Here is a 134,100-nt window from a genome sequence, read left to right as displayed (position 1 = left end):
GAAGCAAAAATGACGCATCTGTTAATCGTAAATAATGCAATACATATCAAAAATAAAACTATTATACTCATAGCCATCAGTTTTAATGCATGACTACATGATACAACGTTACACCCACAATCTGCTTCATAAAGGTCATTTTTACTTCACATTTTCTTAGGCCTTTTAAAAATATGGTTCTATAACAGTAAAAGGAAGCAGAAGAGTAGTGTCTAAAAGCTTTTGCTAGCATCGAACACATTTTCGCGTTCGGTTTTCATTGTTTCCATTTATAATGGGTTGCAAATGGGCGGAAGATATTTTAATCGAAAAAGAGTAAAAAAACTTGTAGATGCTTCTAGTCATTAATCCCCACTGTCCAGACCTAGCTGTTTGAACTACCTACGTTCACTTCATGCTTTTTCTTAGGCACTTAGCTTGATGATATATTATCGATTGACATTTTCCCCTGCACCGTTGAATGCGGAAATGGTAGGAGCCTCTAATTAAGTCGTTGAAAATTATACGAGCTTAATATCGATTTTTTTAAATGAGTTAAATTCCAAACGACCATGAAATATTCGGACGGTTTGAAGTCACGTAACATGCCATCTCATATCGCAGTTAGAAATGAAAAAATAAATTGAATATAAACTTTGATGCCAAAATTGACTAATCAGTAAACGAAATCATTGCTTAGCTAGAATTGGTATCTACTTTTTGCTTTATCAAGCATAAAGTTTCATACCGAAATGCTGGTCTGTGCATACATAGGCATTGGCCAATTTTATACATTTTTCGTTTCAGATAATCAGAAGCTATTCCATTCTGTTCTATTCCACTGATTCAAGATATAGAGTAACCGTACCCATATTCAATTCAATGCTCCAACCTGTGAGATCTATTGTCTTTGTCTAGCTCATCGCCTCAAGTTGTATGATGAACAGTAGAGCACTGAATGTGTGCTTCCGGTTGGCAAAAAGATTTTGCAAATGTATTGATATCTATTTTAGTGTGATCCATCAATAATCAATAAATTAGAGTGATGCTCCGTTTCATGATACGAATACATGTACAGTATCCTTAATTTTTTATATTCGTTTTTCATTTATGTTAAAGTGGTGTTCAAAAATGATTGGTTTTTGGAAATTATTCCGCATTCACTAACCTAATGTTGACTAACATGTTTTTACCTTAATTCAAAAATAAATACGCCACGAATAGTCGGCTCAATTGAATAGGCAGTACTTCCACCGTGAAGAGCAAACCGATAGACGATGCTGCTACATTGGATGCTGCAATCATTCTGGCTGTTAACGAAGGATAACACTCGTTTCGTAAATTTTTTCCGATTCGGTACAGGTCTACCAAATACACGAAGCAATCGTCATGTTTGAAGTTTATTTTTACTCTGAGAGATGAGAGGAGTTCTCTATGGCTCTCAACATTTCTCTTGGTCGACTTTTCTCTGTACAATTTATCCTGGTTTAGATAAGGGTAACGCTTGTCTTTACGGGCGAATGGCCATCTGGTGATAGGACTCGTCTTTCTAGAAGTTGATGGAAGGAAAACTATGTTATTCCTTACGTCCTTGCTCACGGAGAACCCTTCGATCATAAAATTGCGATATCGCAGTTTTTGATTTTTGCCATAGTTGATTTAACTAATTTCTTTTTGATTCAACCAATATGATTTTTGATTTGCATATATTCAAGTAGTTGAAAAATATGTTGTTTTGAATGCTGTCAAATGCCTGAGACAGTTGAAAGCAAAACAATAATCGCAATGCAAAATCAACAACTTTTTTAGTTGAAATCTGTTCGCGTCGCTTCAAAATGTCAATGAAAACAACACCGATGATTAAAACGTTTGGTGAAATTGTGTCCATTCGATTTGAGAAATTTATGATTCCATAACAAGTGTTTATCTAACAGCGGTGTTGTGATAAAGTTAACCTTGTTTAAGATGAAAAAGATTTGGTGTCAAATTAGAAAATGTTAATGAATGATCATCTCGTAAACATTCAGGTAAGCGCAAAAATTTTATTCTTCAAATTCGATCATTGATTTACTTCCAGCAGACTGTTTTACTTCCAGCTGTTTGATACCGATGATGATGTTCATGCATTAGCAATAAAACGCTTTTTGACAAGAATTTAATTTATAAAAGTAACAGGAGCGAAGGGTTTCAAACACACAGAACGCGCTGCGATTGAATGGCGCGTTTGAATCGCCGTCGCAAAATTCTAATTCCCAGCGTTTGATGCACCCAAGCTCATATAAACTGACTAAAATTATCAGTGCATAAGTTTAGTTCAACCGTTTGAAGGCATCATCTTTCAATACTCATTTTAGGTAAATTTAATAATTTCGCTAATTTACTCGCCCATCCGGGCACTTTTGCTGATTAAAAACGTTTTTCTGCATCAATCTTTTCCGATCGAATCAGAAGTATATTTTTAGAATTTAGATCTTTACTGATCTCGACTTGACATGATCATGATCATACAAAAATCAAAATCACTTAGAGATCAGATCAGTTCTGATTTCGTAATGATAATGCATTCCTTGGTTAAGATCACTTGAAATCAGCAGTGATCGGTGGTTTTTTCATCCCTAGTGATATTACATGTCAATATAAAATACTGTTTATATTTTAACAACGATATTTATTTCATGAATCTCAACATTCCGAACTTATTTCAAATAGATCATGACGTGTATCAGTAAGTATATTTTGATTATTTTCGCAAATCAATGACATTGTTAGAGTTGATTCAACTATTTGCAATGTCAAAAACAAATAAAACCGATTTATTTTTCAACTAACAGAATTTTGTTTCAATAACAACACCAGTTATTTCAACTAAAATATTTGTTGAAATTGAAAGGTATGTGTCCTCACTAATTGACAGCATTTTTTTTTCAACCCTCGTTTCTGCTAATCGAAAAACAAAAATGACAGTTTAGTTAAAACAACAATCGATTAGTTGTACCAAATTTTAACCAATCGAATTCAGAAAATCAACTAATATTCTGGTAGAAATGGGATCGCGGGTGGTTCCGTGCTATTTTATCTATGCGTATATAGGGCATACAAGAACTTTTAGATCGTCTACCTAAGCACGAGTTGAATATAAATTCGTGGCTTTCGTTATTAATTTAAAGTTACTTGTAACAACACGGGTAGAAGTGATTTGCAAACCGATAGCAAATTTTATAATCATAATACAGCAAATTCTGTCATTGTAATATTAAACCAAGAGTAAAATATTTCAAGATAAATTCCTCATTCCTCAAATTTTAACGTTTAGAATAGAAAAATATTACAAAAATTTCTCATATCTTTTTCTGAGGCAGTTTATCAGGTTGATTTCTTTCTAGGATGGAACTACTAGATCAGTTGTACTCAATTGAATTGAAATATTTAATCAAACACAAAAAGAGATGCAATCCTTCGGTAAAATATATTTAAAAAAATATCAAGTATCGCAATGACAACCTAGAAATAACAAATCCTGATATGATGGTAAAATAATTTATTGTTACATTGGTCATTGAAATGTCAGGAAGCGAATTTCTCACAGTCATGCTGTCACCAAGGTAAGAATATCTTTTCATTCTTCTTTTATCCTGTTGCTGTCATCATACCTGAGATGACGTCGATTGATGGTACAGCAACTAAGGTAAATATTTCACTAGTTAATTTTCGTTCCCAGTCCAATAAATTTTTATCACCGACTACCAGTAATAGCTTCGCTGTGCCGCAACGCAGAATCGTCACAGTAAGGAAGAATATTTTTCATAGTAAAATACTTAAAAATTTATCGCACTAACATGAGACAACGAGCTGACTGACTCTTCAAGAGTTTCACCGGAAGTGAAATCATGTCCGAACTTTCAAATTCTCAGTTTTGCTCCATGACTTGTACTTAGTTTCATTATTGAAGATCAGGAAACAACTAAACTTAATATCGTTACTTGGCATTTCCTTGAAGCTCAGGATAATATGAGTTGATTTTTTTTATTAAAACGTAGCCAGCGTGAAAAATATTTGCGCGGGTGAACGAGGACACAAATTGTACCACGGAATAGTGCAAATTTAAACTTAATTATAAGAACAATAATTTTAGAAATATTAATTATTGTTAATTTTCTGAAGCTGTTTGGTAAAAATACTGAAATGATTTTCATAAAACTTGACATTAGATTTGTTTTCATCATGTTATGCAGTTTAATTGGTAAATCGATTTCTCAAGATAAGTAATGTTACGAAATCGCGTTCCATCTTTAGTATTATTTCGGATATTTTATCATTACAAGTTTTACCAGTTTTTTGCGTCAGTTTCTGCATTGGATATTTATAAACATAAAAAATTCATTGTCATTTCCAAAGAAAAAATATGAAATTTACAACGACACGTAAATCAATACTAATTTGAAATAGGGAGTAGTTGAATCGAAAACATGATTGGAAAACTGCATAGATGTGAATTTTTTTTCTTAACTGGCCCCGAAACTACACCAGTTGGAAGCTATTACTTATGAGCAGCCAAACAAACAAATTTTATCTATCCTGGTTCCCGGTTTCCGGTTCAGTAATCATACTCGTATTCCAAAATGGATCTCATTCACTTTTCTAAGTGATGGCTGGACCGATTTCCTCAAACTTAGATTCAAATGAAAGTTCTCGTAGTTCCATACGGGATTTCTGGATTTCATCTGGATCCGACTTCATGATCTGGAATTATAGAATAAAGTATGTTAAAAATTCTATATTTATAATTCTAAATACGGCTCAGAACTACTCCAATCGGTGTCCATTATCAGTAGACCGCCGAACAAATCGATTCCGGCTATCCAGGCTCCCGGTTTTCGATTAATGACGGGAGATAATAGTCATTTGCACTAAAAAATGATCCTACTCCCTTTTCTCAGAGATTGCAGAAATGGATGGATGGCCTAACCGAACAGAGAACTGTTTCATTCTCTAGGTTATACTACAATCTTTTTGATATCAATTATTGTGTAATTTATGTAAGGGCGATGTTTTGGTGTTTTAACGAAATTTCATTAGTTAATATGATAAAATGTAGTTTAATAAAGAGTAAATTATTTCTACTTTTATTGCACTCATTGAGATACCTAATATCCAGGAGAAAACATCCCGGTCGAAAAAGGAAGCTTCTTTTATTTAGTGATGAAAGGAAGTATGAAACCTGTTTTTATCCACCTAGTGGTGTAATGGTGCTGTTCCCATATATAATATTGTGGTATTTTATTCAAAAATTTTCTCTTCGATTTTTGAAAGAAACCAAGAGATTGTTTGTGCATCAACTAGTACAGGGTGATTTTTTAAGAGCTTGAGAACTTTTTTAAACAATAAAACGCATAAAATTTGCAAAATCTCATCGGTTCTTTATTTTAAACGTTAGATTGGTACATGACATTTACTTTTTGAAGATAATTTCATTTAAATGTTGACCGCGGCTGCGTCTTAGGTGGTCCATTCGGAAAATCCGCTTTTTTATCGACAAATTTTGTTCAGCGATGAGGCTCATTTCTGGTTGAATGGCTACGTAAATAAGCAAAATTGCCGCATTTGGAGTGAAGAGCAACCAGAAGCCGTTCAAGAACTGCCCATGCATCCCGAAAAATGCACTGTTTGGTGTGGTTTGTACGCTGGTGGAATCATTGGACCGTATTTTTTCAAAGATGCTGTTGGACGCAACGTTACAGTGAATGGCGATCGCTATCGTTCGATGCTAACAAACTTTTTGTTGCCAAAAATGGAAGAACTGAACTTGGTTGACATGTGGTTTCAACAAGATGGCGCTACATGCCACACAGCTCGCGATTCTATGGCCATTTTGAGGGAAAACTTCGGAGAACAATTCATCTCAAGAAATGGACCGGTAAGTTGGCCACCAAGATCATGCGATTTGACGCCTTTAGACTATTTTTTGTGGGGCTACGTCAAGTCTAAAGTCTACAGAAATAAGCCAGTAACTATTCCAGCTTTGGAAGACAACATTTCCGAAGAAATTCGGGCTATTCCGGCCGAAATGCTCGAAAAAGTTGCCCAAAATTGGACTTTCCGAATGGACCACCTAAGACGCAGCCGCGGTCAACATTTAAATGAAATTATCTTCAAAAAGTAAATGTCATGTACCAATCTAACGTTTAAAATAAAGAACCGATGAGATTTTGCAAATTTTATGCGTTTTATTGTTTAAAAAAGTTCTCAAGCTCTTAAAAAATCACCCTTTATAACATACATAATGAAACAGTGCTTTGCTCGCGTAGGTAATCCTTAAGAAAACGAAATGGGTTCACTATTATATAACCCGAGAACCGGTATGATCGAAGTCGGTTCGTACGGCCACCAACTAACATGACGTACAAACTATACTAGTTTTTATTCAAATTTTGAATAAAAATTTTGTACAATTTTGCCATCATACCCTAATTGACGATTTAAATTTTTGTTGTATCCGAAAATATGCAGTAATTTTTGGTAGGACCATATGACCTTTCAATTGATCCAAAGATTGGGAATAACGGTTTTGAGTCCAGTTTAGAATTTTTTTACGGTTTTTGCTTCGCCGGTTTAAGTGACGTTGTACAATATTGAACACACTTTACCCTATAACTCCGGAGCCGGAGGTCGGATCCAGATAAAATTCTGGAATTCCGTATAGAATCTTGAGACCTTTCATTTGAATCTAAGTTTGTGGAAATCAGTCAAACCATCGCTGAGAAAAGTGAGAGAGATCCATTTTGGTATATTTGACAACTATTTCCGGTGCTTCCGGAACCGGAGACCGGGAACCAGGATAACCGGAATCTGTTTTTGGTTGCCTATTGATAATGGCTATCGATTTGTGTAGTTTTGAGACCAGTTTAGAATCTTTTATAGTTTTTGTTTCGCCGGTTTAGGTGACGGTGTACAATATTTAACACTCTTTATCATATAACTCCGGAACCGGCAGTCGGATCCAGTTGAAATTCAGGAATTTCATATCGGACCATGAGACCATTCATTTGAATCTAAGTTAGTGAAAATCGGTTCAGCCATCTCCGAGAAAATCTAGTGAGATTATTTGACACATACACACACGAACACACACACACACACAGACATTGCTCAGCTCGATGAACTGAGTCGAATGACACTTGGCCTTCCGGGGCAGTTGTTACTAGTCGGTTTTTCAAGTGATTGCATAACCTTTCTATATGAGAAAAACAAAAATGATAGAATCTACAAGAAGTAGAGAGTTCATACATGTGCTGCAAACTTTGGGTGCGTTCTGAAAGTTCAACAGTTAATCGATTCAAATGATTTCAACTTGCGCAGGGGTCGTCAAAAGGTGATATAACTTTAAAAGTTCCTATCTCATGCTCCCCGTGTGTCTATGATGACATTTGGTCAATAGAACGGCGTCGAATGGTTGCTATCGCCTTCTGGTTTAGCAGCCGAATGAGAAGGTGCGAATTGGTTTGTAGGTAATAATTCATTTGAAACGCAAAAATTATTGAAAATCATAAATCAGAAAATAGTATTCTACATATCATCCTTATATAATTTGACGGGTAGAATTTTGAAGTTTTTTCAGAAAGGGTCTTAAAACTTCTAGCGTTTTAACCAGGCTTTTCGATAAATTAAACAGCTGAGAATGTGGGTGGGTGTTTTAAAAATTGCAGATATAATTAAACAAATGTACACCCAAATAGGATAAGGTAATATCATCATTAATAAATTGGCTTGTCGGTTTATATGTGACGTGTAATAAATTCTATAAATTTCAATTTGTTTTTATTACTTGGCAAGTAAATGCTTTCTATCGAATTTCATATATTCATACTGTTGGCAGTTGGATTGGATGTTGCTGGTAAAACGACTATCCTGTATAAACTAAAGCTTGGCAATTTTTGACAACTATTCCTACGATCGCTTTAAATGTGGAAACAAGGGAGTATAAGAATATTTGCTTTGCCGTCTGCGATGTAGGCGGTCAGGATAAAATTCGACAGTTGTGGTGTCGTCACTTTGAAAACACACATGGATTATTTTTTTGTGGTTGATTCTAATGATCGCGAACGAAGCTTTTTTAAACGGAAATCATTCCAAATATTATTATTATTATTGAATATTACTCATACTCTCCTGTATGTGAGACACGTCCAGAAAGTAAGTGTACTGGTACTCTCACAGCTGTAGCAACTATAAACTTTTCGATATGTTGGCATCACAGCCTGTTCGCTCAATACGAGACCGATACGAGGTTAATGTTTTGAAAACCTGGATCACCTGGAGATAAGCGAAGGTTGAAATTAAGTGAAGATGAACATGAGTATCGTCTCTCCCAAATTGACCATACCTTAGTTCCGAGGGGATGGAGGCAAGAAGTTCAGGGTGATTTAATGTGTAAGCATGTCAGTCTAACACTCCAGTGGGATAGGTTGACAATCACCGGAGTAGAGATGGTCGTGTATCGGGTATTTTACCCGAAACCCGACCCGTACCCGTACCCGACGGGTTCTTGGTCGGGTACGGGTAAAAATTTTTATTTTCAATCGGGTACGGGTCGGGTACGGGTAAAAAATTTTACTGCTCACTCGGGTACGGGTCGGGTACGGGTAAAAAAATTTACCGCTCACTCGGGTACGGGTCGAGTACGGGTAAATTGTTTTTTCGGATCGATTACCCGACCATTTGTACTTCACAGAAATATGTTTACACGTTGACGAGATTTTTTCATTGCAAAACAGTTCTTCCGAAAAATAATCAATTTGATTCAAGGGGTTTTGACATTCGCGCCTAGGACCAGACCTGTCAACTGGCATCTTTTTCATTTTTTTCTTCATTTAAAAAAAGTATCAATCATAGTTACGTGAAAAGGTATGTGAATATTTCCCGCCCTACTTTGCTTATAACATATTTAATAAGACACACTGCCTTAGCTCTATGATGTTGCGGTCGGAATCTACTTTTCACGTAGGTTTTGATGGACTGCCATTTTAAAGCTGTTTAATGCACAATCCAGTAAAAATTATTTGATTCATATACTGCCCATACTCGCATATCAGTCTCATATCGATTTTCGCCAATTTTGAGTTAGCTTGAGGAATGGAGTCTTTCCTCAATATACTCTCAGAAATTGCAATTAAAGTTGAGGGTTTGTTCAGTAAAATATAAAAAAATATCAACTCATTTCTGTGTCCCATATGCTAAAGTACCCGCATATCAGTCCCATTCAGTGCAAAATTTCAATAATTTCATTTGTTGCAATATTGGAACAGCAAAGGTGTATTATCGATATTTCATGTAATAATACCAAGATTTAGCATTAGGGAGCAAAGCAAAGTCTTGGTATTACATTCCTTTCGTGGAATTTGGCCTTTCTGTTTCAACAGACTTCGCAGCCGATTCTTAGCGTACAGAATCATTGCATGGCTAGTACTATGGATCCTACTGACACTAAGAATCCTTCCAGGTCGGGACTCGAACATACGACAGCTGGCTTGTAAGACCAGCGTCCTATGCATTGAACCGCCAACCCGGGACCAGCATTAGGGAGCACAATAAATAAAAAAAATCGGAAATAAACTTTTGATCGTCTTTTTCTCAACATGCCGATTTTCCATATGGGACTGATATGCAAGGATGGGCAGTATATAAAATGTAGTGTAGTACTCATATCACATTCAGATACCAGAAAACTGTTATTTTAAATATTGGTTGGAGATTTTCAAAATTTTCATAAAAATCATTAGGATTCTTACCATAAAAACATGAACATTTAATTCAGAAAATCTGCATAGAAGTTCTTCTTATTCTGCACTTCTGGGTGGTGTCACCTCACTTGAAATGACACCGATTGATGGCACAGCAAGTTGGGCTATATTGCTAGTTAATTTTCGCTTCTTTTCACTGGACAACAAGTGAAAATCTTTTCTCGCGAAATACTCAAATTTTCACCGTGTTCACTCGTTGAGGGTTCCACCGGTTCAATGGCTGTAAAAACCACCAGCTACCGATAACATCGTGGGTGTGGGTTTGTGAGGCTACAAAACGGGCATAGTTGACAGATTAATTTAAATCAAAATCATAATTCATTTTGCTTTGTAGTAAAAAATTGTAACCAAAAAAATTTCCTACGAATGTTCAAACTACTCACACTTGAAGGACTCACTGTTCACCATGTTCAAAATTGAATTTTTCACACCGGGAATACACGTACATTGTTTGATTCTTTGGTCAATTCAAGTAAACGAACTGATAACACACTGTTCATTTTAGGGGATGTTCGCATAACATTCATTTTCGTCACGTGTAATATTCAATTTGACATTTGGAACTATTTTACGTGATTTTTCAAGTGATTCGAATGTGAATTTTTATTTGTGTGTCAAGATAATGAGCACGCTTACTTGTGGTTCTAAAGAATTGGATCAAAAGTCGCACTGTTTCGTAAAAACCATACCTACCCAAAATTAAATACAACGGGTATTACGACATTTTGGGTAAACATACTTTTCGAAAAATTTGAGTATTACTCCCTTTTGTTCACATTTGTAAATTAGTATAAAGTACCAAAGACATTGAAAATCTACAGGGTCCGCCATCTAACATTTATTTTTGAACTAGCGGTTATTTCGACATTGGTAACCTCAATGTCACTTCTGATTTGACAGAAACTTAGTTGTATCCTTCCGCTGAACGAAAATGGTTTGCATGTTTAAAAAAAAGTTACATTACATTATTCATGCTTCACATTGTATTTATATGTTTAAAAGGAAACAAGCATTTTAATGTATTTTTCTTACCAACTAGAGCCTGATACGGCTCGATATCTAAAACACTTTATTTTTTCCATACTGAATTTTGGTAAAATTTTTACTACTCATTCGGGTCGGGTACGGGTACAGGTAATTTTTAATCGGGTACGGGTCAGGTACGGGTAAAATTTTTTATTTTTTTTCGGGTACGGGTCGGGTACGGGTAATTTTTTAAATTTTTAATCGGGTACGGGTCGGGTACGGGTATTTTTTTTTGCTGATCACTCGGGTACGGGTCGGGTTCGGGTATAAGAATTTCTATACCCGACCATCTCTACACCGGAGTGCGTGAGCTCGGTCAGTGTATAAAATATTTCACCTTGTAAAAAACAAGAAACAAACAAATAATCCGTTCTACCATACGTGGGCCCTTCGTCATCTCTTCGTGGGTTTTGTGGAGATCGTCCGTAGCCAGGAATATCATTAACAAAGCATAATAATAATTTTCGCTGAATTGTACCATCTCACTGGTCTCTACCCTTTAACATTACCAAGAACTAACGCAAGCTCATTAATCCATAATCTCTCACTCTATCTTTTACTGTTACATGACACGCGGTCTTCGCTAAAAACTACTGGTTTCAACGTACACCCACGAACCTTTCGCCTGACTTTCGGAGGTGTCAAGCAGACTTCGTTGCAACCCAGAACACGCCCAATGAGACTGCGATATAAATTGATATGGTGCTTTTTCAGAAAATCATGATTCCTGACATACATAATATTTGAGACGAAATACCTGTTTAAAACCCATTAAAACGACATCCCAATCCTATATTTTTAACAATTACGAAGGAAAAAACCTGTTTTAATCCACCTAGTGGTGTAATGATGCCTTTTTATTGTATATAATATTGTGGTATTCTATTCAAAAATTTTCTCTTCGATTTTTGAAAGAAATCAAGAGATAGTTTGTGCATGACATACAGAATAAAAAAGTGCTTTAATTGCGTAGGTCATCCTTAAGATAACGAAGTGGGTTCACTATTATATGCACTTCCGGCACCGGGACCCGAGAACCGGTATAATCAAAGTCGGTTCGTACGGCCACCAACTAACATGACGTACAAACTCTACTAGTGTTTATTCAAATTTTGAAGATTTTATATGATTTTGCCATAGACGTTTTAAATTTTTGTTGTATCCGAAAATATGCAGTAATTTTTGGTAGGACCATAAGACCTTTCAATTGACCCTTAGATTGGGAATAACGGTTTCGCCGGTTCAAGTGACGGTGTACAATATGTAACACACTTTACCCTATAACTCCGGAACCGGAAGTCGGATCCGAATGAAATTCAGGAATTTCATATGGGAACGAAAGACCTTTCATTTGAATCTAAGTTTGCGGAAATCGGTTAAACCATCACTGAGAAAAGTAAGTGAGATCCATTTTGGTATATATGACCACTATTTCCGGTACTTCCGGAACCGGATACCGGGAACCAGGATAACCGGTATCGGTTTGTTTAGTTGCCTACTGATAATGACTATCGATTTGTGTAATTTTCAGACAAGTTTAGAAATTCTTTTAAGTGTTTTGTTTCGCCGGTTTAAGTGCCGGTGTACAATATGTAACACACTTTACCATATAATTCAGGAACCGGAAAACGGATCCGGATGAAATTCAGGAATTTCGTATGGGACCAGAAGACCTTTCATTTGAATCTAAGTTTGTCAAAATCGGTTCAGCCATCTCCGAGAAAACCTAGTGAGATTATTTGACACATACACATACACACACACACACACAATGCTCAGCTCGATGAACTGAGTCGAATGGTACATGACACTTGGCCCTCCGGGCCAATTTTCACTAGTCGGTTTTTCAAGTGATTGCATAACCTTTCTATATGACTCTTGAGTGCCATTGTTTGTCTCATACAAACAGTCATTTTGCGATCTCGACGAACTGAGTTGAACAATATATGATACGCGGCCCTACACTGATGACATAGTCTTCCATTATTGAAAAAGTACAAAATTACTCTTTACTCAATTTTATAACCTGAGATTCAGTAGCACATAGCAAAGCTGACGAATTTGTATTGATTATGTTTATGAAAAAACTGATTATGGAAAAGATGGTGAACTGTAATCGAAGTTTCATCAATTTCTTTCAATTCCTCAAAAATGAACGAGCTTTGAACGAGCAGTAAGTGCACATTCTATTTGGATCTGACTGTAGAAAATGAAATGTTTTCTGGTGGGATGCTCAAAACTGTTGAATTACACGACAGTGAATTATAGCTTGTATGACAAACCATAATATAACTCGTATTGTATATTGCATGGCACATTGAATGAAGGTTCGTTGTGTACAATGTTGCACCGCGGTAATTCTATGTTATTCTATAATTTTTTTACCACATTCACATTTTATGGATTGCTGCGGTTTTGTCGATTAAGTGTACTGGTAGGAAATTCATTTATGATGGTCCTTGGTTTTCGGTTTCGAGAGCAACGGATCCTTCCGGGTCCAGAATCATAGGGTAGAGTGTGTTAAAGAATTATACCGACACCTAAAGCGGTGAAACAAAATATGTAAAAATAATTTCTAAGCTGGCCTTACTTCAATCGGTAGTCATTATCAGTAGACAACCAAACAAACAGCTTTCGGCTAATCTGGTTCGCGCTTGTCGATTCCGGAAGCACCGGAAATAGTGGTGGAAAAGCAATTTTTGTCCACCAAAAGATTTATTGGAGGGGCCATGCCTCTCCAATATTTTGGCAACTGGAATAAATATTAGAAAATTTGCTAGAAATATCTTATGATATAACACTTTTTTCTGTTATCTCCGTGGTTCGTCTCCGTAATCCTTCATATATTCTTAACTAAGTTACTAAAATTTTTAAACTAATTTACTACCACGTGAAATGTGCTATACTTTACTGTTTTTACACGAAAGCAAAATACACGAAAGACAGGGCCTCAAGAGATGATAATGTCATTTACCCACAACTAGTTAGGATTAGTGGAGATGGGATTAATGAGGGGAAAAACTATCAATTTCACCGTTTGTTCTCTATTATTCGATATAGGTAAAAGCATAAATCATTAACTCGTAAATGTAGTTAAAAAATGGAACATTTCAAATATAGTTGAATACTGTATACAAATACAGAAAAATAGTGAAATTCACTCAAAACGTAGATCATGGTAAAATGAGATTATCATCGCTTTAATTTGAATTAAGATTGATAGACATCATCGATGTTGCAATAATTTTGTATGAAATGATTTTTCAATTAATAAAACTGTAATGGTCAATCAACACTTTAAGTTGATTCTAAATTAGATTCAAAGAAAAATAACTATGAAGTAATTTCGCAGTCACTGTGCATTCATTCACTCTAAAAATCAAGCAAATTTACAAAATATTTGTATCTGCCAACAACTATCCTTCATCCGTGATACTTGTGGAGTGCAGAATAGGTCGATGCAGTTCTTAAGCAATAAATTTACGGATTACCAGCAGATGTATCTTATGATAAAAAAAGAATCGGAATTTTCATTTTAAAATTCCCGCGCTTGTCTAATCGGTAAACTTTTATTCTCTCAACGTTGGCAACACTTTTATACATATCTGTCAAATTTTGACGCATAACGTACGATTAGTTTTTGTTTGGCGTCTATACAAAGAAGTTGAAAAATTTTCGTGTGGTGATTTTTATAATGGATGAAAATTTAGAACAACGGCTCGCCTTCGAAGCGCCATTCGGTCGATTGTTGTGCGGTTTCGACGTCATATTCATAGATTCACACCTTATCACCAGTTACGATGCATTCGATGAATGTGGGGTCACTATCTGTGTTGGAAATCATCTCTTTGGCCACATCAACACGACGCTGTTTTTGAATGAAATTCAGCTTTTTTGGCACCAGCCGAGAAGCGAAGCATTTCAAACCTAAAACATCAGTTAAAATGTGTTCGGCTAATCCATAAGAGATGCCCAACAACACAGCAATCTCTCTAATCGGTACAGACCGATTTTGCAACACGATTTGCTTCGCCGATTCAATGTTTTCTTCTGTAACAGATGTTGTTGGGCGGCCAGGGATCTCATCATGATCCAAGCTTGTACGACCACCTTTGAAGCGTTTATACCACTCGTATGCCTGTGTTTTTCCTAGACACGATTCACCAAAGGCCTTTTCTAACATTTTCAACGTTTTGGAACACTTAAATCTATTTGCAACACAAAATTTGATGCACGCACGTTGTTCTAAATTTTCATCCATTATAAAAATCGCCACACGAAAATTTTTCAACTTCTTTGTATAGACGCCAAACAAAAACTAATCGTACGATATGCGTCAAAATTTGACAGAATATGTATAAAAGTGTTGCCAACGTTGAGAGAATAAAAGTTTACCGACTGGACAAGCGCGGGAATTTTAAAATGAAAATTCCGATTCTTTTTTTATCATAAGGTACACTTTTTTAATCCATTGTTTGGTCATCTGGGTTTTTTTTGTGCAATTTCAACTGGTTTTGAACAGTGATGAAAAAAGTAAATAGGTGGTGATTGCTTAAGCTTCAGTTAAAATTCTTTTGCATCTTCAATTATATGAACGCTTTTGAATTTTATAAGTAACTTTTGTATTATTCATGTTGAACAAAATCATTTTGTAAATAGAAGTTATATTTTGGTTGTTCAGATGTCTGAGGGTTTTGTAGTGAGAGAAGGTTTTTGAATTAAATTGAATCAATGGTATGAAGTTTATTCCACCTATTATTATAGATAAGCGTATCTCGCATGTTTGAGCAACTGATCTGACATAGTAATATAACCTAATATTTAATTCAATGACATGTTTTATATCAAAATTATTTAGAGCAATATTTAACTAGTGGGACGTGCTATTTGAGCCATTTTTGGCAAATTCTGAACAATGGCAAATTGGAAGTTTGAGGAGACCAGATTTTAAAATTCTGCATCCTAAGTAATTCTCCTAAATAATTACTAGAACCTATTACCTGGTAATATTATTTTAGCTACTTAATTTTTGTTCATGCATTCATGGGAAGCTGAAGAATGTAGAGTCAGTTCAATTCGGAAAAAGAAAATAAAATTAAAAAATAGACATTAAAATCTTCTTTCATAGAACCAGAACACTAAGACATTTCCTTAATTTATAAGAGAAAAAGAATTATTGATAAAATGCGGAAATAGCAAACAAAGAAAAAGTAAGTCGTATCAAAGGCGCAAAAACAACATGAATAATATGAAATACTAACCTTTATTTGGAGTGATAAAATCGAAATACTTTTTGGTGAATGTGATGAAAGGATCAAAAAAATGTTTTTAAAAAAATCATTTTATTTTTTCCTACTTTAACGCAATAAAAACAATAAATATTCAGAGGGGAGGATTTTCACTGGATTCGGCTGTCTGTAACAGTAGCACCTAATAACCATTTGATGGTAACTCTAACTGGTCAATTGTAACATAAACGTACATTTAAATAACTACTTATACACAGTGCGAATTCCATTCACTATTACATTGAAGATGAAGATGAGTAAGGCAGACATCGTTATATCACTAGAATTGGTTTCCTGCAAGCTCATAGCTGGTTGCGTTCCGTCAGAATCAGGTGGGTCCTGCGTGGGTGAGGAAAGCGTTTTTTCGTGTCTCAATCAATCGTGTTTTTTCATTTTTTCCTGCTTTCTGGTTAAGTAAGTATGCATCTATTGTTGGTTAGTGGCACTGCGACTCGGTGTTGTTTGGTCGAGACGAAATGGTGAAAATCAGAGCAGTATGTAAATATTTCCAAAGTCGATCAAGAAAACCGTGTGTTCACAGCTGCAAAGCGAACTGCCAGTGACTCGACATGCGGCAACCAGTTTGGTAGTAACAGCTTATTTTATGTATGTATTTTCAGCTCGGGCCCAAATGTGTACGGCGGAAGGAAAATCAATCATGGTGTGATTTTCAAATATTTGAGTATTGTAATTTTTGTGATGGCATATTTCTTACTAACAGTCGTTCGTCCTTTCTGCGTGATGTTGCGATGCAGTGGAATGTTGAATGGTTTAACCTACAATGATTTTGGCGTAGTCATCATTATCTGAAATAAAATTTGCGAAACGACCGAGTGAGAATTTGCGGTAAAAAGGCGTAGCGTGAGATGGAAAACTGTGCCTAAGTGGTATTGTTCGAACTTTACGAGTTCGGATTGTTATGGTGTCGGTAGAGATTTACGTGTTTTTGTGTAATGAAGAACATCTAAAAAAGTATAGAGAAGTAATTAAGTTAGTTGAAATCTGAATAATTTCGAAGATTTTGCGTATGAATTTACTACATGATGATATTAGATAACTAATTCGGTTACAAATCATACTAATACTTACAATATATGAAATGGACTTTGTGAAACATGAGTATTTGCGATGTTCGAAATAGAACAAATGTTCAAGAATAACAATTTTTACAACCCTAGTATATCTTACGAAGCACCTGGTTAGAAATTATTCCACAGAGTATAGATACAAAATTACAAAAAAAGCATTCAGTAATTCGTAATGTTCGAAATGAAACTATTCTCATGAACGTGTAGTTTACGACGATGACATAGATAATTTTCAAATATACTGATTAAGTCTTAATGCTGATGTATAGGTATATATAAAGTAATGAAGATTGATCCATTGAACAAAATTAGTATTGCATATCAGGATTCTCATAACAGGTTCTACATTGTGTTGAATATATTTTCGATGTGGGCTGTAGGGAAGTATAGTTTTCAAATAAGAGGATGTAAACGCATTCAATTAGATGATATCATTATTAATTGGATTCTATTAATAGTCAAGAAATAAAGCTTTGGGCATATGTACAAAAACGAAAATTCATTTTGTGTTACTAAATAAGGAGAGAACATTCATTTTCCAGGTAATCACTGTAAGTAATTAAGCTTGTTAGTTATTTGTTTGTGAATTTGTGTTAGAATAATGATTCCTCACAACTAGCGGGTGGATTTGGGAGATCAAGAATAAAAAATTGTTTGCGATTGAAGCTACGCTTCACATTTAGAGTACTAGTGGCTAACTTAAAAAGAATGAACAGCTAAGTAATTCTCAATTATTTTGATTATTGAAATTGGATACAAAAAATCCGACAATTTAACATTAAATATTGAATGCCAAACTCTTAAAGAAACTCAACCGAATAACTGAACGAATATATTTTTGCATTCATAAAGTAATTTATACTAATAAGTTGAAAAGAAGTAAAATACTTGAAATGATATCTAAACTGCTTTAGTAGGGCAAGGTAGTATAAAGCTTTTTAAGCATTCAAGACTTTTTAAAACAAAAGTTTTATCATCAACACTATCTTTTCACCAGAATCTGTCTGCTACGCAAGTTTAGCCGTTGTCGTTTGTTGCAAAATATGAGTAAACTGAAAATATTACAGCTTTTCGATGTAAAATTTTGCATCGACCATATAAACATTTCATCCGTATAAAACGGTTAATAGTCAGTTGCTATTTAGAAACTAACTCTTAGCCGTGCTAATGTCTCGATGCATGGTTTAAAAAAGTCAAGAAATAAAGCCATAACTTTGATATATTAGTTTTTGCCTTTCTCTATAGAAAGGTGTTAGAATTGCTGGAAAAACCGACTTTTGAACGGAGCCTCGGAGACCCATAGGAAAATGTCTGTGTGGGTGCACTTTTCGAAGATATTTTCTCAGGGATGGCTGAACCGATTTTAACAAACTTGGGCTCGTTTGAAAGCTACTGTCGGGCCATTAATCAAGGTCAAAGATCAAATGGCTGTGACTTTTGGTTCCGGAGATATGATTGTATAAGTGACGTAACCGACAAAACGCGTTGTTTTTTTACCGCTCTAATGTATATAAGGGTGCCATTGTGATCACCTCTAATTTCGTAAAGCACTACTGTTCAAAAGCTTAAGCACCTCGAAAAAAGACCTCATGCAAAATTTGAGCTAAATCGGACATGGGTAAGGAGTGCTGCCCAGCGGTTAAAGGTTGACAATTTTCGATCTTGGAAATAGCACCATAGGGGAAAGTACATGAAATTTCCGAAATTGAAAATTATCAAAAAAAAATTTTTTTGTCGAAAAAATTGACTTTCTGAGACTTCCAAGTCCCAAAATGTCCATTTTTTCAAAAAAATATTTTTTCTAGATGACACTAAATCTCGACGTTTTATGCAATTCTAAGACTTTTGGCATCAAAATTTTTTTTTCGATTTCGAAAATTTCATGTACGGGGGGGTACTAGTTTAGAAAAATGATGCTGACTGAGTGACATAAACACTAAAGCATGCTTGTGTGAACTACTCGAATCAATATGAATCAATTGGTGTCAAAATTAGCATCCGAAATTATTTAATAAAAGTATGAAATATATTTTTATGAGACTGTTATGGAAGAAGACAAAGGCATTATCACACCACTAGCTGGAGTAAGAAGGGTTTTTTTCATGACAGTCACTCTATGGACATAAATACCCACTCTCGATTCAGTAGTATGCTCAGATTTTTTTTTATTTATAACGATAATTAAAACAAAATGTAGCATTGGAAGGGTAAAATATGAGGATTTCCAATTGCAATTAGTTTATTATGCAAAAAAATTTAAAATTGCATCATTATTTAGGGGCATAATGTATTTTATTGTGAGTCAAATTGGTCGATTAATGGAACCTTCCTGATCAGGATTGAGAATTGGTATTACTTCAGTGCTTTTTCAACTTATACCATGTTCACATTAGCGCTTATGTCACTTGATATACCGAAATGATATGCATATCACATGGAACTGTTCAAATATGATCGAAATTATATCGTTTGATAATCAAGTTGTTATATTGTATATTTCCATTGGGAGTCATATCAAAAATATTGCTTTTCTTTATTACAATTCAATCAATAATTGAAGTCTTGCATTTAATGGTCTTCGAACGCCAGTATTCGTTGAAAAATTTGAAATTATAATGATTGTTTATTGTCACTCTCGAAGTGACGTTCATAAATGAGTGCGTTCAAAGCCATTATCCGTGTTGCTAGTTGTGATTTTTGACAACTCGACATGATATCGTACATGATATCTCGGATATCATGCCAAAATGGTGATACGCGTTGACTTCAACTTGTATGGGATATCAAGTGATATCGCACATGATATTATCGGATATCAAGTATGTGAAATATGTTTATTCACTTTGTAGATAACATATGATTATTTAAAAAACTTGCAATATATTTATTTATTAATTAAGCAGATTTATGTAAAATTTTGTTTTTGTGCGATCTCTATTATCTATTTTACAGCAGAATCACGGGAACGTTGATATTGTCGTCGGCGGATGTTCTTCATCCATCAATGGTAGGAATATTGAATTCTTGCATTTTCTCGACTGTTATTATTATCTTAGAAAAGAAATCACTTCGTTCTGAAACAGAGTTTTCTTGTCTATTACAAAATAAATTTGCGGTATTAATCAACAGCAAAACAAAAATTTTTCCATGACTAACAAAGTGATGATCGCGGTGACATCGGCAAGTGTTCGTCGAGCTGCTCTTTAAAAAATTGACCCGCAGTTCATATGTATGCCAGTATATCTGTTTGTCTATGGGAATTAAAAACAGTGGCGCTACTACTGGAATATTAGGAACAATGGAGAAAATATAATTTCGTTTCTTTGGAAAACACGTTCATCCCAACACCTGATATATTAAAGCTGAGAAGCAACAACGTCACTGGCAATGGTAAATTGCCAGGAGATCTGCTCAAACTTGGAGGGGAGGCGCCGGCTAGAACGCTGCACGTGATGATTTATAGATTATAGGAGAAAAAAAATATTGCCGCAGGAGTATCTACAAATATGGTACTTATTACTTATCACTATCTACAAATATGGTGATAAGTTGTACTACTGCCACTATCGCGCAATAACCGCTTACAAGGTACTCTCCAAAATCCAAATTACGTACCCTCGTATTCATAATTCTACCTAGATCAGCTATGGCTGGATTATGCACGAAAACGGTTTTCCAGGTAAACTACCGCGATTGGTCGAAGCAAATAAAGATAAAGTCAAGTGCGGCGGAAGCCCTATTGGGAATGCGGTTATCTCTCTTCCCTTCAACAAACTTTCTCACTCCACATCCGTGTTCCATCTGTTCCGCCGTCGAAGTGATGTTGTACGGCCGAGTATCTGGGATGCTATCGACCCTATTCGAGGCTCGGAAAGGGTGACAGACTCTAATTACTCTTGTTTAATATTGTTTTAAAAGAAATGATACGAAAATGAGGATAGACATAAGTGGTACTATTTTCCGAAAGTTTGTACAGACTGTAATATTGTGACATGTAACTTTGAGCCGATGGTGGAAACATACATCGGAAAGAATGCTAAAGCTAGGCTTGTCGGGCTGACTATAAAATCATCGAAAACAGTACATGAGAAGAAGAAGAAGAAGCTATAAAGACGAAACACTACGTCTTTCATATCGATGATAAACTACGATAATATCGACAAGTTTGACAAGTTCGTTTTTTTGGGATCACTGGGAACTACGGATTAAAAAAATACATTGTTTGGGGATCTCAACGATTCAAGAGTTTCTAAGACATTTTGCATCCAAGAAAAATTTCGATGTTGTAAATTTAACGTCAAATCACTTTTCAAGATCGAAAATCGTCTAAATATAACCATCGTGCGGAACTACTTACTCATGTTCGATTGTGTTCAAATTTTGCATAGAGCCTTTTTTTAGGTGCTGCTTCGTTCAGCGACTATCCTTTTGTGAAACTCGATAGTGACCCATTGCCTATATGACCCTGATATATACATGTTAGGCAAGTTGTTAGTACATGTTACCCATCTCTCAGAACGCTACTTCAAATACTGATATAATACACTCAATTTAAACCTTACATTCACTACAAGGTTTGGAAAATGAAAAAAATATGAAATTCACTTGATAATTCCATTCTTCTGATATAGATATGAGTCGAATATCTGTTGAATGAGATTTATGATATTAATTTTGTAACAAGAAAAACATTTAGGATCAGGAAATGTGGTGATTTTTTTTTCACCTATACAAGTTTTGTACAAGTGTTATTCAGACAATAAATTAGCAAGCAAATAAATTAACAATAGTTCATCAAAATGTTTTGTAGCTTTTAGTTTTTCTTGTTCATTTGTACATATATACTTTCTCCTGATACAACACTGGTTGACTTCAAGTTTTGTTCATTCATACTAAGCATTGCAATTTATTGCTGATACACAGTAAATTAATCTTTTACAGAATTGAATAAAACAACCCAAGTAACCAAAATTTTGAATATAAGGGAATTATTTAAGCTGCCAGTTTCTTAAGTAATTATTTTTAATTTCATCTGTCACCATGTTAGTTATCATTTTCGATGATAAGTCTTATCTTGTCACATTCATTTCATTTGAACTCGTCCGGATGTATTGTTTTTAATAATAATCCCTTAACTCTAATATGTTGTAATTGTCATCCGTTTGTTTTACGTTAGGTACGTGGTAATATTTAGTCAGTCTGAAGTTTAAGAAGAACACAACGATTTTCATTTCCTCTGTGCGCTTTTCTAGTTCATTGCTTTCTATCGAAGCGTTGATGTTCAAACTTTCTAGTTCCATTTGTGTTTGGTCTCTTGAACTACGGAACTTTTGTTTTTGATTCGAATATAGACTTCAGTTTATAATTATTATTATTTTTGTTCAGATTACAAAGCGTTTAACCTTGTGGCCATTCGCCTACAATTTTGTTTTGTCTTTGCGAGCACCTTCACATAGTAGGTATTCATCTGAAAATAGTTTCAAGCTAATTTACATAAAATAGGATGCGATATCTGCTTTATCGATCTTCAAAAAACATCAAAGTACACTCACACAAATAACTACAATATAGCGTCAGGCTGTTAACAAGAAGCGTACACAATGGTTCTATTGTCACACTAAAATTTACCTTTGTTCAGTTTATACGCGTTTCGTATGATTCTTATAGACAAAGTCGATTGCCTATGTATGGTACTAGTCCGTCGGCTCTCCGGAAGTCTTCTAGTCTTTATTGTCGTTGCTTCGTCGATTCTTGACTTACAGAGCTACTACTGTTCGGTTCACCAATCTCGCGTTTGTCATTCAACCGTCGTTTCAAGTCTTGTTCTGTGGGTGCGTTGTTTGTAGATCGAACATTATCCGTGAGTTCGTAAGCCAATGATTTTTGTACTTCGATACCAGGGCCCAGCTTTTGGCTGAGATCGCGTAGTTGTTGTTGGTGAACTAGGGAGTCTTCTTTATCAGCTGTCAGTGCGGACGATTTCGGTGGAGATAGGTACAGGGATACAGAGTTAGTGCTTGGGTGGATAATTGAGCTACTGTGAGCCGATTTCGAACGAGGATCGGTTTGACTGGAAAAGGATTCAGAAATGGTGTTTTCTTTCTTACCGGCATTCTTCACGCTCATGGATCGGTAGATGTCAAAGGAAGGTGGATATAGGGACTCAGTTTCATCTATGTATGGTGAATTCTGTGATGTACCGAAGGAAGTCGTAATCGACTGGGAGTGGGTAACGGAATCGATATGACCATGGGGTAAACCGTATAGTTGCGACAGGTAATTGCTGTTCTTCAGTGGTCGGAACGGTGGGGGATAGGGATCATTTGGAATGACATGTTGGGAAACGACCTTCTTCTCGTATTTCATCGGTCCTGTTGACTCATAATTGTTGTAGCTGTGACCCATCGCGGTCGGTACTTTTTGTTTCAAAATTTCCCTTAATACGTCCGAGGCCTCAACAACACTAGGCTTTCCCGTTTTATGTAAGTAATGCGACGCCGTCGGGTATGCTAAAGAGATAATAACGATAATGTAGATAAATATTAGTCGATTCATACTACAGCAATGCATTTCATAGTCGGGTAAGTAAACTACTAATTTCAACTACAAGGGGTAATCTATAATTTTGCTGAGAAGGTAATCATCAACAATGTAAAACAAATCATTACTTTCAATAGCTATCACCAACAGTTTTGCTCCTGTTAACACAAAATTCAAAGTGGTTTTTTTTTCAACGCATTGATAAAAGTTTTTATTAATGTTCTACAATACATGATGTAAGTATATATTTTTATGAATGAATCGAAACAGTGGAGATACGTACGAACGATGACAGTAATTATCGGTCTTCGTAAACCGTTTAGTTGGACTTCGCTGAATGAATGCTAGAAGCAGATGTGTGAAACAGCTTTTTCTGCAATCGATCCTCCGTTCAGTCGGAACGTTGGCGAAATTGTGATTAACCGGTGACCACACGGCTAATGACCGATAGCCTTTGCAAGGGGTAATTGCACACTTGGACCCGATGGTAATGCCAGCATAGGCATGATACGGTGGTCAAGCTACCGATGCCACTAGCGCTAGATAACAGATGTTGTGGTCGGTGCGCTACCAATGAAAACTGCATTCAAATTGAATTTATCTGGCAATAAAAATTATGACTTCCGGTCGATTTACCAATTCGAAATTGATTTCATTACTTTTATGTTCAGACTCTATCGCTTGTAATCGACAGCATCGATTTTCAGTGAAAAGGAATTATTTTACTGGATTAAATTTGCATTTAAAATTTTTTGTTGCTCATGAAACAGCTTGAATATCACAGGATTATCCACTATTTTCTTATCCGCAAATATATCATACACTTTACACATTAACCTTGGCAGGATGCATGATTTCACTGCCACGGCGCAACATGCAATTAATTCAGTGCCAATGATAAAGGTAGCTTGATTTTCTATGCTGAAACCGGTATGCATAATAATTGCACGAATAATGTGCAAGTGTAGAAATGTGTTCGTAGTAGGAACCTTTGATAATGCTTTCACATGCTTAGCTTAAAAAAAAGAAATGCTGCATATTTTCAAGAATGCAACATTCGATGTGTATTCGAAGGTTATTATTATTTTATTGGGAGGGTTGTTTAATTTGACAGAGACTGTTATCGATAATGAGGTAACAAGAACTGAACTAGACATAAATAGCAATAATTATTCTTTCCGCTTCATGAGCTTGAAGCCGAACAATGAAGTCCTGGACCAGAAAATAAATAAATCGATTGTAAGGATTGCGTTCTTTGCAAGAAACGAGAAATAGTCAGAATATGATGAATGATTAATAAATAATTTGTTTCTATATAAAATGTTGCATCTATCATGTAGTGATATTATAAAGGGTGATTTTTTAAGAGCTTGAGAACTTTTTTAAACAATAAAACGCATAAAATTTGCAAAATCTCATCGGTTCTTTATTTTAAACGTTAGATTGGTACATGACATTTACTTTTTGAAGATAATTTCATTTAAATGTTGACCGCGGCTGCGTCTTAGGTGGTCCATTCGGAAAGTCCAATTTTGGGCAACTTTTTCGAGCATTTCGGCCGGAATAGCCCGAATTTCTTCGGAAATGTTGTCTTCCAAAGCTGGAATAGTTACTGGCTTATTTCTGTAGACTTTAGACTTGACGTAGCCCCACAAAAAATAGTCTAAAGGCGTCAAATCGCATGATCTTGGTGGCCAACTTACCGGTCCATTTCTTGAGATGAATTGTTCTCCGAAGTTTTCCCTCAAAATGGCCATAGAATCGCGAGCTGTGTGGCATGTAGCGCCATCTTGTTGAAACCACATGTCAACCAAGTTCAGTTCTTCCATTTTTGGCAACAAAAAGTTTGTTAGCATCGAACGATAGCGATCGCCATTCACTGTAACGTTGCGTCCAACAGCATCTTTGAAAAAATACGGTCCAATGATTCCACCAGCGTACAAACCACACCAAACAGTGCATTTTTCGGGATGCATGGGCAGTTCTTGAACGGCTTCTGGTTGCTCTTCACTCCAAATGCGGCAATTTTGCTTATTTACGTAGCCATTCAACCAGAAATGAGCCTCATCGCTGAACAAAATTTGTCGATAAAAAAGCGGATTTTCCGAATGGACCACCTAAGACGCAGCCGCGGTCCACATTTAAATGAAATTATCTTCAAAAAGTAAATGTCATGTACCAATCTAACGTTTAAAATAAAGAACTGATGAGATTTTGCAAATTTTATGCGTTTTATTGTTTAAAAAAGTTCTCAAGCTCTTAAAAAATCACCCTGTATTATTATAACTCTGGGGCTTTGAGAAATAGTGATTGAGACTTAGCATCACTGGGAGTACGATGCGGTGATTAAGTGTTGGTAAAGTCTAATTACAATGTGTATCAAACAATTTATATTGAAGTGGTTGATCGAAACAGTTATTTTGAATTTTAGTGCAGCTGTGACAGGTGTGTGTTGATTAGTGAAAAGTGTTATTTATTAAATATTGCTGATTCGCGAAACTAAAAATTTTCAAGCGACGGAAACTGCGAATCTACCGGCTAACATTAAATAACGTCAACCGACCGAAGCGCCATCTGCATATATTTGTCGGTGTTATCAGATTTAGATGGATTGTGGGAATGTGGGATCAATCGTGTGATTCAGGCTGAAAATTTTAAATTGGTCTGCAATAAACCCATCAGTGAGTGTTGTTTTCAGCAATGTGAATAAGAGAAGCAGGATACTGGTGAGATCGTTCCTCAGAGATATTTTTTCTTATTCAAAATCTTCTTTTATTTCTCCTTATTAAAAATTTGGCAAGTCTAAACTCCGTCGATTATTCGTTCGGGAACGTTTGATAATTTTTCTTCGGATTAAACGACAAGTTTAAGACGCACGCGTGAAGTTTATACCCGTGCAGATATTTTTATGCGACCGTGCCTAATAACTACGACGTATGTAAATATAATTTAGACTGCGAGGAGTATCCATTTGGTATATTTTTTTAAATCGCGTATATTCGTATCGCGTAAGGCGTTGTCAGTATTATGGCTCTCTATTGCAAAAAAAAACAGAACACAAAGAATTTAATATATGAATTAATAGCGAACCTCCGGCAGCCGGCTGTCCGGAGTTTTACGAGTTTTGGAAGAAAATTGGTATATTAATAGGAAACACATAATCATACAAAACGCGATAAAAAGGCAACATATTCTCGATGTTGTTAATGTAAGTAATAAATAGATGTTAATATAAGTAATAAATAGATCACTTATCTACCAAGATAAATCCTGACAATTTTCTCGTCCCACTAACACCACTCCTTTCCTGTGACACTTGTGGACTGTTTTTCATAATCACCATATGCCAACCTGATTAAAAAAATAGTGGGATATAACCCCACATCCAGTACACTTGTTACATACTCCGATCAGGATGAAACTTTGTACATGTTCTCAGAATGACAAACCATTTATTTTGCACGGATGTATGACAAATTCGACTAAACGATTACGTCGTGTTGTTTTTTGTAAGTTTTTCCATAAGCAAACTTTTATGTTCAGAAAATCTAGCACGCTTTCTACTGACACATGCTTCATTGCGTTTATTTATTTACTGGTAGTATAATGTAAATAATGTTTGATTGATGACTCGGAGTAGCGGTTCATTGCATAGGGTGATGGTCTTACAATCCAGTTGGCGTATGTTCGAGCCCCGATCTGGCAGAGGATTCTTAGTGTCAGTAGTATCTCATATACTCAATCCAAAAATTAGAGAGAGATCTACTGTCTCTGCTTCAGTGACTCGGTAAAACGAAAATAAATATATTCGCTCTGAGTTCTGGCGCTGCTGTAATAACAGCAGTATTGTATGTACAATCGTCGAATTATATATTTTCAGAGGTATTACTTTTTAGAGCCTTAGCGATGACATTGTATATATTGTTCAATTTTGTAAGATTTATTCTTCGACACCATTCATTTCACGGTTAGCAAAAAAAAAATAGTGTTACTATCCTTCCAACGAAGAGAATGTAGAAAAATATGCAATTTGACGAAATTATAAATTTTTAGTATGATACTCGTTTGAAGTAATTTATTGCATCGATTTCCCAGAACTCAATATTCTCCCCATCAGGCTTTCTATTCTAGAAATTCATGTTTTTGAGTGAGTGGATGTAGTATGTTTCGTTAAAATATGGCGCAAAAAATCTAACAATTAAAAAGTCTGCACCAAATTCTATCGAATGATGGGTTCCAATTCAGATTGATGATCAATTGATGGGTTAAATACAAAGTTGAGGATGAACTATCGAAACGTTTTTATTGTATATTCTGAAAGTACAAACTTTTGAAAATAATTGTGAGAAATGTGACCCTTATTGGAGAGCTAGATTTCAAATGACAACAGTTCTTAGCACGCTGGATTCATTACTTGCAGTTTTTCGTTTGCTTGGTTTTTTTTTTAATTTTGAGCAGCTCAAAAATCGTGTTTTTTGGTAATCTGTTTTTTTTTTCAAAGAACATTTTTTATTTGAAAACCGAGCCGTTCAAGTACACGAAAATACATTTTCTGAAATATTTCCATTGATTTTCTGATTTCACTTTAGCTGTTCATTTTGTAGAGTGTTCATCGCAAGCCTCAAGCCCATAACCTTGACTAATAATAAAAATGTTTATTAATATCCGGCTTTAACCTTCAATGGTCTTTCACCGGGGCTTCAACAAACTTGTTTTCGTTTGTATTAATAAAATGTGCATAAAACTATAAAAATCGCTTACATAGCCCACATTTCCCTGTCATCTTTGTATATTGGCCCTTAAAGTCTTAACTCAGGGTTCATCGATGCTTGGTTTTATAATTCCCGAAAATATCGGCTAAAAACTTGTATCGATTTCTCAAACTTGGCTAACAAACCAAAAGGTTATTTCGTCTTATCAATTACTTTCGAATTTAAATTTCATTTGATACCGATTTCAGAGTTACGAGTTAAGGAAGGGACCTTCAAGAAAACTCGTTTTCGATAGATATGTCATTTAAGAATATAACAACAAAGTTTCAAAGTGTTTTGTTTTTTCGATACCTCCCATTTCCACGATTAAAGAGAAACTGCTGAACCAATAAATACGGATTCTTTTTTATTTTGTAAGATGATGAACGATATAGTGCGTGATCTTTGAATTCTCATATCATCAGAGGTTCACGCACTTGAGACAAGCCTCCTGGTCAATTTAATATACCATTTCACATATCAGAGTTAAATTTCGGACGAAATCGGGTTAACGGGAAGACCTTTTAAAACCTGCATTGGGAAATGCGCAATATATTTGTAATTTCGAAAATTTCTTATTCGAACACTTGTTTTCTTACTCTCAAAGTTTAATGAGAAAAAATGTCTGGAAGATTTCATTTCGGATTTATTTTCCTAACTTTGTCTGTTTTCGTACCATAAAATAAAAAAATTGACTATATTTTCTAGGGTTTCGTTCAGTGCAATCGTGAATAAATCTCCCTTTAGGGCATAACGAAAAATGTGAAAATTAAAAGAAGTACCATATTGAATTGATGGATAATATTTTACAATGAAAGTCCTGTTGTTCTGGAAGGATTCTTAGTGTCAGCAGGATTCATAGTACTAGCCATGCAATGATTCTGTACACTATGAATCGGTTGCGAAGTCTGTTGAAACAGAAAGGCCAAATTCCACAAAAGGAATGTAATGCCAAGACTTTGCTTTGCCTGTTGGCATCATGTAAATACGATTCTCGGATCCAGACACCACGAATGGTAAAAATTTACACCAACAAATCAAGGGCCCTCAAACCCTGAACAATTATTGCATTCATGGAAGTATTATCCGATAGATTTTGGCATATGAGTGCAGCACACAGTTGCCGTCGTTTGGTAATGTATTAATTACCAAACGACGGATCTAATGATGATGACATGAGTGTTCACGAAAACTACAAAACACATGAAGTAATATTATATACATATCCGGTTAACGTCTTCGGAACAGTAACTCTGTAGCCAATGCAACTAGTTGCACATGTTGGTAGTCCCAAGAGTCCTATCTCTAGCATGCAGTTTACCTTTCGAAACATGCAATGTGCGATATCTGTTGGTTTTGAATAGTGTACTGTGTTCCAAGCAGAAACATTTGCGATTTGTTATGGTGTACAATTGGCGTTTCGACAAGGAAATGAATTTGAAAGCACTTAGTTTGAATGACTATTTCATGACTGATTGCATGCCGAAAAAAAGTCAAAGAGCGATTTATTGGCTCGAATTTCACTTTCTTTTCGTGGGTATCTGGACATTCAGTTATTACTGCTGATAAATGGGATGATGAGCTGACTAGAGAGGATTCGACGAAGGATTTTGTTAGTCTAAAAAAATCGGTCACAATCAAATGTTTTATAAGCCCAAGATTCTTTTCTGGGCTACCTGCTTGCTATTATCGAAGCTGGTAAACCTGCATTCAGACAAGAGCTCTTACCGACGGATTCGATCTCGGTTCCATACGATGTCAATGGTGTTTTGTAATAACTGGTCGCTTTTGGTGGTAGATAAGCAGCCGCTGAAGGAGAATTGTGGGAGTCGTGTCCGTAGCTACCGTGAGATTCGTAGCTGGTGAAACCTGTGGAAATTGAAGCCAAAAGAAATGCAAAAAAAACATTAGGATAAAGTTTTGTCAAAGAAATACCAATGATTTGAAAAGTTATAATAAGTACAATATTAGAAAATTATTTTCTGATATGGAAAATTAATCGAAGAAAGTTTTTTTAGACTTACTTAGTCCTACAAAAACGTCATGCCATAAATGTGAAAATCGATAATTGAACTATAAACTATTCCAGATAAGCAACTTAAATATTCAACAAAGTTATCAGATTTGAATTTATGAAACATTGCCGAAGACTCATTTAAAATTTCTTCAAATTTTGATATAAAATTTATCGGTGTTTCCTCAGTGACTTTCGAAACATGGCTAATCTCTTAAAAATAATTTTATAATTATAGCACTATGCACGAAAGACATAAGACCATTAACAGCAATGGTACTAGATATATTGGAGAAAGAGTCATTGATGGATCACAAATCGTTTTAAAACTTCTACAAACGTCGAATCGTTTTGTCTTTGAAGGTTTTGTTAGTTGAAGGCCAAAACAAATCATTTATGGTATACTGCTCCCGGTTCTGAAAGTACTGGAAATAGTGGTAAACTCAAAGCCATTTCAGAGAAAATTTAAAGCACATTTTCGTCACATGAACACACAGGTTACGATTGTGATGTATGGATTCGAATGATTTGTGACACTTGGCCCTCAAAGCCTTGAATTTATTTTTCAGATATCAACAGATAACTACAGTAATTTTTTATTCGCCAATACATTTTCAGTCAAATTCTACTCTTGCTCTCGGCATCTTAGAGCTAAGGTAGTGTATTAAATATATCGAGTAATAAAAATAAAAAATCAACTCTACTTATTTCCTGCTTGCCTCTCCCACTTTCTTGCAATAACCTGTCTCAATCAATCAACTTCTTATTATGCTAAGACTTATTGTTATACAAAATAACAATATTAAATCATACATGAACAATAATTAAGTCAGAAATGATGAGATATTATCAATATGATTTATCAACAGTTGGAGACAGAAAACAATTTGTCGCAATTTCTTGAAGAGATGAAAATTTTAAATTTTCTTCTCGATAAATTCCGAACAATCGACGAGAAAGAGATAAAATTAATTTCGAGTAAAGAGAAATTTATTTTAATTCTCTCTTACCACTCTTTTGCAGATACTGTTGCACCAATAATACCTCCATTATTCTTACGTAAAATTTTTTCAATAGTTTTGCGGAGTTTTATTATAAAAAGAACTTCATCCCTATTCTGTATTTCGATCGTATCGGATTTTTTCGAACGAACGTAAAAATTTGCTTTCTGTTATTCGATAGAGTGATGCTTTTGTATGAAAAACTCGAACTCGATCGAGCTACAGAATGCAAAATTTCGTATTCGATCTAAACAATCCGATTCGAACGAAATACAGAATCGGGATGCTTGTCTTTCAGAAGGTTTTTTTTCTTGTTCAAATGTCAAAAAATTTCTTCCTAAACTTGATGGGTATTCCAAATCAAGAAAGCATCCAGAATCTTTTTGCAATTTTCATTTCTTCCAAAGAAAAATTGTGACCGCAATTTGGCTGCCGAATACTTCACAAATGTGATAACAAAACTGGAATTCTAGTCATTGTTGACATTGAAGCTATCAATTTTCAGTGTTCCAAAAATTCACGAAAATTGATTGTGAAGAATACCATAAAATTGTGTTTGTTTCTGTTACGAAAGAGGTAGAACATTTACAAGTCAAATTTGTCAAACATCCAAACAATCCGAAGTTTAAAAAAAAATAACTACACGAAAAACTGTTGACAATTTTGAAATACAAGACAAGTTCCGTGTGTCTTTGGCGACTTACACGAGGACCAAGCGAATTTTCGTGCTCTTTGAAAACTGAACAGTGTATTCCAACAAATTTCAACAACCATCGCTGTTGAATCAAACAGTAATAAGCAAACACAAATATATTTACTTCAAACGGAAATCTAAAGCAATAGCATTCAGCATGCTTGTTTCTTATCCACAGTTGATCAAACACCTTTCAGCAAATCAGATGCACTGTTGGGAGCAACTATTGCAAATAGGGCAACCGCTCCGATACGTACTTTCACTTGATGGTCCTGTGTGGTGTCCAGACGATGATGAAGAACCAGAAGACGAAGAGGATGCAGATGAAACCAAACCCGCCGAGCCAGATGATAGCGAGCCACTCAACTTGGCGAATGGATGAATCGAGTGAGCTGATGGTGCGAGGCTCGCGGATGATGTAATCTTCTTGCCTACGTCCGATACTGCATCTCCTCCGGCAGCGACCACTTTACCCAAGCCACTGACTGCGTATCCGGATCCTTTGATGAGCTGCCCCTTCAGGATCGTTATACCACCGGTGATGGCTTTTACTGCCTGGAACAGTGTATTTAAAATTGATTTCTTCAAGCCCCATCCGTCGAAGTGAGGTTCCTCCTGGAATTTTGAAAGTAAATTGATTAGGTCGTAGAAATTATTTGATTTTTGTTAATTTCATTTATAAAACATTGAAAAATTAACTTATATTCATTAGTGCCAAATTGTTATCGCTTTCCGGCGTTGTTCAAAAGAGTGCTTCTTGATATTTCACCATGAAATCTATCATGGTTTGTCCCTTCGATTTGGGTTCATTTTAAAATACTATGAAATTTTAAAAAGCATTTGAATACTAAACTTCACCATTTGTGTTTTTCAGATTTTCGCTTGAAAACTGTGAAATACGTTTCGTTGGAATTTCACTAGTTTTGAATCTGGTTCGGAACCTACATTAAAACCTGAAACCGCGTATTGGAAACAACTATTTGAATCACTTCAAAGTATACTAAATTTCAAAGATAAGACTACACAACTAAACTTTTTTGAGGTACATGTACATATATGAAATATGAATTTAAGTAAAAAAAATTATATTTTTTTATAAATCAATAAGTTTGATCGAACATTCAAGTGGATTTTTCATGATTACAGTTGGAATATCAATATATCAGTTTTGCACTAATAATTAACTAGAATCAAATTTTGAATTTCATTCGTGCATTTTTATATTCACATTGATTTACATGTAGTTAGTTCGAATTCCTTTTTTTTCTCCATTTAAATCATTTTATGATGAGTTCACTTTAATCGAAGGGGTCCTGATTTTCGAATTGCTGTGATTATTTATTCCAACTTTAATGTTTCTTGTTTCTTTGTTACTAGTTTTAAACATTAGTTTCGTTACTACTCATGAGTTAGTATATATTTTTAGCTATTACTCGGATCACTTATTTCCGGTTTGTTTGATATATTTAAAAAGTCGCGGATTGAATTTGAGGTTAGTTAGTTTGTCAGAATGTGTTCATTTGGTAAATTACTGATTTCTTAAATTTTTTAGACAAAAGGAACTATAAATATAAAAATTTATTCAAAGGAATGCTTAAATAACAGTTGTACAAGAAAGGCTAGCCCCCCATCTCTATTCGGGTTAGATTTAGAACACTTCGCAGTGGTTGACGAAGGATAAAACAAGGCTTATAAAAATATCAAAAAATAATCGAGCCCTTTAACCAATTTTAATCCATTTATTTGTGTAATGATACCTTTGCCTTATCACTATAATAACCTGATACTTTTTGAAATAATTTTCTTTGCCTCTTTAAAAAAACAAAACAGCTTGTTTTTACATCAACTAGTACAACTTACAAAATAAAACATTTCCGCTATTTCCGGTGCTTCTGAAATCAAAAGCAGGATAGTTGAACTCGTTTTGTTTGGCCTTCTACTGAAATTGACCATAAACAGGAATAATTTTGAGACCTGTTTAGAAAAATTTGTACAGTTTTTGCTTCGTCGCTTTCAACGACGGTAGAAAATTCTTAATAATCTTTACCGTGTAATTCCGGATCCGGAAGTCGGATCCTAATGAAATTCAGGAGTTTTTATGGGATTATAAAACCTTTCATTTCATGAATCTAAGTTCGTTAAAATCCGTCAAGCCATTTTCGAAAAAAGTGAGTGAGTTAAAATTTGCAGTATATGACCACTATTTCTGGTTCTTCTGGACTTGGAAAAAAGGCGAAATGGGTTGATTACCGATTGACATAGCTTCGACCACAGGTTAGAATATTTTTTACGTTCTATGCTTCGCCGCTTTGAGGTATAACATTTTTATCACTTTTCACCATGTAAATCCGAAACTGGAAGTCGGTTTTACCGTTTCATTTTAACTTTACTTTGTGAAATTAGATCACATCATATCTGAGGAAAGTGACTGAGTAGTTTGAAATTGAATTTGTTGAAATCGGTTCAGCCGACTTAGAGAAAATGGAGTGCACAAAAAGTTTACGTACATAACTCGACAAACTGAGCCGAATACTGTATGACACTCTTTGAAAAGTTTGTTGTCGGTAAACATGTTAATCTTTAATAAACTGCAACATTTTACACTTTTTTCAATATTCTTCTTTTAATTTAGAAGCTTAGTTCATGCTTATTATGTGCGGCAACTATGGGAGTAAGCGAGGAGAGGCGCAGAAAAATAATTTTTGTCTTTCTACGGATAATTTCGTAATTGTCTACGAATGTCTGCTGCTGGTGTTTGATTTTGGAAAAAAAAACGGTGCCAAGCTTCGCGATGTAAGTGCAATTTTCACAGCAATAGTAATAGCGTGTCGGTGGTGCAGTGATGTCAATGAAAACATCAAATAATAATAACATATATACTATTATGAAAATTATTTTGAATGATAATAATTATAACAATAATAATAATTATAATCCTACTACCTGTTTTATGCTGCTGTTTCATGTTGTTTAGCTTTAATTACATATGCAAAAGTAACAGAAACGTATGTTCGCTTCGTTTGTTAGATTTCGTTTAATTGATTGGATCGAAATAGAGCATGATATAAAAAGTCTAGGTTTAATCAAGTTCAAAACTATTCCAATTTGTAGCTGGCAAACGAACCAACATTTTGCTAATATATTATACTGAAGTGTAAGCTTGGCATCTTCGAAGTCGATTTTTTTTGTATTCCGGCACTTCTACATACTGTAAGTCGTGGGGAATTGAAGTATTGTGTGGAAATGATGAACATTCAATTCCATTATGAAATTCTTCGTTTTCCTTATAATGGTGTTTTTTGAGCATCAACAAAAAAGTACTCGGAGCAATTTGTAAAAAAGTTGCAACATGCATCGAACTAACAATCCTTTCCTTCCTAAGTAGATTTGCATTCAGATGAGGCGGTGCCAGTATTGATTAGCATACAGCGATCAATGAGGTTTGTAAAATGTGAATCAACGCGTTATTCCCAATTGGTCTGGATCAATAACGGAGTTGCAGCACAAAGAGTTGGTTGTTATTTAGTTAGTTGGTTTTGAACTTATTTGACCCGGCTCATGTGAGGACATCATCATTGCTATTTTTATATTGTTCTTCACGTTTGAAGGAACGTTATTCGTTTCAAGTTCCCTGCGATGAACAATTTCCATAAATTTAGATCCAAATTAAAGCTACACTGCTTTCAAAGGTCATGGTAAGTTTTTTGGTACGAATGCATGAAACAGCTGTCATGAAATACTTATATGGCTTGACTTTTTAGCTAGGAACCATTACTTGCATTGCATAGTAAATATTGCGGTAAATGTTTCTGTAAGATAAGGGCAATGAAACTTGATTATGTTGCCCATGTGGACTAAGCCGTTACAATGTTTAACTAGAAACGTAAGACTGTTCGTATTAAATTCTACAATTCTAAGGCGACTTTTTGTGACTGGCACAGATATGGTATAGCATTCAACGACATAAAAGTGAACGTAGCCAGTCCAAATACACGATTATTCACTTAGAACAAATCCACTTTTTTATGTGGTTCAGGAGGTAGAAAATCAAATTGAACACATTTCTGAAACAACAATTTTTAACACGTAACACATGGATCAATAAGTCCCGAGACTAAAGCAGAGATGGCGCTCGTAGTAAACCAGTAACCACGTCTTTCTAGAGTACTAACCTTTGCTTGAAACGGGTCAAAAACAGCTGAGTTATCGAGGTTGGAGTAAAGTCGTTTTGTAGTTTGTTTAAAAAATGGAAAAAACCGAGTTTCGTGTTTTGATAAAACATTGTTTTTTAATGGATAAAAACACCGTGCAAGCGAAAAAATGGATTGAAAAATGTTATCCGGACTTTTGTCCATCAAAAGCAACGATTTGTCAGTGGTTCACCGAGTTTAAACGTGGACGTGGACGCGGAACGCTCGGGTAGACCTGTGGAAGCCGTTACACCGGAAAATGTGAGTGAAATGACAAAAATTATAATGAAAGATCGTAAAGTGAAGCTCCGTGAGATTGCTGAGATGACACAGATATTATATGGAAGTGTATTTACTATCCTTCATGAAAAATTGAGCATGAAAAAGGTTTTTTCCAAGTGGGTGCCGCGATTGCTTTCGATGGAACAAAAACAGCAACGAGTCGATGATTCAGAAAGCAGTTTATCGCTATTTACTCGCAACAAAAAAAAATTTCTTGCGTCGTTACGTGACCATGGACGAAACATGGATACATCACTACACTCCAGAGTCGAAGCGGCAGTCATCTGAGTGGCGCACAGCTGGCGAAAGCCGTCCGAAGCGTCCGAAAACGCAGCAGTCAGCTGGCAAAGACATGGCGTCAGTTTTTTGGGATACGCATGGCGTGATTTTCATTGACTACCTCGAAAAAGGTAAATCGATCAACAGTGATTATTATATTGACTTACTGGTGCGTTTGAAGGAGGAAATCGCAAAAAAAAAACGACCGCACATGTAGAGAAAAAAAAAATCCATCATTTTTCATCAAGACAATGCACCCTGCCACAAGTCGATGAAAACAATGGCGAAATTGAATGAATTGGGCTTTGATCTGCTGAAGCTTATTTTGAAGCGAAAAATAATGTTTTTTATAAACATGGTATTGAAAAATTGGAAAAACGTTGGAACCATTGTATCACCCTAAAAGGTGATTATGTTGATGAATAAAAAAAAAATTTACAAAAAAAATGTTGTTTCCATTGTTAGTCTCGGGACTTATTGATCCATGTGTTATAAAGATTGTTTGCATGAATCAGCATTACATGACAGTGCTACAAAAGTAAAAAATAATTTTTTTAAACACATACATTTTTGTTTTGTTACTTAACATATTACTAGATGCATTTTGGAAGAACATAACATTTTCATTAAAAATCACCATTGCGCACGATTTTGCACGCATCAATTACTATTGTATGAAAGCGCCCATGAGGGATTACTGGTCTACTCGAAGCGGCTCTACAGGAGAATTGCTACTTGGTGGTCGCTTTTTAAAATAACCGTTAAATTTCTTACACAAAGTGAAATTTCTAATTGGATGTCTGTTTTCTGTGATAACGTTTCGAATTACTATGCTTTTGCCATCGTCGGACGCATTTAAATGATTATTTATTAAAAGCATCTGACGAGCATGGTAAACTGAAATTTTATGCAGTACAATAAACGACAATAAAGAATATTTATTTCCCAACGACAACCATTAACAAACAACAAAATTTAAGTACAGCTAATGTTTGCTTGACGTTTGGCACATTTGTAACATTTTAAAGTAAAGTTTAGTGGGGTAAATAAGATGAAGCTTGGTTTTTGTATACAAATGGATCTTAGCTCTATGTGGTCGTCAAATGGTGAGATAACTAAGTCCTCACAAGTCCCTATCTCATGCCTCCCCGAGCGTCTATGATGACATTTGGTCAATAGAACGGCGTCGACTGAGTGCTATCGCCTTCTGCGTTAGTAGCAGAATGAGAGGGTGCGAAATGGCTTGTAGGTTGAAGCCCATCCTAAAATGCAGTGTTTATCATAGTATATTATAACATATAATTCTTTTGTTTATTACATCATGTATTATTATTATTATATTAATTATTATTATTATTATATTAATTATTATTATTATTATTATGATTATTATTATTACTATTACTATTATTATTATTATTATTATTATTATTATTATTATTATTATTATTATTATTATTATTATTAGAAGAGCGTAACTTACACTGCGACATTAACTGTTATAAGTTATCATTTTTAAAGTAACTTTCAACTAAATATCAAGGTCGTCACAAGGTGAGCTTAGTTCTCACTGGTTCCTGTTTCATGCCTACACGTGTGTCTGTGGTGACAAATGGTCTATGGAATGCGTTGATGGCAGAATGAGAGGATGAGAAATGACATATAAATTCAAGTAACATAATATCATAGCATTTCGCAACATATCATTTTATTTATTCTATTATTTATTGTATAATTCATTGTACTATATTATATTGTTTTTTATTGTTATTTTCATAATTATATTTATTGTTATTATTATTAATTTGTCATCAATAATAATAACATATATTATTTTATAGATGTAGATATTATTATTATTATTATTAGAAGAGAAATATTCTACTTCCTGCAGTATTGCGAAGATAGAAGAGCATAACTGACACTCTACATTAACTGTTATTTTATATCATGTTTCGTAATCTATTATATCATTTTATGTTATATTAATTTCATTACACTATGTTTCATTGTATTTATCAATATAAAACATTTTGCACGGGAGCGTAAAGAGGAGGGAGCATCAGGGCATCGGACGAATTGATGACTGGACGAGGGATTGTGGATAGCCAGCCCAAGTCACTTGAAGGAAACTTGTTTCCTTCTGAAGGTTTGACATGAGTCTGACGCGCCCTTCTCAAACAAACCATCAGGCGGGTTCAAGCATGTATAGCGATATGCTTCATCCATGCACTGGATATTATGGTTGGAAGAGCATCTTTTATTCCCGCGGAATACGAGTAAGTGACTCTACTTACGTATCCGCCCAACCCTTTTTGTTCGCTTTTCGGTAACAGCTATAGTAAGAAGGTGAATGGATGAGTCATATCGGGGCTACTGTAAGTCTACCCGCATCCAGTGGCAAGTCCTTGAACTGATGGTGGCTTCACTTCACATCACATCACATCACAAATGGATCTTAGCTCTATGTAATAGTAATCGAGTTAAGTCGTTATTAGAAACAAATGAGCTGTAATTCGAATTCAAAAATAATTGTTTCATCACTGCGAAATCTTTTTTCATAATCATAATGGATTCATTGTCAATTGCTTAAAACACAAGTGGCTATAAATTATTAACAATATCGATCAACAGGAAAGAGTGGGGGAGGCAAGTTTTTACGAGTGCGACAGACGCTACGTCTATACTACACATATTGAAATTTCTTGAACGGTACAGAAGAAGTCAAGCATGGGGTTGTCGCTGTTGTAATGATCATTCAATTGAACTAGGCCGGCACACCATTGATTTACATGCCATGTGAATTTCATAATGTTTCGTTTGATCATCAAACGCGTAATAGGATGAGCGCAAATTAAATGGGATTTTTGAAGGTACATATTGAGTTATTGCATATTGAGCATTATTGGTTTGCGAGCATTTAGTTGAATATGCATTTTAGATGTTAATGTTTACCATGTAAGAGTGCAATTCGAAATGCGGAACCGCACAAACAGTGGTCATGGTTTGAACATGTATGATATTATACTGCTTGGAAATATTTTTATAATATTGATTTGAGTACCTAAAAAACTATATATTTTAAATAGTTGGTGCATGAAACTTCAATAAATTTTACGAACAACGTCTAATTTTCTTTTCATAGTTTCCCATGAAAGAGATAACAGTTTCATATAGTCAAGTTACCAGTTTTCAGAGGAATTCCCATAGGAATTCTTCTTTTTGCCTTTCTCATATAGAAAGGCTATGCAATCACTGTGAAAATCTGTCATATATCATTCGACTCAGCTCGACGAACTGAGTAAATGTCTGTGTGTGTGTGTCCCCGTCCGTCCGTGTGTGTGTGTGTGTGTGTGTGTGTGTGTGTGTGTGTGTGTGTGTGTGTGTGTGTGTGTGTGTGTGTGTGTGTGTGTGTGTGTGTATGTGTGTATGTATGTTACAAAAATATGCACTCACTTTTCTCAGAGATGGCTGAACCGATTTTCACAAAGATTCAAATGAAAGGTTTCATAGTCCCATAGCCTGCTATTGAATTTCATTCCGATCCGACTTCCGGTTCCGGAGATATTGGATGATATGTATAAAAAAATGAAAAAAATATGCACTCGCTTTTTTCAGAGATGGCTGAACCGATTTTCACAAACTAAGATTCAAATAGAAGGTATTATGGTCCCATAGCTTGCTATTGAATTTCATTTGAATGTGACTTCCGGTTTCGGAGTTATATGGTAATATGTGAAAATTTGAGAAAAAGTTTACACACAATTATCTGTGGAACAACTCAACCGATCTTCGCAAACTAAGATTCAAATGAAAGGTCTTATAATATCCTGAAAATTTGTAGAACATTTTATCATTCCGCAGTTACAGGGCGATGATATGTACAACACCGAAAGAAGTAGAAAACACTACACAAACCAGGCGTGCTTTGTTATATTTCGTACACGTTTCATTGGTTTAATCGAAATAGAGCATGAGATAGTAAGAATAAGTTTAACTACGTTCAAAACTGTTCCAATTTGTAGGTCATATTTGTTGGTAGCAAATGAACCAAGTTCGGCTATTCCGTTTATCTGAATGCGGTTTCGGAATAATTGAAATAGTGATTAAAAACCGCAAAAAGGATCTCACTCACTTTTCTTGGAGATGGTCAAATCGATTTTCACAAACTTATATGTTCATAAGAAAAGTCTTGCAGTTTCATACGGAATTCCTTAATTTGTTGTGGATACTACCATTGGTTCCGGAACTACAGGGTAAACAGGATTTGTAGAGTTTGTGAGATTAGGTCCGAACAAATTTTCCTATTGCTATTCAATAAACAGTTGTTTTTGCGAATTTCACGATTATATTTATGATGTAATGAGTATTATCATTACACCACTAGGTGGATTAAAATAGGTTTTAATGTGTGTGTTCACATTTAAGAAAAGCTCATTTATAAAATCAGGAGTAATTGAAATTCTCTCTTGTGATCGCAGTCGTGATCCGTGATAGGAAGGTTTCAATACAAAATATACCGAGCACCTCTTTTCAGTTTGACAGTGTCACTGAGAACCTCATCCGAATTCATCACATCTACCGAACTGGCGTCCAAAATAAGGTCGTTTATAACAACTTAATTAGAATAATCCTGGAAAGGATAACTGAGAATAGGACTTTTCAGCAAAAATTTTAACATATACTCCCTCATTCGAAGCCCTTGTGGTTTCTGACGTAGTTGCTGAAGGAAATCGAATTTTATTTCTCCACACCAAATTTCTCAGAACATAGCTTTTTCAATTTTTCAACAGTTTTGACCCAAGTTAATTGTTCTTTTTAATATTTTCGCTCTGAATGACGATTTAAAATTATAAACACACCTCCCCCTGTTGATCAAAAACCGGAAGTGAGATCCGAACAAAGGTGAAAAGCAGTCTATTTTAATAGACGTTCACCTTTTTATTTGAGTCTAGTTTGAGAGTATCGACTCAGTTAGAGCTTCTGAGCAAATGAAGCAAGTTCCGTTGTTGAGTTTCCGAATAATATATTCGGTACATCCGGAGCCGGAAGCTGGGAACCGGTATAGATGGACCAAATTTAGAAGAAATTTGTATGTACTTTGCATTATCGCTCTATACGACAGGTTGCAACGTATTTCCGGAACCGGAAGCAGGATCAGGATAAAATTCTACATCAACTTATGAAACCGTAATACTTTTCATTTAAATCTGCGTTTGCGAAGATCGTCTAGCCGTCTACACCACTACACGATCGACAATAGGCGCATCAATTGTGGCGCCACCGGACAGGAGGGAAACAAACACAACGGCTGATAAGAATAACCCGATAGGGACCACACCTCCGATCACAACATGATCAATCGAAAATGATTCCTAGAGCAACATCCTGAGAACCAAATGTGCCAGTACACCGATTATTAGACACCAATTCACAATCCTACTACTAGCTCTGAACAAAAATGAACTAAATAACAAATTGAAAATACGTTGTCGTTTGAAAATTTCAAATGAACACTTTTAATTAGTTTCTAACGTAGCTTCAGAAAGGAGCAAAGCAAAGTCTTTGCATTACATTCCTTTCGTGGAATTTGACCTTTCTGTTTCAACAGACTTCGCAGCTGATTCTTAGCGTACAGAATCATTGCATGGCTAGTATTATGGATAATACTGACACTAAGAATACTTCGGAAAGGATTGCAGGGTTCTTCAAGCTATCAGCGTCAACAGGTGTTTCCAGGAATTGTAGAGCTATTAGAATGATTTTTACGAGTCATGTTTAAAAATACGCTCTTGAAATTGAAATTTAAACTTGTCAGTCTGACATCCCGGTTATATGGGGTTTAAAGATCTTAAAGATGTATCCCTAGGTTATAAAGCCTTTAATTTGAATCAAAGTTGAAAAAATCGGTTGAACGGTCTCTGAGAAAATCGAGTGCACCTTTTTTCATTTTTTTGCACATTTTACCCTGAACCGGAAGTTCGATCCTGGCAGAACTCAATGAGAACCTATGGTCCCAAGAGACCTTTCATTTGAATCTAAGTTGGTGAAAATCGGTCCAGTCATTTTAGAGAAAATCAAGATTTTTGTTACATACACACATGCACACAGACATTTTGCGTAGTCGACGAACTGAGTTAAATGGTATATGACACTCGGCTCTCGGGCCTTGGTTCAAAAGTCGGTTTCCACAGTGATTGCATAGCCTTTATATATGAGAAAGGCAAAAACGGAACTCTCTAAATTTTTTTGGAAACAGCTGAGTCAGTTTTCACAAACTTAGACTCAAATAAAAGACTCTTATCCAATATTCAAAGAAAGGTTTTTTGAAGAATCTCTTAGTTATATTAATGAAAACATGCGTTATACGAGAAAGGCATAACACTACTAGACGGATCAAAACAGGTTTTGCTAGTAGTATTAACTTTAATTCTGCTCAACAGTTTATGTTGATACGTTAGGTGGCGTTGTGCATTGATGAACGCAATACAAAACGTGAAAATCAGAAATAGTTATAAGCATCTAGCACCAAACCAGTATCCATGCGGTGTAGAATCCCCTAAATAACTGTTTCTTACATCAGTATCATCTGAATCAAAAGATATTTTGCATAAGCCTTTCACGATATGAAAAATTAACAAAGGTTCTTGAAGAAGAATTCGAAATATTTGGTCAGAATATTCGACAATCTGCGCGAAAAAAAAAATTTAAATCATCTTCCACAGAATAAGCATCTTTTGGTAACATTTTATCACTGGAATGCAATATTTTTGCTCTTAAGTCAATATATTTATTCACTCACCAACTACAAAGGAACCACGTTCATCTTTCCTCAAGATTTCAGGATATTTCAGGAAGAGCTGTATGCAAAATCAATAGAAACACGAATCTAATATCACAATCCCTACATGGCATTGAAATGTTGCCGGTATATTGATCAATGGTTCAAATTTTATGGATCCGGTTCATTAATCGGAAGCCATGAGAAAGACGCACAGAAATGTTTCTATCAATTACCATGTTTCAAATGTAACTAGTATTACTTCAGGAATGCTTGATTGCTCTGAACAATGGATTAGCAAAATTGAATTATTCGCACGATATCAAAGTTCAAGAAAAAGTTTTATCCAACAACAGTAACGTAGACGATTATTTGACGAGGTTTTTAATGAGGAAACCGTCGAGAGTTTGTCTTTCGCTCCATCCGAGAATAGTGCAAATGACACGTTGATATTCAATTTGTTGAAGTTAGAAAAAAGAGAGAAAATTAACATAATTACAGTTTGTTCTGTATAAGCATCCACCAACTGCTCTGATGCCATTCCTGTATAATCTATTTGCACTGCAAATAGATCTCGCCCAATTCCTGCTTAACTCGAATTCGATACAAACTTGACTTCTGTCGCAACATTTCGTTATATAAACTTGACTTCTTAATTTTTTATTTCGTATACTGGAAGGAGTGAAAGTTCGGAAATCCTTGTTTATAGCGATCTGCCATGGTCGTTCTGTCTATGCCGTTCACACAAGTAACAGTTGAACGACTATTCAGTCAAGTTACGTATATTTCAAGACAGTTCGTGCTCGCATGTCATCAGACACAGTCGACAATTGCTTACGGTCGAGACGATAGAAACAAAGACAATACAGTGTAGTGAACAATAGATTGTACGAAATGAGCAAATACGATTTAACAAAGCCTGAAACTTGGCCTACAAGATCAAATTCAATTTGTATTGATTTCAAGCGCTGCAAAGTTAGACCAGCAGCAACCTAAATTGAAATTTTGCTTAAGAAACGAATGCATCTAAACGTTACTGATGTAAGTGAGATTCAATTCAACAAGGCGTCTAACTGTGTGTATACATTATGTTCAAACGTGAAAAAGATGCAATTGCATTTACTTCGGTTAATAACGGTGTGCACAGTGTTGATCATGATAATGTTAAATATAAAATCCCTGTGTACATGGTGGACAATGCCATAGAAGTACGCGTGTATGACCTTCCCCCGCAGACCAGGGATGAGTTCGTTCGGGAAAGTATGTCGCAGTACGGTGAAGTTCTTTCCATCGAAAGGGAAGTATGGCGGAATTTTTTTCCGGGTATCCGGAATGGCGTGCGAGTGGTACGTAAAGCAATTCCATCTTACATCATTTGTGATCAAGACGGGATACATCCGTGTAAAACGCTGATTACGTATGAAAACCAACTGGTTACATGTCAGTTTTGTGAACAACCTGCACACTACGGCAAACCTTGCACTGAAACTGCAAAAAGGACATCTTCAAACAAAAATAAGGACAACCGCCCAACAACGGAAACTAGTGAGCGCAGTACTCCTGTTGTACCATCAAACCCACCAGCAACTGCAATTAATGCACAACAAGGCGCGTCTACAGCAACTAACAACCAACCCAAGAATGCGAATTACAAGGAAAACGAAGAAAAAACGGAAACCAACAACGATTCCATCGATGCGGCAATGGAGGACGAGACGAGCCACGAACAAAGTGCCCCTCACTCATCGCAAGATAAAAATGGAAGCTCCTCTCCCCCTAGAAAAAGGGTGAAAACGAGATCCAACGGTAAAAAAATTATTTTATCTAATAAAAACATGGCTCATTCGGCCACGTAAAGCTTGTACGCAAATTGGCCTGAATAAAAAAAAATAAAAAAATATATATATATTTCAAGTGATTTTAGGATGCTGTTCATGTTTCGTTTATTTTATCTTCGGCTTCAACTTCCCCATGAAATCCAATTTGTTTTCAGAAGTAGTGAAAACACTGAAAACCGGTAACCATGGAAATTTATAACAGAAACATTTTTCTACGCATAATTTTTTCTGTATGTTGATGTACTTGAACTAGGAGGAACAAGATTATTTGTAAGGGAGAGTGTTCGGTTACCGGCACCCTTTTCTTTTTAGCTCATAACTTCTAACTTAGTGCACATTATGCGGACATCTATACATCAATGAAAAGCTAAAGTCCTTGGCTAACAACTGATTAAGAAACTAAGTTGATTAATTTGATTGAAAAAATAATTGTTATCAATTTGGCTTGGCTCTCTTGGTCGAATATTTGGATGGTGGCGCCTTTGGTATTAATTTGGCCGGTCTTCAACGTCCTTCTTAGCCGGAGCATATGCTGTATGAGCGGCTAGATGTTTGTCTCGACAACAGTCTGCATATCACCGACAATTTTTCACGATTTGTCGAAAAAAAATGGTAGACATTTTGAAAATGACAAACAAAAATCTTTGGTTGCGAAAATTTTGATAGCATCCGTTATTAAATCACGAAATAGATCGATTTCACCTCATTCAATTTATTCAATTTTCAATATTCAACAATTCAACAATATTCAATTTACTCACCTTTCCGATTGATGCTCTTCAATTCATGATACTCTAAAAAAAATCAGTTTTCACGTAATTAAAAGTTATTTTGACACAGCAAAAAGTACAAGTGACTGTTTGCTTCGCAATTCGGCACAAAAAGAACGTGCTGCTATTACACATACATGACATTTGTCGGATTGACGCTATCTGCTTTCTGTCAAAATTTGCGGTGGGATGCCGGCAATCGAACACTGCCGGCAACCGAACACATTCCCCTATATTTCACGAATGCCATTCAAAGCTGTCAAAACTAACAATAACAATAATCTTAAATTTTCCACAAGGCACAGAGTATTAGCCTTTGATTTATTATCTACTTACAAACATATTCCCGTGAAAAGCTTTGAAACAACCAGATTGGAAAATTTACTTATAGGGATTTTAGTTACATATGTAACTGATTTGTGTAAAATTTATTTAGATGCTTAATACTTTCTGTTGCAGTATCGACTTTTAGACGCACAATAGTCGAGATGCAATATCTTTTGTGATGTCTCGAACGTAATCGAGTGGCGACTTGTTGATCGGAGAATTTTCTTCAAGCATTTCTGTCATAAAATTGGATCTAAAATATTTAAAACACAAATTTTGTAATCCATTTTTTTTTAAATTTTTAATCACAGTGCAACAAACTTCACACGTAACCCAGAACTTCCGGAACAGGAAATTGGATAGGATATTCAAAATCGGCTTATGTGACCATAAGTAAACATTAATACATGTTGAAACAGATTGGCCAAATTCCACAAAAGGAATGTAATACCAAGACTTTGCTTTGACAACCATAAAGACGTCAAAAGATTTTTCAAACTTTTGGAAACAACGAGGAAAACTCATCACGATTGCTTTCCTTACCCGAGCCGACGGTTTATAGGTAGCCAAACACGTATCAGTTCCGATGTTCTGATGATTAACAGGTTCAGAAATAAAAACTATGATACTGGAACTGATTTCTTGGCTTATTTCAGTTCCTTAATTTATGTTCGGGACTCGAATCCAAAATTCTGATTTAGGATTTTAACCTCAGAATTCAAGAGCAAGCCTGAGTTTTCGTTTTGACTTCTTAACCAAAAATTAATTCCTGAACTCAGTTTAAGAATTTAATTTCTAAATCCCCCGGTGAACGACCGCAACTATGTTAAAACCGGGTATAAATAAACGATATAATAATAATTAATTTCTAAATTCAGTTTCAGAATTTATTTCTAGAATTCAGAGCCTGAATGCTATAACTAAACTCGGAACATGAATTCTGAAAATGAGTTCATTTCCATAATTCTAGAACCAATTGAAAAAATAGAATGAATTTATGACTTGATTTCTTGATTCTGGATTCCGAACCTGAACAACAATTACAACTGAATTCTAAACCTGCGCCAGATCTCAAATTTAGTACATGAATCTAGTTCTGGAATTCCAAAATTCAATTAAATGATGGCAAAAAATTCTCAACAGTTGTACACATTGGATAAATTCCGCGAATCGATTCTTTTTAGAACCAATAAAACAATCCCAAAGGATTATGCGAGGTACTTCTATTACCAAAATGTACAGAAAAAAACTGTTTGTTTCGTGTTATTTAATTGTGTGGTAGAATACGTTTCTCGTCAACAAGTTGTACTTTAGTATAGATGCACCGTTACAATTCTGAAAGTGAAGCAATAAAGGCTGCAAAATTGCAAAATTCACACAATCTGTGACATTACCTACCCGCCTTTTATACAATTTACTTCACTTAAATCCTTACTGCTGCACAATATTAATTCCTTCTTTTACTGTTACACGAACTTAATTTTCGAGAAGGTTTAAATCGGTAGCACAGTACAAACATTGTTGTAAATACTGTACCGATACAAACACTAAGCGCAATAACAATTTTCGTGACATGTACGAGGTCTGTTCAAAAAGTACCCGGAATTTTTTAATTGCGCGCGTCTGGAGAGTCCGGAGGTCAAATTTTTTTTTATTGTGTTGGTACATATGTCCCTAATGTATGGTGAAATTTTCAGCTGTATTCATTGTTTACATTCTGTCTTGTAGAGGCTGGTGTAGACGTGTTTTTTTGAGCTCGGCGATTTTTGTTAGTTTAAACAATGGAAGAATTGAAGAATTTGTATTAAATTTTGCGTGAAAAATGAAATAAAGTGTAACCAAATGTGCGAAATGTTACAGAGAGCCTACGATGAGTCTGCTATGAAAAAAACAAGTGTTTACGAGTGGTATAAGCGTTTCCAAGATGGCCGCGAAGACGTTGAAGACGACGAACGCTCCGGTCGACCCAGCACGTCAATAATCGATTAAAATGTGGGAAAAGTGAAAAAAATGATTATGGATGATCGCCGAATCACTATTAGAGGAGTTTCTGATGAAGTTGGCATATCAGTTGGCTCATGCCATCATATTTTTTCAAATGTTTTGGGCATGAAACGAGTGGCAGCAAAATTCGTTCCAAAACTGCTGAATTTTGATCAAAAAAACAAACGCATTATCATCGCTCAGGAGCTGTTAAACGACGTCAACGACGATCCAAATTTACTTGAAAGGGTCATAACTGGTGATGAAACATGGGTGTACGGTTATGATGTCGAAACAAAAGCACAATCGTCCACGTGGAAGCACCCAACGTCACCAAGACAAAAATCGCCGAGCTCAAAAAAACACGTCTACACCAGCCGCTACAAGACAGAATGTAAACAATGAATACAGCTGAAAATTTCACCATACATTAGGGACATATGTACCAACACAATAAACAAAAATTTTGACCACCGGACTCTCCAGACGCGCGCAATTAAAAAATTCCGGGAACTTTTTGAACAGACCTCGTATACTACATTATATTAATAAATTAACATGAACGTACGGAAAATAGTTCTCTGGAGCGATGTTAAAGTTGATGTGTTCTGCAGTCTTCCTTCGTTTAAAAATGTTGCTTCCTATTTGAGTTTTTTTTTTACCGGGGAAATAGATTGATTTTGCCACTATTTCTCGGAGATTGTTCGTATTCTGCTTCGTTAGCATTGAAAACTTTTTCAACTGACTCTTTTCGTGTTTCGGGTGAACACCCAATGATAAAGTTTCTTCTACATAGAATCCCTTTCATTCGTTTTTTATGCTGCAAACACGGAAAAGGATTGTCTGTTCCGAAGGAGAAGCGAGCGGAAAACTACATGATGTTTGAAATTTTAGATCTATGGTTAGATTGTTACACTTCTCTGTAAGATGTGTGCCATAGGTTATTCATTTCCATGTTGGGATTTATTTGTACGATTCCTCGCTATTGCTATGGTTGAAGTATAATCTGTGTGTAAATTGATTACAGAAATGTGATCGGTGAAAAGATTTCAGAAATCAATCTGAAATTCTTTGAATTTCTAGCATAATCTTTTTATAATTCTTTAATTATTGCATATGGAATCAGGCAATAATTTTAAACACACATTCAAACATCCTATCTATTTAAGAAAATTTGGATAGTCAACGAAAAAGTACAAGTTAATAAAATTATTGTTGTGTTTTTCATGAGAAATAAATTTTACTACATAGGTTGCAAAATTGTTTCAATCGAAAGAATTTTACTCTTCTGGTAGATAAACCGTAGGCTCTTCTATGCATTTTTAAAGTTTCAATTTTTTTCAAATGTTTTCCATGTCAAACAATTTGAGAGAATTAAACTAACATGAAGTTTTTCCGCTCTCAAATAGAGAGGTGACACAGCGCTCAGCGACCGACATGTAACCTTACTTTTCTCGAGTGGGTGCAAACTCTGGTAAATCATACTGTTACAATTTCGAAGCTCAAAAAATAATTTATATTGCTTGCACGGAAAAGCCAGCGATAGAAAAACAACAAAAATGTTAGCTCTTTTTTTGAATTTGATTGATTTTGTACAACTAAACGATTGTAGTTTTAACTAAACTGTCATTTTTTATTTTTTTTTATCACAAACGAGAAATGGAACGTTACAGTTGAGCAATGACATCCCGGGTAGGTGTAAATAGCAAACAAAGATCAAAATAATAACAACTTTTACCATCATATTTTGGCTTGATGTTTCTGTGTTATCACAGCGATACTTGATATTTTCATGATATTGCATCCAAGGAATCAAGAAATTATACAATATCTGTTTAACATCAAAATTAGTTATAATATCTTATTTCGTTATTGATGAGCTATTCCAATTTCATTAAGTAAATTGATCCAGTAGTTCTATCTTCAAATAAAATACTATTGAATAAACTGCATCAGAATCAGATAAGAGAAATACTTATGATATTACTCTATTCTGAATGCTAGAATAGAAAATAATTGAGAAATTCGTCTTCTATAAATATTTTGTTCTTGGTTTCATATTACAATGACAGAATTTTATATTTTGTAGCTATTTTCTCATGCAAGTTATGTTATGATTTTTGATATTTTAACTCTTATTTCAAACTAAATAATGTTAATTTCTACCATTGAGATGTTTGGTTTTAATAACAGAATTTGTTATTGGTTTGCAAATCACTTCTACCCGGGATACACCCTAAGCGGAAAATTAAACGTTTCAATGAGGTGTCACTCATGCAACTGAGCAATGACACAATGCCAGAAAAGTTACCTGTATGCACGAAAGCAAAATATGTCTCAGTTGTTTTAACCAATTATTCAGTCATTTGAACTTAAGATGCCTATTGCAATTAATCTTTTTTGCTGTTAGTCCCTTCGGGGGGCAGCCGCTTATAGCTTTAACGCTAAGCTCACATATGATGTAGAAATACAACAATTATAATTCCGAAGATGGAATTAACCAGCAAAATGTTCACAGGTCATTAAGAAATTTTTACTCCACTTGCAGGATGGCTCGCTGAAGAACATTTCTAATTCCGTTTTCAAGAATGTAGCTGATAAGCCTAATGCTAGAGGTGCGCTTTCATGAAAACTGTCCGAAAATGCATAACTCGTAGATGAAATCAAAACATTTATACTGTAGTAATATCTATCCAGTACATGGAAAACTTATGTTCATCTGCATACTTTTATTTACATGGAATGATCCCATCGTAACTGACATAAAGACGTTCAATTGCATTGAAAATTTTCAACATGAAACGTTTCTGCTGAAATTTAAAGGATTTTTATTTTGCCTTTTGCTGCCTTCGTTCCCAGCCAAGTGACAGCATAGGAATACATCGATTTCAGCAATATTTTAAAGACTGTGCCAGAAAGTATGGACGCAACCAAAAACCGCTAACCACTTGTGCAGTTGTTTATTCGTTTTCATTAGTTTGTTTCGAAATGCGTGGACTTTCAGCAGAACAACGTCGAAAAATTGTGTACAAATGGTGCACAGAACGCGGACTGTCATTGAGAGAGATAGCAAAAAAGGAAGGAGTAAGTGAAAAAGCCGTGCGAAATGCAATCAGGAAGTTCGGTGAGGATAAAACCTTTGAGGATAAACCGAAAACGGGTCGAAAAAAAGGTCCTGCTAACCCTCAGTTGGATGAACGTATACTAAAGGCGTTCGAGCAAAAGAAGGAGGTTTCAGTTCGGGATGTGGCCAAAAAAGTGGGCACTTCGAAGTCAAATGTTCTTCGTGCTAAAGAACGTTTGAATCTTCGAGCCTATAAGAAGCACAAACAACCAAAACGTAGTCCGAAACAAGAAGCATTGATCAGGCCGAGGGTTCGAAAGCTGTACAATACGATTCTTGCTAGAAATTTGATCTGCATAATCATGGATGACGAAACCTACGCGAAACTCGATCAAATCCTTGCCGGGACCACAATATTATACGGTGCGAGAAGGGCAAGTGTTAAACCAGTCCGAGACATCGATTGAAGTCGAAAAAATTTGTAAGAAAGCTATGGTCTGGCAAGTAATTTGTAACTGCGGTAAGATTTCGAAACCCTTCATCACCACTGTTTCAATGCACAGCGAAATATACAACAAGGAATGTTAACAAAAACGACTTCTACCCATGATTCGAAGCCACAAGGATCCTGTTGTCTTCTGGCAAGATCTTGCTTCTAGCGACTACTCGAAATCAACGGTAGAATGACATACTACCAAATATGTCACTTTCGTCCAAAAGACAGGAATCCACCAAATTGCCTACGATCTACGATCAATTGAGGAATTTTGGCATTAACGCATCTTAGGAAACATGTCTCGGCAGCCGAAACCATTCAACAGTTTGAAAAAGATTGGGAAAAAGTGTCAAAACTTGTCGCCAAGAAGTCTGTACGGAATTTAATGAGGAACGTTCGCAAGAAGGTGCGCCAGCTAGTCTACAATGGCTAAGTAGCAAATGTTGAGAATAATATTCTGTTGTTGTAGTCTAATATTATCAGTATATCGAATAAAATTTGAATATCTAACACTTGTGAATTATTTACAGCGAAATCAAAGTGCGTCCATACTTTCTGGGACAGTCTTTAGTTGACACAATCAGGGCATGAAACAACAATTGCAATAATGAAATTTTGTGATCTGCGGGTTCTCTGTGTGTAATCGTTTTTATAATTATTTATTGTTCGACAGAATGGTAAGCGAAAATTAATTTTCTACTCGATGAATTTTTGAACAGTTTTTGTAAATAATTTTCCAAATTTAACCAAAGAAATATTTTTTTGTCGTTCTTAACAATTACTTAAAAATTTCACTTAATTAGTAAAAATAATCATTAAACTAAAATGCACTTGCTTCAATTATGCAATATTCATTTTTAGAGGTTTTTCTCTCTTATTCAGAAAATTTGCTATTTCGTTCATTGCATGTGGTTTTTTTCAATGTTACCAGCAAAAGTAAGATATCTGTGCGAGTTTTGCTTTACAAATTTTCTACCAGAACGCTCAACCAGAGAAACATTTCAATTATTTCTTACAGCTGTGAATTCTATGATTGATCTATGCGGATGTTTTTATATCATTCAAATGCAGAAATTCTAATGTCCTTTCTGCTTACAAATAGTATCATAAAAAATGTTGAATTCGTGATATCTGGGATTTTATGGATTAGTTTAAATTTGATTATTCAATTAATAATATTCAAACGGTAAGTATTCCAATATACTTCATTATTGCCTGTAACGTGCTTTTCGTTGTTTTAATTGATTCGTCGAAAATCTTCTAATGTACCTGGTGTAGTTCCATTAAAATTCATTTATCAAATGTGATGATGACATGTTCGGTGTTTTTGGGCAGGTCATAATATTAATTATAGTCGTTGTTAGAATTTATCGACCGTACAGGCTGTTACTGATAGCTGGAAAGGGAATGTCAGTGCAACTTACGTGAGGTTTTTCGTACGAGTGTCCTGCACTCGACGAAGCACCCGACGCCCCACCCAACGCCCCACCCGAAGAGTGCATAGCGAGTGAAGAGGAAGCAGACCCACTGCTGCTGGCCGCTAGTGAAGCCGAGGCTCGTCCAATCCCTGATAGTAGTGTCTGGAAGGAGGTGCGAACGATGAATTGTGTTAAGAGTGGTGCGTCGCAAGAGAAGTAAGTAGTGGTTATCATAGAACTTGCCAAATTGAAAAAAGAACGACAAACTTACACTTTTGAGACCGGAAACTAAACTCAGTCCAGAACGCCTGTTCCTCGTGAGATCTGCTCGGTCTTCTGCCACACTCGATGGTCTACCACCGGTTTCGTCAAGTGAGGTAGTAGCTGGTTTGGGCTGAACCATCACTGGAAGCAGCACTATTAATAAAAATATTAGCTGGAAACAAAAGAAAAGTTAGTTGTTCATTAGAAATTATAATTGGTGAAAAATGGCACGCATAATTTGAACAGTATCTGAATTTATAATTGTTGTTTGATGCTTTCAAAAATTTGTTCCAATAGTTTATTTATCTTTAATTTCCATTAGGAGTCTCAGTGTTGAGACAAAGTAATTGAGAAAGTTGATGAAATTTTTGAATCAGGACGCAAAACAATTTTTTTCCATAGACACGTTACTATGATTAACGTGAAAATTGAGATCGCATCCTAAAACTTTTACACACCTTTCAAATATTTTTTGCAATCAAGGTAGAAATAGAGGTAGAGTTGGTTATAAATCAAAATGTACAAATGGAAATTAATCCGTATCTCATTCATAATCAACAACTTCTACACCTTAATTGCGAAATGAAGCGCCTTTGAAGGGCTTAACTATTTCACATCAATCCGATTGAAAAAGTTTTAGAGAGTAAGCAGATACCTGAAAATTTAAAACATTATTTCTATTTATATTTCAAGCTAACTTGAAAGTCAACTGACGAAACTGCCCTCATCCATAACCAGTCCGAAAATTTATGCAAAAATACGAGCATGCACCTATTTCCTGAGTCGTGCCAACTCCGGTTACGGAAACTGTGAGTGTTCACATATCGGTAGGCTAAACATACAGATGAAATTTGCCGATTCAAGAGTGAGACTTTTTGCTTCAACCAACCTTACTTATATGATGGTTTGAAATTTTTAACACTCGGAGATCGGAATATCAAAAGTTAGTTTATCTGACTATCAACTTTGATGTCTAGCAATCTAGAAAAGTTGAATGACCAGTTTAAAGGAATTCGTACAGTATTTCCATTAATAGATTTTGTGAAGTATTTTTCTTCATTATTTAAACAGCCACCAAAAGTCATCATACTTTGGTGGAAGTGTCTTGTGAGCATGGTCTTCGTTTTGGAAGACAAAGCACAAACTTCGAATATGGAAGATTGGAGGAATTACTCGATCAAGACCCGTCCAAAACATAAGAAGAGCTTGCAAACTTAGCCGGACTAACTCAGCCAGCCATTTTCCAATGTTCAAATGCAATGGAGTGATTCCGAAGGGTATGCAAGTGATTCCACTTAAGTCAAATTCCACTAAAGGAATGCAATATCAAGGCTTTGCTACGTCGAACTTACTTTTTTCACTACTCAAAAGCATAATTATTGCATCTAGTTGTTACTGATAATGAAAATTAGGTTGATTACGATAATCCGAAATTCGAAACGTCGGGCAACTTATGGATACCCCGACCATGCATCATCATCGACGACCGTTCAGGATATTCGTTGCCTTGAAATTATGCTCTGTTTATGGTGAGACCAACGGGGTATGGTGCCAGTTGTTGTAACCGAGTGAAAGGATTACTGGGAAGGTATACCAATAACAATTGATGCGTTTGACTCGGATATTGCAAGAAAAGCGGTCACAATACACACATAAACACGACAAAGTAATTTTGCAGCATGGCAACGCTCGTCCACAAGCACAGCCAGTAAAAACATACTTGGAAACACCCAAATGGGAAGTCCTACTCCACCCGTTGTATAACCCAGACATTGCTCCTTCCGATTACTATTTGTGCCGGTCGATGCAGCATGGCCTGACCAGTATTTCTCCAATTATGATGATATCAAAAAGGAATCGATTTGCAAATTTCGGCCAAACGGTATAAGGTATCTATGGATTGCCGGCAATATGGGAAAACGTAGTGGATATAAAAATTTCAACCAGTTTTTGTCAAACAACTTACGAGTTTCGAAAAAAACGGCACGAGTTTGCTTATATCCCGATTGAAAGAAACCTAATGACGTTCATGTTTATCTGAGAAATCTATTGTCGTTTTTGCTTGAGAAAACTGAAACTGACCCAGGGTAGTTTTATCAAACAAACACTTTTCACGAGACTGTGTTGATTTCGCACTTAGCAACGGGGATTTGAGCAAACCTAATACAAAATCCAGGTTCGGAACTGACTCGATTTTCAGTTCAACAACGTTGAAGCTAGATTCGAAACTAGCTTCAAACAAACGGTTTGACAGCAGTTAGTGTGAAAACTGGGTTAGGTTTGGCATTAAGCGAAAACGACATATGTAAGCTCAATTTCGAAGGATTTCGGCCACTAATTATGAACCGACACAATCGAAATTAGTTCGTTTAACGATCATTTCAAAATATTACCGGTTTTTTTAATAGTTTTCAGAGTTCCTTCGTAAGAAGCTCTGAACGGTTCTATGATACAATCTATGTTGTCCATCGCCAGTTACACTCCTTGAGATGCCAACGATTGTTGAGGTTATTCGTCAAACAAACTAATGACGCTTTAATACACCACAAACCATATGCAAACACATTGAACGTAATTTCGTCCCTTGATTGTATGTTCTACAATAGTTACCAACAATCTCATTCTACTCTCAAATAAGCCACCAAAGTTAACACGCTCACGATGCCACAGTTCACCGAGCGTTAAATCCGAACAGCGTCTGCTCAACTGCACGCTGTTGGAAACTAAAGAAGACGTGCTAGAATAGACGGAATTTATTGCCTTTGCAGTTTTGTGAGGTGGGACGTATGTTTCCATCAGTGGATATACTTGGTTGCTCGTTTGTTGGCTACATTTGCATAGGATGCAACTTGTAGATTTTAATCTGAACCATTTATTCTGGCGTCACAGAGGAAAAGCTAATGGAACTCATTCTGGGTTCAGATACCAGCAGAAATTGTGATTGTCGTCTGACACGTATCGAACTAGCAGGTCACGTTGGCACGATTCGTAGTTATTGCTTCCGGTTACATATTCATTTGTTTACTTGGTACGCATAGGTACCAGCAGAGCAAAGAAATGTTCTTGCTGACGGCAAACTGTCCTGATTGGTTTCGCTGTTGTACGGTTGATTGCCCTAAGGTCGCCAGACGTCGGTTCTGGTCAAAGGATGACGATATGTTGCTGCCAGTTTGTTACGATGACTGGTCGGAAATGATTTATCAATTACATAGCAGAGAAAAAAATCAAGGGGAGTCAAGTACAGGATTTTGAGCACAGTTGGCCTATGACTAATCTACTGAATGACCATATTGAGTTTTTAATTTCTATTATTTTCTTTGTCTACGGATAGTTTTTGGCAAAAGTCGTGAGAGTTAACTCAGAGCAATAGAGACTATTTCACCTTTAGACTGGTTGGTGTCTCGACATAGATTTCATGTATCCATATAAATATATTGAAGATAAGTTTTACATCGAGCAAGTAGTATCATGATCTTTGCTGTCAGTTGATGACCAAATGAATCCTCTACGGTTATATCTGCCCCGTTTTCTGGTCCCGGGTGTAGAGGAAATAGTTCTTAGTCTCAATATAATCGATCTCTCTTCGATTTCTCCGAGCTGGCTACACCGATTTTCACAAACTTCGATTCATATTACAGACGAAACTGTGCTTAAATCTTGACCATTTTGTAGATACCTGTACTGGGTTCCAGTCCCAAAAGAACCGGAAGTTGCCGTCAAAAATTCTATAATGGAACATGTATCCTTTTAGGGGAATGGGTATAGCGTGATGGGTAAGTCGATGCCTTTCACGCTACCCACCTGGGTTTGATTCCCAACCCTGCACATAGGGTCAGAAAACCCGAGTAATCGAAACAAAAAAATGTATCCTTTTCTTACATTAACAATAATAAGAAAGACATTATTACACCACTAGATGATTTAACATCATTATTACATCAGCGAAGTTTGAGTAAAAGGCACAATCATTGAAAGTACCATATACTGATAGGCAAAATAAAATGCAAAACTAGTAGTTTTTCGACTAGCATACATTTTACTTGACTATGAAGCAACTATGGTGAAAAGTTTCTGATCGTGAATATCTTTTGTGGTATCTAACATCGAATCAATCGTTTTGGTAATAAATTAATTTAAATTGATAAGCAAAATATCTCTGTTTTGGTTGCAGTTTTTCATATATCATTTTTCGTGAAAGTGACACGTATGAGTAGTTTGATTTGAAACCATCATTTCACTGAAAAATAATTTTAACTTTTTAATGATAGCTTATATTAAAAAAATAACCTAATTATGTATAATAATTTGCTTTATATATCTTTCGAAGACGACTTTCTCGTAGCTCACAAAAAATTTAGAGCAAAAATGGTGATTTTTAAAGAGACATCCTACATTTATCATCATATTAACCATTTTTAAAAATCCATGTTCTTAATGAAAAGTAGTCATTTTATTACTAGAATTTAATTTTAGAGATCAAAAGTAATAAATTTACTTATAGTTTACCCAGTTCCCAAGATATTTACACACCCATTATTTTTTACGGGTGTTGGTAAAATTTGTACAATCCTTCAAACATTTAATTTGCTGATAATGTCGCTATAATGTCGCTTATCAGCAATAAGAGAATCAAAATAATGAACCGCTTTAAGTCTGTGTAGAATTAAAATTAAACTTCTCGTCTTCATATTCCAATGTGATGGAGTAATGTTCAACTATTATAGAAATAAAACGACCTGATATTGTGTATTTATATCACTGGAATCGGAAATTATCATCATCATAAACCTAAATACAAGTGGATTGAACTCAAGAATAAAGAAATTGTAATACTTTTTTCGAAAAAGTTTGTGAAATTATGGAATTAGCATTACGATCAATTAATTTTACCCGCGTTAATATTTAGAGTTTTAGATAGATTGAAAATGAATTTCACATACACCCATATTTCCTATTCTCGCATATCAGTCCCATATCGATTTTCGCCAATTTTGAGTTAGCTTTAGGAATAAATTATATCCTCAATGTACTCTCAGAAATGGCAATAAAAGTTGAGGGTATGTTCGGTAAAATGTGAAATAATATCAACTCCTGTCTGTCTCATATGCAAAGTACCCAGTCACATTCAGTGCAAAGTTCAACAATTTTAACTATTGCAAAATTCTAATAGCAAGGGTGTATTACTGATATTTCATGTAATAATACCACGATTTTACATTAGGTAGCACAATAAATCAAAAAATAAAATTTTTATCGTCTTTTGCTCGACATGCCGATTTTCCATATGCGACTGATACGCAAATGTATATCAAAAGCGATTTTTGATAGAACAATGTATTCTCTCTCGAATTAATAAGACATTGTATTTCAAGCAGTAATCACAGTGCAGATGGAGAAATGTTTTATATCATGTCGTATGTGTATGTAAAAAATTGTAGTGTATTAGTATCCTTTCTTACCACCGCAATATTACGGTGATGTCCTTTGGGAATCGCAAGAGTAATCCATATTGATATATAATATATTTGATAGCACTGTACATCAATATGTCATAATTATATTGACTTTTTCATCATACAATACCGACATTCCGTAAAATTCATAAATATATTAACACCGTGAGCTGTGAAATATTACTGTTTTTCGGCAAGCTCTACTGAAAACTCGTAAAAATAAAAAAAATAAATCAATAGAATGAAAAATAGATCATTCTCGTCTAAAAAACTAATATTCTAATACATGATGGAAGATGGTTCAGATATTCCGTCCAGTAGTAAATATTACTAGAAAACAGCTTTTTATATATTTTCTGCGATCATTGTCATTCGACTAATAAAGAAAATATTTTATTAAAATATGTTGAACTTATAGAAAATATGTAGACATCGATGAAGGAAATGAAGTTGCCGGGTGCAATTCGTGCTCGCATCTCACACGACACAGTCGAAAATCATTTACGGTCGCAAATCATTTGCGGTCGAAACAACAGAAACAAAGACAATACAGTACTATTGTTCATAGAGTGTACGGAATGGTCAAATACGATTTAACAAAGCCGGAATCTTGGCCTACAAGACCAAATTCAATTTGTATAGATTTCAAGCGTTGCAAAGTTAGACCAGCAGCAAATGAAATTGAAATCTTACTTAAAGAACGAATGCATCTAGACGTTAATAAAGTAACTGAGATTCAATTCAACAAGGCGTCTAACTGTGTGTACATTATGTTTAAACGTGAAAGCGATGAAATTGCATTCGCTACGGTTAACAAGTGTTGAGTGTGATAACATTGAATACAAAATCCCTGTGCACATGGTGGACAATGCCATAGAAGTACGCGTGCATGACCTCCCCCCGCAGGTCACCGATCAGTACGTTCGGGAGAATATGTCGCGGTACGGTGAAATCCTTTCCATCGAAAGGGAAGTATGACGGAATTTTCCCCCAGTATCCGGAATGGCGTGCGAGTGGTACGTAAGGCAATTCCATCTTACATCATTTGTGGTCAAGGTGGGACACATCCGTGTAAAATGCTGATTACCTATGAAAATCAGCTGGTTACATGCCAGTTTTGTGAACAACCTGCACACTACGGTAAACCTTGCACCGAAAATGCGAAAAGGACATTTTCAACCAAAGACAAGGTCAACCGTTCAACAATGGAAACTAGTGAGCGCAGTACTCCAGTTTCACCATCAAACCAGCCAGCAACTGCAACCAATGTACAACAAGGCGCATCTACAGCAACTAGCAACGAGCTCAAGACTGCGAACATTAAGGAAAACGAAAAGAAGACGGAAATCAACAACAAAACCACCGATGCGGTAATGGATGACGAGACGAGTCACGAACAAAGTGCCCCTCAACCCTCGCAGGAGGGAAATGAAAGCTCCTCTCCTCCTAGAAAAAGAGTGACAACGAGATCCACTTAAAAAAATACATTATTTAAAAAATCGGCTAATTCGGCCACGTAAAGCTTGTACGCAAATAGGCCTGAATAAAAATACCTTTTAAATAGAAAAAAGTTACCGAGTATTCTCGGGCTGTATGCTTCAACTTCCTCATTTTCGTTACCGAAATTTTGTCTATTTGCCAGATAAATTTCTTACCGAAGCTTTCAGCAATCTTTGCTGAAATACTTAATTATTTTCATCTGGTTCACCTAAAATTGATCAAACTTTTACTGAATCGAGGAAAAGTAATAATATTTCAAACTTTAGAAATTATGCCAGTAAAATGAAAACGAGTTTACTGTAATACTTTAACATGATTTGCTAAAATCGAGTAGTTCATTAGTAAATGACTGTAAAGAGGATAAAATTGGCAAATCGTTTCGAAAGAAAAAAATATTTTACACATCGTAACCGCATGTAGGTATGAAATTAAAAGAACTCAGGTTTTGTTTATATTGCACCGTTTTAACAAGATTTACGTAATTCTACACATGCAATAACTGTAACTCTAAATGAAGCATTCAATTGTTTAAACGGTGCAATTAAACTAAAATCTGAATTATGTCGATTAACTTTTCACTCCTTGATATAGTTTCAGTACAATAGAGGCAGCATAACACAAATAAGGCCAAAGAATGTTGTAACCTTTTCTTATTCAAATTTTGTACGTTTTCCAGAACCTGCTAAGGAGAATGTTCCGATACATAGAGTGTCCATTATTACTTTAGAACCGGGTTGCTTAGAATATTATACCAGAAATTCGACAAACCAGGTTAAGCCGAAGAATATCTTTTCATCCAAGATCTTGGTTACTAGAAAAAACTTATGATCTATAAGAATGAGAACTAATGTCGTTTTTCATTGATTCCACTCGCTCGGTGCCAGTATTTTGCTCTGACAGTTGATCAATGAAACGGTTTTGTAAAGTTTGGTTAGCACGCTTGCTGCTCGGAAAAGAAAACGGGTGCAAAATAGTTGCCCGCGAATTGCCCGAAAGTGCATTTTTTTCGTGCGGTGCAAATCAATGAAACACAGTGCATCTGTTTTGATTGCCCGACTGCACGAATCGAGCAAAACACTCCACGAGTGTTCTCAATTAAAACTACATAATTTTCTCCATTTTTGAGCAATGGGTAACAAACGGAGCATTAGAGTCAATTTTTATTCTGTAGCTTTTTGAAAAAAATATATGTTAATATTAATGTCCAATTTGAAACAGAGTTTTCAGAAATAAGAAGCTTTTCTTTTTCGCTATTTTTCAAGAAAATGTCGAATCGGTCCAACTAAACGAAACATATTTATTCGACTATGAGCGTGGAGTGAAATGTCAATAAAATTTAATCAAGTTTTCCCTGAGCTCGAACATTGATTGCAACCCATCGTGATTAGTTTCGGTCGCCTTTGAATAGAAATAATTCATAAAGCGAAAAAAGAGCACGTTACACATTTGACCAGGGCACAGTCTGTGTCAGGGGTATAAACAGGAAAAGGAACATGTTGAAGGTTAAACGACTATGGCAACAGGATATATTGACTTTTCTCGAGAAGTAGTACCCGGCGATTTTTTCATTACACGACTTTACAAAAAAGAGACTTCAATCCGGATACAATTTAAAATGCACTATATGTGCACTCATTGGAATCTAAGTTTATGTAAAATTGGTTGAGCTATCTTTAAGAAATAGAAGCAAGAGAGGAGATTTTGATCACAATACCGAACCTGAAAGTCGCATCCAAATAAAAATTTAACAGTCACCGACCTATTATAATGTCTTTTATTAGAATCTAGATGAGTGAAAGTCGGTCTGGTTTTCTTTGCGAATTTGGATAGAGTTGGATTACTTGGAATTATAGAGTTGAATCTTATTCCTGGTACTTCTCAAACCGGAAACCGAGCACCATTATAATTGGATGTTGTTGATTTGGCCTAGAGAAATGTTGTCTTCCAAAGCTGGAATAGTTACTGGCTTATTTCTGTAGACTTTAGACTTGACGTAGCCCCACAAAAAATAGTCTAAAGGCGTCAAATCGCATGATCTTGGTGGCCAACTTACCGGTCCATTTCTTGAGATGAATTGTTCTCCGAAGTTTTCCCTCAAAATGGCCATAGAATCGCGAGCTGTGTGGCATGTAGCGCCATCTTGTTGAAACCACATGTCAACCAAGTTCAGTTCTTCCATTTTTGGCAACAAAAAGTTTGTTAGCATCGAACGATAGCGATCGCCATTCACTGTAACGTTGCGTCCAACAGCATCTTTGAAAAAATACGGTCCAATGATTCCACCAGCGTACAAACCACACCAAACAGTGCATTTTTCGGGATGCATGGGCAGTTCTTGAACGGCTTCTGGTTGCTCTTCACTCCAAATGCGGCAATTTTGCTTATTTACGTAGCTCACTTGTAGACCATAAATCGGGCGTAAAGCGCGAAACACATTTCGAACCGAACACTGATTTTGGTAATAAAATTCAATGATTTGCAAGCGTTGCTCGTTAGTAAGTCTATTCATGATGAAATGTCAAAGCATACTGAGCAAATAATAATGCATGAAAATCATAACCTCAAAAAATCTGAGCAAATACTAATGCATGAAAATCCTAACCTCAAAAAAATCACCTTTTAGAATTAGCTTAGGAAGTGTGATGGTGGCTTTAATCATTCATATTATCAGATATAACATTGTTTTATTCCTGGAAATACTTTCCTTGAAATCTTGGAAGAAAAAGAAAGATTGATTGGGCATTAACTGTTATATATAAATTTTCCTGTAATTTTAGTTCCTGAAATCGGCTGCGAATAAAATTCATTTGCAGCCCATGAAACCATAAGATATTTTATTCCAATCACAGTTTTGTAAAAGTCGAGTAAGCCATCTCGGAGATATATGAATTCGATTTTGGAGTTTTTTCATTCACTATTTCTGGTACCGGAATACGGAGACCGGCATGTCCGGTGTGAATTTGTGTGGTCTTCAACTAATAAGACCTGCAAGCAAGAGGAATTTATTTACAATTGTTGAAAAATTAGCACAAATTCACATCGTTTTCTGTTCAAGCAAACTGTTGAATTTGCAACTTTTCTCACTCTTCACCCTGTCATTCCGAAACCGAAAGAACGATTCATATGAAATTAAAGAAAATACTATGGAACAATAGTGCCTTCGCTTTCGAGGGTAGTGTCGAAAGCGGTTCCCAACTGGCTAATAATAGTAGTGCGGTCCACCTGTCTCGGTGGTATAAGTCCATCAAACAGGCAAACCATGTGGCATCAAGCGGAAATATTTCTAGTAAGAGTTGATTCATTGGTTTCCTGTTCCATATCGTAAACGGCCACTAGAACGGGAGCTCGCAAGTCAGGATGTATTGTTAGGTATATTTGCTGCATAACCGTATGTAAAAAATACCCGTTTATTCAAGTATTACTGGAAATGAATAGGCTAAAGCTAGTGCCACGTATCAAAGAACCAGCTTCATCTCTATCAACTAGTTTGATAAAGCACAAAATTTGTTGTTATATTCAGGTTCAGGCTGCATCTAAACATACCAGCTATTGGGAAAAGCCGGCAAATCTGCGCTGAGTCAAATGTATTTTACCAGATTTGAATCTGAAAATGTCAAAATGTCTACCGCATTTTTCCAAGCATCATTTCAGTACTCTGGCCAAAACTGTGACTGGACATTATAAACTCAACTATGGCATGACTGCTATTCGATATGGTGGCTATTCCACGTCGTATGTTGTCATTGAGTTGAACTATGGTTTTTTTGCTTATCAGCGTATACTTTGGATTTCAAATAGCCCACAAAAAAGTCTGGTGGCGTCAAAAAGGGTGAACTCGTGGACTAGTTAAAATCACCATTTTCGATATGACTCGTCCGGGGAACAGTGGTCGTAACAAATCGATTGTTAGTCGACCTGTATGGCATGTTGCACCGTCCTGTTGAAACTGGCTTGAAACCAGTAGCCATTCAAACTATTATCATGAAAAATCGGCATCACAAAATCATTTATCATGGCTCAGTAACGATCGCCATTAACAGTTTTTGTTGCTCCATCGTCTTGGAAAAATATCTATGTAAATCACTATATCCACACAAACACCACACCAAACTTTAATTTTTTGGTCGTATAGACGCATAGGAGTGTTATCACCGGGAGCACGTTGAACTTTATTTTTCGAATGAAACGCATATTTGGTTTTCGTGCTCCTTTGGGTTCCATAAACACCATACAAATTTTAGCTCGATCAGAGAAACTTTATTTTCGTACGAGAGGCCCAAAGTTTGTATGGGATTTAGTATGGAGAAATTCCCTTTTAACAAAAAATCGGCTTGAGATCAATCTATGAACTTTAAAAACTAGTGCATGTATTATTTTCGTAAGAAATTTATCGAGGAGGAAAACCTTCGAAGACCGCCAAAAAACAACATGTAACAAAAATATGCACTGACTTTCCTCAGAGATGACTAAACCGATTTTCACAAACAAAGATTCAAATGATAGGTCTCATAGTCCCATAGCTTGGTATTGACTTTTATTCCGATCCGACTTCCGGTTCCGGAGATATAGGATGATATGTACCAAAAAAGTGAAAAAAATATGCACTCTCTTTTTTTAGAGATGGATGAACCGATTTTCACAAACTAAGATTCAAATAAAAGGTATTATGGTCCCATAGCTTGCTATTGAATTTCATTTGAATGTGACTTCCGGTTCCGGAGTTATGTGGTAATATGTGAAAATTTGAGAAAAAGTTTACACTCAATTATCTCTGGAACAACTCAACCGATTTTTGCAAACTAAAATTCAAATGAAAGGTCTTATAATATCCTAAAAATTTGTGGAACACTTTATCAGGATCCGACTTCCGTTTTCGGAACTAAAGCGTGATAAGTGAAAAATTACCAATTTTATTAGTATTTTTCCACGAACGATGGTTAAAAACAGATACAAATCCCATAAAACTGTCTGATAAATTCTTCTAGTTTGCAGAGCTTGTTAGTTTGTGGGCATGAAAACTTAATTCGGTACTACTGATCCCCTCTTTTCCTGTTCCGAGAGCACCGAAAGTGGAGAAAAAAAACTCCTAAAACTAAATTCACTTCGATTTCCCTGCGATGCTTGAACCGATTTTCACAAATCTTGATTTGAATTAAAGTTCATACTATCTTTAAACCTACTGTGAAATTTCATCCGGATCCGACTTCCGGTTCCACAGTTGCAGGGCGATGAGTGTCAAAGTTTTCAAATCGTCATATAGAGTGACAATATGTACAATACCGAAAGAAGAAGAAAACACAAAACGAACAAGGCGTGCTTTGTTCTATTTCGTACACGTTGTGTAGTGATGCCAATAATAATAATAATAATAATAATAATAATAATCATAATAATAATAATCATAATAATAATAATAATAATAATAATAATAATAATAATAACAATAATAATAATAATAATAATAATAACAATAATAATAATAATAATAATAATAATAATAATAATAATAATAATAATAATAATAATAATAATAATAATAATAATAATAATAATAATAATAATAATAATAATAATAATAATAATAATAATAATAATAATAATAATAATAATAATAATAATAATAATAATAATAATAATAATAATAATAATAATAATAATAATAATAATAATAATAATAATAATAATAATAATAATAATAATAATAATAATAATAATAATAATAATAATAATAATAATAATAATAATAATAATAATAATAATAATAATAATAATAATAATAATAATAATAATAATAATACTAATCATAATACTAATAATAATAATAATAATAATAATAATAATAATAATAATAATAATAATAATAATAATAATAATAATAATAATAATAATAATAATGATAATAAAAATAGTAATCCAATTGCGTGTTTTATGCTGCTTAGCTTGACTTACATATGCAGAAGTAACAAAAACGCAGGTTCGTTTCGTTTGTTAGATTTCGTTTAATTGGTTTAATCGAAATAGAGCATGAGATAGTAAGTATAGGTTTAACTACGTTCAAAACTGTTCCAATTTGTAGGTCATATTTGTTGGTAGTAAACGAACCAACTTCGGCTATTCCGTTTATCTGAATCCGGTTTCGGAAGAATTGGAAATAGTGATCAAAAACTACAAAAAGGATCTCACTCACTTTTCTTGGAGATGGCTAAATCGATTTTCACAAACTTATAGGTTCAAAAGAAAAGTCTTACAGTTTCATACGGAGTTCCTTAATTTGTTGTGGATACTACTTTCGGTTCCGGAACTACAGGGTAAACAGGTTTTATAGAGTTTGTGAGATTAGATCCGAACAAATTATCCTATTTCTATTCAATAAACAGTTGTTTTTGCGAATTTCACGGTTATATTTATGATGTAATGAGTAGTATGAGAAAGGAATTAATACACCACTAGTTGGATTAAAATAGGTTTTTTATTATGATTTAACGGTTGATTTGAGTTGTTTGATGTTTTCACGATAGTTTCTTAGAACGGAGATTATTTTTAAGTCACAAACCATGCTTCAAACCTTACTGTAAAGACAAAAAAGTCATGTAAATTATGTTTTTGTTTGCACAAAATAGTACTGTCTATATTTTCTAAACTATAAGATATAGAGAGTTCATATGTTGGGCAAAGTTATTGGATTTGAGTTTATCTATAATATTGTAAAGGATTCCAAAAACCTATTTCTTCAAATTAAAAAGTTAGACTTTTTTGTGTCCTTACAGTGAATTTTGGAACATGGCTTGTCACTTAAAATAAATTTCATACTAAGCTGAGTAACTTTTGTGAAGACATAAAACAGCTTAGATCAACCGTTATAGCATAATAACAGAAAGCAACAATCATATTACCACCACTAGCAGCAGTGGTGCTAGATATATTAGGGAATGAGCCATTGTTCGGACCTTGTGTCGGTTTTCCTTTTATAAGTTTTTCTACAAATGTCAGATTGTTTTGAGGTATTCGAAGGTTTATCTCCTCGATAAATTTCTTACGAAAATAACATATGCACTGATTTTTGGAGTTCATAGGTTGATTTCAAGCCGATTTTTTTGTTAAAAGGCAATTTCTCCACACTAAATCCCATACAAACTTTGGGCCTCGGGCTGTATATTTGGATGGCTTACACAAAACATAATAAAAGTGTTAAATGAAAATTTACACTGAAAATTTTTAAACTAATATGTTTGACTGATCCCTTGATTTACATTGAGCACTGGTGCTCAGATTTTCAAATGCATAGAAATCAAAAGAGCAGATAAAGTAAAGCAAATTTACTAATCCAATAATTATTATGTCCCCTTTCTACTTTACAAGAAAAGCAATCATTGTAACGGTCTGTTTCGAATCAACATTATTTACAATTGAATCCTTGATTAGTTTTCATTAACTTTCGCTAGTAACGAAATTGCGCAACGTTATACCTGCAAAGATCCGTCATAAGCAGCGATCTGTGACTTTACAGTGATCATGAGGTCAGATTAGTTCTGGACCACTCTCAATCGCACTATGGGAACAGTGATGGTAAAAGAAATGAAAGTTACTTTCTTTATTATTAACTGAATCTCTTTAAGACTTCATGATTTTGCAGCCCAAACAATTGTTTTAAGCTCAGTTCTGTGCTAATTTTTCCAATATATTTGGCCACTTTCGCTATGCAAGAGCCACACAGTGGATCGCATAAATTTTCGTTTGATCGCAGGAGAGCAAAATTGAAACAAAAGTGAAAGACTCGAAAATAGCACACCTTCCGTCATTATTGCAAACGAACTATTAAGCTCCACTTTGTTGTGATTGCTGCACTAGCGGTTACATAATACATGAGATAATATGCAATACTCGTTCCTGAAGTGAAGCATCGTCGCTTTACTAGCAGGTACATTTTGTTCACAACTTCAATCATTTTCATACTTCATTTGATTGAAACGGGGAGGCCTGAGATATAACTGGAATGATACGACTGATGACATTTAAATGGAAATGCAAACATTTGGGCAAATGCCAAAGAGATTGATTTTCGTTTGCACAGTACAAATAATTTATTGCATTTTGGATTAGACATAGTGTTTAACATCACATAATTAATTAGATATCGGATGAATGCGCTCAAAGGAAGACAGAGCATGGTACAAACATTGAGATTGTTGTATATTTTGGAAGAACAATCCATCGAATGATTAAAATCGCCTATCAAAATGAGTATGCCATCCATGGTAATAATGGGTGCTAACATAAACTAAAGATTTTGCTTCTCTGCTACTAATCTTTCAGGTGAAGGAAAATTTTTATCCAAAAATGTAGCGGATATATGTCGTGAGATTATTTAAATGTAAAATTTGAAGCATACGATTTTTACCGCGTACGATTTGAAATACGAACAATACATCGGTTTTTGAGTTCATAATTTTTTTGCCTACACAGAAGTTTCATTATTAACCTACACGACATGTAAATCAATAGTAATATGGACTAGACATGGGTTGAATCGAAAGTTAGATTGAAAACCATCACCGATGCAAAACTAAATTGAATTGCATTGAATTTTTAATGAAGAGAACACTATCTTTCAATTAACGCTTTGTTTTGCAATTAAATTATGTTGATACGTACAGAATTGTAAAGTAACTTTCTGCTTAATTGCCTGCTGAAAATATGTGCATGAAAATAGATGTTAATTCACAAAATATTTTTATCTGTGTACTACCTTTTCAATTTGTAAACAGTTATGTTAAGTTAATAAGCATTTTTCTTTATTTTGCATCGTCCGACTGAATGATTAAACACACTTCACCCTACAGTTCCGAATTTACAATTTTACATAGTTTTCATCTGAAATATATAGATTTAAATGTGGCAACCCAGCACGCTATACGAAATTGAACAAAGCACTCTGCGAACGGAGCAATGCTGCACGTACTGAAGCTTACCAGTTTTGCATCGTCATTTTGAATGACGATTTGAATGTTTTGAATGTTTTTTTTTGTTCGCCCTATAATTTCGGAATCAAAAGTCGGATCCGATTAAAATTCAGCTTAGCTTAAAAATACAGGTATGCCAGTTAAAATGTGTTCGGGTTTCGACCAGAAAAGATTGCGCTGAAAATCGACTGTAAACTCTATTGATAACATACATAGAAATCCAATTTTACAAAATAAATCTATTATTAAGACTTTGCCTACATATACATGTGGAAGAAATTATACCTTCTAAGCAATTGTCGAAAATAAAACCAGATAAGGAAATACTCAGATTCCTGAGACGTTTCAGAGTCGGATTTGGAGTACTTTCGGAGATATAGTTCGCCGATTTGACTTTTTTTTTAATAAAACAATTTTTTGTTAATATCTGACTTTCAACTGTGCATGGCAACAGTTATGGAATTTACGAGTTTTGTAATTTATAAAAACTTAATTTAATTTATAAAAACTTAATTCGTCAATCGACTAAAAAACTTAATATATATTATTTAAAGCCTTCAACGCAGAAACGAAAAATTACATATAATAATACGTAAAATTTTATCAAAATACATAAATATTGTATCAAATCCACTATCAACATGCATCTTTTTTATTGTTGTTGGTCTCAGAAGACGAAAAATCACATTAATTTTTAAAGTGTGCAGATATTTTAAACGAACATTTCATTTGTTAACGACGTAATTGATAAATACCTAATTTGTCAAATGACCGAACATCTAATTTGTTATGACTTGATGATAGATTAGCAAGAATTTTACAGGTTTCGACTGTAACTTGCATTCTGCTAGCAGGTGCGACTGTATGCATTTGAATGCACCTTCTATCAGCCAGGCAGATGTGTGCTGTGTGGCTCAGTCGATTAACAGACTACTTTGAGATCCAATGATTGTCGGTTCAAGTCGCGTTGCGGTCGCAATCAATATTCATTCTTTTTTATTTCAATAAATTCATGTCAAGGAATTTGATATACTCTATTGAATGTTCTTCCATGTAAATTTGCGTGAACTGAGACGCTCTATTTATGTGTGTCTACACAGGAAAAATATGAATTTTACAGGTAATATAATTATACAAACGATACAATTCATAACTACTTAACTTGTCAAGTGACGCAATATTCCTTTCGTACAGAATTTTACTGATTCCGAGTGTAATTTGCATTCGGCTACCAAGTGTCGCGGTATGGATTTATATGTATCAATTATTCATAAAGCAGGTATGTGCTTTTGTAGTTTAGTTGATTTGCAGCGTGCTTTGTGATTTAATGTTTCTTGGTTCGAACCGCACTGTAGCTATCGATCATCAGTTGTTTTTTTTTAATTTTCTTTGATTATAAACCATTTTCAAATCACACAATTTTACATGTTCTTGTATATAAGTTTGTGTGAAATATGATGCTCCATTTTTGCATAATATAAAATTCAATCAGTTTGGCCACATAAAATATAATACAAAAAAAAACTATTTCTATTATTTTACAGAAACACGAATCACAGAATTTTTATGAGCAACGTCTTGTTCGTTAATGTTTCCATTTTGAATTTATTGGTGAATTGATTGGCATTCAGTGATAATTGCACACAATATGGAGTTTTGATTGCGTAACAAGAACAACATTGTTGAGACCGACTTCCGCATTTTAAAGTCTTCATTTATCCAAATCAACAACGCAGAGACAGTACATAAACGCGGGTTCTAGAAAACATGACTACTTGTTGCCTCAAATGCGATGCAGTAAAACTATTTACCTTAAGACCGAAACATCTAACGAAGAAAGAAGAAACACGAATATATTGTTGCACAAGAGAATGAAATTAGGTATGCATTCAAGAGGTGTGTTAAATGGACCGAAAACTATGCGAAAATGAATTACTTACACTGTGTGTAGTTATTCGCTTCATTTCCTATGTTATATATGTATATGACTATTTGAATAGGAATCGACATCAATATCCAACTATGTATGAAAACCGATATGAATACTTCATTTATTCCAGCAAATTCAGTTTCATACCTAAGAGCCAAATAAAAACAGGACTTATTTCATAAGGAAACATTTAAATCGAGCATGCCAATCGAAATTAACTACTGACTCTTATGTCCGACGTATTAAATCGATTCCAGATCAGATGCTAACTCAGATTGTGGAACAAGAACAACAATAAAACTTCTACCCGATAAAATCCCAGGGAAGATATCTGAATCGTTTTGTTGTACTGTAAGTCGACGTATCTATCGAGCATAAGACATAATCAACCAGTACCCAGTTTATCTTGTGGTTCGACACTAAAGACACGTTTGTCCACTATATCGATACATCTTCTATAGAAATGACCCGCTCTAATGGTGCTCAATCGTAACTCCCAGCGCAGCATCATCACCATCACCATCACCATCAAGTGAATTCGTAGCTTACTGGTGTATTTGCCAAACTGTTCCGAGTTTTTCGTTACCAAGGCGTTCCGATTCATAAATCAAACAGCATAGCGCCTTGATATAGATCGAGATTTTGTTAGTTGTCATCAGCGTATTTGTTCTCCACCGGATAGCCGACTGGAGAGCAATCCATTTTCGAGAGTTATAGGTTTCGAACAAGTGACCACCTTTAGTTATAGTGGGGCTGATTAGTGCAAATTTGCTGGAAAATAAGATTTATTAGTGTGTCTATTCTTATACCAATCGTACATAGATCCCAGAGCCACAATAGAGAAAACGTTGAGTCACAACTTTTGCCATCAACTGCAGATGTCTCACACGTTTCGGTTTAATTGAGTAGCGAACTCAATAAATTACAATTGTATAAAAGTAATTACATGAATAATTTACTTGTTCTTATCCAAGCAATGGGTTTTAGGTACACAGCAAAAGCAACAAGCTGTAGTGCCTCTCGATGCGATGTAATGTACTCTGGAAACACCACACACATTATCCAACTAGGAAGGAATGAAACTAATACGTGTGCTGTTATCAAATACTGGACACAGGTTTACTTTCGTTCATTGGTACTTGTTGAATCGATTGTATTGTATATCGGCTTTATTGATTCGATCAATACGCTGTTTAGTTTAAAAAAAATGCTAAAGATGGGTAATGCTGGGAACATTATAGCGGGGCCGATATTGTTATGCGATGGCATATGTATAGCATATAATGGACATTGAATTTTCAGTTAATAATCTATTGCAACAGGTGGTGTTGGTGATTAATGAAACGCACTCCAGGCACAACATTTTTATGAAACTGTTGTAAACGTAAATGATTTCTTCGCCTTTTTGCCTTTCTCATTTAGAAAGGTTATACAATCACTGTGAAAACTGTTTTTTGAATCGAGGCCCCAAAAAACCGAATGTCATATACCGTTCGACTCAGCTCGACGAGCTGAATAAATGTTTGTGTGTGTGTGACAAATATTGTCACTAACGTGAAAATGGCTAAACCGATTTTCACAAACTTAGATTCAAATGAAAGGTCTTAAAATGCCCTAATAATATACCAATTTTCGATCGGATCGAATCCCTGTTTTTTTCATAAGATACCTCTTTATATTGGCCAGTGAATTTCTATAATTTGCAGACAATGAGAGCCTGTAACCAAACAAACCATTGATAGTCCCATAATTGATATGCTGAATTTTATTCAAGTCCGAAAACTGGTATATTTGTTCAAAAATTCAAATCGCCATAGAGAATCTTTAAAAAATTAGTAGGTCTCATTAGTTCATGATTGAATGAACCGAATGTCACTATACCGACCATCAGCTTTTGGTTCTGGAAGTATCGACAATAGTAATCAAATGTGATAAAATGGAGCTCACTTCACTTTCTGACATATGATTGACTAGATTTTCACTAACTTAAATTCTAATGTAGTTTATCAATGTAGTAGTATTATGCAATAGAAATCTTCAAAACTCGTTTCTAAACTTTTTTAAACTGTAGTATTTCGGGGAATTTTTGCTAGAATATTTAGGGGAAAACGAATAATATTGGAAAATACTGCCTTTCTAGGATGATTAAAACAGGTTTTTTTTGTTTCTTATCTGAATTTTCTTAAAAATATATTGAAAAACGAATTAAAATATGTTATGAGATATAGCTATGAATTAGATTAAATTTGTATATTGTTTGGAATGTTACACCGTTTTTAATATTCATGAACTATGTTTTACAGATTAAAATATGATGCTGCTTAAATGATGTATGAAAGTTTAATGAAGAATTACGATGAGACGTGACAAGATACTCTATCAAGATCTCCAAAATATCATCCTCCTCATACGACTGAGTGATAAATTTAGTACTTTGCGTCGAAATCCGCATACAACACACTCTCACCTATTTGTATTAACCCTTACGGTAATAAACTCATTATTGGTGTATGTCTCAAATAACATATGTTACATATAGAGTCCATGGTCCAGACTCAAAATTATTATTGTTTTCGGCGAAAGATCTTTTGTATCATTCGAAGAGTTACAGAGCAATCTCAAAAAATGAGAAATTTTTTTGAAAAATGAATTATTGCTCATGATATGCATAATTTTGCTCATGAAAAAGCATGGGTAATAAGCATGATCTAATTAGAAGACATGTTTCATGAGTTACATGGTGTCTAAATCATGGATGAAACTTTGTATACGTCTGTAGAATGATAAAACGCTTATTTTGCATGAATGTAGAGACCAATTCGAATACCCTCGTTGAAAGACCCAATGGTTAAAATCGAGGTGAAATGAATTGATTTACATACATACAAACTAACCAACTCAAAAGTGTCTTTTTTGCATGCACTTTTTTCGAATCCTTTGCTATGCTGAAAACAATTGAACAATCTAATATACTCTGAAAAAATGTTAGATGTTTTCCAATATTCAGAAAATTGCACGAAAAATCAAGTTTAAACAACGCATTTTTAATGGACGCCAGCAATCGATATCTTTCGAATAATCCAGGAGAAGCGAAAAGAATTTTATTTTGAAGAACCAAAGAGCATAAGTAAAGATATAGCGCTATAGCTAATTCGTGAACGAACGCCTAAATAAAATTTGAGTGATTGGCAATGTTTTTACCTCGAAAATCGATTTTTTTGGAAATTTTTTTACGTATTTTGTTTCGCCATTTTAATTGACGGTATAAGACTTTTAACACACTTCACCCTATAATTCCATTTTTCAATTCTTGAAAGAACATCAGAATTTTTTACAGTGCATATTTTTTTAAACATTTGTCTTCAATATATTTCTAGATTTCGTTTTTGTGCGATTGATAGTTGTCGACGGTTGACGGTTGCTTTGGATTTCATATCTTAATATCTTGAGAACGGCTAGGAGAAAGATCACTTCGGGGTGATTTTTAAAATCACGTATATTAATTTTATCTAGAATTTGAAGATTTGTCAACACTTGCAAATTGTTTTAGCTGTGACGTCTTCGTTTTCATATAGGCACCAGTCGAGTTAACATCATATACTATTTTTAATCATTAGTTTAACACGAAACGATTATGAAAAATATTGAAGTTGGTTTTATTAAAATTATTTTGGTGGTTTCATGAAAAAAAATTCTGTTTTATATTATAATTCTTGAAAAAGCAGGTAATTTCCTCTTTCCGTGTATACTTTTTAGAGTGTTGAATTGATTTCCTATAACCTCCTCTCAGATACGGTTTTTGGCAAATACCAGTTTTTGCTTTACAACAGTTTGATGGAAGTGTATTCATTCAACTATTACAAAAACTGTGTCGTGGAAAGTTCATGGTTCAAATCGGAAGACACTCACACTTCAGCGATTAATGTCCGGAATTGTATTATAGTTTTATGAGATAATATTCCTATAAACTAAGAATAGATTTTTCAAAAACCAAGATCTCCACAGAACATAATTTGTTTCATCGTACTCAGGTGCAACGAAAATTCCCATCTACGGCATTGTATATTCGGTGTGGGTGTCTTCTTGACTATACATTATCTGATGACACGTCAGAGGGAACCAGTTCAACAAACAGCACTATAACAAAGTGGCAGGTGGAAAATCTTCAAACGATATACAATACCTCCTAGACAATAATACATTGGGGTACACAAGTGGCAGTTTAGTTTTCCCGCACAAGAAAAGCAATTGAATAAAAAACGACGTAAAGAGTCTACGATTTCAGCGAATCCGAACAAAAAGTAATCATCCCATTGGCTGTTCGCCAGTTTCTTGCTCTGGATTGGAAGACATTCAAAGTAAACTGTCATCGCAATCGGGATGCGAGAAGATTCTAACAGCTACCGTAGCACAGTTCCTCCTGGAACATGACTGTGCATTTTCCATCGGATCACACAACGAATCGCACAAAAAGAAGAAAAACATGACGGAGTTGCGAGAGAATAATATTGGTTCAGTTGAGCATACCTGTTAGCTACCGTTTTTTAAGGGATCCAATTTGATAGGAAAATTGATTCAAATAGCAAGCCAAAACATAATCGTGTACAATGGCATAGAAAATAAGATCCATCAGTTGATTAGATTTTGTGTCGTTTTGAGTGGGAGCAGTCATGTGTTGGTATAGGTAGTGAATATTTGTTGTTTGCTGTCATTGAAACAGATTCAACTTACTTTGTAATAATATAATTGTTATTTTCTTATAATTATCATAAGTTAAATTAAATTTATTTGTTGATTGATCAATTTATCATCTGACATTATAGCCTGAGATATTTAAAATGAACTATTTAGATTTATATCGTTTATTCATCCCCGGTTTTATATCTTGTTATAGTCTTCAAATACTATGATGCTGTCAATCATGCCAGCAGGATCTCATCATTGTTTTTAATACACTAGATCTGTTAGGAATGTCTCGGGTTGGCGGTTCAATGCATAGGACGCTGTTCTTACAAGCCAGTTGTCGTATGTTCGAGCCCCAACCTGGAAGGATTCTTATATCGTTTTCGTTTATTGATCAGAGCAGCCCGAAAGCTGACCCAGAGTCGCCCAAACAACGTTTGATATGTTTGTTTTAGCAACCTGAGGTCGCTCTAGATCGGACTCCAATCGCGTAGTTTCGCTCTGAAAATTTTCTCGGGTCGCACCACGCATCTAGCCGAGTTTGTTTATTTTATCTTTTTTTCATGAGTTGTTGTTTAGGGCGCGTACCACGTGTTCGTTTTACTCGGAGTCAGAGTAGCCCGCGTCTAGGTTCAAAAACGAAAACGGTATTAGTGTCAGTAGGATCCATAGTACTAGCCATGCAATGATTATGTACGCTAAGAATCGGCTGCGAAGTCTGTTGAAACAGAAAGGCCAAATTCCACAAAAGGAATGTAATGCCAAGACTTTGCTTTGCTGTTAGGAATAATGAAGTCTGAAAATATTTATGAGAATGACAACGATTTCATTCGTGAGTCGGAGAAAAAGTTAAGATGAATTGTATAATGCATTATGAAAAGGTTTTTTTGAACATTTGTCGAGCATCACGAACCATCAGGTCCAGAAACCCGCAATTATTTGCAAAACAACAGCAAATTTTATCATTAAACCAAACAACACATGTTAACATAGTTTAGTTTGAAAAAAAAAACGATCTAAAAGTTCTGTCACTGTAATATCAAAACTAGAACAAAATATTTATAGAAAACGAATTTTTAGTTCTTTGATATTCTAGCATTCAGAATAGAATAATATTCTAAGCATTTATTTTATCTGAATCTGATGCAGTTTATTCAATAGTATTTTATTTGAGGATAGAACTGCCGTATCAATTGAACTTAATGAAATTGGAATAACTCATCAATAACGAAACAAGATATAATAACTAATTTTGATGATAAACAGATATTGTACGATTCCTTGATTCCTTCGATAAAATATCAAGAAAATATCAAGTATCAATATGACAGCATAGAAACATCAAGACAAGGGATGATGGTAAAATTTGCTTTTATTTTGATCTTCATTTCTTATTTACATCTACCCGAGAACAGGCATAGCGTGATGGATAAAACCGGCATGCCGATTCTCATTCTCATTCATATTCTGTTTTAATATGAACTGTCAATACATCGATAAGATGAAAATATTGTTCGATTTGCCCTGTAGCGTACCAAGATCAATGATCGCTTTTGGCAAAGAAAGACTTTAAAATTTCCTAGTTGTTTACATTTTACCCTTCTTTTATTTCAGTCATCTATGAGTCTTATTATTTAAATAACGTTCTTCAACGGCTCTCAAAATTATACAATGGTCTTATTTGATTTAAGAGCGACCAAACTTAACAAGACTATTCGACACCGCCAGTATAAAGAAAGTGAAAAATAACTTATTTAGCTTTCGACCCAAATGAGTGGGTAAGTTGTAATTTATGAAATAAAAAAAATCAGTTGTACTGTTTTGCAAAATAAACCGTTTTGAAGATGGCTGAAATAAAAGTAAACTAAAACGTAAACTATGGCAAAACGTTAAAGTTTTTTCATCACTGAAAAACATCAACCTGATCCATAAAACGAATGCGTTATTTATGCATACTCACGAACAGGTTAAATAAGAAATAAACAGGCACATTGTTGCAATTCAAGAGCAACATACTGTTGTTCTATTTGTAATAATAACTGATGGCAGAGTAGCTAATTGTCACTAGGCAAACTATTTCTGATCCTTTTCTTTACGTTTCGTCTTAGACTCGTCAGAGCAGAGCAGTTCAAATTGAACTGCTTAGTGCAAACTTAAACAGTTCAACTTAAACCGCTAAGCAGACGTAAAGCTAATGCTATTTCCAAAGCACTTATTAATTGGCACAGAAGTGCCATGTCTTTGCTTTGTCTTTTCAATTGTTGGTAAATGGGTTCCACACAAACTGAGCGAACGACAGATCTGACGCCTTTTGATTATTACCTCGTTCCTTCGATGGGACACCTACTGGCTGAGCAACACTTTCACACTTTCGAAATTTTACGAAAATGGATGTAGATAAAAGGTGAAGATTTCTTTTGGAATCTATCAATTGCCCAAGAGATGAGCAAAATGTATTGCAAGTGAGGGCCATCGCATGGAACGAACAAATATCCATCGTACTTGAAAACTATATTATTTTTATAAAAAAGGATATTTTCAACTTGCGCACCTGGTATATATTCAACGCTATTTTTGTGTATTTGAGAACATATTAAGAAGTATGAAATTTTGTTCCTCATAAATAGTACACGGTAACCAATAATCACATACTAATGCCGCATTATGACAGCAAATAATCGCTAATTGGCATTTCAATGGCACTTGAAACTTAATTAAGGCTTTGACTTTGACACTTTGATAAAATATACGGCTATTCATAGATGATGCTTATTCATGGCTGGTGTGCATTCTGAAAGCTGCATTCTGAAAGCTGCATTCTGATTGCTTCACAACAGATGAGCTTTCATATAGCAGATGTAGAGATATAAGCATTTTTGGTGCTCATAAAAGGTTATTTTAATGCTCTTATTAGTGCTTACTGGTTACCTGTGTAGCTAGGTAACATTGCATTCGAATGAAAAGATGAGTGTTTCATAATACTGGACGTATTTTGACAAAGAAAGTAGAATGTTGTTTATTTTATATTTTAGTTCAATATAAGAAACGATGTGTAGTCAGTACTAACAGAGAAAAGATATCATTTCTTCGGTAGGTGAAGGAAACTTGTCCTTCCAATTTATTCCATCTCCGTATGGAAGCCATGAAGTCTTGTGTATACTTTTGCTAACGTTACGTTTTGGGCTAATCCGACCAACGCTGCATGGGTGATACTGTACTAAATTTTTGCGCTATTATATATAGGAGGTTGCATTCCAATCAAAGATCAGTCACGTCTTCTATCCTCCCCGAAGAAACTACGTGAACCAGAGATGGTATATATATATTCGCGCACATTGTTGGATCGAACTTAATCATCATTATCTAATTAAGCGCCACAAATGAATATACACAAGCTTGTCTTTCCATCCTAGTTGCAAACAGTGCCCATAATCTGGCTTCTTCTGCTATCCAAATACATTGATAGAGAGTAAAAACGTAAAGCATTGCACCTGGGAAATCTTTCCAAAACAGCTGGCTTCCGATTTTCCTTCAGTGTTGGACTGCGAATCCCTCACCAGCAAGTCGCAACATTCATCATATGTTCCAATTTTTTTTCAGTTAGACTATAAGCAACTTTTAATCAGCTTCACTTACTTTCAGTAAAAGGTGCAACTTTGTAGGATTTTAAATTTTGGAATGAAACCTACTTAACGCGGAATTGAGCCCACGATAAACTTTAATCGGAATACCGCATTACTGGATAAGTAGAGTGCATGTTTGGGTGAGACGAATCTTACGATGGGAGCAATAGTGGTGCTCTATATTGGTGAAACATAATGTTTGTACTTGTTGACATTCAGAATAATCGTATTACAACATTTTCCGTGTATTTGGAAATTGCTGCTCAAATTTCATAGTTATAGCAAAATGTCTTAATCGAATAATTCTGCATAGTACTAAGACCTTAAAATCTAAAGGTAGGTATCCTGAAATGCTGACTTCTCACCATTCTCGAAGAAACAGATCACCCCTAATAATGCGTGCTTCAGGAAGGAAAATATTAGGTTTCGTTCTATGTGCAACTGCCTCCGCAGCTAGCCGCTGGTTATGAAATTCTATTTTACGTAGTTATCTAGGAGTAATATTTTTTCATAGAATCAAATCCGGAGAGAATGTGCAAAAGATATAATGAATCTTAATTAGTATTTAAAATGGTATCACTAACAACGGGGTTTGCGTTTTTTTCAATGCAGCGATAGCATATTCCATCGCGCTGGAATGTATTTTAAATATTTTGTTTGTGATTTTAAATGGATGAACTTGAATCGTTGGCGTTTGCCTGTATGTTTTGACTAGTAACGTTTTTGCAGTCTAACACATCTCAGACAGATGTATGTTTTATGGGCATTCTTGGCTATAAAACATCTACAAATGTCCATCATGGGTGGTAAAGGCAATATGAACAGATGGGGTAAAACGCTCAATTAATTGTCTAATTGGAATATACTGCACATTTTATATGTATTATTGAATTGTTCATATCTAGCAATAATTTGTCGCTTTTTTTAATTTTTTTCTGTGAATAAAATGTTTCTGTTAGTTTTACCTTTTTTTATATATATAAAAAATAGGTATAGAATTCGCTCAAACTTTCGAAAAATTTTCCGAGGCCCGGAGGGCCGAATGTCATATACCAATCGATTCAGCTCGACGAACTGAGCAAATGTTTGTGTGTGTATGTGTGTGTGTCTGTATGTGTGTTGTCAACTAAGAGGTCGAGATCTCAGAGATGGCTGGACCGATTTTGATCAAACTAGTCGCAAATGAAAGGTCTCCCCGTCACCCAGAACGCTATTGAATGGTTTTGAGATAGGATGTTTACTTTTTGAGTTATACGAAGTTTTATGTCAAAATTTTCAGTTTTTTGACAGTATCTGTCACAATTGACCTTGAAAACAAAATATGTTTTCAGACTTAGATTCCGCACGGTAATAGCTATCCAACAAGCCATAGATTGTTAAAATCCGTCCATTTTTAACGGAGATATCGAATTTTTTGTGTAAGCGAAATTTCCCCCATATTCCATCAGTAGAAGTTCTGAGCGCTGTATGGCAAAGAAAGGCTTGGGAGCAACGTAAAACACGATTTTTAATACTGTTACATACAATAGTTTCTAAGTACCAAAAATACTGTGAACAGCATTATTTTTCATGACATTTTGCCTCGGACCAATTTTAGCACGGTTCGTTTTTGGCAACATAATCGTTCGAATATGACATATTGGAAAGATGGCAGTACTTCCGAATTCTGAACAATTTCATAATTATATTGATTTAAACCGCTTACAGCAATAAATGCTGGAAGAACAAAACACCCATATACCATTCGAGTCAGTTCGTCGAGATCAGCAAATGCATATGTGACAAATAATTTCACTCAATTTTTTACCTTATTTTCGAAGATGACTCAACCGTTTTCTACAAACTCAGATTCATATGAAAATTCGTATGCTCCTAAACAAGGTTCCTGAATTATGTTTGGATCCGACTTCTGGTTCCGGAACTACAGGATGATATGTGGAACGAAATTAAAATTGTGTAACTTATTTTCCTCGTAGATGGCTGAACCGATCTAAGATTCAAATGATATTTAAGAATCATCTAAGATTTGCTGATTTGAATAGTCGACAACCAAATAAACTTATTTCAGTTTTAGTGGTATTCAGTTTTCGATTCGGAAGGCACCCCACAATTTAACTCGTACTACGATTTCTCAAAGATGTCTATACTGATTTTCAAACATGTTGAAACAAATGTAAACTAATCAGGTGAATTTGTCTGACTTCGGCTACACCGATTTTCGAATTCTGGCTCCAGTATCGAATCGTTTCTCAAAGCTCAATCGTTTTCTCAAATAAAGCCGATCGAATTTCAGAAAAAAATTCAAATTAAAATAAACTTATAATCCCACACAAAATTAATTAATTTTATTCAATGCTGACTTCCGATTATGGAATTACAGGAGGATGAATTTTTAAAATTCAAACCGATATAGAAGATGATAATCCCGAAAAGCTTAAAAGTTGGACTCAAAACTATTGCAATTTATTCGTCATATGGCCATACGAATCGGTTTGGTTTATGCTGGTTCCTGAATACCGGCTCTGGAAGTACCTTAAATTACCGTAAATTCTAAAGTGGAACTCACTTCGACATATCATGAAAAGTTTAATCGATTATAACCTTTTTAGATAGAGTAATGAGTGATTAAAATGTAAAATTGCAGCTTAAAACGACGGTCATTAAAATAATGTCATGAAAACCGAAAAATATTCATGAAAAAAACACATGCGGATTGATAAAAAAAGGTATCATCTCACTGATAGGTGGATTAAGCACGTTTTTTTTAGAGTTTTCGCAAAATAGTCCTTTTTAAAAAAAATGAGTACAAAATACTCATTCAAATAGGAAATGCTTTATGGCTGGTGGATTGGATAAACTTGGCGTCATTTTTGTCTTTCTCATATAGAAATATTAGGCAAGTAACTTTTGAGCCAAAGCCGGGATGGCCGAGTATTACTTACCATTCGGATCTGTTTGCCAAAAATGTAAAATTTGTTGTGTGCTTGTATTTTGTAATATATTTGTTCACTCCCTTTTCTCGGAGTTGGCTGAATCAAATTCCACAAATTCAATGAAACGTCTTAAGGTCTTTTACATGAAACGTTTTTAGGTTTTTTATGTTCTAAAATGTTACAGCGTAGTTACGATAGTTTAAAATTTGAGGGTTTTTTTTTATTGGAAACCATGTGAAGAGTAGTAATTTCCGTAAAATTGGTGAACGAATTGATAGCAGATGACCTTATAGTTTCACTTTAGTAATACCGGTTATACCAATTCTACCAGTTACCCATTCCAGAGGTACCGGAAATTGTATTTATAAACTCTAAAACAAAGAACACTTCTAGAAATCAGCCTACAGTATTATAAAGTTATGCGGTTATAAACGGTAGGGTATGCTAGTTGTTACCCAAACAAATTTCTTTCAGTAAGTCGGATAAGAATAAAGGGTGTAGCCGGGTTTTCATAAAAAAATCTGCCCCCGAACCGAAAAAAATGATATATGCTGTTTGAAAGGGTTTATAATTGAGATGATTTTCCCAATATTTTAACCCTTTATCTACCATATTGGTGGAGTTAGGGTGGTTCTTCTGATTTTCATTTTATTTAAATTTAACAAAAAAAAAAAGAAAAAATCAGGAATATTTTAGGAATTATGGGAAACCTTTCTGATTTTTTTCAGAATTATTCAAAATGTATTTCGTGTAAAAAAAAAGTTCAAAATTTTCGATTGTTTTTAACGCACTTACATTTTTGGTACCACTTTAGATTTTTCATCAAAAATAAATCATTTATGAGTACATTACGCTATATTTTTTCAGATTTATAAAAAATGTGGACGGGTATAATATCAGACTTAAAAAAATATAAATCATTCGGAAAACCATGCGTCCCCATCCAATTGTTATCATCCGATGGAGACGCATGGTTTTAGTTCTTAAATCATATATCACATGCCCTTAGAACTAAATACCACGCGTTTCCATCTACAATTTGTGTTCAGGGCTTAAAAAAGAATTTTCATAAGGAAGGATCGGCGAGAGAAACATGAATCAGAACTAATGAATTGACAAATATTTAGGTTTTAATATACGATTTAAAGTTTTAATTTATGAACTGATTAGTCATTTTACATTTATTGTATTCAAATCAAATAATAACTATATTTAGTAAATATTCTAAAAGACAATTAAATTATAGTTCTTTGCAGATACCAGTCGCAAAATCAGAGAAAACCAAGGGAAATCTAAAATTTTATCAGTTGTAAAGTAAAATGTTCGTCGACGTTCTGTATCACATGGTATGAATAGCCAAGCTGCCTGAAACTGCTCAACAAGACAGCTAAAGTCAAACGGCTTAGGCTCATAAAGACGGATTCATCAAACTGAGATCGAACTGACAGTAAATCCGTCGAAACAAAATGTATAAGAAGGAAAGGCTTTAAAATATAACACCTTCACACTCGAATAATGGTGCGTGGCGATGATATCGTGGTGGCTCATGAATTCGTATATTCATTCATTTATGACCGCGGATAAGGATACAAAAAAGTAATACGTCAGAAATAAATTAACGACGTATAAACCACGGTTTTCAACAGCTGCTTGAAGAACCTATCATACGTACAGCTAAAATTGGACAGCTACGATCGGCAGGGCATGTCATCAGAATAATTCGATTCGGAAGGCTCAAGAAAAAGATAAGCATAGCGAGCAATGTGGATCGATTAAATGGAGGCAAAGAGTGGTCATAGTCTGAGCTGTATGGAGACGACGAGAAAAGTACCCCACGAAACACCAGAAAAAGACCACTAAGTGCAAGTAAATTCGATGAACTATATTTGCGAAAGCGTTTGAATTTCAATTTTTATACATAGCTCAGTTTCTCATTCATTCTTAGTTAATACATATTTCGATTAAGCAATAAAACAATACGATTTTCCAAAACTGTTTAATAAAGGGGTCCTCTTAAGGAAATAGCAAAAAACTGAAAATATTAAGTTTAAAAGTATAGAAAATCTACGATGCGAATTAATACGTTCTTTTAGGGTCTTCGGGACTTGTTGCAGGCGCTTAGACTTGATTTCTATCTGGTTTATAGTATTTCTTAGGACTGCTTATAGCTAACCTCCAAACTATCCCACAAGATGTTGAACTTAGAAACGAATCACAACCGTCCGCTTTCAAACATGTTCATTAATGTATTCCCTACATAATGAATAAAATTCTTTATCATTATTAATTACGGCAATACTCAAGCCCTGAGCTCAAGTTGTAGATGGAAGCGCATGGTATTAAGTTCTAAGGGCATGTGATATATGATTTTATAACTAAATACCATGCGTCTCCATCGAATGATGACAATTTGATGGAGACGCATGGTTTTCCGAATGATTCAATTTTTAAAGTCTAATATTATACCCGTACACATTTTTTTTTAAATCTGAAAGAATTACAGCATAATGTACTCATAAATGATTTATTTTTGTTGTAAAATCTAGAGTGGTACCACAATTGTAAATGCGATTAAAAAAAATTCAAAAATTTCGAACATTTTTTTTCACATGAGATACACTTTGAAAAATTCTGAAAAAAATCAGAAAAGTTTTCCATAATTCCTAAAATATTCCTGATTTTTTTCAATTGTTTTGCTAAAGAGGTTTTTGAAAAAGTTAAAGGGTTAAAATTTTGGGAAAATCATCTCCAATAGCGGAAAATCAAACTTTCAAATAGCGTATATCAATTTTTTCTATTTGGGGGCAGTTTTTATATGCAAACCCGGCTACACCCTTTGAATAGCATCGTATGGAACTAACATACTTTTCATTTTAATCTAAATTTGTGCAAATCAGTTAAGTCATCTCCAAGAAAATAGAGTGTATACTTTTGTTATATACACAGATATGTGCACAGAGAAATTTTGCGGTCTCAACGACCTGAGTCTATTGTATTATATAACTCGTTCCTTCAAGTCCCTGCTAGCTGGTTTTCACAGTGATTGCATAGTTTTTCTGTGTAAGAATAACAAAGTGTTTAGTTCTATTTTCATTTAAAGTGCAAGCATTCAACTGATTTTATAATAAATGAAAATCATTTCTTTTTACACAAATTTAACACAGCAATAAAATTAATACATTGATAATAATCCGTTTGCAGTCCTTGTTAGATACCCTTCCAAAACAATGTTAAGGTGCCTATTTTAAACCATGCTCCTCTGCAAGAATGACACACAAACGCCACAGTAAACTATTTCACCATTTATGTGACTAGCTGAAAAGAAACTAGATCGACTAAGAGCTATTTTATGTGACGCAGATGGAAACATTTAATCGTTTGACTACATTTTCTCATCCATCATTGGTTGTTATAAAGTTGATCTGTTCTTCGTTCGCAGACGTCAGGAGAATCGAAACTTCTTAATCTACACTTCACATCTTGCCGAATTTTCGGAATAGACAATTATTCTTGCATGAAGTGGAGTGGCTGACTGCAAAAATCAGATATGAGCAACTCGATTTGGTAAACCCGTTCAAGTATATTTCAACGCAAAATCTGGATGAAAATATTCAGTGCAAGTTTGCCTGTTTACATATAATGCCTGGACATTTTTATAAAGTAGCAAGTGTCCTTAACAGGGTCATGAAAAAATATATTAATTTGACAAAACTCGATACTTTTTGAAGACCATACATACTTTTTGCAAAATTTAGATATGGTTGTGAGAGTGGATATAATGAGTGTCTCTAAAAAGGACATTTCTGTATAAAATGTTCAAAAACGACGTATGTAACAATGAGAGATTCTCTTTGTTTACTTTCTCTTTTGATTATTACGGCACTCTTTGCAATCCTTTTCTCCAATCATTTACCGATAATAATAACTAAAGCTATCATCTTTTAGTCTGCTCTGGAGAAATTACCGAAAAAGCAGGAATACTACGCAATAATCGAAAGAGAAAGAAAACAAAGAGAATCTTTCATTGTTACATACGTCGTTTTGAACATTTTATACAGATTTAATGTCACGTTGATAGAATTTTCCAAAAAAACGATACTTTTGGCTGAGAACAGATATCATTTGCACTTCAGAAACTCATGAGGGAATATTAAAGGGGGGCGGGGGGGGGGGGGGGAGGGGGTGGGGCTGATGGAATAATGGGAAGCAACGCCGGGTAATTCAGCTAGTCTACGATATATTTCGTGTTCGTGGCAAGTAGTAGTAGTATTTAAGGCATTGATAAGTCGAAATAATAGAGAAAGTCGTGTGTAGAACCTATCATTATTTTCCAGGCGACTCTTTAAATGATCTAATATTAAATCAATTTACATAAAAAATAAAAGATTTTGAAATGACTTAACACTTTGTATTATATTTCTATATAGATGTTTCTCTGGTTATAATTCTAGAAAGAAATCCATTGATGGTCCTTACTTAAATGTATTCCAAACTACTGTGCGTGACCATTTGGTATTCAATGATTTTGATCAAGAAGTGAATTTTTTATATTGTAGAAAAAATATAAAACATTTGTGGCCATTTATCTCTTCATGCACTTGTGCTTCTGATATATGAACGGCTGAAATCAAAAATCGAATAAGTGCAACTAAAATTGGTTAAAAACATTGCATTTAAAAATACTTAAACGGGTTTTCCAAACTAAGATTCACTTATCCGACATTCGCATTCAGTCGTTCATATAATACTCCACAGAAACATTATTTCGACCAATTTGCCTTATTTGTGATATACCGAGGTGAGAATTCGAAGCAAATGCACCAATTTTTCCTCTTGAGCGTTGAGTAAATGCATCTTACAGATGAAACAGATCTCTCTCTAGCTAATGGTTTTAGAATATGATATGTATGGAGGAACCCTCAAACTGATAAAATTCTTTTTCTAGCAACACTTAATTAGGGAGCGTTCATTAAACTATTCACAAATCCTTCCGTTTGAGGAGTACTACTTACTTTTGACGTGATCGTAAGAAAATCAGCGGAGAAGTGTTAAAGATTTACACATTTTGGTCAAAATTTACAGGCGAAGGCCAATAGAACGAGCTCGCTAAACACATTCCGTGAAATATAGTATTGTATCAAAATTGCTTTGCATGCGAACTAAACAGTTTGAATCAAAATCAGCAACACAATTTCATGAATACTTTTTGTTGGCTCGAATTTCAATGCGAATGGCCTAAAGGATTTATTGAATATCGTTCATAATCTCTTATAAGCTGCATTAACGCAAAAGAGCGTGTCGCAACAAATGGCGCGGTGCATAAAACCCAAAAGTTGCATGAATCTAATCCGCCCACCAAAACCAATTTTTTTTTCAATGAAGAAAGCAAAATACTATTAAGTCAAACTTAGTACTTAAATGAATCAGTTCCTGTAAGTCGTTGTTCCTTAATGCGTGTTGAATGTGCATGTTACTCTCTGTCGTAACCAGGCTCTAAGCGAAATGGCATGCGGCTTCTTTAAATGGTGACTACCCCGTTCAGCACACCACAATATTACGTCTTACTTGCGTGAAATAGATGCATATATTGATAACCGGGCTATTACTTTTACAAGCTGATGCAATGCCTTTGTCAGGGACAACCGCTAATCGGAAGCGCGAGAAAATGAGCCAGATTCAAGTTGCATGAATGCACCAACAGTGTACAGATGACACTTGAGTGGTAGTTGTTCGGTTGGGTCGGGTTGTTACGAGACGCACCCTGGAAGTTGGCGTATCGCTCGGCACGCACCATCTTTCAAGGTGAAAGTTGCGTTATGTTGTGAAGTTTATAGCAAAGGTATAAGTGTTGCTATAAGTTTACTAATCATTACGAATCAAAGCGGGAAGTGAAATATTTCATGTTTTTCTCATTGAAGTATTGAAAGACAGGTTTTGTCTATTTTTAATTCACAGTACAAAAAGTATGCCTTTGGATTCAGGAAATTTCTAGCTCTAAAAATAGTATGTTGTGCGAAGCCTTTAAATATATGTAAAAGATATTCTTAAGTTAATAATTCAAAACACAATAAATATTTTTTATTAGATGATGAAACACAACCGAATAAATTAAACTTCCGAGAATAGACATGTGAGTATAGCAAGAGCTTGTTACTGAGTTCGTAAAGTTGTTTGGAGCTAATTTCAATCTTATTTTGTCCATCAATCGTCAATCATATTTTCCAGACTTTCATTTCTAATTTTATCCGCACGCGATGCCACCCACCACCAAATGATTGAATTTGCTTGGAAACGAAAATAGCAGCAGAAGAAATAATTCTGTGTTTGGCTGGAAGGCTTGAAGGAAAATTGCTTTCATCCTCACGCACCATCGTAACGTCACTTTTCCCACGAAGAAATGACAAGAAAACCTAAAATAATCTGTCTACTTCGAAGATTGGTGATTATTTGTATACTTTGTAACTGCAATTATTACATGGAAGTGTGAACAATTTTCAAAGATGAGGAATAAACGTTGGATAGATTTTTAATTGTTTTACGTTGGATGGATGTTGTCCAAAATGTCTAACTGCATCAAATACTCGAGCGTGAAGTGTAGTTGATGCACAAATATTCCGTAACGCCACACAAATCTGAATGAAACTAATTCAAAAGTTTCAATATTTTTAACACCACGTCTATAATTTGTAGCTGTGGATCTTTCATTTGATTCTCTCCACTGATTGTTTGTCAACATATCAGGTGTTTGCGCAACACACTCAGGACCGGGAATCTCAACATAAAATGTTGAGGGCCACCACCCTACCTTTTTGTACCATTTTTTGCCTTCTGACAAAGCATCAGGGATGATACTAGGACATCGAAACGAGACCGACGTTTCTAGAGAATATATCTTTATTTCTGGACAAACTATAAATTTACGTATATAAATTGGTTACAATGTTCACGTTATCTAACTGTGCAGTTATTTTACGCGTGATATTTTCAAAGTCCTAATTGGAACCCTGTTTTAATTCACCTTAAGTTGTATGAATGTTTTTTAATTAGTGTTTATATTACGCCGCTGGTCTATACAAGTCAGTTGTCTTATGTTCGAGTTCCGACCCGGAAGGATTCGTAGAGTCTTTGGCCGTGCAATGGTTCTCTACACTAAGAATAGTCAGGCTTAACTTTGTTCGAGCATCAACAGACCAACGAATTGTAAAAGTTTTTAGACATTATTTAGAGCAGAACTCTATTTTAATGTTAGAAAATTTTGAAAAAAGTCGGGACTGTGTGAGAAAACTAACTATACATTTTGTGTAGGCTTTCGGATAGGCTGCTCGGCCATCCATGGAAGTAGACCATCAATGTCATCTTCCCTCTCTGAGCAGCATAGATAGCCGTGTAGTGTCGGTAGCGGTTTCCCAACTGGCTATGAATAACACTACGGTCCACCTGTACCGTTGGTATAAGTCCACCAAACAGGTAAGCCGTGTGGCATCCGGCGGAATTATTTTTTACCAAGAATTGATCCACTGGTTTCCTGTTCCATGTCGTAAAAGGCCACCAAAATAGGAACTCCTAAGTCAAGGTGTATTTCCGTGCCGATGACTGAATGGCTGCAGGAGGTTAAACAATGCAGTCGTGAACGGAATATCTTGGGGTTTTCCCTTACTGTGTTAAGCGAAGCTCTGGCACAGTGGACGACTTCTTTCTTCGCAACTCGTGGAATTTAAATGATTAAAACATTTTAAAAAATCCTTACATGGTTCGCTATAGGCGATCATAATCCAATATATTTGGTTTCTTGTAGTTGTTGTACGATAAGTGCTGGAGATGGAGTGTTCATTACTCTAATTGATAATGGTTAGAGTAGCACAAATCAATCTCCAGCATAAACGTACAGCAACTATAAATCTATCCAGATTTCTGCAAGAAGGTAGGTTCAAGAACCATATTTCCAAATAGGAAACTTCTACGTTGGAAAATTGTTAAACCCAGTCTTTGTTGCCTTCAACAAGAACGGTATGACTAATCCACGTGAAATGCCTCGAGCATGCATACTTGCAAATAGTGCTCTCGATGTTTCTCTCATATCGGAGCTCACAACTCGGGATATTTGTGCTGTCACAGTTGGTATGACTATTGATGGCATAGACAGGAAATATGTCTATTGTTCGGCATATTGACCGCATAACCAACCTTCGCCAAGCGATGACTTCAAAAAGGTTGTATCATACTGCTGCAAAATTCATTTACCGCTTATAATCGGCAGTGACATAAATGCTCGCCGTATCATTTGGGGCAGCACAGATATAAATTCGAGAGGCTCTGATATGATGGAATTTGTGAGCAGTACAAACCTGCACATAGTCAATGCAGGAAATTGTCCAACTTTTGCGAGATCTGGAAGAGAGGAGGTATTGGACGTAACTCTCTGCTCTGATAGAATTGCGCATGAGTTGGTGAATTGGCTCGTCTCCGTCTCGAACCTTCGTTGTCTGATCATAAGTACATTTTCTTTGATCATTCAAACGTTAAATTTGATATTATCACATATCGTAATTCCAAATCTACAAACTGGGACCTCTATGAAGAGGGCTTGGCGACTAGATTTTACGGGTACCAATCAACAATTGAAACCCTAATTGATTTGGAAAATGTTGTCGACGAGACAAACTCACTCATAATTGCAGCATATGAAGAGGCTTGTCCACTTCGGATTGTGCGAGCTACTAGAGGAACTCCTTGGTGGAATGCTGAACTTGCTAGACTAAGGAAACTATGCAGAAGAGCTTGGAACCACCGACGCAGAGATGGGTCGGAGGCATTCGTGTCGGCTCTAAGGGCTTACAAAAATGCTCTTCGATCGTCTGAGCGAAGTGGTTGGAAAAGATTAAATAAGTTACTTTCGAAGTCTAAGGACTTTAATGTCAGTTTCTTAAGAACTTCAGATGGTGAACACTTGTCTGATGAAGGTGATGTACTTCACTATCTTTTTAACACTCACTTTCCAGGATGTATGGATCCATCACCGACAGCTGTTCCTGTGACTTTTTCGGGTAGTTAGTATTCATGGGCCCTTGCTCGAAGAATTGTGACGATTGAATCGGTCAAATGGGCAGTTGAGAGGTTTGCTCCGTACAAGTCTCCTGGAAAGCATGGATTTTTCCCAGTGTTACTGCAGAAAGGGTATGAACATTTCAAACATGTTTTGAAGAAAATACTTACTTTTAGTCTTGCGACTGGATATATTCCAAGAGCCTGGCAGGAAATAATTGTCAAATTTATTCCCAAAGGCGGTCGCGACACTTATGAGGAAGCGAAGAGTTTCAGACCTATCAGTCTTAGCTCATTTCTTCTTAAAACAGTGGAACGCATAGTCGATCACTATATCAGGAATGTTAGTCTGGGCGTGCATCCGCTACATGGAATGCAACATGCTTATCAGCGTGGAAAGTCCACTGCAACCCTGTTACATGATGTTATGTACAACATTGAAAAAGCTTTCTTACAAAAGCAATCTTGCTTGGGAGTTTTCCTAGATATTGAAGGTGCCTTTGATAACGTGTCTTTCAAATCAATTCTGGAAGTAGCCCGTGGTCATGGCATAGCTTCAAGTATCACAAATTGGATACACGCACTGCTTAGTAATCGACTTTTTTGTTCATCGCTTCGACAAGCAGAGGTTAAAAAGCTGAGTGTCTGTGGGTGTCCTCAAGGTGGTGTACTTTATGGAACCTAGTCGCTGATGGTTTGTTAAGGAAACTTAATAACCTTGGATTTCCGACTTATGGTTTTGCCGACGATTATCATATATTGATGACCGGTAAAAACATTAACACTCTCTTCGATTTAATGCAACAAGCCCTGCGATCTGTTGAACAATGGTGTTGTCAGGTTGGATTATCTGTAATTCCGGGCAAAACATCAATGGTGCTTTTCACTCATCGTAGGATAATCACAGGAGCTCGTCCGTTACAGTTCTTCGACTCAGAGGTCACTGTGGTCGATCAAGTTAAATACGTCGGGGTTATCCTTGACTCAAAACTGAATTGGTCTGCTCACATTGACTTCAGGATTAAAAGAGCTTGCATGGCTTTCGGCCATGCTACTAGCCACACTCGCTTGTTGTCTCAAATAGTTACGTGGGATGAATATTTACTCGCTCCTAGTGACCTAACTCTCACATGCAGTTTTCTTTTCAAAACATTCAATGTGAGCTATCCTCTTCGTGAGGAATGGTTGTCTGGTTGTCTGGAACGACAACTTGATGAACACATAGTTTGTTATACGGACGGTTCTCTGTTGAATGGTCTTCCTGGTGCTGGTGTCTACAGTCTCATTCACTTGGTAGATACTGTACTGTGTTCCAAGCAGAAATCTACGCGATTCTGTGTGGAGTACAATCGGCACTTCAGCAGAGGATTTGTGGTAAGCGAATTTATTTTTGTTCCGACAGTCAGGCAGCCTTAAAAGCACTCAGTTCGAATGACTGTGTTTTTATGTGTTTTTGTTTCGTAAATTTTTCCCATCCTCCTAGTCCAAAGCAAAGTCTTGGCATTACATTCCTTTTGTGGAATTTGGCCTTTCTGTTTCAACAGACTTCGCAGCCGATTCTTAGTGTACAGAATCATCGCATCGCATCGGCTAGTACTATGGATCTTACTGACACTAAGAACCCTTCCAGGTCGGGGCTCGAACATACGACAACTGGCTTGTAAAACCAGCGTCATATGCATCAAACCGCCAACCCGGGATATCTCCTCCTAGTCCAACCTTTACCATGTCCTTTCAATCCTTCCCTCTTATATATTGGGAAAATGATGCTAAAAAAAATTGATGGCAAGGCACAAATCTCCAAATATCAAGGGGAACGTGCCATTTGAGCCAATTTGTTCTGATTCCTAATTCCTGAAGAATAGTCTCAGGCTTAACTTTGTTCGAGCATCAACAGACCAACGAATTGTAAAAGTTTTTATACATTATTTAGAGCAGAACTCTATTTTAATGTTAGAAAAATTTTGAAAAAGTCGGGACTGTGTGAGAAAACTAACTCTACATTTTGTGTAGTGATATCGATGATTGATGGTGAACGGCTTTACCGATTCCCTGGTTTTGTTTCCTGAAACATCGGAAGTAGCAGATTGAAAGTCTATTCGCACTATTCCGAGACAGCCGATCCGGGACTATCCGGGACGTTTTTTTGTCATCGGCGATGACTGAGCTGCCGGCGTGTGCATGGATTGGAATGCCGATGAGGAAAAAAAACGTCCCGGATAGTCCCGGATCGCCTGTCCCGTCATAGTGCGAATAGACTTTAAAAGGGATTATGGGGTATATTGGACGCCAAAGTTTGAAATTTATGCTCCAATTTCGTCGAATTAGACTAAAAATGATGATAGAAAATGGATATTCATTTGTCAACCAATTAAAACCAGATTATTCAGATGGAATCGAACAGCATTGTTCACTGCAAAACTAACGGTTGAAAATTTGAAATAGTACTTTGCTACTCAAGCTAACATTCAAAAAGGTACCTTTCAAAACTAATACTAATACTAATACTAATAAAAAGTTAAAATGAGGAGTTTGCGCCATTAAGGATTCAAATCGAGAATAAAATATTTGAATATTCTCAGATCTTTGTCTAGAATCACACAACTCATCTGTTTATGTACGCTTCATAATACCTGCAGATAAAGTGCATCGCTGCTCCAAAATTGTTTGTTCGAACTGGAAAAAATCGAGGTGCATAATCGTTTGCTGTCAGCATTGATGCCACTGGTGATCGTGGTCAGTGTTTTCGTTACCCTCACAGGGTCGAAAGCTGTTACTAGGTTTGTAAGAATATTCAAGACTTTATTACTAGGAGAATGGATCGGGTAACCAGGATTGTATATTTTTTATCATTAGATAAATTGGATATAAGATATATATTACAAAGTATTTAAATGAATAAGACGGGTCATTATTGAGCAATTCGTCGGTCTGAGAAATTGAGCTTGTATTTATGTTTCATTTGTATTTGTATTTCATTTGTATTCCTCATAACGCTAGCAAAATAAAAGGTCGAAAAATCAATACGTCGTTATCCAGAATAAGTGTGATTATTATCGGTATCGCCATACGTTGGAAATCAAGTGAATTTATCTTTAAACGAATGTCATTCCAATTAACAAAGTAATTACTTGGATGTGCTAAATGATGCGAATATCACGTGAGCAAATGTTTGTTGGAAGAAATTTTTTTTACACAAGAGTGATCTCTCAACTGTTTGTGATACTTATTGTAGATAAAATCAAGTTGTGATATGTGAGTGAATTAAAGTAGAAGTGACTTAAATCTGAACTGCTGATTTCTACGACCAAAGTGATCCTAGATCTTGGAACTTCTGTTTAGAGTTTTTGTTTCTCAGATGTTTTAAATGATTCTGATCAGTTTTATGGAAAGACAATAATAATGTTTGTCGGTGTACATGCGATCACAAAAAATATCGATTCCGTAAAGTTTAAATGAATCTCATTTCGATTGGAAAATCTAAATTTAGGGTAAAATTTATGCGGAAAATAATTTCAATAATGTCTAGTTTATAAATCAATAAGCGAATATTCATTTATCCTTTGGTTTTGGGTTAATATGTTAAACAAATTTGTACATTGATACAATCGTACATTTCGTCTCCGTATTATCATTAGAATACACTCACGTGTAGAGAATAATTTTTAAAATTGGTATTAAAATTCTCCTGTTGTCTTTTCCGATAGTATGAAGTGTTGGAGTGTAGTTGAAGTGCAAATGGATCAGTTCATAAATTTGTTTGAACTGAGGTTTGGAATTGAATCCATATTTGATGTAAGAACAATTAATTTGAGTAACACTGTATGATAAATCTAACGTTATAATTTATTACTGTGACAGGATTCTTCAAGCGCAAATGTCGAAGCTGAGCAAACACGTTGAAGTTGCTACTTGTCTAGATAAAAATATACCAATTCTAGCAAGAGCATCTAATGAAGTGCCTTCAAGTAATCCGTATGAAGGAGGAAGAGTCTTGAAGAATTCAGTGGAGATGCCAGTTCCACCACCGAAGCAACTGCTCGCGAACATAACGACAAATTCGCCCCATCGTTTACTAGACGCAGCTCTTGAACCGCCATAAAAAACGGAATTTGCTTTTCACCACACATGTTTAACATTACCAATTTACTTATTTATAATTTATTTTTTTTTATTATATAGTTGTTATCTTAAATAAGAAACCATCGCTGTCATCGTCAAGTAATTCAAACATTTCTACTATTTATTCAAGTAAGAACTTGTCTTTATTGGAAATCGTAACAGTTAACCATATTTTTTTTTAATTCTTAGGTCCAGATAAGTCAGTGGTAGCTTCTGATAAGTACAAAATTGGAGTTAATCAACCTACCAAGGCATATACACTCGAAGATTCAAACCAATAAAGCATCGACAAATTCGAAGATGTACTTAACATTATTCTGAAAAAATGGATTTTCCACATTTCAATACAACCTTCGTCAACTATTGTGCACAGAGTCTTGCAATCCATTTGATTTCAGCTCTGCTTCGTGTATTTGTGTAAGAAAATTTGATAAAATAATATCAACTATCTAATCACATTTTAAACATGAACAGGAATTATCGGGCACATACTCAGAGAGGGGGCCCTGGCCCCTCCCGAAATCGGAAATTATAGATCGGTTTTTACATTCTATTCACACATTTATTTCTTATGCATAGAAAACTTTATGGTTGAAGATTTTGAGTCTTTCAGAGGGAAAACGACGAAGGAAGCCAAACAAAAGTTATGATATCATGACTCTAGTGATCCTTTGGATTGCACCGTGAAATTGTGGTTACGAGAGTTTCGTAGAGACTCCACTATCGATGAAGCCCGCAGGGCCAGGTACTTCGATGTGCTTACAAAGGACAATGTCAAAACAACAGGAGATGGTTTTAAATGACTGGAAATAGAAGGTGCGCGAGCTAACAGATGCAGCAAGGATTAATACATAGCGCAATTACCATACTTTGAGTAAGATTCTGCAGATGAAAAAGATATCCGCTGGATGCCGCGGATCCATACTCAGGACTGAAAAGACGAACGCGAGCGCACTCCGGAAACGTGTTAGACCATGCTGCTGCAGATTCGGTTGGACTTTTTGTATACGTTTTTAACTGTTGACGAAACTTGGATCCATTATTACACGCCAAGAAATGTAATGATTATCCGACAATGAACTAAAGCCGGAATGAGTGTTTCGAGGCAGTCTAGGAGGCTCAATGGGCTCATAACGTCGGTCATATGGGATTGTCATGGCATACTTTTCATGAACTGCCTTGAAAAAGGAAAATTTAACCATCGACAGTGAATGTGTGTGCATTATTGGAGCGATTGCATAACGAAAAAATAGACAGTGTGCCTGTACATAAGAGCGACGCCATCATCAACGATTTAGGGTTCCAATTGCTTCCCCATTCACATTATTCATTCAATTTGGCTTCCTCGAACTATCACGACCACCTTGCGCTTATTTGTTCCAAACTATCAACAAATCGATGTGAGTTTCATTTTGGAGTTTTCGATCGCTACTTTGGGAATTTATTTTTGAATTTTCTGGGCCCCTCCCGAAACGAAATCCTGGGTACAGGCCTGGGAATTATCATGCAAAAATGTAGAAAACATTGACGTAACTGTAGTAACTCTGACCTCTTCCACTCTAGATGGTGAGAGCTCTCGCTTCACTCCATTTATGTTTAGGGATTACATCAAGCATTGGATAAGATACTATGGGAATTACCAATCATGGAAGCGATGCAGCTCGGCATTAATATTTTCGAATGAGGGAACGCAATTATAGAAACAAAATTGTCTACAAGCTTACATTAGTTACATTATAAAATTTATTTATTATTCATTTTGCAATCTCTACAATTTACCTATAATTTCCTTTGTGTCATAATAAAACATAGTTATGTACATAATACCATCAATTTTTCATCCAAAAACTGAACTGATCTCCATTTCGGTCGATTGCTCTCAAAAATTGAAATTTACAAAACCGTATATCGATATAACAGTTCGAATTGCCGATAAGACGGAAATAATCGTCCGAATTTTACGGAAAGACCTGGTCCTCAGTACCTTTCTTTCGAAAACACTGATGGTGTGCTGATCCTCTGCCAACATAGTCCAGGTCTCGTGACCATAGAGAACAACCGGTCAAATGAGCGGTTTGTAGATGGTCATTTTCGTGCGGTGGCGTACTTTTCTCGATCGAAGGGTTTTTCTGAGTCCAAAGTACGCACGATTCCCTGCCAATATACGTCTCTGAATTTCTCTGCTGGTGTCATTATCGGCGGTCACCAGTGAGCTCAAATACCCGAACTCTTCAACCACCTCGATATCGTCACCATCTATCAATATTCGTGGTGGGAGGTGTAGTGTTTCTTCTCTAGAGCCTCTTCCTCTCATGTATTCTGTTTTTGACGCATTTATGGCCAGTCCGATACGCCTAGCTTCAGCTTTCAGTCCGATGTAAGTTTCCGTCATCTTCTCAAGGTTATGTGTTACAATATCAATATCGTCAGCGAAGCCAAAAAGTTGTACGAACTTTCGGAAGATCGTGCCACTTGTGTCGATCCACGCTCTTTGAATCACACCTTCCAAGGCAATATTGAACAAGATGCAAGAGAGTCCATCACCTTGCCGTAGCCCTCTCCTAGATTCGAAGGGACTCGCGAGAGTGTCCCAGATACTCGGACTTAGAACATCACTCTATCCATCGTTGCTTTGACCAATCGCGTCAGTTTATTCGGGAAACCGCATTCGTGCATTATCTGCCATAGCTGTTCTCGTTTGGTTGTGTCGTATGCCGCTTTGAAGTCAATGAATAGGTGATGTGTGGGTACGTTGTATTCACGATACTTCTGGAGTACTTGTCTTATCGCGAATATGTGATCCGTGGTGGCGCGAGCTCCTGTAAATCCCGCTTGGTACGGCCCTACGAATTCCTTAGCTATTGGTGATAGATGACGTATGCACGAAATCGAATACCGCACGCTGTGTGCATCATTCGTGTGTGGCATTGTGTTCTCTTCTTTCGTACGAACCAGTGCGTATCGGTTTTAATTCTTCACTTCATATGACGGTTTGAAGGTTTTGACACTCAACGCCTGTTATTATGGAACCGAATGAAAATTAACAGTAGCTTTTGAAACAATGAGAGGCGTTTTTTATTGAAAAACACTGGTGGCGTGGGTTGCTCTGGTTTTGTTTTTTTTTTTTTTGAGCAGAAATGATAATGAAACACCGTCAGAAATATGCATTCCTGCTCGAAAGAACAAAATCAAAGCAACGGCATAAATCAAGAAATTTTCAATGTCGATTCCTCCATTGCTAAGAAATTGAATTGAGTTCCTCTTTCGGAGTTTTTCTTCACTACTTTCGGTGCTTCTGTAAGAGAAAACGGGGGCCAGTGGTGCCGAATTATGTTTATACATCTACCAACTAAGTTCTGCAAACTAGAAGCAACTAGCAGTCAATTCCATGAGATTTGCACCTGTTTTCGCCATCGCTTGTGAAAAAATACTCATGCAATTAAAAATTTTCCACTTATCGCGCAGTAGTTCCGAAACAAGAAGTCGGATCTGGGTCAAATTATAAAGAAAGTTTGAAGAAAACTTTAAGACCTTTCATTTCTATCTTAGTTCGTCAAAATCGATTAAACAATCTCCAAGAAAAAATTTTTCATTAATTTACCCATTTGCACCGTTACAGAGTAACGTAACTCCGAATCCGGGAGTCGGATTCAAATCATATTCAATAGCAGGCTATGGGACTACAATACATTCTATTTATACCGTAGTTCGTGAAAATCGGACCAGTCATCTCTGAGAAAAGTGAGTACATGTTTTTACCATTTTTTTGGCGCATATTACCTACTCGACAACAAGCTATGGAACCATTAGACCTTTCAATTGAATATAAGTTTGTGAGAATCGGTTCAGTCATCTCCGAGAAAAGTATGTGCATATTTTTGTTCCATACATACACACGTACACACACGCGTACACATATACTTTTGCTCAGTTTGTCGAGCAGAATCGAATGGTATATGACTGAATTGAAAAGTCGGTTTTCACAAAACAACAAGTCTTTACCTTACATTGTCATAGTTTCGTGTAATCTCCACCAATAACGAACGACAACCAATATCCATTTATCTACGGTTCCGATACAGATGACCAAAAAGTAGATACCAATTATCTCTCATGCGAAAATATCACTTTCATTTTATGTTTATTGAGCACCAAGTTGCCGCCAGTATCGCTTTTGGTGTCTTCAGCAGAATCTCACTAACAGCAGCGAGCAAATCTGTTACCAGCAAAACCAAAACAAACTTCGAATATGTGTTTTCCGTGTTACTTTTTTCACCCCAATGACGGCACTAACACAAGCAGCACCCGTAATAAGGCGCATCGCTAATATAAGGTGAATCCGGCTGACTCGTTTTCACATTAGAGACGTCTATATAGTCATATGCAGCCCCCATGTAATATCTACTCGGGTATTTCTTGGAGTCTAGTAAATCATCAGTACAAATCTTCTAAGGCATCGACAGGTCATGTAAGTTATTACGTACAGTTTCTGCACAATATGATGAAGTAGTATCTTGAAATAAGAAATTATTTTATCACTACCGTGACAAATGATGTATTTTGTATGCTTCTAGAAATTTTTGTGATAAGTTAGAATAAACTAACAGCTCCAAAATTCCATTTCCGATCGCAAGTAACGACAGAGATGAAATGGACTCATTAACCCTGAACCGTTATTGGGTGATAATAAAGCCGGCTCATCCCTACAAACATTTTAATTGTGTATGTATAAAAAATAATCCGCTCGGTATAAATCACAACAGATTCATTCGAGAGCTCTATTCGAAATCAGTTGACAATACTTCCCATAACGCTACTTTCTTCCGGTGACGCAGTCGGACAAGACCGAGAGAGGCAAAGCCGGTTGAGACATCAAACTTCTCCGACCATCGTTTGTATTACCTCATGCTTGTCGCATCGTGCCCAACCGGAATGGCTGGTTGCCGGTCGATTACGTTAACGCATGTCACGACCAGCTGAGCGCATCAAGTGTGTAGATAGGTTGGCACCCGTCGATGTCCACATACACACACACACATGTACCAGCACCTTTCTGGGCTGTGTAAACCCAAGAAGATCTGTTATGAGTGGATTTTAATGGAACGATGCACTGAGAGTGTGTGGATCCGGGATGGCGGAAGGCAAATCAATTCCTACCCTGGAAGGAACTTGTCCAAGAGATAAATGCGAATGCCAATTGACGAACTCGTTGGTACTGTTATGATGCTGTATGTATTAACGATTAGAGTTGCTATACATCGTTTGGTTATACTCAATAATGGTTAATATTGATTGTATTAGTTTCGCATAGTAGTCAACATCACATTTACACCTTCTAACCTTTTTCCGGTTCGTGTTATCGATCATAGACACATGTTCCTTATGTATCTATGATCGAAAAACCGGAAAAAGGTTAGAAGGTGTGAATGTGATGTTGACTACTATGCGAAAGTTTGGATTAAATATAGAGGGTTGTGTACAAGGCCGTCACTTATACCGTTATATCTCCGGAAAAGCAGCAACCGAACTTGATTCACATCCCAATAGAAGCTTTCAAAGAAGCCAAAGTTAGTTAAAATCAGGTCAGCAATCTCCGCGAAAACTGTGCACACAAAAACACACATTATCTAATATCGTCGAGCAGAGTCGAATGGTCTCCGTTCAAAGTAATTCTTCCCAGTAATGCTATTAGCTTTCTATAGAGAAAGGTAAAACATATTGTATCCGAGTGGATAGTAGAGTAGGAAAGTGTGAATGTGTATGCGTATACACATGTATGTATGGTTAGGATGAAATTCGTGTCTTTATGTATTTGTACGTTTCTGAGTATACATAAACGTACAAAAATATGTGTTCTGTATGTAGAAAAAACCACTTCCTAATCCAGCCTGTTGTGATAATAACTGTCTCTGGTCAATAAAGTTGTTTATAATGATTGTCATTTTATTCATGCAACTAATGTTTAACACAAAGTTTGGTAGATATGATAATTTCCAGATTAATTCTGCTGCTTCCCATTTTCGGTAACATTTTCGGATATGAAAATGTCAGCAATATTAATTTGAAACTAATCGTGATCCCTTTGCAGCTTTCAGACAATTTGGTAATTATTTCTAAAGAACCGGAGGTGTCTGCCATGATTTATTTACACCTTTTCCTTGGCCACGTTAGAGCTTCCAAAAATGACTTAATAATATCTCTCATCCAAACGGTTTGACGGATACGTCACTTATACGTATATATAGCCAATAATTTGAAAGTGATCTGTAACCAAAGCTTGTAGACGAGTTAGATGTTATCTAAATCTGTTGAGTTATCCCTAAGAAAATAGTGTGGCTTGTCGGTTATATCACTAATACGAATATATTATCAGAATCGGAAGTGATCTGTATAATTCATTTGAACTTCACACATGGGCTTTAAAATCGGTCGGTTTGGACCTTTGGATGTATAATTTAGAAAGGAACTATCAGACCACTAGGCGGTTTAGGTTTTATTGTGTAAAATCATTTTATGGTGATACTACAAGCTTTTAGATCGAAGATGGCATCGAAAGAAAAGCAAGCGCAAAAAGCAATTGTGTGCGGTCTCAATGAAAATACAAATCTGTCAGTATGAAAACTTGCAAAAAAGTTGGTTTTCAGATTGTTCTTAACTTAGTATCTTGTTGTTATAGTTGCTCGATTATTTTAATAGATATTTACTACCTATAATTCAACCAAGACTGTGTCACCTTTCTCAGGAAAAATGATTCTGGCATCACAACAAAAAATAGTTTCTACCACCGTCTTATGTTCGATTCCCAATGGAAGATCTCTTAGTACTGAAATTATACTTTTCTCTAGAAATCGAATGAGGAATTGCAAAAATACCTGTCACTCACGCTTTATGCAGTGTGGATTTGAGTTTGCCATAAAAAATCGTTGCAAAGGATTCAGAAAAAAATGCTTGAATCACTATCCGTGTCTTAAATCCTACACATATAAAAACACATACTGATACACACAGTTCAGATATTTACAACAATATTTACAGCACATGTACAGAAACGCAAACACAGTAGTATGAACACATTTATATTCACACACATTTTGTGATCGAGGCGAACTGATTCAAATACTAGATTACATTCGTCTATTCGGGTTTCAGTTATAAAGCGGGTTTTGACAGATATTTTCTTTTTATATGAACGTGCTAAAAATTATATTTCCCAGATTATAACAATTAATTTAATATGGACTACAAACTACATGTGTTCAAATGAAACAAGCTATTCATAGACCTCTAACAAACGTAAAATAAGATTGGGCGAAACTGAACACGAACTTCAATTAACACCTAACCTAATAATCAGTTCCAAAACAAAAGTAAATATATGGATGCATCCGTCAATCTGCGTTACTTTCGAGGCATTTGACTATTGCAAAATAAATGCTCTCATGAACCAAATTTCAATTTGCAACAGTTCGATGTTGTCGCCATAATGCTGTTATTATCTGTTTCTTTTTCACTAGCTGAGAGCAGAAGCATGTTTGACTTCCAAAGCATTATACGATTCAATGGCGAACGCCGATCAGCAATGAGAGCTAATTGGAAAAGTGCACGTTACACCAACAATTTATTCATTTGGTTCACATAAGTTTCGATAATTGTAGTATACCAATTACACCGTTTCAAATTGAGTAATGTAATGCGTCATTTGTGAAGCGCCTCGTAAATTGTGCATGCAACGAAAATGAAAATTTACGCAGATAAATTCCAATCTTACCTTCATTATTATCCTGAATCTCTGACTTCGAATCAGTTCTTTAGTTACGATTCAAAATCAACGAAGAAAATCTCCGCTTCCCAGGGCGGGCGTACGAATACAGGATACCACTTGAATTGATTTATCACCGTGAGACAACTAGATTGCAGCACACTTTTCCCGGTAAACACTTTCAATGTAACTATTTCCCAGATTAATCAATAATGCACTTTGACGATCAGAAACGATTTTATTTTATATTCTTCAATGCTGTTACTTTCCTGAAACACTTCAAACAGTTATCTATAATTAGTTTTTAGATATGAACTATGAAAAGTAGGAATACGTTGCTTTTAAGAAATCTTTATGAAAGAATGCCTTCTTCTTATTTTCACTCATATTCAGCTGTCATTATTTAATAAACTCCAATATACCACTTCCTGGAGGTCGTGTCGCGATGTTGATGTTTTACAGTCCAATTTTCTGATCTATCACAATTTGGAAAGAAATATGTACCAAACTGAAAAACAAGTCCAAATGTTTGCATATCATAATTAGTGTTCGCCATTATGTTATCGATTATGTCTATTCACATTTCTTCCGGATTATTTGAATGGCGGCATCCGTGACCACTGGTGTGTTTCCATCCATCATCACCACCTTCTTTTTTTCTGCTGGAGAGGGAGAAAACCCTTCGACTGAGTGTTTTAGCGGTATTGCATTGTTTCGCAATGAGCTGACTGCATTCCACCATTCGGTGCTTTGTTAAAATCATGCATTACATAACAATAGTTTTCATTTTAATCGATATGTGTGTAAAAATGACGTAAAATGCGTCTATATGATTGTTCTTAGCATTTTATATGGTTGAAATAATATCTGGTTTCAATTCTAATATATTCAAAGTCTTCTAACAATCTTCTTTTATCTTCGTTCTTGTTGTGTGAAGTTACATTTCTTCACACGGTTTTATGGTACAGCTGTTCGCTATAATGCTAGTTAGTTTCATCTACCAATCAGATAATATTTAAGTAAATTATCATTGTCCATCTTCAATTTTGAGAAAGTTCATTTCAAAACACTCGCCAGAAATTATGATTACATTCTACACATTCAAGAATAGATTTAAAAAATTTTCCTCTTGTTTTTACATCTTTATATTCTATATGCCGTTTTAATTCCATTGTTGACATTTGCTGTGGAATCTTATTACATATATCATTACACGATGAATGGATTTCCGTAATAACTGCGTAAAAAATAACCCTATGACATTTAACATTGCAGTTTTGATTGTTTCTTAATTCAAGTAAAAAGATCTTTTGAAAAATTTCACTTGAAATTATTTCGATCCAACGCAATATGAAAAAGTTTGAACCATTTTGCAAGATTCAAGACTATGCAGAAAAAAGAACAGTTAAATTCCATTAAACCAGCTCTTACAAAATACTTCCATAGTAAATAATAGAATTTAACGAGCGATTTGAAATTCACATGGCTTGAATTCTAATGAAATAAAAACCAAAAGAGAAATAGAAGCGACTGAGATTTGAACCGAGAAACATTTGATTTGAACATTCAACCGTTTGTCGACTGAGCCACCAAGGCACATGTTTTATTGAAAGGCAAATGACACATAGGGAAGAGTATTATGAAGTGCCTCTATTGGCCAAAATGGCCCCCTTCCGTTTTAAGCGTTCTAGACTTTTATAAACAAAATTTTTATCACTAACAGTATCGTTTCGTAAGGTCTTTCTGCTATGCAAGTTTGGCAGTAATCGTTTGCTGAAAAATATTAAAAAAAACTGAAAATATCATTTGGCAGCTTTTCGATGTAAATTTTTGCTTCGACTAAATAAGCATTTTATCCACCGTTTCATTGATGTACGTTTTTTATCGTCTATTTATACCCGCTTTTAACCTAATCATGATTATTGATGTACTATTTTTTTATAATAGTCATCATTTGAGGCAAAATGTCTCTTATTGTGTGGCATACCACTGATTCGTTGTGAGGCACATTATTCAGCTGCTGGGGCATTATGTCCAAGGCAAGTGAAAAAACTGAGAATGTGATGGTTTTAGAAAAAATGTTCAATCATCACTAATACCGGAAGTATTGAAAGTTATGTTCCTCTGTATTGCAATGAAAGGCTCATTTTCTCGGGGAATTCTCTTAGAATTATCTCAATGTTTTCATAAGAGTATATTATTACTCTTTCCCCTACAAGTTTATACAGTTTCATTAGTTAGTAAATTGATTGCAAACCAACACAATATTGACATGTTAATTCAATGTTTGAAAATGTATATTACATCGAATGGAAAATTGTGTCTAATACAGATTTAAGTCAATATAGTAATTCAGTTACACAGAAAGAAATTTTGAATTTTACAGGTGACATAATTCTACAAACTTGCTGTTGTCAATCTTTTTCAGATTTTTTTTATTCCATTCGTTTTAAAGCCATGTAATTTCCAAATCACACAATTTTTCATGTTCTTGAATATAAATTTGTGTAAAATATGACGCTCCATTTATGTGCATCTGATAAGATGTAAATTCACAAGCATTTTTCAAACTGTGTACAATTAGTTTTCAAGCATTATGATTCTGTGATTTCAAAACAACCAGATATTTCCACATCTGTTTCTAAATGAAATTTAAGATCGTTCGGAAATCAAATATGAATTTTTAAATATAACTTTACTTTCGTGACTGTTATTTTTCTGATTTTCGACATAAATCTGTATATACACAGCAAAATATTGAACAACTTAAAGATGACATGTATGCGATGATGACTCTAAAGCGACAGTCATCATCAAATTTGAATATTTTTTATAATTTCCTTAAATTTAATGTCATGCATTTTCACACCAAACAATATTACATGTTCTTGGATGTAAGTTTGCGTAAACAGGAACGATTTATTTATGTGCATCTTATAGAATGTAAAATCACAAGATTTTTCTGAAGTGTGAACTATTCATTCAACAAGTAAATATGAGCTTCTGTATCTCGATCGATAGACGGATGCTCTTTGTGATCTAATGATTCACGGTTGAAATCCCAGTCGGTATCAATCCTTTTCGTATTATATTTCTTTGATTTCATTAGGATCGCTCGTAAAATTCTATTGTATATGCTGGACGCTTGTCACAGCAGATTCAATTGAATTTTACTGGTTTCTTCCTAACTATGCAGCAACAGGCATGAATCTTACGTTGCATCAACTGTAAAAAAGGCCTTTCTGTTTCAAACAGACTTCGCAGCCGATTCTTAGTGTACAGAATCATTGCATGATTAGTACTATGGATCCTACTGACACTAAGAATCCTTCCAGGTCGGGGCTCGAACATACGACAACATGCATCAACTGTAACAATGCGTAATTTTTTAAGGTCAAATATAACGGTTTTAAAATGCGTAAATTTACACATTTTTTCTACATCAACATCTTTATTTCGATATTCTCAGATGGTTTCCAGCAGAATTCAGAATTATTTGGAATTTAGAATCTTTTTTAACATTCTTAGTTCAATCAACGATTGCTAATGTGTAGTTATCTTAATCATTGATCCTATAGGTCATATTGTTGGATAGCGATACTACACCACACTATTTTTAGGATTGATGACTTGATATTACATCAATAAGCATTTAAATTATACGATTTGTTGAGCAAAAAAAGGTGTACTAATTGTACCCCTTATAAATGCCATAATCCAACACAGCAATTTCAGAAAATAACAACAAAAAAATAAAAATCAAGATAAACTTTATCGGGTTTGGATAAAACTCTGCACACAACTTTAGTATGACAAACTGTTTGTTTTGCACGGCGTGAGAGTCCATTTCGACTCAAGGCTAATTTTTCAGAAAGACGTGTTTTTGCTTCGTTGTGACTAGATAACTGGCAATTGCACAGAAAATGTGTCTAAGAAAAAATATATAGGAAAGTTGAATATTGTTCAGGGAACTAAATAATTAACACAAAAAAATATTATTTAAAAACTAATAAAACTCATGTTAAAAACAATATTCAACATTAATTTGATTAGTTCTTTTTTAAATAAGGGATGAATTCGAACGGGGTGTAAACAAGTGGTGTTGCGTTTTGCAGAATACCAAAATGATTCCAGAAACAGTATTGTAGGTGAAGCAAGCAAACAACTGATTCTTGGAAATATGAAAAAATAGTGGTATTGTACATGTATATACATATCAATCATTTAAATTTCAAGCAATCAGTCATGAGTAATTTTATATTTTATCTAAAATAACTGTTCTTGTATGCCTATCACGCAAAACAACACCGAGTTTTTTGAATTTCATGTCTAAATATAACAACATCTAGAAGCTAGGTCACTATCTGTAGAATCATATTCTGGTTTCTAAATGACTATTTTATCAACAAAAAATTAAAGTTTTACAAATGTCTCAAAATTGTTTATGCTACTTTTTTGATTTTTGTTTTCGATATAAATATAATCTTCGTTTTCAAAAAAAAAAATTGAATTTAAGTCGAACGTGGGTTTTACTATCAGGTTTGATACAAAATGTTTGCAAAAATAATTGAAGGCGTTATTTTTAAATATTATTTTTTCTGTTAGTTTTCAAATTTTTGGAAAATTGCTGTACTGTTTTCCGAAGTGTAATTTTTTTTAATAAGCTCAATCGGTTTTCTTCATCTTCTCTGATATTTTATTTAGTACAATTAACAGTTATCGAGTTACAACGATTTGAAAAAGTGCATCTAAAAATAAGTTCGCCCTTTTGAAAAAAAAGGCGGGTGGGTAATGTCAGAGACATAACTGGATGTCGTGAATACGAAAACAACTGACATGTTCCTTAACACTTCCGAATATCAATTAGTTGATCAATTGTATGAATTATGCAAGCATTCCCCTTTGCACATTTTTCGCAAAAACAAAGAAGGCTTCACTTTATTTTGAGAGGCTTGTTTCTACCTGATTTCGTTTGTAGCTTTTTCACTAATGGGCGGTCCTAACGGCTATAAAAATAGCCTCATACAGAATTTTTATGTCGATATCATATCATTTCGGATTTGCATAATTTATTGAAAGAAACTATCAATATGCTGTAGGGATTCGTTTCCAGCATTCAGAAGAGTCAAATTGCGTAATTCTCTACGACATTAAACTCTGGGACATTTTTCGCAAAAAAGGCTTCACTTAATCTCGATTACTGTGAATTTCACACAGCGAAAAGTGCACAAATCTAAGCAAACTGTTCTCGATTTGCAGTAAACTGAGGATGTTTCCCTACGATTTGCAAACAACAAATCCTAATAGTTCTTTAGAAAACTTTTAGAGCCATTAGAACGGCTGATTTTGTGCAATGCTCTCCACCGTTGTTTTTTTTCCAATGCTAATGACTGGCAGCTGTGACGTAATCGCTCTTGTCGAAAGCGAAACTAGCTGTGCAGGCGACACAAAACACATCTGCTCGCAGTGGCGATAGAATCCAAACTGATTGAATTTTTGTTAAGAGATTTCCTAACGACTATAAAAATAGGCGGTCCTAACGGCTATAAAAATAGGCGCATACAGAATTTTAATGTCGATTATTTCATTTCGGATTTGCATAATTTATTGAAAGAGACTATCAATATGTTGTAGGGATTCGTTTCTAGCATTCACAAGGACCAAATTGAGGAACTCACTGCGATATTCACCACTTTTCGGAACATTTTTCCCGGACGATTTGTTGTACAGCAGCAGATATTTTGTTCTCTTCCTTAGAACGCGTTCTGATTGGCTGGTGTTGACGTGGATCAAATGAGACAGGTTTTTCAATAGTGTACTATTGAAATACTTCAATGCTGTTGATATACACGTTTAAATTGAAAAATTTCGATTCTATTGGTAGTTAGATTATATAAATCCTTTCACAGATCACTGAGCTATGAGCTTTAAAAATACGAGAAAGGCAAACGCGCCTTATGAATTATCCTCTTTGATACTCGTTTATACCAAACATTTCAGAAAAGTTTAATTTTGAATTATTTGAGACTATGTCACAAAACTGAAAATTTTATCATAATATTGTGATCATATTTCCGATGGCATGTCGCAAGAATTATGTTGATTCATTAGATACAACAATAGATATTCACGATCTAAAACTTATCACTCTCTCAGCGGGTAAATTTTGAAAAGGCACCCCATAGTAAAGTAAGTCGTATTCACGACAAAATAGTCTGGATTCGAATTGGTTTCTCCATCCGTGCAAAACAAATAACTTGCCGCACTAAAGACGTGTTCGAAATTTTATTCAAATTGGAGTATGTGAAATCTAATGACTTGTAACTCGATTCGGGAATTGCTCAACAGATACAGATTAACAGTCATCGTAAGCTAAGCACTTCGGTTTGGCAGACAGATGACGCCACTAATTAAAAACCATCTAACGTTCAATAAAGACCTGCTTTCTAATGTCATCTGTTAAAATTTCATGATATTTGGATTTTTAGTGTGTTAGTTATTATGCTTCCAGTAAAGCAATAATTAGAAACATCAGAGAGAAAAAATCGCGTGTTGATTAAACACTCTTTTTACTATGCAATCAAATAAATGGCTCAACTAGCATTAACCGGAATGGGTTGTTGTTCCGAAAATCGTCTCAAAATTCCATTCCATCGTTATGGAAAATCTAAAAATTAGGTTGGGTGCCGCATGTTTCCACAGCTCATTGAAAGTGCCATGTTCCAAGTCGATTGTTACAACTGGCTATATGAATTTAATTTCGAATTACTTCCACCATATTCGCCAGATTCAGCCCTCCGCGACTATTTTCTTCTCTCAGATTTCAAAAGAGAAGCTTTCCGAAAAAAGATTTTCATCGAATGATGAAGTCAACTCTGAAACTTCAGCGCTTTTGATGCAAGGAGAAATTATGTTATAAAAGTGATGTGAAATTGTTGGAACGCCGTTAGACCAATTGTACTGCTCTTGAAAAAGCAAAGCCTTGGTATTACATTGCTTTTGTGGATTCTGGCCATCTATTTCAACACACTTGGCAGCCAATTCATAGTGTACAGAACCATTGCATGGCCGGTGCGGGCCCGGTGCTGCTGCTCGTCAATGACGTTGATGAACAAAATCGAAATTTGAAAAGAGAGCGTCAAACCATGGACTTTTAGTCCGACACCTGAACCAAGCACTTAATAACTGAAGTTGGGACAACTGTACGATATTGCGTTCAGAAAGAAACTTTTTACGGTGTTGCGAGATAGGTGAAAATCAAATACATGTAAACATCGATTGAATAGAAGGCATATACCAGAAAAAGGTGTCTTGTGTCTAGATGCAGTCTCTGTAATAATTTAGAACAAACTATTCGAGATTGTAACAGATCTATCGTGAAAGTAGCACTGGAGAATTCTCGGTGAGCGGTTAACAGATTGATAAATTTTTGGCGTTGCTTGATGGACAGTAAGGATCCCTCCAAAAAATTTATTTATGCTGAATTATTTATGCTTATTTATGCGATGTATTGGATGTCGAGTTGATAACAAGGAAGCCCGGATGACGGAAGCATATTCAAGAATAACATGAACCAATGTGCACCATAGTGTCATTATTTAATTTATGTTATTTAATTAATTTTTTTGTGAAACAAAAAATTAAAATCAATTAAATAATTTAGGTTTGTATCCACCAAAACAAGTCCTTAACGGTTGGTTCTCGCTCGAGCACGGTTTGGAAAAAAAATCTTAACAACGGATGTGCGTTGGGGAGTCAACGAAATTAGGGATGATTCTTATGCGTTCAAACTTCGAAAAAAACATGTGATTTTACATCATATAAGATGCACATAACTGAAGAGTCGCAATTCATGCTAATTTACATGCAAGAACATGTATTATTTTTGTTTATTTGAAAATACTATGATATGAATTTCATTGAAATAAAATAATCATTGGATCACAAAGTACATATGAGCCACATATGCACATATCTACTTGGCTGATAAATAGTGCATATAAATAAATACAGTCGAACCTTCTAACCAAATGCAAATTACAGTCAGAATCAATAAAATTCATTCTATTCCAAGATTAAGAAATGGAATTTTCCCGTCACTTGACAAATTAGGTCTTCATATATTGCATCGTTTGTGGGATTAGGTCACCTGCAGAGAAGATATCCAACTCTTTCTCCCAGAATATGGTTTCTTCAGATTTGTCATAAGTCATTGAACAATTTCAAATCTTAGACTAATGGTAATTTTAGGTATTACAATGAATGTTTCACGTTCAAGTTATTCAAATACAATAACTACTTTGGACTACTCCCGAGTGTACACGAAAAGGTGCAGCTGTACTATCTCCAACATCATTCAAATTCAAATACGAATGCAATCACTTCAAAACAGAACCAATGAATCCAAATCTGTTGAGTTTGATAATAGTTATTGGATGATTAGTTTTATCAAAAGTAGTAGATAAGTATGTGGACTTTAAAATTGCAACAAACATCACTCGCACATATATATTTTTCTAAAGTTAAAGTTTTTTAAATCAAATTATAGAGTCAAATTACCATTAACGCAGAATTTAGTCAACCAAATCTGTGACGTATGTTTTGATATAAACTGCAGTTGCAGTTGCAGTCTGAAAAAGCACATAAAATTGGAGTTCTATATGATGAATTTCACAATTTTGTTTAAACGTGTATAAAACAAATGCATCACAGCCATACTTAGTTTTACTCTTCATATTATCTCCGTAATCCGTTCCAAATGATGTATTTTACACTTGATTTGGTAGACAAATAGCAAATAGAGAATTAAACTGTTTAGATCGTAATAATTTCGCAACAAACTTGCCACTTTCGCCAGCAGCAGAAAAAAAGACTTTATTGCATCTAATAATGCATTCGATCTACTAGACAAGCGAAACAATTGCCCAAATTACAACAATCATAGTGTCCGTTCGAAAAAAAAGTGTTACGCAACAAACTGCATTTCTAATACATTCGATTCAGTCACACTGTCATAATAACCGGCAAAATTCGAGAAAATAGGTAGCACACTTTTGTTTCGACCCACAAGAAATTGAAAGCTCAATAAAAATCTCTCGACGAACATCACAAATCACCTCACCGCGAATAGCCGCGCGTACTGTTCGCCGTCGAAAGATTAAATAATTTTAAATGCAAGCTATGGGAAATAAGCACATTTCTCTTTCTGCTTGAAACCCCTCAACCGGACCATGACAGCAGCCGATGCCGTGAGTTATCAACAACGGTAAAAGACAACAACGCCACTCCGCACCGCGATCAGTTCGAAAGAGAAAGAGGGAAGCGCTACGATGAATTTTTCTGCACTTCGCCACCGTGTCCCCGTGGCCGATTCTTCGCACCACGCGCTGATTCAAGTTTATGATGGTAATGGATGGAACCACGCGTGACTCCTCGGACTCGGTAACCAGCTCAAATTCACTAAGTACACAAACCGTCACTCTGGCGTGGCATTCACGAGACTACTTTTTCAACGGCACTCCGTACGCGACGACTGGTCGAATGAAAATGAAAGTGGTCCCGTCGTCTGGCGGGTCTTTGGGCGGCCCCAACATCGCTGGTAATTTGTTCATGTATGGCAGCTATAGTTTTTTGTTGTTGTTGTTGTTGTTATTTTTTACAAACGCAAGCTTCTCCTACCAACGGTAATGCAGTAATTGACGTTTTGGAAGGATCGCGTGGAATTGACGAGGTGAACAGCACCAACCTGTCAGTGATCGTTCATCAACAACCACCCAGTGAGATCTACTCAGAAGGAATAAAACTGTCATCTGGTCCACAATTCGCGACAAGTCACTGCCTAACCATTTGTTAGTATAAAAATACTTTTTATAGATATTTGAAAAAAAGATTAACTCGATTAAATCATTTATCAGAAGGTTATAAGTAGTTCTTTTCGGTCCTGGACAACATTGTAGTGGAACCGAGCTGGAAATTGTAAATCTTGTTTTAATTCACCTACTAGTGTAATAATGCCAGTCTCGAAATATTGTGGGGTTTTTCAAAATACTCTGGAGTCTTTTCTATGTGGGGGATACGCATGTCATAAAAACCGCATCTCCTATCCTAGCTATCCCCAAAAAAAAAATCGAGTCTATATTTATGTTACATACACACCACCATACATACACTGGAAGTATTGAGCATCCCACAATTCCGGAGGGAGAGAGATGAGGAGCTTAAAGTGTTTTAGCTGTTATGGCCTATCGGTCTCACACTCTAGCTCAAAATGCACGATAAATTGACAACTACTGGAGTATGTTGACTGGGTAAGTGTACAAAGCTTTTCATCTTGTAGAAAATCAGATAAACGCACAGTAATTTTGTGATTTCGGAAAATGGAAGCTCCTCTCCCCCTAGAAAAAGGGTGACAACGAGATGCAATACAAAAAAAAAATTAATCTAAAAACTCTGCTAAATCGGCCACGTGAAGCTTGTACGCAAATAGGCCTGAATAAAATATCTTTTAAATAAAAAAAGGCAATAATGTAATTATATATAGTGCGGTTCCACCGAAAATCATATTTATTTTTTGTAAATTCAATCTTTCGATTTCGATACTTTTGAATAGTTTTTCTGTACAAAAAAAATCCTTGAAAATTTACGATTTTCGAAATACTTGGTTTGATTGTTTTTGTGTCCTCTTTTTGGAAATTATTGTAACTGCGTGGATAAATGTTTTACTGTTCAAAAAAAGAGTTAAGTTTCAATTTATTTGAAGAACCAAACTAGAGAATTAAACATACCTAAAAAGTTTTTCTGATTAATTTTACTTTTCGACATGACGGGCAACTGATGAAATTTATTACACTGTAGGTCAAGATGGAGCTATATTGGGTAAAAAACTTGTTCACTTTAAAATTGTGGGTGACTTTGTGAGAACGCAAATTGGAGATATAAACGTTTTACTGCAGTTTTGTCGTGGATACGACTTACTTTACTATGGGGTGCCTTTTCAAAATTTACCCTCTGAGAGAGTGATAAGTTTTTGATCGTGTTGTATCTAACGAATCAACATAATTTTTGCTACATGCCATCGGAAATATGATCACAATTTTATGATAAAATATTCAGTTTTGTGACATAATCTCAAATAATTCAAAATTAATCTTTTCTGAAATGTTTGGTATAAACGAGTATCAAAGAGGATAATTCATAAGGCGCGTTTGCCTTTCTCGTATTTTTAAAGCTCAGCTCAGTGATTTGTGAGTTTTCTAAAGAACTATAAGGATTTCTTGCTCGCAAATCGAAGGTAAATACCCTCAGTTTAGTGCAAACTTAGAACTGTTTGATTAGATTTGTGCACTTTTCGCTGTGTGAAATTCACAGTAATCGAGATCAAGTGAAGCCTTCTTTATTTTTGCGAAAAATGTAGAAAAGGGGAATGCTTGCATAATTCATACAATTAATCAACTAATTGATATTCCGAAGTGTTAAGGAACATGTCAGTTGTTTTCGTATTCACGACATCCAGTTATGTCTCTAACATTACCCACCTGCTTTTTTTCCAACTTTACTACATTATTTATTTAAAATTTGTGTTCATTTAGATTTTGTTTTTGTATTCATTTAGAACTTTTTCTGAGTTTTTAAAAATGAAATGCTTATATAGCGGAAAGAATTTTAAACTAGGATATCGTACATTGCAAAGAGTTGCATTTGCCGTTTCGCCGAAAGTGTCATTTCGCCGAATAGTACAATCGTTTTGAATTGATAAAAACATAAATAACAATGAAATATGATAGTGTTTACCAGGGCTGGAAAAATCACCAAAAATCAAAAATCACCAGTGATCGACGATCACTGCTGATCTTACGATCACTGATCTTGAACTTTAAAAAATCACTACTGATTTGATCACTACTGATCCTAGCCTAAAGAAAAATCGTCGTTACATAATCGCACTCATCTGATCCTTATGAGATTTGATTTCGTGTAAGATCATGATTATGGAATTAGGAAATCAGAGAAGATTTTAATTCCAAAAAATCACTACTGATGCGATCAGAAATGATTTGAGCAGAAAATCGTTTTTGATGAGGATCAGCAAAAATTGTACAAAGGGGTGAGCAAATGATACAATTGTATAAATTTTGCATAATGCAGGTGATATGCGTGCGAGTGTTCAAATCGGTGAAAATTTTCTGTTTTGTAGCTTTTGGGAATCTAATGATGGGTGAAAGAGCGTGTCAATGGGGCTTCAAAATCAATAAGTTTTGATGTTTCGAATGCGTGGAGGTGTTCAAATCGGAGAAAATTTTCTATTTTGTCGCTTTTGGGAATCTAATGATGGGTGAAAGAGCGTGTCAATGGGGCTTCAAAATCAATAAGTTTTGATGTTTCGAATGCGTGGAGGTGTTCAAATCGGAGAAATTTTTCTATTTTGTCGCTTTTGGGAATCTAATGATGGGTGAAAGAGCGTGTCAATGGGGCTTCAAAATCAATCAATTTTGATGTTTCGAATGCGTGGAGGTGTTCAAATCGGAAAAAATTTTCTGTTTTGTCGCTTTTGGGAATCTAATGATGGGTGAAAGAGCGTGTCAATGGGGTTTGAAAATCAATCAATTTTGATGTTTCGAATGCGTGGAGGTGTTCAAATCGGTGAAAATTTTCTGTTTTGTCGCTTTTGGGAATTTAATGATGGGTGAAAGAGCGTGTCAATGGGGCTTCAAAATCAATAAGTTTTGATGTTTCGAATGCGTGGAGGTGTTCAAATCGGAGAAAATTTTCTATTTTGTCGCTTTTGGGAATCTAATGATGGGTGAAAGAGCGTGTCAATGGGGCTTCAAAATCAATAAGTTTTGATGTTTCGAATGCGTGGAGGTGTTCAAATCGGAGAAAATTTTCTGTTTTGTCGCTTTTGTGAATCTAATGATGGGCGAAAGAGCGTGTCAATGGGGCTTCAAAATCAATAAGTTTTGATGCTTCGAATGCGTGGAGGTGTTCAAATCAAATCAAAATCAAATCAAAATCAAATCAAAATCAAATCAAAATCAAATCAAAATCAAATCAAAATCAAATCAAAATCAAATCAAAATCAAATCAAAATCAAATCAAAATCAAATCAAAATCAAATCAAAATCAAATCAAAATCAAATCAAAATCAAATCAAAATCAAATCAAAATCAAATCAAAATCAAATCAAAATCAAATCAAAATCAAATCAAAATCAAATCAAAATCAAATCAAAATCAAATCAAAATCAAATCAAAATCAAATCAAAATCAAATCAAAATCAAATCAAAATCAAATCAAAATCAAATCAAAATCAAATCAAAATCAAATCAAAATCAAATCAAAATCAAATCAAAATCAAATCAAAATCAAATCAAAATCAAATCAAAATCAAATCAAAATCAAATCAAAATCAAATCAAAATCAAATCAAAATCAAATCAAAATCAAATCAAAATCAAATCAAAATCAAATCAAAATCAAATCAAAATCAAATCAAAATCAAATCAAAATCAAATCAAAATCAAATCAAAATCAAATCAAAATCAAATCAAAATCAAATCAAAATCAAATCAAAATCAAATCAAAATCAAATCAAAATCAAATCAAAATCAAATCAAAATCAAATCAAAATCAAATCAAAATCAAATCAAAATCAAATCAAAATCAAATCAAAATCAAATCAAAATCAAATCAAAATCAAATCAAAATCAAATCAAAATCAAATCAAAATCAAATCAAAATCAAATCAAAATCAAATCAAAATCAAATCAAAATCAAATCAAAATCAAATCAAAATCAAATCAAAATCAAATCAAAATCAAATCAAAATCAAATCAAAATCAAATCAAAATCAAATCAAAATCAAATCAAAATCAAATCAAAATCAAATCAAAATCAAATCAAAATCAAATCAAAATCAAATCAAAATCAAATCAAAATCAAATCAAAATCAAATCAAAATCAAATCAAAATCAAATCAAAATCAAATCAAAATCAAATCAAAATCAAATCAAAATCAAATCAAAATCAAATCAAAATCAAATCAAAATCAAATCAAAATCAAATCAAAATCAAATCAAAATCAAATCAAAATCAAATCAAAATCAAATCAAAATCAAATCAAAATCAAATCAAAATCAAATCAAAATCAAATCAAAATCAAATCAAAATCAAATCAAAATCAAATCAAAATCAAATCAAAATCAAATCAAAATCAAATCAAAATCAAATCAAAATCAAATCAAAATCAAATCAAAATCAAATCAAAATCAAATCAAAATCAAATCAAAATCAAATCAAAATCAAATCAAAATCAAATCAAAATCAAATCAAAATCAAATCAAAATCAAATCAAAATCAAATCAAAATCAAATCAAAATCAAATCAAAATCAAATCAAAATCAAATCAAAATCAAATCAAAATCAAATCAAAATCAAATCAAAATCAAATCAAAATCAAATCAAAATCAAATCAAAATCAAATCAAAATCAAATCAAAATCAAATCAAAATCAAATCAAAATCAAATCAAAATCAAATCAAAATCAAATCAAAATCAAATCAAAATCAAATCAAAATCAAATCAAAATCAAATCAAAATCAAATCAAAATCAAATCAAAATCAAATCAAAATCAAATCAAAATCAAATCAAAATCAAATCAAAATCAAATCAAAATCAAATCAAAATCAAATCAAAATCAAATCAAAATCAAATCAAAATCAAATCAAAATCAAATCAAAATCAAATCAAAATCAAATCAAAATCAAATCAAAATCAAATCAAAATCAAATCAAAATCAAATCAAAATCAAATCAAAATCAAATCAAAATCAAATCAAAATCAAATCAAAATCAAATCAAAATCAAATCAAAATCAAATCAAAATCAAATCAAAATCAAATCAAAATCAAATCAAAATCAAATCAAAATCAAATCAAAATCAAATCAAAATCAAATCAAAATCAAATCAAAATCAAATCAAAATCAAATCAAAATCAAATCAAAATCAAATCAAAATCAAATCAAAATCAAATCAAAATCAAATCAAAATCAAATCAAAATCAAATCAAAATCAAATCAAAATCAAATCAAAATCAAATCAAAATCAAATCAAAATCAAATCAAAATCAAATCAAAATCAAATCAAAATCAAATCAAAATCAAATCAAAATCAAATCAAAATCAAATCAAAATCAAATCAAAATCAAATCAAAATCAAATCAAAATCAAATCAAAATCAAATCAAAATCAAATCAAAATCAAATCAAAATCAAATCAAAATCAAATCAAAATCAAATCAAAATCAAATCAAAATCAAATCAAAATCAAATCAAAATCAAATCAAAATCAAATCAAAATCAAATCAAAATCAAATCAAAATCAAATCAAAATCAAATCAAAATCAAATCAAAATCAAATCAAAATCAAATCAAAATCAAATCAAAATCAAATCAAAATCAAATCAAAATCAAATCAAAATCAAATCAAAATCAAATCAAAATCAAATCAAAATCAAATCAAAATCAAATCAAAATCAAATCAAAATCAAATCAAAATCAAATCAAAATCAAATCAAAATCAAATCAAAATCAAATCAAAATCAAATCAAAATCAAATCAAAATCAAATCAAAATCAAATCAAAATCAAATCAAAATCAAATCAAAATCAAATCAAAATCAAATCAAAATCAAATCAAAATCAAATCAAAATCAAATCAAAATCAAATCAAAATCAAATCAAAATCAAATCAAAATCAAATCAAAATCAAATCAAAATCAAATCAAAATCAAATCAAAATCAAATCAAAATCAAATCAAAATCAAATCAAAATCAAATCAAAATCAAATCAAAATCAAATCAAAATCAAATCAAAATCAAATCAAAATCAAATCAAAATCAAATCAAAATCAAATCAAAATCAAATCAAAATCAAATCAAAATCAAATCAAAATCAAATCAAAATCAAATCAAAATCAAATCAAAATCAAATCAAAATCAAATCAAAATCAAATCAAAATCAAATCAAAATCAAATCAAAATCAAATCAAAATCAAATCAAAATCAAATCAAAATCAAATCAAAATCAAATCAAAATCAAATCAAAATCAAATCAAAATCAAATCAAAATCAAATCAAAATCAAATCAAAATCAAATCAAAATCAAATCAAAATCAAATCAAAATCAAATCAAAATCAAATCAAAATCAAATCAAAATCAAATCAAAATCAAATCAAAATCAAATCAAAATCAAATCAAAATCAAATCAAAATCAAATCAAAATCAAATCAAAATCAAATCAAAATCAAATCAAAATCAAATCAAAATCAAATCAAAATCAAATCAAAATCAAATCAAAATCAAATCAAAATCAAATCAAAATCAAATCAAAATCAAATCAAAATCAAATCAAAATCAAATCAAAATCAAATCAAAATCAAATCAAAATCAAATCAAAATCAAATCAAAATCAAATCAAAATCAAATCAAAATCAAATCAAAATCAAATCAAAATCAAATCAAAATCAAATCAAAATCAAATCAAAATCAAATCAAAATCAAATCAAAATCAAATCAAAATCAAATCAAAATCAAATCAAAATCAAATCAAAATCAAATCAAAATCAAATCAAAATCAAATCAAAATCAAATCAAAATCAAATCAAAATCAAATCAAAATCAAATCAAAATCAAATCAAAATCAAATCAAAATCAAATCAAAATCAAATCAAAATCAAATCAAAATCAAATCAAAATCAAATCAAAATCAAATCAAAATCAAATCAAAATCAAATCAAAATCAAATCAAAATCAAATCAAAATCAAATCAAAATCAAATCAAAATCAAATCAAAATCAAATCAAAATCAAATCAAAATCAAATCAAAATCAAATCAAAATCAAATCAAAATCAAATCAAAATCAAATCAAAATCAAATCAAAATCAAATCAAAATCAAATCAAAATCAAATCAAAATCAAATCAAAATCAAATCAAAATCAAATCAAAATCAAATCAAAATCAAATCAAAATCAAATCAAAATCAAATCAAAATCAAATCAAAATCAAATCAAAATCAAATCAAAATCAAATCAAAATCAAATCAAAATCAAATCAAAATCAAATCAAAATCAAATCAAAATCAAATCAAAATCAAATCAAAATCAAATCAAAATCAAATCAAAATCAAATCAAAATCAAATCAAAATCAAATCAAAATCAAATCAAAATCAAATCAAAATCAAATCAAAATCAAATCAAAATCAAATCAAAATCAAATCAAAATCAAATCAAAATCAAATCAAAATCAAATCAAAATCAAATCAAAATCAAATCAAAATCAAATCAAAATCAAATCAAAATCAAATCAAAATCAAATCAAAATCAAATCAAAATCAAATCAAAATCAAATCAAAATCAAATCAAAATCAAATCAAAATCAAATCAAAATCAAATCAAAATCAAATCAAAATCAAATCAAAATCAAATCAAAATCAAATCAAAATCAAATCAAAATCAAATCAAAATCAAATCAAAATCAAATCAAAATCAAATCAAAATCAAATCAAAATCAAATCAAAATCAAATCAAAATCAAATCAAAATCAAATCAAAATCAAATCAAAATCAAATCAAAATCAAATCAAAATCAAATCAAAATCAAATCAAAATCAAATCAAAATCAAATCAAAATCAAATCAAAATCAAATCAAAATCAAATCAAAATCAAATCAAAATCAAATCAAAATCAAATCAAAATCAAATCAAAATCAAATCAAAATCAAATCAAAATCAAATCAAAATCAAATCAAAATCAAATCAAAATCAAATCAAAATCAAATCAAAATCAAATCAAAATCAAATCAAAATCAAATCAAAATCAAATCAAAATCAAATCAAAATCAAATCAAAATCAAATCAAAATCAAATCAAAATCAAATCAAAATCAAATCAAAATCAAATCAAAATCAAATCAAAATCAAATCAAAATCAAATCAAAATCAAATCAAAATCAAATCAAAATCAAATCAAAATCAAATCAAAATCAAATCAAAATCAAATCAAAATCAAATCAAAATCAAATCAAAATCAAATCAAAATCAAATCAAAATCAAATCAAAATCAAATCAAAATCAAATCAAAATCAAATCAAAATCAAATCAAAATCAAATCAAAATCAAATCAAAATCAAATCAAAATCAAATCAAAATCAAATCAAAATCAAATCAAAATCAAATCAAAATCAAATCAAAATCAAATCAAAATCAAATCAAAATCAAATCAAAATCAAATCAAAATCAAATCAAAATCAAATCAAAATCAAATCAAAATCAAATCAAAATCAAATCAAAATCAAATCAAAATCAAATCAAAATCAAATCAAAATCAAATCAAAATCAAATCAAAATCAAATCAAAATCAAATCAAAATCAAATCAAAATCAAATCAAAATCAAATCAAAATCAAATCAAAATCAAATCAAAATCAAATCAAAATCAAATCAAAATCAAATCAAAATCAAATCAAAATCAAATCAAAATCAAATCAAAATCAAATCAAAATCAAATCAAAATCAAATCAAAATCAAATCAAAATCAAATCAAAATCAAATCAAAATCAAATCAAAATCAAATCAAAATCAAATCAAAATCAAATCAAAATCAAATCAAAATCAAATCAAAATCAAATCAAAATCAAATCAAAATCAAATCAAAATCAAATCAAAATCAAATCAAAATCAAATCAAAATCAAATCAAAATCAAATCAAAATCAAATCAAAATCAAATCAAAATCAAATCAAAATCAAATCAAAATCAAATCAAAATCAAATCAAAATCAAATCAAAATCAAATCAAAATCAAATCAAAATCAAATCAAAATCAAATCAAAATCAAATCAAAATCAAATCAAAATCAAATCAAAATCAAATCAAAATCAAATCAAAATCAAATCAAAATCAAATCAAAATCAAATCAAAATCAAATCAAAATCAAATCAAAATCAAATCAAAATCAAATCAAAATCAAATCAAAATCAAATCAAAATCAAATCAAAATCAAATCAAAATCAAATCAAAATCAAATCAAAATCAAATCAAAATCAAATCAAAATCAAATCAAAATCAAATCAAAATCAAATCAAAATCAAATCAAAATCAAATCAAAATCAAATCAAAATCAAATCAAAATCAAATCAAAATCAAATCAAAATCAAATCAAAATCAAATCAAAATCAAATCAAAATCAAATCAAAATCAAATCAAAATCAAATCAAAATCAAATCAAAATCAAATCAAAATCAAATCAAAATCAAATCAAAATCAAATCAAAATCAAATCAAAATCAAATCAAAATCAAATCAAAATCAAATCAAAATCAAATCAAAATCAAATCAAAATCAAATCAAAATCAAATCAAAATCAAATCAAAATCAAATCAAAATCAAATCAAAATCAAATCAAAATCAAATCAAAATCAAATCAAAATCAAATCAAAATCAAATCAAAATCAAATCAAAATCAAATCAAAATCAAATCAAAATCAAATCAAAATCAAATCAAAATCAAATCAAAATCAAATCAAAATCAAATCAAAATCAAATCAAAATCAAATCAAAATCAAATCAAAATCAAATCAAAATCAAATCAAAATCAAATCAAAATCAAATCAAAATCAAATCAAAATCAAATCAAAATCAAATCAAAATCAAATCAAAATCAAATCAAAATCAAATCAAAATCAAATCAAAATCAAATCAAAATCAAATCAAAATCAAATCAAAATCAAATCAAAATCAAATCAAAATCAAATCAAAATCAAATCAAAATCAAATCAAAATCAAATCAAAATCAAATCAAAATCAAATCAAAATCAAATCAAAATCAAATCAAAATCAAATCAAAATCAAATCAAAATCAAATCAAAATCAAATCAAAATCAAATCAAAATCAAATCAAAATCAAATCAAAATCAAATCAAAATCAAATCAAAATCAAATCAAAATCAAATCAAAATCAAATCAAAATCAAATCAAAATCAAATCAAAATCAAATCAAAATCAAATCAAAATCAAATCAAAATCAAATCAAAATCAAATCAAAATCAAATCAAAATCAAATCAAAATCAAATCAAAATCAAATCAAAATCAAATCAAAATCAAATCAAAATCAAATCAAAATCAAATCAAAATCAAATCAAAATCAAATCAAAATCAAATCAAAATCAAATCAAAATCAAATCAAAATCAAATCAAAATCAAATCAAAATCAAATCAAAATCAAATCAAAATCAAATCAAAATCAAATCAAAATCAAATCAAAATCAAATCAAAATCAAATCAAAATCAAATCAAAATCAAATCAAAATCAAATCAAAATCAAATCAAAATCAAATCAAAATCAAATCAAAATCAAATCAAAATCAAATCAAAATCAAATCAAAATCAAATCAAAATCAAATCAAAATCAAATCAAAATCAAATCAAAATCAAATCAAAATCAAATCAAAATCAAATCAAAATCAAATCAAAATCAAATCAAAATCAAATCAAAATCAAATCAAAATCAAATCAAAATCAAATCAAAATCAAATCAAAATCAAATCAAAATCAAATCAAAATCAAATCAAAATCAAATCAAAATCAAATCAAAATCAAATCAAAATCAAATCAAAATCAAATCAAAATCAAATCAAAATCAAATCAAAATCAAATCAAAATCAAATCAAAATCAAATCAAAATCAAATCAAAATCAAATCAAAATCAAATCAAAATCAAATCAAAATCAAATCAAAATCAAATCAAAATCAAATCAAAATCAAATCAAAATCAAATCAAAATCAAATCAAAATCAAATCAAAATCAAATCAAAATCAAATCAAAATCAAATCAAAATCAAATCAAAATCAAATCAAAATCAAATCAAAATCAAATCAAAATCAAATCAAAATCAAATCAAAATCAAATCAAAATCAAATCAAAATCAAATCAAAATCAAATCAAAATCAAATCAAAATCAAATCAAAATCAAATCAAAATCAAATCAAAATCAAATCAAAATCAAATCAAAATCAAATCAAAATCAAATCAAAATCAAATCAAAATCAAATCAAAATCAAATCAAAATCAAATCAAAATCAAATCAAAATCAAATCAAAATCAAATCAAAATCAAATCAAAATCAAATCAAAATCAAATCAAAATCAAATCAAAATCAAATCAAAATCAAATCAAAATCAAATCAAAATCAAATCAAAATCAAATCAAAATCAAATCAAAATCAAATCAAAATCAAATCAAAATCAAATCAAAATCAAATCAAAATCAAATCAAAATCAAATCAAAATCAAATCAAAATCAAATCAAAATCAAATCAAAATCAAATCAAAATCAAATCAAAATCAAATCAAAATCAAATCAAAATCAAATCAAAATCAAATCAAAACAAATCAAAATCAAATCAAAATCAAATCAAAATCAAATCAAAATCAAATCAACAAACAAAACAACAAACCAAACAAAACACAACAAAACAAACCAAACAAACAATCAAATCACAATCAAAATCAAAATCAAACAAATCAAAATCAAATCAAAATCAAATCAAAATCAATCAAAACAAATCAAAATCAAATCAAAATCAAATCAAAATCAAATCAAAATCAAATCAAAATCAAATCAAAATCAAATCAAAATCAAATCAAAATCAAATCAAAATCAAATCAAAATCAAATCAAAATCAAATCAAAATCAAATCAAAATCAAATCAAAATCAAATCAAAATCAAATCAAAATCAAATCAAAATCAAATCAAAATCAAATCAAAATCAAATCAAAATCAAATCAAAATCAAATCAAAATCAAATCAAAATCAAATCAAAATCAAATCAAAATCAAATCAAAATCAAATCAAAATCAAATCAAAATCAAATCAAAATCAAATCAAAATCAAATCAAAATCAAATCAAAATCAAATCAAAATCAAATCAAAATCAAATCAAAATCAAATCAAAATCAAATCAAAATCAAATCAAAATCAAATCAAAATCAAATCAAAATCAAATCAAAATCAAATCAAAATCAAATCAAAATCAAATCAAAATCAAATCAAAATCAAATCAAAATCAAATCAAAATCAAATCAAAATCAAATCAAAATCAAATCAAAATCAAATCAAAATCAAATCAAAATCAAATCAAAATCAAATCAAAATCAAATCAAAATCAAATCAAAATCAAATCAAAATCAAATCAAAATCAAATCAAAATCAAATCAAAATCAAATCAAAATCAAATCAAAATCAAATCAAAATCAAATCAAAATCAAATCAAAATCAAATCAAAATCAAATCAAAATCAAATCAAAATCAAATCAAAATCAAATCAAAATCAAATCAAAATCAAATCAAAATCAAATCAAAATCAAATCAAAATCAAATCAAAATCAAATCAAAATCAAATCAAAATCAAATCAAAATCAAATCAAAATCAAATCAAAATCAAATCAAAATCAAATCAAAATCAAATCAAAATCAAATCAAAATCAAATCAAAATCAAATCAAAATCAAATCAAAATCAAATCAAAATCAAATCAAAATCAAATCAAAATCAAATCAAAATCAAATCAAAATCAAATCAAAATCAAATCAAAATCAAATCAAAATCAAATCAAAATCAAATCAAAATCAAATCAAAATCAAATCAAAATCAAATCAAAATCAAATCAAAATCAAATCAAAATCAAATCAAAATCAAATCAAAATCAAATCAAAATCAAATCAAAATCAAATCAAAATCAAATCAAAATCAAATCAAAATCAAATCAAAATCAAATCAAAATCAAATCAAAATCAAATCAAAATCAAATCAAAATCAAATCAAAATCAAATCAAAATCAAATCAAAATCAAATCAAAATCAAATCAAAATCAAATCAAAATCAAATCAAAATCAAATCAAAATCAAATCAAAATCAAATCAAAATCAAATCAAAATCAAATCAAAATCAAATCAAAATCAAATCAAAATCAAATCAAAATCAAATCAAAATCAAATCAAAATCAAATCAAAATCAAATCAAAATCAAATCAAAATCAAATCAAAATCAAATCAAAATCAAATCAAAATCAAATCAAAATCAAATCAAAATCAAATCAAAATCAAATCAAAATCAAATCAAAATCAAATCAAAATCAAATCAAAATCAAATCAAAATCAAATCAAAATCAAATCAAAATCAAATCAAAATCAAATCAAAATCAAATCAAAATCAAATCAAAATCAAATCAAAATCAAATCAAAATCAAATCAAAATCAAATCAAAATCAAATCAAAATCAAATCAAAATCAAATCAAAATCAAATCAAAATCAAATCAAAATCAAATCAAAATCAAATCAAAATCAAATCAAAATCAAATCAAAATCAAATCAAAATCAAATCAAAATCAAATCAAAATCAAATCAAAATCAAATCAAAATCAAATCAAAATCAAATCAAAATCAAATCAAAATCAAATCAAAATCAAATCAAAATCAAATCAAAATCAAATCAAAATCAAATCAAAATCAAATCAAAATCAAATCAAAATCAAATCAAAATCAAATCAAAATCAAATCAAAATCAAATCAAAATCAAATCAAAATCAAATCAAAATCAAATCAAAATCAAATCAAAATCAAATCAAAATCAAATCAAAATCAAATCAAAATCAAATCAAAATCAAATCAAAATCAAATCAAAATCAAATCAAAATCAAATCAAAATCAAATCAAAATCAAATCAAAATCAAATCAAAATCAAATCAAAATCAAATCAAAATCAAATCAAAATCAAATCAAAATCAAATCAAAATCAAATCAAAATCAAATCAAAATCAAATCAAAATCAAATCAAAATCAAATCAAAATCAAATCAAAATCAAATCAAAATCAAATCAAAATCAAATCAAAATCAAATCAAAATCAAATCAAAATCAAATCAAAATCAAATCAAAATCAAATCAAAATCAAATCAAAATCAAATCAAAATCAAATCAAAATCAAATCAAAATCAAATCAAAATCAAATCAAAATCAAATCAAAATCAAATCAAAATCAAATCAAAATCAAATCAAAATCAAATCAAAATCAAATCAAAATCAAATCAAAATCAAATCAAAATCAAATCAAAATCAAATCAAAATCAAATCAAAATCAAATCAAAATCAAATCAAAATCAAATCAAAATCAAATCAAAATCAAATCAAAATCAAATCAAAATCAAATCAAAATCAAATCAAAATCAAATCAAAATCAAATCAAAATCAAATCAAAATCAAATCAAAATCAAATCAAAATCAAATCAAAATCAAATCAAAATCAAATCAAAATCAAATCAAAATCAAATCAAAATCAAATCAAAATCAAATCAAAATCAAATCAAAATCAAATCAAAATCAAATCAAAATCAAATCAAAATCAAATCAAAATCAAATCAAAATCAAATCAAAATCAAATCAAAATCAAATCAAAATCAAATCAAAATCAAATCAAAATCAAATCAAAATCAAATCAAAATCAAATCAAAATCAAATCAAAATCAAATCAAAATCAAATCAAAATCAAATCAAAATCAAATCAAAATCAAATCAAAATCAAATCAAAATCAAATCAAAATCAAATCAAAATCAAATCAAAATCAAATCAAAATCAAATCAAAATCAAATCAAAATCAAATCAAAATCAAATCAAAATCAAATCAAAATCAAATCAAAATCAAATCAAAATCAAATCAAAATCAAATCAAAATCAAATCAAAATCAAATCAAAATCAAATCAAAATCAAATCAAAATCAAATCAAAATCAAATCAAAATCAAATCAAAATCAAATCAAAATCAAATCAAAATCAAATCAAAATCAAATCAAAATCAAATCAAAATCAAATCAAAATCAAATCAAAATCAAATCAAAATCAAATCAAAATCAAATCAAAATCAAATCAAAATCAAATCAAAATCAAATCAAAATCAAATCAAAATCAAATCAAAATCAAATCAAAATCAAATCAAAATCAAATCAAAATCAAATCAAAATCAAATCAAAATCAAATCAAAATCAAATCAAAATCAAATCAAAATCAAATCAAAATCAAATCAAAATCAAATCAAAATCAAATCAAAATCAAATCAAAATCAAATCAAAATCAAATCAAAATCAAATCAAAATCAAATCAAAATCAAATCAAAATCAAATCAAAATCAAATCAAAATCAAATCAAAATCAAATCAAAATCAAATCAAAATCAAATCAAAATCAAATCAAAATCAAATCAAAATCAAATCAAAATCAAATCAAAATCAAATCAAAATCAAATCAAAATCAAATCAAAATCAAATCAAAATCAAATCAAAATCAAATCAAAATCAAATCAAAATCAAATCAAAATCAAATCAAAATCAAATCAAAATCAAATCAAAATCAAATCAAAATCAAATCAAAATCAAATCAAAATCAAATCAAAATCAAATCAAAATCAAATCAAAATCAAATCAAAATCAAATCAAAATCAAATCAAAATCAAATCAAAATCAAATCAAAATCAAATCAAAATCAAATCAAAATCAAATCAAAATCAAATCAAAATCAAATCAAAATCAAATCAAAATCAAATCAAAATCAAATCAAAATCAAATCAAAATCAAATCAAAATCAAATCAAAATCAAATCAAAATCAAATCAAAATCAAATCAAAATCAAATCAAAATCAAATCAAAATCAAATCAAAATCAAATCAAAATCAAATCAAAATCAAATCAAAATCAAATCAAAATCAAATCAAAATCAAATCAAAATCAAATCAAAATCAAATCAAAATCAAATCAAAATCAAATCAAAATCAAATCAAAATCAAATCAAAATCAAATCAAAATCAAATCAAAATCAAATCAAAATCAAATCAAAATCAAATCAAAATCAAATCAAAATCAAATCAAAATCAAATCAAAATCAAATCAAAATCAAATCAAAATCAAATCAAAATCAAATCAAAATCAAACAAATTTATATATTTGATAGAAAATAATTATGAAACTGAATATAGATTTCTACTTTATGAAATGTAATAACATGAATTGTAATGCAGTTATAAAATTTAAATTTAGAACTCTAATTTGTATCTTTTGTATGTATTTTGCTAAAGCCGGTATTAAAGCAGTCCCTAGAGCGACTATAATGCCAATTAGTGATATTATGCTGTCCAGATTGGAAACCTGGGGAGTGTTGCAATGGTCGTATTAGTGACGGCGCAAAAAAGGTGCGAAAACTTCAAAACTGTCGCAAAAAATATTTCAATTTGTAAGTGTTTTTAGTTGATGGCAAAACAAAGTCTCTATAATCCGGTTTTCGGTAATAGTTGTCATAAATCTTCTAAATGAAACTTATATTGTTTTCTTAAATATGTCCATAAAAAAGTCATCATTACAATACTAGGCTACCCTTGCAGCAAATAGAAATTCTTAAAAAGTCAGGCTTATGTTAACTTAGGAGCGTAAACAGTTTTTGTTGCTTTGGTTGAAAATATGTAACATCAAACATATAGCATACTAAGTATTGCCATAACATAATTTATGTGACTATTGATAACAAAATCGTTTGCCATCGAATAATATATATATGCTAAATGGCTTGAACGTTACATCAAATGTATATGTATATGTATGAAAATGTATTTACTATTGTTGGAACCAAAAAAATGCTTTATTTTCAACACACGTTCTAACACCAACAATGGATAAACAATTTCAGTGATGGAATATGGATGCGTTTGTTTTCGTTCCGCTGCAAATTCTCATATTATCAAACTTGAGCGAATTCAGTACCGTTGTTTGCGAATTGCTTTAGGCTGCATGCATTCGACACATACAATGAGTCTTGAAGTTCTGGCGGGAGTTCTTCCATTAAAAGATCGATTTTGGGAGCTTTCATCACGCCTGCTAATAAGATGTGATGTGCTGAATCCCATGGTAATTAATAATTTCGAACGACTAGTCGAGCTTCGATCTCAAACAAAATTCATGACAGTATATTTTAACCATATGTCACAGGAAATCAACCCTTCAAGATATATTCCTATCCGTATCAGCCTCCTAAATGTACCTGACTCAACTTTATTTTTCGACACATCCATGCAGCGCGAAGTGCGTGGAATCCCGGACCACCTACGCTCTATGGAAATCCCAAAAATATTTTCAAGTAAGTTCAGGCATATTAACTCTGAGAAAATGTTTTACACGGACGGATCGCGAATGGAAGAAGCGACAGGGTTTGGTATGTTCAACAATAATGTTTCGGCCTCATTCAAGCTTCAAGAACCTGCATCTGTTTATATAGCAGAGTTAGCAGCAGTTCATTATAGCTTGAATGTAATCGTCACATTATCTCCAAACCATTATTTCCTCTTCACAGATAGTCTGAGTGCAATTGAAGCCATTCGCTCAAACGCTGCTGGCAAAAATGAACCGTTTTTCTTGGGTAAAATAAAACAGTGTCTGAACGACATATTGAATAATAATTATCTAATCACAATAGTTTGGGTTCCGGCTCATTGCTCCATTCCAGGCAATGAAAGAGCCGATATTTTAGCCAAACGTGGTGCTATTGAGGGTGAAATTTATGAGAGACCGATTGCTTTCAACGAATTCTATAGCGCGTCTCGCCAAAGAACACTTGCCAGCTGGCAAGCTTCTTGGGATAAAGATGATCTGGGTCGGTGGATGCACTCAATTATTCCTAAAATATCGACAAAGGCATGGTTCAGGGGACTGGATGTGAGTAGAGATTTCATTCGTGTGATGTCCAGACTCATGTCCAATCACTACACGTTAGATGCACATCTCCTTCGAATTGGACTTTCCGAGACTAATCATTGTGCTTGCGGCGAAGGTTACCGCGATATTGACCATGTTGTTTGGACATGCGTGGAGTTTCGTGATGTCAGATCTCAACTAATAAATTCCTTGCGTACCCAAGGTAGACTATCCAATGTCCCAGTTCGCGACATTCTTGCTTGTCGTGACCTTCCATACATGAAACTTCTTTATCATTTCATTAAATCCATTGGAGTTCCAATTTAAATTTTATTTTATGTTAAACTGTTTTCTCTTCCATGAGTTCAACCAATAGCCAACTATAGGATATTGAATATAAGTGGTGAACTGATACAAACAATCCTGAAATAGTTATAAGATCATGTACAAAATAAATGTATTTTATTTAATGTAATTTAAAATAGCAACTCGCTTGATAAAAACAGTGTTTAGATTAACTAATGAGTACCAACATACTAATATGATATTCGAAATGTATTAGGTTTAAACTACTATGTATTGTGGATGCCACGGCGAAGAAAAACTTATGTATATTGCCTATGAAATAAACGTATTTATGAAAAAAAAAAAAAAATGGATAAACAATAATTTTTATTCTGAGCATAACCTTGCAAGCATTACACTATAAATGCATTCAAAATTCGATTACATTAACATAAACATGGTCGTTATTGTAGAATTTAGAATCATAATTAATATGAATTAATTCTACACGGCTTAGTTTCGAACATTACAAACATATGGTAATCGAAAGTGCGAGAAAAAATTGAATATCGCTTGACAAGTTTAAAAGTAGTATCACGAAATTAAAAAAAAAGAAACCTTAGTAACCTCGTTTGATTCGATTTGATTTTTGATTGATAATCCTATTGACAGGCTCTGTCACCCATCATTAGATTCCCAAAAGCGACAAAACAGAATATTTTCTCCGATTTGAAATCCTCCACGCATTCGAAACATCAAAACTTATTGATTTTGAAGCCCCATTGACACGCTCTTTCACCCATCATTAGATTCCCAAAAGCGACAAAACAGAAAATTTTCTCCGATTTGAACACCTCCACGCATTCGAAACATCAAAACTTATTGATTTTCAAACCCCATTGACACGTTCTTTCACCCATCATTAGATTCCCAAAAGCGACAAAACAGAAAATTTTCTCCGATTTGAACACCTCCACGCATTCGAAACATCAAAACTTATTGATTTTCAAACCCCATTGACACGCTCTTTCACCCATCATTAGATTCTCAAAAGCGACAAAACAGAAAATTTTCTCCGATTTGAACACCTCCACGCATTCGAAACATCAAAACTTATTGATTTTGAAGCCCCATTGACACGCTCTTTCACCCATCATTAGATTCCCAAAAGCGACAAAACAGAAAATTTTCTCCGATTTGAACACCTCCACGCATTCGAAACATCAAAACTTATTGATTTTCAAACCCCATTGACACGTTCTTTCACCCATCATTAGATTCCCAAAAGCGACAAAACAGAAAATTTTCTCCGATTTGAACACCTCCACGCATTCGAAACATCAAAACTTATTGATTTTCAAACCCCATTGACACGCTCTTTCACCCATCATTAGATTCTCAAAAGCGACAAAACAGAAAATTTTCTCCGATTTGAACACCTCCACGCATTCGAAACATCAAAACTTATTGATTTTCAAACCCCATTGACACGCTCTTTCACCCATCATTAGATTCCCAAAAGCGACAAAACAGAAATTTTTCTCCGATTTGAACACCTCCACGCATTCGAAACATCAAAACTTATTGATTTTGAAGCCCCATTGACACGCTCTTTCACCCATCATTAGATTCCCAAAAGCGACAAAACAGAATATTTTCTCCGATTTGAAAACCTCCACGCATTCGAAACATCAAAACTTATTGATTTTAAAACCCCATTGACACGCTCTTTCACCCATCATTAGATTCCCAAAAGCGACAAAACAGAAAATTTTCTCCGATTTGAACACCTCCACGCATTCGAAACATCAAAACTTATTGATTTTGAAGCCCCATTGACACGCTCTTTCACCCATCATTAGATTCCCAAAAGCGACAAAACAGAAAATTTTCTCCGATTTGAACACCTCCACGCATTCGAAACATCAAAACTTATTGATTTTCAAACCCCATTGACACGTTCTTTCACCCATCATTAGATTCCCAAAAGCGACAAAACAGAAAATTTTCTCCGATTTGAACACCTCCACGCATTCGAAACATCAAAACTTATTGATTTTCAAACCCCATTGACACGCTCTTTCACCCATCATTAGATTCTCAAAAGCGACAAAACAGAAAATTTTCTCCGATTTGAACACCTCCACGCATTCGAAACATCAAAAC

The 134,100-nt window shown here is 33.6% G+C and overlaps 1 protein-coding gene across 3 annotated transcripts; it reads right to left on the bottom strand.

The window, feature by feature from the left end:
- Positions 1-16,159: 16,159 nt before the first annotated feature.
- LOC131425205 (serine-rich adhesin for platelets) lies at positions 16,160-113,441 on the bottom strand. Of its 3 annotated transcripts, XM_058586883.1 has the most exons (9): positions 113,349-113,408; positions 104,298-104,383; positions 103,885-104,152; positions 53,878-54,042; positions 53,613-53,768; positions 32,436-32,793; positions 30,198-30,338; positions 22,807-23,687; positions 16,160-16,896 (listed from the first exon to the last, which is right to left on the bottom strand). In XM_058586883.1, exons 3-8 carry the CDS (start codon positions 103,888-103,890, stop codon positions 22,906-22,908), a joined length of 1,608 nt encoding a protein of 535 aa, XP_058442866.1. In that variant the 5' UTR covers positions 103,891-104,152; positions 104,298-104,383; positions 113,349-113,408; the 3' UTR covers positions 16,160-16,896; positions 22,807-22,905. The 3 variants fall into 3 exon arrangements, with proteins under 3 accessions (XP_058442866.1, XP_058442865.1, XP_058442867.1); XM_058586882.1 differs by lacking the exon at positions 104,298-104,383 and having other exon boundaries at positions 113,349-113,441; XM_058586884.1 differs by lacking the exon at positions 104,298-104,383 and having other exon boundaries at positions 103,885-104,144.
- Between the last annotated feature and the right edge of the window lie 20,659 nt (positions 113,442-134,100).

The sequence above is a fragment of the Malaya genurostris genome, chromosome 1 (assembly GCF_030247185.1).
Source record: "Malaya genurostris strain Urasoe2022 chromosome 1, Malgen_1.1, whole genome shotgun sequence".
NCBI lineage: Eukaryota > Metazoa > Arthropoda > Insecta > Diptera > Culicidae > Malaya > Malaya genurostris.
This window is presented reverse-complemented; position numbering and strand designations above follow the sequence as displayed.

Coding starts and splice junctions, on each gene's coding strand:
- LOC131425205 (XM_058586882.1), bottom strand. Junction 32,794..53,612: donor ACTCGTACGAAAAACCTCAC/GTAAGTTGCACT, acceptor TCAAAATTCCAG/GAGGAACCTCACTTCGACGG. Junction 30,339..32,435: donor CACAGGACCATCAAGTGAAA/GTACGTATCGGA, acceptor CAATTTCCACAG/GTTTCACCAGCTACGAATCT.